The sequence below is a fragment of the Dromiciops gliroides genome, chromosome 3 (assembly GCF_019393635.1).
Source record: "Dromiciops gliroides isolate mDroGli1 chromosome 3, mDroGli1.pri, whole genome shotgun sequence".
Classification (NCBI taxonomy): domain Eukaryota; kingdom Metazoa; phylum Chordata; class Mammalia; order Microbiotheria; family Microbiotheriidae; genus Dromiciops; species Dromiciops gliroides.
Genome location: NC_057863.1, coordinates 478,770,543 through 478,904,515, shown reverse-complemented (window position 1 = coordinate 478,904,515; position 133,973 = coordinate 478,770,543). Strand labels below are relative to the sequence as shown.

The following is a 133,973-nucleotide window of genomic DNA, read 5'->3' as shown; positions in this document are numbered from 1 at the left end:
GAAAAGTCTTTCAGATCCTCTGGGGATACAGGAGATATTTTAAAGGACAAATCCACAAGACTTTTCGATTGACTATATCTTGTATATGGTAGATGAAGTAGGATGAGCTACTTATGATGAAATGTGCTTTGCAAAAAGTCGTTTGATAAGAATTATTTGTTTCGAGTACTGGTGAACATGTATACTTGGCTGTTTGGATAAGATCAATGTCATTGATTTGTGGAGCTCCTCCATACTTTTCTAATAATTTTATAGTGTTTATTGAATTGAATCAACTGCATCTGCTAATTTAATTAAAAAAAAACATGGAAGTACAAAAGTTGAAAGAAAACAAAGCCAATGTAAAACAGCTTCCTGAAAGATGTGTTGTACTTCCCAGCTGGCATATTAGACCCATTATTAGGCAGCATTATCCCACCTGTCAGATGGAATATGTATCTTATCATGGGCTTTGTTAGGGATATGCAAGTGAGATATGCTCCATTTAAAAAAAATAAATGTTATTGATCTTTTGTTTTTGCATTACCTACATTTTTCATTGTATTTATACCTCTCCCTCCTACCAGAGAGGAATCTTATAGAACAACAACAAAAAAAAATATTAAGAGAGAAAAATAAGAAAAGAAAAAAATCAGCAAAAAGAAAAGTCAGGGAGGCAGCTAGGTGGTGCAGTGGATAAAGCACCAGACCTGGATTCAGGAGGGCCTGAGTTCAAATCTGGCCTCAGACACTAGATACTTACTAGCTGTGTGACCCTGGGCAAGTCACTTAACCCTTATTGCCCTGCCCCCCCCTCCCCAAAAAGTCAGTACATCCAAAAAGTCAGACAACCTATTCAATGTTGCATACCCCTGGACCACTCATTCTGGACCATACCTCCAACCTCTGCAAAACTGAGGAAGTAGGTATCTTCTCATATCTCTTCTTTGGGGATACATTTTTTCTTTATCATTTTGCAACATTCATTTTTTATCATTTTTGTGTTTTTTTGTTCTTTCTATTAACATTGTTGTAATCATTCAATGTATAGATTTTCTTTCTTTTCATTTCTTTCTTTCTCATAAAGTAGCAATCAAAAGTGCAACTTAAACTTAAAAGTTATTTCCACCAGATTAACAAGATTGAAGGGAGCAGATACATCTGTTTCTAGCCTGGTAGCTGCCCCGACTCTGATAAGAGCAGAGTAGCCAGCCTCTACTCTCAACCTCCTTCTCTACACCTGCCAAGGGAGTCTCCTATGGAGAACAATGAGGGGAACCCAATCTAGAGATACCTGTTCTTGCTGCCCTGTGACCCATGAGGACACACATAACCTATGTGGGAATTTAGCACACAAACACCAACACTCCTTTTCAATATCTATCTATCATCTACTTATCTATTTCTGTTGTCTATATATCTTGGATACTAAATCCTTACTGAGAAATATAATACAAAGATTTCCACCCCCTTCCACCATTCAACTACTTTCCTTCTTATTCTAAATGGATTCTTGTCATTCCACCCCCCCCCAACCCCCAGGCAGAAGCTTTGCTATTTTAAAAATGTATTTATTTATTTTTACATGCAATTATAATCTGACCCTTCTACTCCCCTTCCCAAATGAACAACAAAAACCCCCTCTTACTAACATATCTAACAAAACAAAATCATACATTAGCCAAGCCAAAAATGTATACCTTTGTATTTTAAGTTCGTCACCTCCCTAGTGTGACATGAGTGGAGTGTTTCATCCTCAGTCTTCTGGACTGAGAGTGGATCAGAGTTCTAAAGTCTTTCAGAGTTGTTTTTCTTTATAATGTTAAGTTTCCAAGTTTGGACTACTACAAAAAGGGTTGCTATAAATATATTTGTACATATAGGTCCTTTTCTTCTTTCTTGATCACATTGAGACATAGGCTTGGTAGAGTATAATGGAAGGTTTGCACATTTTAGTAATTTGGGGGATATAATTACAAATTGTTTTCCCGTATGTCTAAACTAATCTTCACATCAACAACAGTGAACAAGTGTGCCTGTTATCCTACAGCCCTCCAACGTTGGAAATTTTCCTCTTTTGTCATCTTAGAGCCAGTGTGATGAGTGTGGGGTAAAACCACAAATTTGCTTTAATTTGCATTTCTTTAATTATCAGTAATTTGGAACATTTTTCATACAGTTGAATATAGCTTTAATTTCTTCCTTTAAAAATTACCTTTCACATCCTTTGATCTTTTGTCTATAGCTTTATAAATTTGAATTAGTTCTCTATTTATGTTGGATATGAGAACTCTTTCAGAGAAGCTTGTTGCAAAGATTTTTCTCCATTTACCTGTTATTCTTCTCGATCTAAATTAAATTTGTATTCTTTGATACATGGTCTTTATACTTATTTTTTCTTCTCAGTCTCTTCGAGTTCTTAATGGAATTAAAGTTTGCGAATATCAAGTTGAAGGTCACTCTTCTAAACAATCTTTATGTTATTTCCTTGTAGGTCTTGCCCCCCCCTTTTGTTGTTGTGCCTCACTCTTTAAATCTTTTATTTTTTCCAACTTACCCATTCTTCTGTAGCTTGTCGTCCTACAGAGAGACTATAGGAGTTAATTTCCCTTTCCTCTTTACCATGGACATGATTAGGGCTTACAACATATTCCCCTCTATCTTCTACCTTCCCCCTTCCATGTTATGAACCCTTTCATTCTGCAATCTAGTCCCACATAATAAATTCACTTGTAGCAGTGGTGACAGGGTTTAGTCCATGGTGTATCAGACTGGCTCCATTACTAATATTGCTATTTCTTTTTCTTTTTTTTTTTTTTTGCGGGGCAATGGGGGTTAAGTGACTTGCCCAGGGTCACACAGCTAGTAAGTGTCAAGTGTCTGAGGCTGGATTTGAACTCAGATACTCCTGAATCCAGGGCTGGTGCTTTATCCACTGCTCCACCTAGCCGCCCCCTATTGCTATTTCTTTAAATTCTGATTTCATTTTTAGCACCTTGGATACTTTTAGAAAGGACTTTCTTCGATGAGCATGAGGAGTTCAGAGAAACCTGAAAGGATTTGCATGAACTGATGATGAGTGAGATGAGCAGAACCAGAAGAACATTGTACACAGTATAATCAACAGTATGTGTTGATCAACTGTGATAGACTAGATTCTTCTCACCAATACAACAGTACCAGAAAGTTCCAAAGGACTCATGATGGAAAAGGATCTCCAAATCAAGAAAAAAATGAACTGTGGAATATGGATGCTCATTGAACCATACTATTTCTTTTGTTTTTGGTGCTGTTCATTTTCTTTTTTGAGGTTTTTCCTTTTTGTTCTGATTCTTCTCTTACAACATGACTAATAGGGCAGCTAGATGGTGCAGTGGATAAAGCATTGGCCCTGGATTCGGGAAGACCTGAGTTCAAATCCAGCCTCAGACACTTGACACTCACTAGCTGTGTGACCCTGGGCAAGTCACTTAACCCCCATTGCCCAACAAAAAAACCCCAAAAACCCAAACCCCCAAAACTAAAAAAAAAAACAAAAAAATAATATGACTAATGCAGAAATATGTTTAATCTTATTATATATATATAACCTATATCAGATTACCTGCTTTCTAGGGGAGGGGTGAAGAGAGGGGAGGGAGGGAGAAAAATTTGAAATTGGAAATCTTATAAAGACAAATGTTGAAAACTATCTCTACATGTAACTGGAAAATAATAAAATACTTTTATTAAAAAAAGAAAGGACTTTCTTAATGGTTTCTCTGTTGTTCTTGTTTGTTTTTTTAAAGGTATCTTTTTCTAACTTTTTTCTTTTAGTAGACTCTAGAAATAGGATAATTTATTTCATGCTTTCTTTAATGATGCTTTTTTGTAGTTGAATATATTTGTCTTTCTAATATTTCTGTTGTTTGAGGAATTTGCAAGTCAAATAATTTGTTCATATCTAATTTTCAGGAATGCTTCAAATTCTCCTGGCTCCTTTTTATTTAATTTCCATCTTTTTTCCATTTATCATTAGGATTAGATTTTCTGGGTCTGTCATTTTGCCTTCAATTTTCAGGTCCTTTGCATTATATTCCATTCCCTTTTGCAGTTTCTGGTGGGTGCAGAATAGTTTTGTGTTATTTCAATGTCCTTTTTAGATCTTTTTTTAAGGACTTTCTTCTAGTTACTTGAGAAATATAGTATTTGTCATTAGAATTGTTAAATTTACCATTTTTTGTCACAGAGTTTTATGGATATAATTTTTCTGGACATAATCTATGGATTCTTTTGATCATTCTTTTGTTTTGTTTTCTGTATTCAAATGTTTTGGGTGGTTTTCTGGCATTATTTCTTACATTATGGTGTTCAGGGTTTTGTTTTTACTTGTTATGTTCTGAGGGGCAGCTAGTGGCACAGTGGATAGAGCTCCAGGCCTGGAATTAGGAAGACCTGAGTTAAAATGTTCTCATCAACAAGCTTGTATTCCTCCCTAAAGGGGCGAATGATAGACTTATGACAATATGATTGCCACTTGTGAAAAAGAGCCAAACTACCATTGTCAGTGAGTGTGCTCCCACCATGATGAATCCTGATGAGGTCAAAGAAAAATCCTATGAAGAGCTAGAGACCCTCAATCAATGTGCCAAAAGAGGATAAGCTTATAATGCTGGGTGACTTTAATGCCTGTAAGATATAATGGGCTTTTTTCAATGTCCAAAGGCCCCGACCAGAGGAGATTAATCTAGATTGATTGAATTAAGTGAGACTCACTGAGAGTGATTGACTTTACCAATTAACCTACTTAACGTTAATTAAATTGAAACCACACCTGGTGGGTCCTCAATAGGGAAATGTTCTCAGAAGCTAAGGACTTTGAACTCAACAAAGACACCACCCTCAAGTCCAGTGAACCAATCTAACCAATCAGCTTGAAAGACGGCCTCTTCCGGGGGAGGGAGGCAGGAAGTAGGAAGTGTGGCTGGCTCCCTGGTGCTTTCTCTTTTTCATGACTGGAACCTCATGGTGGCAGAAGGGAAGAAGAAGGAGGCCAGGCTTAACTCTTATATCTCCTCTAGGGTAGATAGGCTTTTTCTTAACTTTTTGAACTCCACATGTTCTTTCTTTACTATGTTTTAATAAATGATTAATGCCCGAAGACTGGTGCTAAAAGCTTCTCATTTAAGGTGACCACACATTTAGTTTTATTCGTCACATGCCAGAATAGACACAGACTACCAAACATGGCAGGGAGTCCTTGGGAGAAATGGAGTTGGAAACAGCAATGGCACCGATCACTTACTATTGAAGACTTGTGCATCTTATGACCTAATCACCAACACTCATTCTCTCTGAGAATGAAAGACAACTGTCAGGAGCAAATATGTGTATATGTGTATACAAATACATACCTAAATATACATACAGGTATATAAAAACAAAAAAGATTATATAGGAAACTATGAACTTCTGTTTGTTAGTAGTGTGGTCATTCCCCCCACCCCACCCCCAATACATACAATTAATCATATTTTAAAATTTATATTCAACATGGTAGTTCCAACATTGCCTTTTGCTTGTTCATATCTGCTTCATCATTAATTTTCTTGGGGGTAGCTGGGTGGGTGGCACAGTGGATAAAGCACTGGCCCTGGATTCAGGAGGACCTGAGTTTGAATCCAGCCTCAGACACTTTACACTTACTAGCTGTGTGACCTTGGGCAAGTCATTTTACCCTCATTGCCCTGAAAAAACAAACAAACAAAAAAACCCAACAAAAAACTCCCCATCATTAATTTTCTCAAGTTGTAATTAGTCATTATATTGATCATAGTTCTTAAATCACACATAAAATGTTTGCCTTTACAATATTTACTTTTCAGTAGTCATTCTCTAAATTGTTCTGGTTCCCCTTACTTTACTCTTCAACAGTTCTTACAAGTCCTATCTGGTTTTTTCCAATCTCTCCCTTTTGTTATTTCTTATGGCACAATAATATCCAATCACATTCATGTGCCATAATTTATTCATGCATTCCCCAGCTAATGGGCAACAACTTATTTCCATAATAAGAAGGGTTGCCATATGCTTGTACATATCAGTCCTTTTCCTCTATCTTTATTTTGGTCATTTTTTATTTATTTGGGGCTATAAATTGAGTAGTGCTTTCACAGAATGAAAGGGTGTGAACAGTTTAGTGACTTTTGGGACAATTTCAAATCGCCTTCTAGAGTTGTTTGAGTAATTCACAGTTCATCTGTAGTACTCTAATATGCCTATCTTCTTGCAGCTCCTTCAACAATTTTCATTTTCAATTAAAAAAAAAATAAGTTTTGGTAACCTAATGGGTACAAGGTGGAACTTTTGAATTGTTTTAATTAGCAAGGTGTGATGCATTTTCCCATATGGTTGTTGATAGCTTTCACTTTTCCCTTGAGAAATGTCAATTCATAACTTCTGACCACTTGATCTCTTTTTCTGAATCTGGGTTATTTAAACTTCTCATGTGTTGTTCTGATAATCTGAATGTTTTATATATATTTTTGTAAATATTCATCCATTTCTTTTTTATCAGGTTGAGGGTTTTTGGGGCATATAATTGGGGGAAATGGTTCTAAAAATTACCTTGGCTTCTTTTACACTTGTGAATATTCCTTTCTCCATTTTTTATATCAGCAGTTTTGTTTTTCCATCTCTTTAAATTGGATTAGCTAAGAAAGTTTTGTTATTATATTGTTTTTTTGATCTAATGAACTAAGTCCTAGTTTTATTTGTGAATTCATTTTTAAGAGATGCTTCTCAAAAAAAGAGACGCTTCTCCTTTGATTTTAATAATGTCTATTTTTACATTTATTTAGGATTTCTTTATTTGTCATTGCTCTAATTTTCAAAGCTGTATGTCCAATTCATTGATGTGTTCTTTTTCTCCTTTGTTTGATGGAAATATTTAGAAACATAATTTTGGCCCCTCAGGATATCTTTGGCTAAATCCCCCCAATTTTGGTATTTTGTCTTTTTGTTGTTTTACTTGTGAAATTATTTATAGTATTTTGTTTTTTCCTTCCCTTGCCAATTCTTTTCGATTAAATTATTTAGTCTCCTTTTAAATTTGAATCATTTATTTAAAGGTATTTAATTGATTGTAATTTTTGCTGTGTTGTGCTTAGGAAAGGTTGTGTTTAACTTTTCTGCATTTTTCTGAGGTTTTTGTGATCTAGCTTTTATAATTTTTGTAAAGGCACCATGCACTTCTAAGAAATATGTATATTCTTTTTAATTCCTACTCAACAATTACCATAGATCTATCACATCTACCTTTTATAAAATTCTAAGTAATCTTTAACTTCAGTATTTATATTTTCCTTAGATTTGTCTCCAACAATTGAAGTTTTGCTGTCTTTCTTATAAATTGATTAACTTTTCCTTCAATACTTAGATGCTATGCCATTTAGTGCATATATATGTATGTATTAAATATCAGTATTTCATTATCTATGGTTCCTTTAAGCATGTTGTAATTTCCTTGCTTATTTCTTTTAACAATGCCTATTTTTACTGTTGCTTTGTCTGAAATCAATATTGCTTTTTCCCCCCTGCCTTTTTTTAGTTTGCCTGAAGCATAATAAATATTAAACTCCTACTATGTGCTTAAATTTAACTGTGCATAAATCTTTGTTTCAAGCATGCTTCTATTTAAGAAATACATTTAATTTTGCTTTGTAATCTATCTAATCCAATGCTATACTTCTTCATTTTATGGATGCTTTCATCTTATCCATGTCCATAGTTATGATTCCTAATTTTATATTTCCTCTATTATATTCTTATAGTTTTTCTTTTTTTCTCCCCTCTCCCCCTTCATAGAAGGAAGAAGAGAAAGAAAAGGAATCTGATCAATAGAAGAAATCTGCAATTGAAGCATCTTTTCCCATTTCTTTACCCCTCTTCTCTTTACCAAGCCTATACTCTGATTTCTTCTTATACAGCATTTTCTCTTTTTTTAGTCATCCTTTTTGTCACTAACTCTCTGAAACTGAAATTTGTTTTCCTTGTGACTATTCCCTTCCTCACTCTACTACCCCACTTATACCTCCCATCTCTTTTGGTCTCTGACAAATCTCTGTTAATATAATGTATTTTTACAATATTCTTTTGTCAACATCAGTATGTTTAACCCTTCTTTATTCAGTTCAAGTAAGCGTGAGGTCCTGAAATGCTTATTCTGCTTGAACCTTCCTCCATGTTTGTACACCCTTCTTCTCTAGACCTCCATTTTAGTGAAATAGTAAGCATCTCCCTCTTCTTTCTCATTTCTTCCCTAACATATTACTTTTCACCTCCTTTTTTCTTTCCTCTCAAAACCAACAAAGCAGAAGAAAACCACCTTCAGTATTACCGTCTAATTTAACTCCCATTGTGACCCTTGAAGACATTAGGGTTTTGTAGGGGCAATTGTCTCTTCTCCCTCCACTAGAATGTATTTACATTATCATTGTTTTGTCACTTCCAGTTGTTCAACTGCATTTACCTTTCTAGTTTTCTCTAGATTTATGTATTTGCATATTATAGCAATCACGAAGCATTGATCAAGAATGTTTGAAAGTCCTCTGTTGTTTTAAAGATCCATTTCTCTCCCTAGCCCCCAAGGATTATATTCATTTTTTTCAGGATAAGTTTTTCCTAGTGATATCATAAGATTTTCTCTCTTTTATAATAGTTCCTATAGTTTGTGTTAGTACTGAAACCATAGCTTGCTTTTTGGCCACTTGTAGTACACTTTCTTTAACTTGAAAGCTCTGGTTTTAGGCAAACACCCTGGTTATTTTCAGTTTGGGAATTTTTTCTCAGGTAATTTATTGATTCTTTTTGTTTTGACTTTACTTCTTGGTCCTGATAGATGTGGTCAATTTTTTTTTTTTCTGGAAAAATGATGGTCTAGATTTTTGTTGTTGTTGTTGTTGTTTATGGTTTTCAGGGAGTCAAGTGATTCTTAAATTACCTCCCCTTAACATGTTTTCCAAGTCAGTTGTTTTTGATAGTAGAAGCTTTACACTTTTTTCTATGATTTCAATCTTTTGACTTTGTTTTAACACCTTTTGTTATTCTGGAGAATAACAGAACCCTTGGAGCCATTGCAAACTATTTACTTCACCTTCTGTCCTAAACTATTTATTCTGCTTTTGATTGTTTTTCCTATTGAACTCTAATTTTATTTGTAATTTCCCTTTTTTTAAATCTCTCTCTCTTGCATCATTTCTTCTATCTACTCTTGCAGTCTTTGTAAACAAGCCATTTATTTTTCTGCCAAGGCTCTTAATTATAGTAATTATGAATCCACTTTCTTCTTCTTAGCTTATTTGTGATTCCTTCTTAACAATGAAGATAGTATTTTTTCTATGTACTTGACTTGTTTTTCCTGTTAACTGCTATTTCTATCCATAGTTCTTAGTTTGGGATTTGTTCTCAGGCCAGTCCATGGCCTCATCAGTGGTTTGCATAGGCCTAATTTGGGTCTGTGCCCACTGTAGTCTACATGCCATTGCCAACTAATATGGTGTGGCTAGCTTTGGGCTCCACTGACTTCTCAGTCTCCTAGTGGTCCTTTGTAAGTTCTGGCCTTAGATGGAATCTGTCTTCTTGCATGACTTCCAATTGGAAGTTGGTTCCATCCCTTACTATGGCCCTGATCGGCCCCAGTGGGATGCTGGTCTCAGACCTCCTGCTCAGTACCCCTAGTACTAAGTTGGTTTTGTCTCCTACCATGCTCTGAGGAATGTATGGATGAACCCTGTCACTCTATGCAGCGATCTATGGATATTGGTTCCAACCCTGTTTCTACTTTGGTATGCCAAGAATAGGATCTGGTTGTAGGGCCCCAATTACTAGAGTTCACAATGGCTTACAGCTTTCCTCTTAGAGGGCTAGTTGGCTTCAGGCTTAAGAAAGCTTATAATGACTTTGCTGGCACAGCTGATCTCCCTGGCTCCGCTAACCTTCAGTCCCCTTAGCTGATCTTGTGCTGTCTTCCTTCTCAATCATGTCAACCTCAATGGTAGAGACCCCTCTGCCCATCTCTGTACATCTTTTTGTGCAGTTCTGAATAGGATAACACATTGAGTGTACTTCCCCATTTTTTTCCCTTCAGTTTTCCTTATCACTGATCTTTCTGGGGTTTTTCCTCAGATATTTGTTAGGGTTATTTTGAAAGAGCTGGACTTTCCTGTGGCCTTTTGAATTGCCATCTTAACTAGAAATCTTCATCTTGATCTTAATTCCTGGAAAAGATCCTTGAATGTATTATTAAAAGTATAGTATATGAGAACTAAGAAATGATCACTGAAATTCATTATAGCTTCTTCTTCTTTTTTTTTTTTTAGTGAGGCAATTGGGGTTAAGTGACTTGCCCAGGGTCACACAGCTAGTAAGTGTTAAGTGTCTGAGGCTGGATTTGAACTCAGGTACTCCTGACTCTAGGGCCGGTGTTCTATCCACTGTGCCACCTACCTTCCCCATAGCTTCTTTAAGAACAGGTCATTCCAGACTATCTTCATTTCCTTTTTTGACATGGTTATAGGTTGGTTGCCCAGAGAGATGCTTTAGTCAAAGTTTATCTAGATTCCAGCTAGGTATTTCACACATTTTTCCTATGATATTCTTGAGGACTAGGCAGAGAGACATGGACTGGATGATAGAACAATTATACATCTTTCAAATTAGTTGAATGACTAGATCTGAAGGGTTACCATTAATGGATATCAGTCTGGAACATCTCTAGTCTGTTTTCTCAGGGATCTGCCCTTGGCTCTGTGATATGCAAAGCTTTGATCATTGATTCAGATGGTTTAGACATAGATATTTTTCAAGCTTGAGAATGATCATCAATCAATAAAAATTGTCAATGACATGCTATTCACTATGGACACAAAATCAAAAGTGGAAGTCTCTGCCCACAGGAGTTTATACTTTATTATGGTAATAACATTGTGTATACATATAAATGTATTCAAAATAACTATAGGGTAATATTTGGCAGGGGGGCACTCTCAGCTGAGTGGATCAGATAATGACTCACAGATGAGGTGGTATTTGAGTTGATTTTAAAAGCAAAGAGGATCATAAGAGGTAGGGAGGAGGAGGGAGTCTGTGACAGTTATGATGGACAGGAGACATGAATGGGAGATGGAGTGCCATGGACAAGGAACAGCAAGACAACAGAATGGGTGAAGAGGCATGATGCCAAATAAGGCTGGCTAAAGGTAGGTTGAAGGTATTTAAATGCTGAACTGTATGAGTTTTTATTTGATCCTAGAAGTAATAGGGAGGCACTGGAGTTTATTGAACTGGGCATTGATATGGTTAGACCTGTGCTTTAAGTCTATCATTTTGTCAGTTATGTGGAGGATAATGGAAAGGGAGACTGGATGCAGGAAGGCCAATTAAGAAGCTATTGCAATAGTGCAGGTAAATAGGGATGACAGATTGAACTAGAGTGGGTAAGTGGATAGAGAGAAGGGTGTGATTTATAGAGGTAGAATCGACAAGACTTGGCAATTGATTGGATCTGTGACATGAAAGAAAGTGAGGAATCAAGTATGACTCTGTGGGTATAAACTTCAATGTTTGGAAGCATGATGGTACCCTCAAAGGAAATAGGGAAGTTTGTAAGAGGGCTGGATTTTTTGGGAAAAGATAATGAGTTCTGCTGTGAATATGTATAGTGCCTGAAATTCAAAATGTCTTAAATGACACAAAGCTGGGAAAAAATAGCCAACAAATTGGATAACAGACTCATGATTCCCCCCCCAAAAATGTTAAAAGGCCAAAATGATGGCCTTAATCTAATAAGCTAGACTTTAATAGGGATAAATGGATTTACATTGGGCTCAACAAATTAGTTGCACAACTAAACAACAGCTCCTATGAAAAAGGTTAGGGAATTTTAGTGGCCAGCAGGCTCAATCAAGTCACATAGGTTTAAGGTTTGTAAAGTGCTTTTACAATCAATCAATAAAAATTTATTAACTGCCTACTATGTGCCTGGCACTGTGCTAAGTGCTAGAAAATATGACTTCATTTTATCCTCACAATTACCCTAAGAGATAGGTGCTATTATCATCCCCATTTAATGGATGAGAAAACTGAGGCAGATAGTGGTTAAGTGACTTGCCCAGGACCACACAACCAGTCAGTGACTAAGGCCATATTTGAACTCTGGTCTTGCTGACTTTAAGTAAGTCCAGTGCTCTACTCGATGACCCTCTGAATAATCATCTGAAATAGCTGCTAATGAAACTAATGAGACCTTAGGCTGAATAGATAGAATAATAGTGTCCAAAACACAATTGAATTTTCAGAAGGACAGTGACAAAGTAGAGTAAGCCCCAAGGAGGATAAGAAAGATGATGGGGGATTGGGGAAAAATGCCATTAGTTTAAAGAAACTGAAGATGTTAAACCTACAGAAGAAAAGGGAGTGGGGGGTGGGGAATGACAATTATCAAGTATTTGAAGAACTGTCATGTGAAACTGGGATGGACCTATTTTCCTTAGCAGAACCAGTAGCAATGAGAGGAAGTTAAAAAGAATCAAATTTAATAAAAAGCAAAACCTTCCTAAGAGAAGTTCCCAAAATAAAAAAAATGTTGTCTTGTGCCAAAGTGAGTTTCCAGTAGCTAAAGAGCTATGTGTTGAAACTGGATCATCCTTTGTCCTGGACACTGCCTAGGACCCAATGATTATTTTTCTGAAGGCTATCTCAGGCAGTATTAGGGCTGCCTGTAGTTCATAGGATCATGGGAAGGATTTAGAGTAGATTCAGAAGGGAGCTTTTGTGTCATGGACCCTTTTGCCAGTCTGGTGAAGCCTATGGACCTCCTGGTAGTATAAGGTTTTCAAAGGCTTAAAATAAAATACACAGGATTACAAAGGAAACCCATTATATTCAATTAATCAACTTGTCACCATTGTTTAAAAAAAAAGTGCATGGACTACAGGTTAAGGAAATTCTGATCTAATCCAGCCCCATCCTTTTAAATGAGGAAATTAAAGACTGGCCAGAGAGGTTAAACACTTGACTTGTCCAAGGTCATATAGCTAGTCACAGTTGCGGGATTTGAACTCAGCTCGCTTTGGCTCCAAAGCCAGTGCTCTATCCAATACAAATTGCCTTTCCCAAGTGGAGTCTATTTCTGGCACTTCTCATTTCCAGAAGATACTGTCCGCCATCTTCTAGTTCAGCATCTACTAGATCGATCTATATGGTTAGGTGGATTAGGAAGGCCATTTCATTGCTTACTCCAGTTAAGTTTAATGCCCTGATGCAAAGTCCACTATTTAGTATGGGACATCAAAACTTGGTGGGAATAAGTTGATAAATGTTCCTTGCAGAATATAATTGAGGGACTAAATAATCAAACACTTGAGAGCCCTTTTGTCATAGTCTTCTCAAGAGTATTTGTGAAAAAGCTCAATTGTCTTTACTTCTAATTGGCTAAGAAAGAAGGCTTTCTTTGGTCTTATTAGATATTTTAAGTCCCCTAGATCAGGTAGAAAAACAGCCATCAGATTTTAGGATAACAGGAAGACTGTCTCTTTTTTTTTTTCTTTTAACCTCCAGAAAAGGAAGGGTCTGATATATCTGATTTTGGTCTGGATGATACCATAGCACCTGCTCGTTATGATCTATCTTAATTGAGGAAAGCTATTAGCTCCACCTCCACTTCACCCGTGAGAAGTCAGAATAAAGTGGGGAGGATTGTGGTGTGAAGAGATTTTCTGACCTGAACATATAGGGTAAATTTGGAAACCCCAGACCATGATTCTTCCAGTCTGGCTCTAATACTGTTACCATGATTTGGGGCTTTTAAGCCATTTTCCACTCCTCGGCTTAATGAAGAGTTAGCTTCTCTGGGATACCTAAGATAATCCTATGACGGTTAACTGCCTTTTGTTGTTAAAAACAAACAAATGGGGCAGCTAGATGACAGAGGGGATAGAGCACCGGCCCTGGAGTCAGACACTTAACACTTACTAGCTGTGTGACCCAGGGCAAGTCACCTAACCCCAATTGCCTCAAAAAACCAAACCAAACCAAACCAAAACGAAAAAACCCCCAAACAAACAGAAGGGTAGAGGTGGGGGGAGGGGAAGGACTCCCCACCCCATTTGAGCCCAGGGCTATAGTTACCCACCAAGAAGGCAGAGTATATATGATCTAAATTCCTACTCTAGTCTACATTTTTCCTTTGGATTTCCAGCAGGCTTGGTCTATTATACTTGTTCCTTTGTAGTTGCAAATCCTCCTTCCCTTTGCATTCCTAATAGAGTGGTTTGTAGTTAAAAGATCTGAGGGGAACTAATATGGTAATGTTTTACATAACTGCACATGTATAACCTATATCTGATTGCTTACCCCCTCAGGGAGGGGGAGAGGAGGGAGGGAAGAAATTTGGAATTGACAATTTTAGATAAAAATGTTTGTTATTTTTAAAAAAAAAAAAAGATCTGAGGGAGTGGGTTAGGGTTAGTAGCCTGCAAGCTCAATGTACATCAATAATGAGATTTGGTAGCCAAGAAAACAGTGATCTCAGACTGCATTGAGAAAAATAGCATCCAGGACACAGAAGGTTCCATTTTACTTGGGTCAAACCACAAATGAGAGTAATATGTTAAATTCTGGATACCACATATTAAGATAGACACTGATAGGAAGCCATTCAGAATAGTACAAAGCCTCAAGGCTGTCACACAAGAACTGGTTGAAGGAACTGAGTCTATACTATAGCTAGGAGTACCAGATTCCAGTTGCAGAGACGAAGATGTTAACTCACTCTAGGGAAAACTTTCCTGACATACCAAAGTGGAATAGACTGGCTTGGATGAGAGTGTAGTGCCCCTTCATTTAAGCTTTTCAAAGAAAAGGCTGCATGAACTCTTGTTGGTGATGCTATAAATATAAATTCCTGTTTAGAAAGTCTACAATAGGGGCAGCTAGGTGGGGTAGTGGATAAAGCACTGGCCCTGGATTCAGGAGGACCTGAGTTCAAATCCAACCTCAGACAATTGACGCTTACTAGCTGTGTGACCCTGGGCAAGTCACTTAACCCTCATTGCCCCGCAAAAACAAAAACAAACAAAAAATAAAGTCTGCAATAGATCGCCTCTGAGGTTGCTTCAAACTGAGATTCTGTGATTTTTAAGTATAATCCAGATAGGGATGATCCTTCTACTGTTGGAAAACTATGAACTTAACTATTTCACAAAGAGGCATGTTTTAAAAACATGATTGTATATGTATGTTAAGTTGTATGAATAGGTATGGCCCACAATAAGGTCTGCTTGGGAAGGAAATGTAACTGGCTTACTGACTGAAGCATGCAATTTTTCACTTTTTAATTTTTTTAATCAAGTTTTCTTGTACAAAATGACAAACATGGTAATACTTTGCATAATCACACATGTATAACCCATATCTGATTGCTTACCACCTTAGGAAGGGGAGAGGGGAGGGAGGGAGGGAAGGAAGGAGGAATTAAAATTGGAACCCAAAACTATAAATAAAAATGTTTATTACATTAAAAAGAAAAAAAAAGAGTGATTAGAGGGGCCATAGGCTCCCCTGCTCCCTATTCGAAATGTGTTATCCCTACCTTGATTGGCTAAGTCCTCCATTGTTTTCTTAGGAAGGGACTGCTAGACATGATGAATTGTAGATTCAATGTTAGATATTTGCTGACCTTGCAGATTTTTTTTTGCAAATTTACAATTTGCAGATATTGTTGAATATATAAATTTATCAGGTATACAGTCTTGGCATTGCATAGAATAAAGCTAACAAAATATCCTGAAAATGAATTAAAGAGCAAGAAGCATCTATGGAATCCAAATAGCTAATCAAGAGGTGTTTTTGAGAAAAAAAAGTAGAATTTGAGAGAATGGAGGAAGGTGAGAATAACAAAATTATGTGATTTATTAAATCCCTCTTTATAGAATTGCAACTAATTTTCAGTTCTAATTCACTGAAATATATGACTGTCGACTGGATTCTTAACACCTCAGTTCATTTATTTGTGGAATAATAAAGTTCAGAGACAGAACATATTTCCTAGTGAAAAAGTGTTGGAAATGACAAATCTAGAGCTTTCTTGGGAGTGAGGCCTTTATGTTTCAATCTTCAATAAATCAGAATAATAAGAATAGGGAAAAGTTTAGAGTTTTTGCTTTTTCTGTTTCTGTTTGAAGGGTCACATTCTTAAAGAAATCTGCTTGTGGAAGATATGTAAATTAGGGGATGAGGAAAAAACTGTATCCAAGCACCAGAAAGCAAAGATGAAATAACAGATAGTAAAATGCTTAAACTGCAGTTGACTATAAGTCCCATGAGCTTAAACACAATTGAGGAGTACCACGACATTGGTTTGAGATTAAGACTAAAGAAAGTACTACTAAATTAGGACAGAAGTGGAGTTATACATTACCTATGTACCAGAAAGTATAGAAATGAGGCTCATACTCAACAGTCATAAGTCATACAGGGGGAAAGAGTGACCAAAAAAACAAAATAGAGATTTGCAAATTTTAATAAAAGTGGGAAGATGATGCTGACTCTGAAAAGACAGAGGAGAGAGGTGAACAAACTGAAGAGGAAGGTTAGGCTAGGGACATTTAGGTTCACAATTATTCCTATGCTGTCCTTTTGATAGAGGCTTTAAAAATAATATCAATTAAATTGAAAAACTGTTAAAGCTAATGGACAAAATTGCTCCTGAGTGGTATTGAGAAAAGCCGTAGCATGCCCAATGAAGCAAGAGGTGGCTAAATAGTGATAATAAGGAAACATTCTTTAGGAAGCATTGGTGCCTGTGCAGCAGTGGATTAGTTGCCTGATATTTAGAACTGTTCAGAAGCAGAATGGGCTATCTCTGGGTGTAAAGATTTTCCAGTTAGTCGCTGTATGACTACTTGTTGGGGATGTTGTAAACTAGATAACTGCTTTGAGGAGAAGAGCTCTTTCTGAGGTCTGTCCTTCTCTATACCAATGACAATAAAAGAATCAACCTTGACATAGATAGGCTTTTGAATTTTACAAAACACTCTCCTCACAACTCTATGAAATAGGTAGTACGATTACTATTATATCAATTTTGCAAACACTGAGGAGGCTCAGGGAGAGGTTAAGTGACTTGATTCTATTTATCCAGCTAGTATGTATCCAAGTTAGGATCCAAATTCAGATGTTCTGCCTCTATAATTCTATAATTTTATGATGCTGGCCCTTTCCTTTGGAGAACATAAGTGAGGCTTTGTAGCAAGTCGCAGTTTTATTGCTATTTTTGGCTTAAAATTCTTTCCATGGTTAATTTAGACTATATGTGTGAATTTATACTTAATCAGAGGAACAAAGAGATTCCAAAGTATACATGGTTGTCAGAAAGTATAAAACAATTTGACTAACAACCCTAGGCTGCTCCCATACTTTAGTATTATTCCTGTTCTTGCCACTTTATTGGTAGTTTTGAATATCAAATACCAAATCCTCCATGTTATCCACTAAGGTTAATCAATTAGGTTTTCATGTTACAAAACAACAGTAACAGTAACTAGTAGTAGTGGAAAGAGTGGAAGACCTGCTTGATATGAGCTTAAAGAAGTTTAAGAGTAGAGCCAAAATGGACAGGCTCTTCAGGTGTTCACTTTCTGTAAAAAAGAAAACCATCACTTTTTGTATAAATCAAGTAACTCAGATTAAACCTCAAACTCCTACAAGTCAAACAATATATCATACCATACCATACACTTAACTAGTCAGGATGTTAATAGACTATGGGAATGGAAGATTCTATTAGTTCCTGAGTTAGTGGTGACTGTCACCAACGGTGAATTTTTCTGTAGGACTGACTAGCAGAATTGCAGAAAGGAAGAAAGATGGTAAATAATAATGAAAAAAAGATGAAGATACACCAAAAGTGTACATGGGGATTATTCAAAAGAGGAGTAAATTTTAATCTCATTTCACATTAAACATCATACACTACACTTAGATAACATAAAAATACTATTAACTTTGGTCAAGGTGACCCTATTTAAAATTAAAATTCAATGTTAGGGGAAAATTACTTAATATGCATGATGATACTAGATTTTAGCCTTCTCAGTGTCAAGAGTGGATATAATTTCCCTTAAATAGAAACCACACAGTTAACCCAGACTCCAGAAGCATAATGACATTTTTGTAAAGACCAAGATCCTTATCATCCTGGGAGAATTTTATTTATTCCAACAGGAGGCTAAAACTATTCAAGGCCAACAAGGTGTGGTTTGAAGAACCAAGCTATGGACTTGTACTGATTAAATTAAATGCCCATAAATCTTCGCTATTACTACTTTGGTTCTAGTGCAACTTGAACCATTAGGCAACTGAGGTGCCATTTTGGACAACGAGGTCTTAGGTATTCCAATCATATCTAAACTTTGATGCAGCACAAAGTATTAAAGGGATGCTTGTACTTATCTAAATATGTTAAATTAAGAAAAAAATTGTTTTTTTTTTATTTTAACCTAAGTATTGATTATGCATTTATTTTTGAAAAATAAATGGAATGAGGAAGATAGTATTTTATTATAGTTATATATGTGTTGTATCATCCTATTAAAAGTGTAAACTCTGTAAGGGCAGGCACAGTCTTATTCAATTTCTACATTTCTTAGAACACTGATCTGCACAGTGGGTACTTCATAACTGCTGAAGTTCCTTCATTCAGCATATCTATCATATAAATATTTTAGTATATTGATTCTTTCTCTAATAATTAATTTCTTTATCCTATTTAGCAATTTCTAAATAACTAGTGAGTTTCAATTCAATAAACATTAAGTGCCTAATGTTTGCAGATCACTGTTCTAGGTGCTAGAGGAGATACAAAATTTAGCTAAATTCTTGGGCAAAATTTTGTTCTTATAGAGTTTACAGTCTTATGAGGGGGGGAGAAATGTATAAATAGAGATAAATGTAATACAAAATAGAACGGAAGCGCATTAGAGAGGGGCAAAACAAGGTGCTTTGTGAGAACGGTTTTAAAAACTGAGGGAGGGAGGGTTAGGGAAACAAATTTCAAGGAGGTGGCTTTTGAGTTGGGTTTTAAAGAAGAGGAAGAAATTCAACAGCTGAATAAGGACAGACAAGACATTACAGGCCTAGGGAACAGCTTGAGAAAAGCATAGAGACAGAAAAGTGCAGGATCATCTGAGACAAAGAGTAATCCAGTTTGTTTGGAGAGTAAAGCAGCTGGTACCAGACTATGGCAGACTCTGAATGCCAGGCAAAGGACCAACCAATAAGAAAGCAATGAAGACTGACCACAGAAGATTGTTTGGAGGACCATATTTACATTAGGAAGATTAGATTGGCTGCAGTGTTAAGAATGGATTATATAGAGTAAGAAGTGGAGGTATAGAAAGCAAGAAGATCTATCAGGCCATAATTTATAATAAAGATTAGATCAGGTATACAATTAAGTATAAATTATAGCATGGAGAGAATGGAGGCAAGAAGACCTGTTAGGAGACTATTGCAATAGTCCAACAAAAGTCATTAATGGGACATTTGCCTAACCAAGTAACCTATTCTTCTTTAGGTTGCACTGATATGATTCTTATGTGAGCTGCAGTTTTTTTTTTAAAAAGAGTATAAATATTGAGTATCTATGAATATAATATTTTTAATGAGAGCACAGACTACATAAACTTTTTCACTGTAGTGACTGTGCAGAAATAAATCAGATTAAATACCAAAGAAATACATTGGGAACACATCACAAACTAAATAATATTATATTAAGTAATTTAAAAAACAAGATTCAGAAGAAAATACCAATAGAAAACATAGTTTTAACCAAGATGAGAACTGCTTAAACAATTATTGATCTAATCAAGGACCTCTAAAATTACCACTATAATATGCTTTTATTTAGTTTACAGAAGGATTTTATCAGTACAGGTTGCAGAAAGAAAATGTTTAGTACTATTTACAATTTGTTTTAAAACTCTGCTCTATACAAATTTAATTCTGATCAGTATGAACAATATTTTTGTAGATCTACTGCATATAAAGCCTTTTCATCAAAGCGATAACAATGAACAAAATAACCTGATTACATTTAAAGGATGTTGACCATCTGGAAACGTTCACATGTATGTTTAAGGGCTGTGGACACTTATTAAATACAGAACACAATGTCAGCCTGTGACTTTAATTTCTGTGAAGGCTAAAGCTATTTATACGGAATATTGTTCTATTATACTACACGCCAATCTATATTTAAATTCTATAGTTAAGTATTTTATAAGATTTTAATTAAATATATTCTACACATATTTGTAATTTCACCCAGGAAGAATTTCTTCCCAGTGAAAAAATATAAAATCTTTTATATTTTTACAGATTTAAATGAAACTAGCTCATGCTTTAGTGCTGTGCAAATTTCTTGAGCATATCAACTTTTAAATTATTGGTATGAAACAAAAGAATGGCATCACTTTAAGTCATCTATGCTTTAAAAATCAGCTTTTGATTTTAATACAATTGCAAGCACTAATACCAAATGCAGATTACATAAACAAAACTAGTACTCTGGCAAAGAGTTGGTTGTTTTTTTTTTTAAATATTAAGAATTTGTTTGAAATGTCTAATAAGTAAGCATGACATTGGACACTAAGGTACAGATGAGAAAAGGTTACTGGAAAAAACCATCAATTTGCTGATATTCAAATACATAAAATTGATCAGTAGATGAGGTTTTCTAATAGTTATGCACAATAATAAAAGCCTATGGACTACAGGAAATTACCCCTCCCATATTAAGGCTAGGAAACACACTCTTTGCCCTATTTGTGCTGTAAGAACAAGCACTCAACTACTGTCTGACCAAAGAGTGCACATCATAATGAAAACAATTCAACAGCCCTCTGCAGAGTGCTTTAAATAACAGGCACATTGTTTTTTTCATTTGTTGCAGTTAAAATAGAGTCACACTCAGTTTAGTTAGTATCCTATGCCAGTGTTGCCACCAAGGTTAACTTTGGTAGAATTCACCGAACAGTTTAGTTTATTTTCCATTTTTCTCCTGCCCCTTCTCCGTTTTAAACAAACAAAAAAAATTGGCCATTAACGAACATTATTAATTTCTGAGTGTTTTTCCAGTACGGAATTTATAGTAGATTATTCCTAGGTGTCATGGAGTTTACGAATCCTATTGATGAAAATAATGAAATATTGTCAACCATTTTTAGTGCAAATTGCATTTGGAACGCTTGATTTATTAGTTCTCTGGATGAAGATTTTTATGGCAGCAAAATGGTTTCTGCTGTGGAAGATAACATGTTAACTTTTTTTTTTTTCCTGGATCAACTGCATTCAAAAACCAATGAATTGTAAGATTGCTCAACATAAAAATAACTAGAAATAAAAAATCATAGTGAAAATGTTCTTGAATCTCTTCTTGCAACAGAGAATACAACAACAGTGTTCATGTAATATTTCAATTCCATGGATTTACAGACGGACTGTTCCTAAGCATGTCTGATGTTGGATCTCTTCTATCCCAGCAGCATAAAAGACAGACTTATATTACACCACACTTAGCAGAAACATCAGTGTTTACAGGATCACACAACAATTGCTTTCTCCAGTCTTTTCACGGTTCCTTTGACCTGTGGAAAATGAACAAAAGACCTATTTACAAGCTGGAAACTGGTTTAAAAAAAACACACACAATACCCTATCCACAGTTAGTATAGTTTTCAATTTAACACAACTTTTAAATTGTGTATTTATGTGTATTGGACAGCTAAGGTGACACAGTGGCTAGAGTGTCAGGCCTGGAATAAGGAAGACATTTTCCTGAGTTCAAATCTAGCCTCAGATACTTACTAGCTGTGTGGCCCTGGGCAAGTCATTTAACCCTATTTGCCTCAGTTTCCTCTAGTATCTTTACTAAGAAAATCTTATATGGGGGTCACAAAGAGTAGTACATAACTGAAAATGACTGAACAACAATTTATTTGTATTAAGGAACTATAATGTGTTTTTAAAAAATATTAGCATGTCTCAGAATATCTGATTACTAGCTTGACAAAAACTATTCATAAACTGAAGATTTCTTATCCTTCCCTTGGAAAGTCCAAGGAAAGCCATGACATTTTTGAATGCTTGCCCGTGTGACTCTAGTTAGACTCTTCTCTAAAATATAGCTCAGAGCTTACCTTGAACTATTCATAAACTCCAATTTTCTGCCCTTCCCTTGGAAAGTTCAAGGAAAGCCAAGACATTTTTGAATGCTTGTCCATGTGACTCTAGTTAGACCTTTCTCTAAATCACAGCTTACAGCTTACCTTGAGAATTTGGTTCTGGCAATGTCTCTCTAGCCACCAAATGCATCACTGTTGTTTTGCCAAAAGGAAGTTTTAATGCTGTGTGAAAAATAGAGCAATTTGTTAAAAATACATTTTGTTGTCGTTGTTAAGGAGAATTGAAACCATTTTTTTAACTGGATTGGTGCCTTTTACTGAGCTTTAATAAAGTAACTTCTACACAACAGAATTTCATCCCTTTAACAGATCACAATTTAAAAATGAAATATATTCTCATGACCAACAAACAGAAGAGTAACTCATTCAGTTCATTCTTAACATAGTTACTTAACATCTACTCTGTACAAGGTACTGTGCTAACATTGTGTGGGTGTTTTGAAGAATAAAATACTGTCCTTTTCCTTGTGGAGCTTATAGTCTATTACTAAAAGGGTATTATCTAATTATTTTGAAAACTAGAAGGTGCCAAACAACAGTCTTATATGTTAACAGTTGCATGTCTGATTTTCTAACTAGAAAACCTAGGTATATCTATCTTTTGACAACTCCCAATCTTGTGAGAAAATAAATTTTCACTTACTAGAATTATAAAACTATGACTATTAAAAGTAGAGCTCAATTTTTTATCATCAGCATCCTCCACATTTATATAATGCTTTACATTTTTTAAAAGCTATTTGTTTCACATAGATAATCTCATTTGATTTGGCTCATGTCAGATAAGCTTTACCATATACTTGTTTTTAAGGGGGAAAGCAACAGTTGAGAACCTTTTTCCCTAAATCAGGAAAAATGTTGGGCATTATAATTGGGATACATTTGTTTCTCTGATTGCGTGCTAATAATCCAATGCAATCACTATACCAAACATTTCTATAAACCGAAATAAAAGCAAATGATGCAGAAATTAAATTTTAAGCTTTTTTCCTTTTGCCCTAATTCCTAAATCAAGAACACAACAAGATTAGTTTACAAGAATCACTGTCCTGTCCTGGCATTGTTCATAAAAAGTTTTGCATGTTCTTCAAGTTTTCAAAGTCAATTACTTTGCTATTCTGTGCATAATATTACAAACACTGAGTAAATTGACTTTCTGCATTGGTGTTTCCAACAATCATAATGCTTATTTAGTTCTACTGCCATTCAGTTTCTGATTTCTCTTCACTACCTATGAATGAAGTTAAGATCATTATTCAGTAATAAAACTTGATTATCTGCTATTCTGATCATTGGCCCATAGAAAAATTATTATGCAAACAAAAAATAAAGGTCTAGGCTTTCCCCAGCCTCGAGGAAATATTTTTCATGAAGGTCAATGCCCACCTTCTTTAAGGGGAGAGAACAGTTTTAGATGTCTCTTCTCATACCTTTCAAAATTCAAATATGTGGCAATGACTTCAAGGAATGCAGAAAAAAATTGTGTAAGGAAATTTAAATTATCTTGTGTTGCATTTTGTTGCGTCCATTTGCTTAGATTTGTGTTTTCATTGGCAGGTTGGTCACTTTTATAGAAACTTTATGGTCTCAGAGCTGCCTGTGGCAACAAGAAGACTGTGACTACTTCAATGTTACAATAGCCAGCATATGTCAGAGGCAAGACATGACCATGTGTCATCCTGACTCTAACACTCATTACGCAAGCATGTCTCTCTGTTGCATATAGGAGATAAAAACATATTTTGATGATCACAACTGTTTTGCTTAACATGAAAATAAAATTTAGACTTTCATTACATAAACTTTCCAAAATTTTTTTGGGGAAAAACCCAACTTGATTAATTACTTCTATACTCTAGCTAGATTAAAAATGAGCATACATGAACATGAATACCACTGTAGGCTGGTCACTTGTAGATGAATTTTTTGGTAACAGTAACCCAATAAGCAGGGAAATACAAAAAGTACCTCAATATTGTATGGTGTCCCTCTACTAAAAGCTCTAGCAGGTCCTACACTAAGATGGAAAGGCTTTGAATAATGATAGATTTGGGCCTGTTTAACTTAATTAAGTTTGAATCTGTATTTCTGAATAAATTTGGTTACTTAAGAAGGTTTTACAGTGCATATGTTGTAAATGCAGCGACCTTACAAATTGTAAATAGATACTAGATCAAGTCTCTATGATGCTAGAGGGTGACATGATGAAATTAACTTTTTTGGATAAAATGATTATGTAATTTTGACATAGTAGATAGAATGAGTTATGCTGCTTATTTATATTGAGTTATATTTAGAGTATAAATTCTAAGGAGGACTTTAGAGGGAGAAAGAAATTCCACAAAACATTTAAGCTGCTGTCCACATGGCACTAATACAACTAGGTGAAAGGTAAAAATCACTTTTGAAAAAATCTGCACATACCAACAGTTTGATATTTTAATTTTAATTGAATCACCCAATTATATTACTATTGCATAGACAACTTCAGAAACTGAAGATAGAAAGTACCAAGTTTTTACCTTTCTCACTTGGGCCACAGTCTGGTTGCAGAGTTTTAATCAATGAGAGACACGTAGGGCTTTTACCCCAAGTATGACCAAATTGTGAGGGCCACAAACTGGCAACATAACATTGTGAGAGTGGTTATGGTTCATGTGTTCTAGGAGGGACAGAACTGCCAACCCTCCAGGGTTCAGCCCCTCTAGCAGGGTCAGGAAGTCAGAACCAGGCATCTCCTTTTTCCTCAGGCCACCACAGGAGGGGCAATGATATGGGGAAGAGTGGTAACTAGGTACTGGGGAGATGAGAAGGAGAGGAGTATGAAGTTATTCTACCTACAAGTTAGAGATTCCAGTGGGCTCTCAACTATCCCTTATCCTGACCCAGCTGAGACTTCTCTCTTATATAGGATGGAGGCTGAACAGGACTAAAGGATTCCCTAATTAGCATCGGTATTAGGGAGCGATCTTGCTACCAGAAATTTCTAATCTTTCCCACCTTGAGGATAGTCCTACTGCTGCTGCATCTCCCTAAGAATCAGAAGAGGCAATGGCTACTGGGGTTTGTTTTGATACCTTCCTTCCTTCTACAGCAAAAGGTTCTGGCTTTTTTGCCTGGGGCCAGGCCCCACCAGTTAATCCACACATGGCCAGTTTAGGATAATAGATATAGGAGGAGAAGGATCCAGTATCATCATTCCTGCCCTAATGTCCATGAAAGATGGGGCACCATTCTCTCCATCTTTTTACTGAGGGTAGGCAAGGCCTGGTCCCAGGCAAAAAGCCAGGATCTTTTCCCTTACCCTTAGCAAAAAAGAGGGAGAGATCAGTGCCCCATGTTTCATGGACATTTGGACAGGGATGGTAGTAGAAAGGAAAGATGGGTAGGTAAAGATGGGTACTGGATCCTTCTCCCATAACTACTATCCTAGACTGGCCATATATGGATTAACCAGAACCCAGTTAGCAAGAAAATTAGGACACTCAATAATTATTTAAAATAGGAAGCTCTCTTTCCATAGCTCTCCTTTCTTTGACAGTCAAACATATTATCCACACTCCTGCTCTGCTGCTCTCTCTCCTGGTCCTTCTCAGTTTCGTTTGCTCCATGTTCTAATCTATATATCCAGCCTTCAATCTGGTCCTAGGGGAAGACCAGTTTGAATCAAAGAGTATGAGGGGGAACATACTGACCAAGGAGGCTGGAAAAACAGGCTGACAATAGGGTGTAAAGAGCTCTAGAAGCCAAAAGGGAGTTTTACTTTTCAGCATTGAGGCCACATGGAGCTGTTGGACTTGCCTGAGTGGGAAATCACATGGCCAGACCCATATTTAAGGAACATGATTTTGGCAATAATGTTTAAGACAGACTGCAGTGACAGAGGCAGGGAAACCAATTTAAAGGCTGTTTCAATAATCTAGGTAAGAGGTGATGAAGGTGTGAACTACAGTTAAAGCTAAATTGAGTGGAAGGAATGAGTCACAAATGAGAAATAATGTAAAGACAGAAAAGGCAAGATTTGGCAACTGAACAGAAAATGAAGATTTCAAGATAATGCCTTAGGGACCTGGAGACTACAAAGATGGGATACCTTTGACAGAAACAGGGAAGCATGGAAGAGGTGAGGGTTTAAGAGTAAAGATCATGAGTCCGGGTTTTGGACATGTTGAGGTAAGATGTACACAGAACATTCACTTTGAAATATCTTATAGGCAACTGGTGATGAGGGACTAAAGCTCAGGGAAGAGACCAAAGCTGGATGTATAGAGACTATCAATCTGGAAGTCTTCTATATAAAGATGACAGTTAAACTGGTGGGAGATAATGAGTACACTAAAAGAGAGAGTGTGGTAGGAGACAAGAAGACAACTTAGAATCAGCAGAGGAGAATGAAAAAGAACAGTTAGAGATAGAAGGAGAACCAGGAGAGGGCCAGAAAAGCCCAGCCTGGAGAAAGCATACAGGAAAAACTTCCCATTGCTTTCTATCCAGTAGAACATAAACCCATTGAGAGGTTATTGATTTTTTTTTTGTCTTTGCATCTTTGGTGCCTATCGTCACAGTGCCTAGAACTTTAAAATAAATGTTCATTAAAGGAATTAAAAACGTAAAACACAGCAATTAGATTAAATTCAAACAAATTAAATTCAAACAAATATGAGTGTGTCTAATAGATTACTGAGAGGTTGAGTAGGATCCCAGGTCTGCCCTACCACCTACTATTTATATGACTTTGGGAAAGTCAATCTACTTCTCAAGAGGTCAGTTTTCTAGTCAGTAAAGTGAAAGAGATGGATCAGATGATCATTAAAGTGCTCTCCAATTCTAAAATTCAATTATTTTAGATGATTCTAATATTTAAAACAAAAACAAACCTAATTATAGACAATATGAACCACAAGGGGGCACCCTTGAGCTACATTTCTACAAACATTTATGTAAAAACCCATTCATTTTTTGCTCCTCACATGACTAGCAACTCTACCCTACAGATGGACTGGCCTTTTCTTATTATTTTTAAGTGTTTTTTATCATATATCACGACTACAATATTATTCCAACAAATTATCAAGACTACTGCAACAAAATTGTGGTGTCCTAAGATAAAATTAAAGAGTGCTCCTCCCAAATGACATCTTCCAACTATGTCATATGACCTTCTAACTACAATGCAAAGGAATCTGATTCATAAGAGATGAAGTACTTAGGGGTTAAACACTTACGTTTAGCAAAATATTGAATATTAAGAAGGAACCATACCCAAACTAAATAACAAGTAACCTAAAAACCCCACAAACAAATCCTACCACCCAATGGTTAATTGTTTCTACAAAAAAAGATTTCATTACCTCCTAGTGTCACATTTCCATGTAGAAATCGTCCTTGATAAATAAGTCGCAGAATGTTTGGACTGCTAACCTGTTCTTCTTCCCAGTCTGAAAAGAAACCAGAGAATTAGTCATATGAATTCTAAAAGATAGGTAGGAGTATTGTATTTTTCTGTTCCAGTTTCAAGCTTGGCAAGATGCAACACGGAAAAGTCTTAGCTTCATTTGAAACTCAGCAGTTACTATCTTAATGTTCTTTAGTATCTAAGAGTCAATCATGTTCTTATTTGAAAAGGTTTAGAAAGAGCAATTGTAGCCACATTGAAACAAATGGAAAACCTTGAAAATTACCTAAAGAGTATATATGAGAAAAAAATTTTATGCTAATAAAAATTTTTGAGAATTAAGTTAATTTCTATAGGTTCTATTTAAGAGGTTAAGATTTAATGGTTTTAATACCTGCTGAAAGTGAGTGTACAAGATTTGAAACAAATGATCCATACTGAATTGTCATGTGATTTTTAAAAAAACAAGTTGTTACATTTCTATTGAGTATAAAAATAAATTTCAAAATGCACATTTAAATATTTACATCTCTTTCAGTTGTCAATTCAATTCAACAAACACATAGATGCTAGATGCCAGCTGTCAAATGCTTATATGCTGTGTCCTGTTCACGACTCAAAAAACCTTCAAAGGGAATATTTCTTGCTGGTAAGTCTGGGCACGCATGTTCCACACATGAAAATTCCTCCTTGAGTACCACTAGTTTGGAACAATCTTTGTAGATTTTTTTTTTTGGGGGGAAGGGAGCAGAGTAATCTTAAGTAAGACATAAAAGACATATTTATTCATCTAAGAAGTGTAATGATTATGAATATTAACTTTCTCTACCAGTCCCCCCCCCCAAAAAAAACCCACCTTAAGATGAAAAAGACAAAAAGTAGACATTTGGGGGCAGCTAGGTGGTGCAGTGGATAAAACACCAGCCCTGGATTCAGGAGGACCTGAGTTCAAATCTGACCTCAGACACTTGACAATTACTAGCTGTGTGACCCTGGACAAGTCACTTAACCCTCATTGCCCCACCAAAAAAAAAAAAAGAGAGAGAGACGGACAGACACATTTAGGGAATAGACTGTAAAATCAAAAGAATAATTAAAGCCAACAAATGGTAAAATAATTTGCTTAAATTAAGAAGGGGTACCTCTAGATATGGTAAATTTGGTAATTCAAATGTAAATTAAAGTGTCTTTTCCCCCTTCAGTTAATTAATCCAACAAGTATTGAAAAATACTATGCATGGTGCCAGGTCTTGGGGATCCAAAGAAAATCTTCTGTGCCTCATTAACAACCTGAGGGATGGGTCTCACCTAGGAAGTGGAGCTTGAGCTGAATCTTGAAAGAAGGTATTCCATGAGATAGAGGTGGTGAGGATGTGTGTGCCAAGCATGGATATGGGAGGTGTAATGTTATGCACAATGAATCATTAACAATAAGAGAAATACATATTGAGAAATTTTTTGAAGTTTTAGCTTATACTCAGCAAATTGGGAAAAGATGACAAAAGACAGAAATATTAAAGGCTATAGGGACTACAGGAAGACAGGCAAACACTGTTGAGAAAAATAGGAATTGATCCAAGCAGTCTGGAAAACCATTTGGAATTATGTGAAAAAAGGAAATGCACCGTATGATCCTCAAGGAGATCAGAGACATGAGAAAGAAAAGCCACTATATATTGAAATATTCATAGCAGCAGCACCTCCTAAAATGGAAAAATGAATTTATCCATTGATTAGGAGGTAGTGGAATAAACCAAGATACAGGATTGCAATGGAAAAATTACTGCACTGTAAGAAAAAAATGAATGTGTCTCTATGGCTCTGAGCTTTTTAAATGCCTGATCCTGGAGACTGACTCAAGAAAGTCAGTTTCTGTTTTGCCTCTTTGCCCCACATAAACTTACTGTAGGAAATCTCCAAATATGAATTAGGTATATCTCGTGTCTAGGTTTTCACACATACAAGTAAAAGGGGTTCCCAATTCCTATACAAGTATTCAAAATAGTAGAACTATATTGGGTAGCAATTCAGAATGATGCAAAAGAGGCAAAAAAAACCTCACAGAATCCTAGAGACAAATACAGAAAACTGACTTTGTTGTGAATATGCAATCGGCCTCTCCTATCCCATCCCTATTTTTTCATATTGGTAAATATCATAGTATTTTTCATGATAACAATCGATTCACGTATTAAGGATAATATACTATAATTAACTATATCTTACACTAGAAAAAATAGAATTATCTGAATGTGGATTTTTTAAAAAATGTCCTGTTTTTGTGCTCATTGTTATATAGGTTACTAGGTCAGGATACAAGTTGACAGACTTAAGAGATGAGTTCCCTCCTTCCCTTAACCTCAGAGAAACCACCTCTTCCCTCGAGGCTTCTACATGAAAGGTGTTTCCCATTCCTCTCCCCACCTCCAGTTAGGTTCACACTTTCCTTCTTGAAATTACTTTATATTTACTTATCTGTGCATAATCATACTCTACATGGTAGAATGTAGGCTCCTTGAGAGCAGGGACAGTTTCACTTGTATTTTTATATTCTCAGTACCTAGGAGAGTGTCCTGAACATAGTAGGTACTTAATGTCCATTGAAATAAAAGGATGGGAATCAAATTACTTTATAAAGTTTATTGTGTAGCATCACACTGATGTGTAATTTATTTACTCTAAAGATTATTTGCAGCAAATTCTCAGAATAAGTTCTTCAGCCATATGTCAAGGATTGCTGGAAAAAAATAGTTTTAACATTAATTTGGATCAAAGATAATTATTAAGGGAAAAAATTACCCCTTTCTCCTCCCAAATTACAATATAGTCCAAGACAAGTAATTTGGAGATTAAATTTATATTTTTAGTTTTTTCTTCCTTGGACTTTACATAATACTTTTTTGGGTACCTCTCATGCTCATCCTCTTCTATTCTTCATTATTGTCACTTATATATGAGTAATAATACCCTTATCAGACAATAAGCTTTATCAGGGAAGGGGAAACATCTTATTTATCTATCTCTCTCCAAGGAGAAGCACAATGCTTTGAACATAATCAAATAAGGAAGAATATGTGAAAATACTTTGTAGATCCAATGTATAATGCAAATATAAGGCATTATTATTCTATGATTTTCATATAGACTTATCTGTCACTTAATAACTAAAACAAACAGGAAAGCTACACAAAATTATATGGGAAATGTTAATTTCTCCAATAATCCTAAAAAATTTTGGTCCTTAATAACTTAGCCACAACCTATTTAAATGATGTGAGATGTGACCCAATGAAATGGGAATTCTATTGCTTCCATTATTAACAAAATTATTTTAAATTGAAAGATCATTGATCCAAATTCTGATATGGAAAAAGGCAAGTCTTGGAGATGCTCACTGTACTCAATAAAATTTTTCTGCCTACATTGTGTAAGGTCTAGTTTAGGAACTATAAGGGATATGAAGGTGAATAAAGTAACTATTTCCCTCAAAAAAAGGGAGATAAAATATGTACACAAATAATTGTGAAAACAAGGTAGAATGTGGTACGTGCCAAAAGAGGGATACAAATAATAGCAATCACTTTTGTTGTTTAGTCATTGCAGTCATGTCTGACTCTTCGTGACCCCATTTGGGGTTTTCTTGGCAAAGATAATGGAGCTGTTTGCTATTTCCTTCTCCAGCTCATTTCACAGATTAGAAAACTTTAAGTGGCTGAGGTCAGATCTGAACCATCTGAAAATGAGGCCCAACATTAGCCACCCAAAAATAATAATAATAGCGTACAATTATATAGTATAACTCATGATTTATAAAGTTAGGTCCTCACAGCAATCATGTAAGGTATGTAGACAGAAGTAATCTTTCCTTGAAGAGGAGATTTTTGCCTGGAGTGAATCAGGATTAGAGGCTTCATGGAGAAGTTAGAAATTGAGATAAGTCTTAAAAGTTATCAACAGTGAGAGATTTAGAAAGAAGGTGATGACATTTCAAGGAAAGGGGAAAAACCTGGCCAGAGCTGCCCCTTTGTCTGGATAAGAGGATGCTGAAAGAAAGTATTGGGAGTTAAAGCTACAAAGGCAGGGTTAGGACCAGTCTGTTGAAGCTTTTGAATCTCAGGCTGTTTTTGAATTTTATCTTGTTAGGCAACATAGAGCCATGGACGGTATCTAAACAGGGTAAGGCTCTGATCACAGCAACACTTTAGTAAGATTGTTCTGGCAGCAAAGTTCAGAATGGATTAGAGGCAAAATGAGGACCTATACTAGGCTAGTGATTGAGGGAATGGAAAGAAAAGGCAGCATAGACAGATTTGATTGTTAATTTGGATATCAGAATCAGGGAGAAGTTAAGATTTGGGGAAATGGTGTTGACATTAGCTAAAATAAGGAAAGTAAGAGAAAAAAGCTGTTTTTTGGAGAAGATCTTTAATTCACCCAAGAATAAGTGATTTACACATAACACAAGGGTTCCTTGTAGAGTTGCTTGGACAAGTGGCTGGGCAGACTTTGAAAAGGATGGCACAATATTTTCCTTAGTCTCTTCTTCATACTTCATACTTTCCTCTTCAATTAGTTTTCTTTTAATTTCCCTCAGCCTCATTCTTTCAAAACCTTATTGGTTCCAATTCTACCTACTTTCCAATCACATATATTTCTACAGCTCCTGCCTTCCAACAGCCTCAGGCTTGAAGTTATTTTAGTGAGTAACAAATTCTGTCCTAGCTCTAGCCTCAGATAAAACTGCTTGAATTCAGGGACCAACATTCACCTATAGATTATAGGCAGAGGGACAAAGCAGTCATTAATTCTTATATATGGAAGTGGTTCTGCATTAAAAGTTTTGCCCTTAAAAATCCCATTTTTCAAAGTCAATTACTAGCTTCTGCTTATGAAACTAAAAGAGTCATATCACTCAGTATCTCGTATTAAAAGGGTGCTAGAAAAGTCCAGAACAGGCTAGTCAGATTAGAGATACAACACAGAGAGAATCTCAGAGGGGAAGAGATCTACTACAGAAAAAAATTTCATAGAAAATGGAAATTTTGTGCCCAAGAGAGGTTTTATTTGAAGAAGTAGGCTGCTTCAAACTGGCTCTTTAAAAACACAAAGAAGAAACTAACAGATTTCCTGACCTCATGGTTCTCCAGAGTGGAAAGGTTTTATCAACCTGTAATTATAAATGGCCTTTGAAAAATAACTTTGAACAGTATATAAAAGAAACAGTCAACATGAATTTGCTCCAATTTTTAAAAAGTATTCTGTTTGTATTTAAATTTTCTTTTCTTTTTTGCTATATTTTGGTATTTTTTTAAAGTGACAACTATCTTATGGCCTTTTTCGCAGGGGGGGCAGGAAAAGGGTACAGATAGAGACTTAATAAATATTTCTACAAAGAAATATGTACAAATACTTGTACATAGAAAGTACTGGTAGAACGCTAAAGGTTTCTTAGTTTCTAGTTCCAAGGCTGAACTATACTGTTACTCATTCTGATTGTGCTGCCATAACTAATAGCATCCACAAGAGGAAGTGGAATAGAAAAATGACAAACTTCAAAGAGACTCTAACAAGATCCTTTGGGACTTGCTTCAACTCCTAAAGACTGATGGGGCTGTCACAGGCTTTATTTAGCTAGCGATTGAGGACCTCTGTCTCTGGGCTAGAGGCTGTAGTCTAAAACCGATTTTAAATATAAAGCAAAGTTACAGATACAATCAAGGCAGGGGAATGCCAAATGCAGGTTATGAGAATAGGGCATTTTTACTACTAATTACACTGTGAAGCTCTTATCAGGGCTCATGAGAAAAGGGAAATAATAACACGTGACCATCATTGTTATTTCAATTCCCTTAATGTGACACTATCCTTAAAAATGGACATAGAATATTATTTAGAAATCAGCTCACCCAACATAAGTCTTATGATCCTGGTTATTCTAAATTATAAAAAATAATCTAATAGGCATCATGAGAAAAAGCTACTCACCCATTGGCCAATTGTCATACACATGCTTTGCAATATCTGCTGCTGAATCATTAGGAGAAAACAGGAATTCTTTAGTTTTCCCACTCACTAAGATGAGTCGTAAATTTATCTGAAATGAAAAAAAAAGTCTTTTTTAAAAAGGCTTACTATTTTATAGTAAAAAGTGATCAAATAAAATCTTTTAATTTAATTATGTGATAAAATTTAGTTACAACCATTATATGACAACTTTCATTTACCAAAAACAAAAAACTGTTCAGCTTTGTTCAATTTAATGTGTCCCAAATGACAACGCTGCAATACTTTGGCAGTTAAGACTGTCTTTAAAGAAGTAAAAATGTAGTAGTCTTATTAGACTTATTTTAAATCTATTTTACAAAGAATCTTTTTTAAAGGTGTGCATTTCTCTTCACATATCCACAAAAGAAAATGGATATTTTATGTTTTAAAATTCATCTTTTTAAAAAAAATTACCTCTCAAAAGATTTTTGTCACTTTACCTTTCTTATCAGTAAACAATAAAAAAATATATAAAGACTGTCAGTCTCAACACTATATTTTACAAAGAAAAATTGATTGCTAAAATGCTATATATTTATATCCATGCACACATAAAATTTAGAGATCAACCACTACAAATGGATGTAGCTAAAAGAAAGCTCCAAGAATTATTCAATTATAGATTCTATAAGTAGCATCTCTATTCTGAATAGTTTCATTATATAAACCAAAAAATTTAACTAATTAGAACATTCCTGATTAACTGGAGTATTAATGTATTGCTTTCTTCTTAACAGTATGGAAAGCAATTTAATATTTTTTGGTAGGATAATAAACAAGAGAGGTTTACTGTGGAAGGCCTGAGGGATGAGAGAGGAGAATAATGGAATGAAAATATGTAAGGACCACTGCTGTAGTACATAAATCTTTCAACTCACTATACATTTACTTAGTGAAAGAAACTGATTTACCAGCTACCATCCTTCTCCCTTGATCTGTAAAGAAAGAATGAAAAGCACTCTGTCTGGGATTTGACTAAACCCTGGGTTGAAAAACATTAACATAAAAGTAAACCAGAAAGAAACCAAATCACTAATATTTTATGTGAAAAAGTCCTGCATAACCTTTAAGGTTCTAGGACCTATGCTGAATAAACTGATATCTATTGCACAATTTACAGTATAATGAAACAGTGAAAATATTCTGACTGAAAAAGCACTTTCCACATATTTGTAATGTTTTCCTAGAGGCTTTCCAGTCTAGAATAGACAGCACAATCTCACTTAATATGAGATCTAATGAAAAAATATATTAGTGGTATGACTGTAAAGGAGTACCATGAGCTAGGAATTAAGCACACTAAACCTTCTTTACATTCTACAGGGCAGAATTTCTTTGAAATTCCCACTGCAGAAATAATTAAATTGAAAACAAAAAACCCCCAACCACCAACAAAAACCCAAACACCTTCATTTTGATTATTTTCCATATCAAATGACAAAACCTATGATATTGAAACCAATCTAATTACTAATGGGAATGTGCTTTAAATCTATTCACCATAAAATTTCTCTTTATAATAAACACATACCACTTACATGAGTACTTTTATGCATACATACTGATACATGGATTTTCAACCTACAGAGAGCTTTTTTGATTTAGGAACTTCAAACTACTTATTAAGACTGAATCATTAATGCTAATGAGTTATGTCCCCAGTACTGCCTAGGGATCTATGTTTTCAACTCAATGTAAGATGAATTCCAAACTTCCTAAGTTTTTATACAAATAGCACTTTTATGATATTAAGGTGTTTTTTTTTTTTAAATGAAGCTATTTGTGACAATCAGTGTTAGTTATTTTTGGAGGTTTAAGATTAGTTTAAATTAGAATCCCATCCAAATTATTCCATTTATAAGAAAAAGTCATCTGTAAAATAGTTTCAACATATGGCATTATTTTATAAACTTCTTCAGGGTAGGAGAAGCTCTAGGATGGTCTCATTAATATTTGTAATTAAAGTTAAGAAATCAACTTTAAGTTTACCCTGTTTTTTGGTAGCAAGTTGGACACAATAAAATACCGAAACATTTTTCCATAAGTATCATCAATTACTTAATAAAATAATTTACAGAAAACTGTAACATTATAAGAAGTTTGCACATGAAATCAGTTTAGAGAAAATATGAACCAGAAATTACCACATTTATATAAATATCCTAGTTATAAAACAGAGCAATTGAAAACAAAGAATTAAATCTTTGTACTAGAAATTTCAAGCAGAATGCCACTTTTTGCTAGAGTATTAAATGATGAGAGGGAGTGTTGCAATAGTAAGTAGAAAATCAGTCCTGAAATAGGAAGGCCTGGGTTCAAGTTCTGTCTCTGAACACATACTTGCTGTGACACCCTGGGAAAGGTAATTAAATTCTCAATATGTTGAGCAACTCCATATTAAGTTGCAGAAAAGGAGCTGAATTGCATTAAGAGGAAGTTCCCTTTACCAAAGAAATCACAGATCCAGTTCCTATTCCCTATTAAGTGATATGGAACATAGAATTTGAGAGTCAGATCGGATCTAGTTCAATCCATTTCCAAGAGATCCTCATTTTAGCATACCTGAGAAGACATCAATCAACAAGCATTTATTAAGAGTCAACTATGTTGGTTAATATATATACTATACTAGGTCCTGGGTATAGGTATACAAATACAAAAAAGAAAACAGTCCCTCTACCCATAAGGGTCATCTGTATTAGATGGGGAAACCAATACATACAAGTTAAATGTAATTGTGGGGAAGGAAGGAAGGGAAGGAAGCATTAGCAGCTGGGGAGAATCAACAACTTTGCTCATCTCAACAAGGCGGAAGGTGGTGCTTGAACTGACCCTCAGGTGGAGTTAGAAGGGAGTACCTTCCAAGTACAGGAGACAGCTTGTGGAAAGGATCAGTGAAAGGAGATTGTAATATCATATGTGAAGGGCCACATGTAGGCCAATTTGGATGGACCACAGAAAGAGTGAGGGGCAGGAATGTACATGTCTGGAAAGCTAGGCTGGAGTTAAGATTTTTAAAGACTTTAAATGTGAAGCAGAATAATTTGCATTTGATCATAAAGGTAATAGGGGGTTATTGGAGCTTCTTGAATAGAGAAGATAGTGGCATAGTTAGATCTGTGTTTAGAAATATTATTTTGGAGTTATATGGAGGCTGGATTGGGGAGTGAGGGAGACTGGAGGTAAGAAGACCAATTTTGAAGTTTTTGTAATCATCCAGTAAAGAGTCAATTGGGCGGGGCGGCTAGGTGGCGCAGTGGATAAAGCACCGGCCCTGAATTCAGGAGTACCTGAGTTAAAATCCAGCCTCAGACACTTGACACTTACTAGCTGTGTGACTTTGGGCAAGTCACTTAACCCCCATTGCCCCACGCAAAACAAACAAACAAAAAAAGAGTCAATTGGGGGGGCAGCTAGGTGGTACAGTGGATAAAGCACCAGCCTTGGATTCAGGAGGACCTGAGTTCAAATCCAGCCTTAGACACTTGACACTTACAAGCTGTGTGATCTTGGGCAAGTCACTTAACCTTCATTGCCCCCCCCCCAAGAGTTAATTAGGGCCCAAGCTAGGGTGATTTTTGATGTGAGTTGAGAAAAAGGGGTGAATGATAGAGAGGTTGTATAAGTAGAACAATATTTGTCAACTGGTTAGATATGGAGAGTGAAAGAGAGGGAAGAATTAAGTAAGATTTCTAGGTTGAAAACTTGGATCTAGAGAACGATGACGGTACCCATGATATAAATGGGGTAAGTTAGGAAAAGGAGTCGGTTTGGGGGGAAAGGATGACATGTTGAATCTGAGGTGCCTACAGGATGGCTTTTCTGCCATTTGACTGCAGCTATATTTTCTTTTTAGATGTGACTATTACTTATGTGGCATAAAGAAAGCAGAAATACACATTAACGTGCAAGCTTCATACTGCTTGAAGTTTAAGTCTGTAGAACTGAAGACTGCATGTTTGAAATTAAGAATGAAAAATAACCCATTAATGTGGCCATTTGTGCATAATAGTGCTTGAGGAATTAAGGAAATCTGGTTGGAATATGAGTCCAATTTTCCCATTTGTCATCAGATTTTCATATCTTATTGCCTCCTAGTTTAATTTTCTAAGTTCAAAAGACATTATTCCTTACAAAATAATCCATATCTTAAAATTCTATTGAAATCAAAAGTATGTGAAGATATTCTAGAAGTCTGGCTGAAAGAAAACCAGGATGTTATGTTGCCCTTCTCTTCCAAACTTAAAAAAACCACACAACCTCATTTGCAAATGTATCTTAGTGTCTGGATTAATGTCTGCAAAATTCTTAGCATTCCATGTAACAAAACTGACCCATCCCAAGTTTTATAGACTTTAATTGGCTTGACACCTCCCTTCCCACACTTCAAAATCAATGGTCTAACGAAAAGTTGTATATAGTCCATTTCTACTTAACAGTACAAAATTCTAGTAATTCAGATGGCATAGCAGTTCAGGAGTTCACAAGTGGCTTTGGGCTAACCAATAAGATATAACAATTTGCAAAGGCTTTAAAAATTACTTATTTAAAATATACACTTTGGAGGTAAGAAATAGGTTCAGGTAAAGGGGAATAAATTAATTTCTGGTAGAGTTTGCCATTCTGATGAGCATTAGAGCTATTCTAAATTGAAAATAGCTAAGTGGGAGGGTTGTGTTGTTGGTTTTTTTTTTTTCCCAGTCTGCATTTTCTGCAGACTTCAAGCCTGCAATTTAAAATAAAACACAAATCCTAACTTGCTGAATGCAGATTGTGCACCAGCTGCCTGAAACATGTCAAGGCAATATTTCTTTCAGCTTCTTTGATCTCAAAAAGCAATTCCAAATGTGTTTGGAGAATGGAGAGAGTAGTTCTTTTAAAAATAGAGACTTTACTCATGTTCTTTGTCATTCTTCTTGTATCTTTCACATAGAAAATCATAGCTGCAGACCTAGAGTCAAACAAATGCTGAGAGTTCCTTGCAATTTAATTGTAATAGAGAATATCAACTTCTGGCTACATGGCTTGTGATAAGGAAAGGTCAAGCTCATTTATAGATATTGGTTCTTCAGCCTTTACCTCAATCCAAACTCAGAAGTCTAGAGTCTCATTTTCTTGCTCTTTTTCTTTCCTGAGAGCCAATTAGTTGGATTTATAAAGTGCTTTGGAAAGTAACATGAATCAATCTATACAGTAAAAGTAGATTAGTGTTAATGGGTATAGTTTCCAAATGAAGAAAAAGAATGGGCGAATAAATTGCTATATTCAAAATCATAGTGAGTCTCATATTTGTCCTATGCTTACATTCAGAAGGCTGTCTTGATTTTAGGCCCAAAACATGAATTTATGGTACTATTTCAACAATTATACTTTAGAATTCTGATGGTGAAAAACATAAAACAATGAGTTATTATAATCTTACTTGGAAAAAATCTCAAGAGATTTATTATAAATGCTCTTATAATAGAAAAATTTTAATAGGTAGATGGTTATCTTATATTATTAGTCATAGCTACATTTTTAATGTGTTAATAAATACCTTCTCAGGCTTGGATAAATTCTGTTATCAGAAAGTCTTTCCAGTAAATTTATGATATGCTGAACAAATGCACTTAGTTATCACCATCACCAGCCTCCCCCACCCCCGTTCTGCTCAAATGTAGAATGGGTTGATCCATGAGGTAGGGATTCTCCCTCCTAAGAGAATTTCAAGCAAAGGTTGAATGATGACATTTGGTGATATTATTATAGAGAAGTTCAGTTTATTGGTTGGACTAAATGGGTTCTGTGAAGCCCTCTCCAAATCTGAGATTTTGAGATGATGCTTTGGTTATTTAAACTATCCATTTTAATAATATTTTCATTATTTTAGACCTCAGTCAAATTCAATATTCAAGTATTTTAAAGAGAATATCAGCTTGTGCAAAAGACAGCTGCTTTAATAATGGGTTAAATATGAGACCATTATTTATAACCTAGTATGTGACACATTTAGTATACATGCTTGTCTAAAAATAAAAGCTCCACACACTCCAGATGACTTTTTGCTTTTAAGTGTGTACTACTGATCCCACTATATTGTACAATCCCTAGGGGATTTGATTTTTGTGATTGAACTTCTGAATTTTAAATTATAACTACTTTTTAGGCAACAGGAATTGCTAATCATGTAGAATAGTGGTGTCAAACTCAAATAGAAAAATAATCTGATTCTTAAGGATCTCTGTGGTCACATACTGACTTAGTTTTAAAATGTAATGTTATTAATATTTTAATGTATTTTTATCTATTTTGTTAAATATTTCAATCTAGTTCCCAACTCGCTCAAGAGTTAGTGTCTGACCCTTATTGTGTAGAATACCATGTTCCTTACTCTAAGAATTTATGAAATACTAAGAACGTTTTTGCTACAAAAAATTTCAAAGTTTGGTACAGTGAACAGAATGCTGGCTGAATTTGGAGTTGAAGAACTCATCCCCCTGCTGTCTGCATGACTCTATGCAACTTATGTAACCCATTTGGGCCTCACTTTCTTCATCTGTAAAAGGAGGAGGTTAAACAAGATAAAATGGCTTCTAGATGAGAGCAGGGACTATCTTTTACTTTTCTTGATATCCCCAGTGCTTAGTACAGGGGCCTAGGACAAAGCAGGCATTTAATAATGTTTACTGACTCAATCATCATATCTACTTATGAAGTTAAATCACAGAAAGACATAAAACGGAGTTTGAAGAAGGTAGTGTACCACCTATCTCACAAAAGTTTATTTTTCTTTTTAACATTTTATACAGTTCACCAAACTCTGTAACATACTTCCAGATGTGAAGTCTTCCTTGAAAGGTCAGTAAGATAGGGAAAACATGAACATGGTAATTAATAAGTTAAATTTCTAGGGGCAGCTAGGTGGTTCAGTGGATAGAGCACCAGCCCCAGATTCAGAAGGACCTGAGTTCAAATCTGGTCTCAGACACTTGACACTTAGTAGTTGCAGGACCCTGGACGAGTCATTTAACCTCAACTGCCTCACACACACCAAAAAAAAAAAAAAAAAAAGGTTAAATTTCTTGAAAGGGCAATGCACAAAACTGCAGGACATGAATAGTACCATTACAGAGCTCAGGTTGCCACACTACAGGCTATAAAGAGTGCTTAATTGGGCTGAGATGTTCTCTTTGGGTTTACTTACAGGTTAACAATTTCTTTTCCATACCACTTTACCATACCATGTCCATCATCAATAAAAAAAAAAAAGATTGTGGGGCCTTACATAAACTTCAATAGGTGTGATATTGTACTTTGTAAGAGTCAGAAGGCTAAGATTAACCCTGATTTTCTGGTTAAAAATGTTTCAACTTTTATCCTACATTTTTCTTTAAAAATACCTGTCAGATGATTTCAGAAAGGCCTGGAAAGACTTGTATGAACTGATATATAAGTGAAGTGAGCAGAACCAAGAGAACATTGTACACAGAGGCAGCAATATTGTTTGAGGAAGAACTGCGAATGACAACTATTCTCAACAATACAATGATCCAAGGCAATCCCAAAGGACTATTGATGAAACATACTATCCACCTCCAAAGAAAGAACTGATATTGATGGAATACATAAAACATGCTATTTTTCACTTTCTTTCATTTTTTTCCTTTTATTCAAGTTTACTACAAAATGACTAATATGGAAATGTTTTATATAATCATATATGTATAACCCATATCTGATTGCTTAACCACCTCAGGGAGAGGGGAAGGAGAGAGGGGAGAGGGAGGGAAGGAAAGATAAAAATTGAAACTCAAAACTATAAATAAAAATAGAAAAAGAAAAAGAAATACCTGTCAGCAGTTTCTGACTTAAACTGATTTAAGTTAAACAGAAACATTTAACTTCACTGTTTCGTGACTTTTAGTACTAGTCAGCCAATATTGGTTAGAAACTTCAAATTTCATATTTGTTAGTGTGACATATAGCAAAAAAAGTCAAGTCTGTGCTGGATATGAGAACACAAATGAAATGAAGAATTAACATTAAGTATCTTTTAAGGCACCATTGCTAAAATTATATTAGTGTATCAAGAATGTTGTAGTATATTACACATTGAGGTGTTTTGTTATAACTATTTAATATATTAGGACACTTAAAGTACAGTTGCCTACAAGTTTCTATTTCAGTGAATGAACAAATGAAAAGAAATGTGCCTTTATGACTTAGGTAATAAAGGAGTTTTATTGCGATTTAAACAATTTATTTATAACCTTGGCCATAGCAAATGTTAGAACTGATTATACCACCCAGATTTGCATTTAGGGTTCAAGTATTTAATAGATAAAGCCATATCATTTATTTATATATGCAATTGGTTATTGCAGTAATAACCAATGCCACCACAATATTAAAAATTAAGTGATAATTTTGGGGTAGAGCACTATGCTAGATGCTGGAGGAGATTCAAACTTTAGATAAACAGGAGATCCATCTTAATTCAATACTATTGAGACCCCTAAGATTTCATGCCATGTGGGCCTCTGAGTCAGAGAACCAAAATGAACAACTTTAAAACACTCATTTTTTTTCCTAAAGATCCATTCTTCCAAATTTTTATGATAGCAAAATAGCAAACACTGAAATTAAATCATAAGACCCCCCCCCAAAAAAAACCCCAGCACCTTTAAAAATTTACACCTAAATTAAAACCTTATCATTGAAATATCATTACTACACCTGGCAATAGATCAATACTCTTCCGTTGAAGACTAATGAACAGTAGATGCCAAAAAATAATGTCCAAGATGTTAATCTGAATATAAAATACAGAATAGTAACAGAATTATTCTGAGCTGAGATTTTTCTTCTTCTTCTTCTGATTTTACAGATGAGGAAACTGAAGCATACGGAAGTTAAATGACTTGTCCAGGGTCACATTGCTAGTATGTGTCTGAGGCTAGATTTGAACTCAGGTCTTCCTGACTCTGGTCCAAGGCTCCATCTACTGTGTCAATCAGCTGCCTTTTTAATATAAGAAAAGAAAGCACTCATCCAATCTTTCCATAAACACAACTATGGTCTTGAGATCTGAACCTGGGAGAGGCAAAGCAGAGAAAGAAAACTACAGACCAATATTCCCAAACAAACACTGTTGTAAAGGTTTTAAATGAAATATTAACAATACATAAGAGGCAGCTAGGTAGTACAGTGGATAAAGCACTGGCCCTGGATTCAGGAGGACCTGAGTTCAAATCCAGCCTCAGACACTTGACAGGTACTAGCTGTGTGACCCTGGGCAAGTCACTTAACCCTCATTGCCCCGTGAAAACAAAAAACTAATACATAAGAAAGATTATAAATTATGGCCAGGTTTAAACCAACCCTTCTGTAATCAATGGTCACCCACCTTTGTTTCCAGGACTTTGCTGCTGTGTACATTTTTAGTATATATTAGACCTTTCTTTCTATTTTTCACCTTCTTGGAGAAAATGCCCAGAAGTGGGATGGCTGGGTCAAAGAGCATAAATAAACAACTTAAGTCACTTTTCTCATGATTCCATATTACTTTCCAGACTGGTTAGACACACTGGTTGTGTGTCTGTCTTCCCACAGTCCCCTCCAACATTTTCTTATCTTTTTGGTAAAACTAAAACCTATGATAAGTCCTATGCTATCATAGATATTTTTATTTGTCTGTCTTTTATTATGAGTGATTTGGAGCACATTTCTGTATGTTTTTTTGTAGTTTGAAATGCCTATTCAAAATAGTTCATTTCCTTTTCCCACTTATCTATTGATAAACTTAACCTTCATGTGTCAATTTTTCACGTATCCTGAATAACAGATTTTTATAAGTGACATTTAATGCAAATATTTCCTCACCCCTTTTTATGGACAGTTTCTCTTTAAGATTAAATAAATTATCTTAGTACTCTGGGGGAGGGGCAGGAGAGAATCAGTTATTTAAAAGGACATGATTTCAGAGGGCATTTATTCTTCTCTAAGCAGTCTTTCAACCACTATTATATTTAAAAAAAAACAATATTCATATATAACAGGCTCTTTTTAATAAAGATAAATTAAGCACCTCCAGAAAATGACACCATACCCCACTTGTAGATGTTATTCAACTCCTTCTTTTCAAAGGGCTACTATTTCCATTAAAACTAATGCACTTCAAAGGAAGAAAAGTATAAAGAGGCTAATGAGGAAAAAAGGCAAACATCATTGAAATAAATGTCTTACCAATACATAATCTGAATCATTATACATTTAAAGTTTTCACTTCTCACATATTAATATAATTATTTCAAACTCATGAAAATTATATAAATATATATGTTTTTACACAGTATATTGTGTTTAATAGTACATGTCCAACATTCATTCCTTTAAAGGGAGAATTGCTTTGCTTTGCTTAACTCTTATTGAAGGCCACCTTTTTAATATAGGACAGTGGTCTCGAAAGTTGCACTGAAGACCAAGAAGTCACCCTACAGAGCCTCAGGCCTGACACAAAGGGGTATGTGTTCAATCACAGGGTGAGGAGATAGGTTATATGCTCCCCACATGGCTAATTACCAGGCTTGTCACAAACACAACTACACTTACCCTTATCCCTCAATACTCCTGCTATGCAAGCTTCTAACCTCTGAAACTGGAACTGGCATTTAGGGATAGTTAAAACCTAAACTAATCTGCATAGATCCCAATAAGAAAATTCTGTCTCTACCCCTTGACCTCCAGATCACCCCATAGAGAGCATGCTCTGGTCTTGGGGGCAATGACCTGGGAGTAATAGGCCTGCCTCCCCCTTTCCATTCTGGGCTGGAATTTCTATTTCTATTCCAGGGTAAGCTGGTATGATAAATTGTGATCAGGGTCATAAACATCATTACATTAGCTTCCACCCAAACCCAGCTATCTTCCAATTTACCTATTACTATGCAAGGTACCACACTATCCTTCTAGTAACCTCCATGTCCTCTTTGACTCTTCACTTTCCCTCAACCTCCAATATGCAATAGTTTCCTAACTGATCTCCCTGTCCCATTGCTTTCATAGTGATCTTACTACAGAACTGACTTGATGACATCACTGTGCTACTCCATAAACTCCACTCCCTATTAACTTCAGGGATCAAACATTATTACATTTTTATTTCATCCTTCTTCATTTCTATTTTTGTAAGTTTTATAATGTACATAATTATTAGTATAATAGTACATATTTAATCTATAAGGAAATATAGACATTTGGAAGTACATACTAAATGTAATACACACCCCCAAATTTTTATTGATGACATACAAAACCAAAAGTTTGGAGACTGATGATTAAGGAGATAAAACCACTGTGAAACTGCTAAGATAACACTGGATCTCTGCTAGTATAGCAATAAAGCCCCATATGTTTTATAAAATAAATTGTTTAAAATTTAAAATTGGGAAAGGACATTAAGAGTCTTCTACTCACAACTGTTTAAATTACAACAAAATCAAGTTTGATGTTTGGAATTAAATGTCTTCTGTGTTAAAATTTGTTATAAAAACAGAAAAAAAAAAAACTCTATGACTAACCCCGACCCCCTCATCCCATCAGGGAAAACTCTTTGCTTCCTTGCAACTCTAAATTTCTATGCATGATTTTAAGGAGGAATCTTGTAAACTTTTTTACACACACACACACACACACACACACACACACACACACACACACACATATACATATATATATATATATATATATATATATATATATATATATATGTATGTATGTATGTATATTCTGAGAAGGGATCTTGTAGGCTTCAAAAACTATCAAAGGGGTCCAGAACACAAAAAGGGTTAGGAAACCCTTTTCTAAAGATCACTGATCCAAACAACTGGCATATATATAGCATTTTAAAATGTAAATTTTCCCCCTACATTTGATCCTCATAAAAAGCCTATAATACAAGCACTAAATATATCATGTATCATATCCATTTTAGGGACTAGGAATTGAATTTCTGGGAGTTTAAGTGACTTGTCCATAAGACACAGCTGAGTAAATTTTAGAGGTGGCATCTTAGTCCAGGTCTTACATTTTCCTATGCCAGCTTCAGTCAAGTGGTAGGTTAGAAACCAAAATGGATGGGGGTTAAGAAAGGGAATCGACCACTGTTTGATGGCATCTAAAGGCAAAGCCATTATCTGTTTTGTACCATGTGTGTTTTAACAAATACCATGCAATCCTATAATACTTTATAGCAAGGATCATAGATCTAGACCAGGAGGGACCTAAAATAGTCACTTAGTCCAATTCCCTCATTTTCTAGTTGAAAGAAGCATGAAATGAAGTAGGAAGATTAAATGACTTATCCAAGATTACAGGATTTAAATGTCATGGGCATATTTTGAACTCAGATCTTCAAACTCCAGGCCAAGTAGCCTAAATACTTGCCATACTACTATTTATTATGAATTTTATATACCCAGAACAGAGTAAGAATAATAAAGTAAACTTGACATTTTAAAGCAAGGAGTAAAATGCAATCTCCCAAGATATCACCTTGACTGATGGGTTGGAATTCATAACTAAAAATGGACAATGTATTATGAACACTGTTCAAAAACATATTAAAAAGAAAATGTAATGATAATGTAAGTTTGAAAGCTGTATATGTACAGGGAAATCCATAACCATAAGAGTAGTATCACAGCATGAAGCATTTTGGTGAAAATAAGAGGGAAAAAAAGAAAATAAGAGGAAAAGAGAAACAGAAATGATATTATTATGGTCAGAATAAACCACAGACTATTGAATCATATGGAAGAAATGAATGATGCCTTCCTAAAACAAATCTAATATAGTAATCAACATGCAAAGAACTGTACACTAGCATTAAGGTCATGCAAACTAATCTAGTTTAAGCAGTCAGATGGTGAGGTGGATCCAGCACAAGTTTTTAGAGTCAGGAACACCTGAATTAAAATCTGGCCTGAGACACTATGCAAGGTACTTAACTTGTCAGCCTCAGTTTTCTCATCTGTAAAATGAGAATAATAACACCTGCCTTCTAGGGTTGTTGTGAGGATAAAATGAGATTAATATTTGTAAAATGGGATACTATTTGCATGACATCGTATGCAGCAACAGCAATGTTGTCTGATGATCATCTATGATTGACTTAGCTCTTCACGGCAATACAATGATCCAAGACAATTCCAAAGGACGCATGATGGAAACTGCTATCCACATGCAGAGAAAGAATTATGGAATCTTAATGCAGATCAGAGCATACTCCTTTCACCTTTTTTGTTTTTCCTTTCTCGTGGTTTTTCCCTTTTGTTCTGATTTTTCTTTCACAAGATAACTAACGTAGAAATATGTTTAACACAATTGCATGTGTATAACCTATACTAGAAGACTGTTTGCTGTCTTGGAGCGGGAGGAAGAGAGGAGGGAGAAAAATTTGTAACTCAAAATCTTATTTTAAAAATGAATGTTGAAAACTACATTCACATATAATTAGAAAAAATAAAATACTATTTACCAAAAGAAAAAAAAAAGTAGTTAGTTGCTTGGGATCCTATAAATAGGCTAAATAATTTACCAAGATTACATAGCCAGTATGTGGCAAAAGGAGTATTTGAACTAAGGTCTCTCTTTGTTGCCTGCAAATAGATGGGCTAAAATGGACAAAACTCTATTAGAAACTTAAAATCTTTACAGTAAACAAATTATTTCTAATATTCAAATTTAATTCTTATAGTCTCACAAAGTGCCTGAACACAACCAAAACAATATAGAACATACAATCATGAAAGAAACCAGTGCTGAGTATATAAAATAGCCACTTAATCAGATTTTAAAACAAAATGAGATAATCAATTTATGTACATGGAGTCTTAGATTATTGGTTATTCAATTATTAGTTATAAATGTTCTACAATACAAACTGGGGCTGTGCTTATCATATATTAAATTCTTGGTAACATCTAGTTACAAGTTCATTCTTTAAGATAAGCAATGGCACAAAAAAAGAAAATGAAAATAATTTAATATTATTTTGCTCCTGAAGGCAGGAACTGTTTGTTTTACTTTATATTCCCAGTGCCTAACACAGTATTTAGCACACTTGGTAGGCACTCAATAAATGCTTGTTGAATTAATGAGTATTATAATTTAACAGAGAAAATCAAGAGATATTAGGAAGGAACAGTCGACAAACTCATTACAGTGGAACAATGATAAATTATAAAATTTTATTAGCAGCTATAGATTTCCAGTTTATTCTGTGGCAATCTGTCAGAAACATGCCAGAAGTCTAAATCACTGAGGTATGATAATTAAGCATAACAAACCATATATAAGATCTTATTGCTAAGATAAAATAACTGAAATGAGTGTTTAAGTACACTGCTAGATAGGAATTTGTCAATTCTCTTGTTATACTCATGAAAATAACTAAGGCATATGTGAATAAAAAGATACCATATTATAATTGCCTTCCTGGTATTCTTCCTTATATAAGAGAAACTAGGAAATGCATTATCAAAGAGGTGGGATCTAGATCAGACCTTGAAGGACAAACATAATTTGGATAGAGAAGAATAAAGGAAAGCACTCAGGTAGAGAAATCTAAAGATTCAAAGATGAGTGAATAAGTTGTATTCAGAAGTTAGTAAGTAGGCAAGACTGGTTCTCTTTTACTGGCAATAGTGGAAAATGAGGTTGGAAAAGTAAGTTGGGAACAGATGCTAGAGCTCTAAAAACCAAACTAATGAATTTTAACTCTATCCTGGAGATACAATGCATATTTTTCAGCAGAGAATGATGATGTTAATGATTTAGGAGAGTAGTATGTACAATAGATCAGAGCTGGGGAAGACTATAGGCAGAATCATTTAGGAGATTATGGAAATGATCCATGTGTAAAGTGATCTTGAACTAAATGTCTGAACTAGGATGATGGCAGCTGGAACTTAAAGGATAAATTACAAAGATTATGAAAATATAATATAATTTGGTTACTTGCTTGAGCATAGAGAAGTCAAGAAAGAAATAGCATATTCTAATTGCCTGGACAGTCAAAAATGTCTCTATAAGGTTTCTAGACTCAATGATTGGGAAAATGATGGTATAATTCAGAAATCCATCCAGGAGGTAAATTTGGGATGATGCCAGTAAATCAGTTTTACGTATGTTTAGTTGGGGGTAATGGCCTCATAGACATAGAGAAGTAATGTGATAAAGTGCTATGAGGGATGATGTTCTTAGGATCAAGAGAGAGCTGAATTCAAATTCTACTGCTGCTGCTTATTGCCATTGTGAACACAGATACAACCCCTCTAAGCTTCAGTTTCTCATTTGTGAAAACAGATAATATTTGTCATATCTCCCTCATGGGGTTATTAGTGAGAATAAAATGATAATGTATGGAAAGTATTTTCCAAATCTTAAAAGTCCTATGTAAATGCCAACTCTGATTATTATTGTAACCAACCACAACTAATATTAGGTGGTTGTAGATATAGGGTTGAAGCTAGGTGACGCAGTGGATAAAGCACTGGCCCAGGATTCAGAAAGACCTGAGTTCGAATTCGGCCTCAGACACTTGACACTAGCTGTGTGACCTTGGGCAAGTCACCTAACCCCAATTGCCTCACCAAAAAAAAAAAAGGGGGGTCTGGGCTCAAGATAAATTTGTGAATCATTTCTATGAAGTAATAGAGGTAGTACTAGGTAATAATCCACTTGTGGGAGTAGATTAGGACTCTAAGTCAAGACTCTTCATGACAGAACTATTAAGACAGTCCAGGACTTATAAATATCCTGTATCTGTGAACAGGACCCATGTTAACACCACTAAACCATAACTGAAACTACTCCCTCCCCTACAGAAGCCTCCAGAGAGCCTCTCTTTGATCCTGTTGATGGAGCCTCTTGGCATGCCTGCCAGAAAAAGTTCTCTACCCACAAAGTCCTTCAATGAAGCAAGCCCAGAACTCCTTCCTCCTAAAGGCTTTTAGCAGTTCCCTGTTCTCTTGGGATGACTGAGATATCCTATTGTTGCAAATAAAATGCTAAGAGACAAAGTTTCTGGGTATTAAAAATCATTTTATTAATTAGGCTTAGTCAATAATCAATAACTTTCTGGTCAATGATTTTCTAGGTAACCAAAGACCCAGACACTAGGTCTTGGATCATCTTAAATGTCCTGTCTCCTCCTATCCCTGACAACACATTATTGGGCCTTCCCCTGACCAGAAAAAGACAATCCTAATTGGTAGACACTTAGTGAGGAGGTGGGCTAAGGGTTCTCAGCTCCTCCCATTTACCACATCATAGAGGGGAGGATGTCAGTTGAGAATAAGGGCATAAAGCCAGGTCATAAGTGCTGAGTCCTCCCTCTCTAGCAATCTGGTCACTCCGATCAGGTTAGTTCTGGTTTTATTTCTCTTTCATAAGCCAGGCTCCCCAAACTTTAAAGATGAGACCAATGACACACAAATCTCTCTGGGTAGCATCAACCAGCTCAGTTTGGCTTCTGTTTACAGAGTAAACAAAAAGTCAGGCTTCCATTTGGGTGGGGCCCACCACAAACTAGCTAATGACCCTTGGGAGACTAGGAGTGATCACATTACTCCCTCATACCCTTCAGAGACTGACTGGCCTTTTCAGGAGTGGGGTCTTGACTAAAATACAAGGAAACAGGATACACCACAAATTAAAATTGGTTATTAATATAATGGTATAATATTAGTTTCCTTCACTATGATGGAAGATTTAAGGCTTCTGCACTGAGAGTTCCAGGACAGACCATGCAGAAAGGACTTCAGCAATAAGCAAATGAATATCACAGGAACTAGGGAGCCCCTGCTGCAGTTGTCGGGATAGGAGGAAACATATTCCTATCATCACAAGTTGGGATTTAAACATTTTCCCAAAGAAACGTTTACAATAGTTTTGTTCTACAGTACTACTAGTACTAAGTAACACTATCAGTTTAAAAGACTTCTGTGGGATGGCCTAAGAACCTTAAATGAACTCTGTAATATTCTTCTTGGGAATGTTACAGAGCTATGGGAGAATGCATTCTTAATACCACAAAGTGACTTGAATTTTGGAAACATAATCCATTACTACGTTGGAGACTGCTTGTTCTGTATTAATGACAGAATTACTTCAAAAAGTATCTCTTAAAACCATGGTGAAATTTAAGATCCAAACCACTCTACTTAAAATAGTTCATACATCTACAGATTATCCAAGAATAAAACTAAACAAAATAAAATTGTACTGAATCACACAATCTCAGATTTTGAAAGGATCTCAAAGGCCATCATCTAGTCCAACCTGATCCTCTACAACCTACCAATTGGTCGTCTAGCCTTTGCTTTAAGACCCCTAGTGTTCAAGAACCCACTACTTCCCAAGTCAGTCCAGTTCATCTTCAGATGACTGATAATTTTTACTTAGAGTATGCCTAAATCTCCTTCTCAGCATCAGCCTTTGAATTATTTGTTTTAAATCTTCTAAGCAGGATTTTAAGACATCAATGTTCATTCAACCTCTCACCTTTTACATGTTAAACTCTGTCTTTAGCTCACTTATTTCTTAAATTCACTTCTTTTGCAATATCAACCACTTCCCATGGCTTCAATTATCACTTCTATTCAGATGTGGAAGGATATTCGATACTACCTTTTTAGTAAAACTGTAAATATTGGGCAGCTAGGTGGTGCAATGGATAGAGCGCTGGCCCTGGATTTAGGAGGACCTGAGTTCAAATCCGGCCTCAGACACTTAACACTTACTAGCTGTGTGACCCTGGGCAAGTCACTTAACCTCAATTGCCTCACACACACACAAAAAGGTAAAAAAAAAACTGTAAATATTAAGAAATTTTTTTTTTAAACTGGGGGGAAAAAACAAACCACCTTTTCTGGGCTTTTTCCTTTAGAAAAGTGGGTAGGATTAAAAGGTCCTTTAAGGAATTGGATTAAAGATGGTAAGTAAATCATTTACAAAGAATAACACTTGTCTTATAACATTGCTTCCCTACTCCTATAGTTATTGGGCTATTGACCCAAATAGAAGCAGACCTTTTCTCCTTCCCCTAAAGCAAAGAGGATGAAGCAATGACTAACCCTTCTACATTGAGAAAGGCTAGAGGGAGGGAGCATTACTTTTGATTCCATGGAGTGGTCCAGGAAGGAGTGAGATGGTGATTATTACTCAAATATTCTGTAATGTCAATTCAAAAGTGTGTTGTTTCTAGTTTTGTTTTTACATATAGTGATTTTTCTTCCTCAAGATTCCTGTATGTTACCTCCAAATTGTCTTGGATTACAGTCATGTTAGAGGGTATAGGGAAATTATGCCAGTTATGATCTCTCTATAAGCCATTTCTGGAAGATTTGTGCCCAAAATGCAGAGCACAATATTAATCCTTTTTTTTTCAACAGATGACTCTCAAATCTATTTACGTCCCAGATAGCTCTGAGTTTTAGATTCACATTTACAACTAGACATCTAATAATATTAGCTTACATTTATTTTACCCTTACCATAGTAAGTATAGTAATATATAGTATAGCAAGTATAGTAATATATAGCATAGTAATGCCAAGCATTGTACTAAATGCTTTACAAATATTACCTCATTTGTTCCTTACAACAAGCCTGGGAGGCAAGTACTATTACTGACCCCATTTTACACTTAAGCAAACTGATACAAACAGAGGTTAAGTGACTTGCCTAAGGTCACACAGCTAGAAAATGCCTGAGGCCATATTTGAATTCCCATCTTCCTTATTCCAGACCCATTACTCTACCCACTGTACCACTTGTGAAGGGATCATAAATGTAGAATTGTAAGGGATTCTCAGAGACCAATTTCCTCATTTTATAAAGAACCTTCAGGCCCAAGGAAACCAACTTTCCCAAGGTCACACAGATGCAGGATTTAACCCCAGCTCCTCTGACTTCAGAGCCAGGACTCTTTTTTCCTTCTAGAACCTCAAATGCAATGTGTCCAAAACTAAAATAACCATCTTACTCCTCCAAACTTGCTACTCCACAGAACAATTCTCCCAGTTACCCACACTCAAAAATCTTTGTTTTATCTTTGACCTCTTGATTTACTTTTTACATAAAATCAGTTATCAAATCCCATCAATTCTACCTCTCAAATTTCTCTTCTTTTTGCCAATTAGGCTAACACCATCTTAGATAAGGCCCCTATTATTTCTCACCTGAATTATGGTAACAGGTTCTCTTGTCTCTAGTCTCCAATCATAACTGCCAAAACAAGTTTATTAATGCATAGATCTGTTTTGTCCATGCCCAATCAAAAATCTTAAGTGGCTCCCCATTAACTAGAAAATAAAATACAAACCCAGCCTGGCATTTAAGACCTTCTACAATCTGGCTCCGAACTATCTTTCTAACCTTTTTATATACTACTCTGTTTTGTATACTCTATATTCCAACCAAATGAGGAAGCCGACTATTCCCTCACTTTGTCTCTCATACTTCTACCTGCCTTAGATAGGCTATTCATTATGACTGGAATGACTCATTCCTCATCTCTCTTTACTGAAATCTTCCCCCTCCTTCCAGGCCCACCACCCTTCTATGAAGCCTTCAGGTTATCTTTTCCTTCTCAAATTTTTCCTAAAGCACTTTGGATCTCTCATTCTTTCCTACTATATTCTACCCTGGATTATAGTGATTTATGTCATTTTCATCTCTATATCCTCAAAATTTAGCACTGGGCATATTGCACATGGTAGTTGCTTGATAAATGTTTAATTAAATAGATTTCATATTGTACAATCACTCTGAAAGTTTTTCAGGATACAAAGTAGATTTAAGTTTTAGCCATCCCCTCTAATATATTTCCTTACTTTTAAAACCATTCACTAGTTTGCTATATACCATATTTTGCTATGTACCAGTGGCTTTCAATCAAGATTTTAATAAGAAATATGAGTGGCTAGCACACTGGCACTGGATTCAGGAGGGTTAAGTGACTTGCCCAAGGTCACACAGCTATTAAAGTGTCAGAGACCAAATTTTAATTCAGGAAGATGAGTCTTCCTGATACCAGGCCTGACACTATCCACTTTGCCACCTAGCTGCTTGATCATACAGACAGTCTAGATCAAAGACATGACAAATCCAAATGTTCCTTACTTCAAAGACAGCCCTCTCACCAGTATACCTCAGAGTCTTTTATTATTAATGTTGTTCTGAGCTGGTATGCTTATTTATATTACTTATAGTACTAAGAGTAGTAGTAAATACTTTTTTTAAAACACCAAAGCATACTGAAGAAGAAGTGTGATGCAGTGGAAAGAGTACTCTCTCAGGTCAGAAGAACTGGGCTTGAATCCTAGTTCCATTTACTCCCAGTGTGAGTATAGAAAAAGCACTTAACCACTCTGGGCCTCAGTTTCCTTGCCTGTAAAAAGAGGGGGTTGGACTAGATGACCTGAGGTCCCTTCCAGCTGTAGATCTATATTATGATCCATGATATGTACATTCCAAAGTAATATAAACAACCCAACTCTTAATACTTAACAAATTACTAGCCTTGTGCAACTCCAATGAAGTCACTTAACTTTCTAAGCTTTGCTTTCTTCATTTGAAAAGGAGATAATAATACTTGCACACTACCTACCTCACAGTATTATCATGAAGAAAGTACTTTGTAATTCTTAAAGCACTGCATAAAAGTAAACTGAGTTGCTATACTCTAGACTTTGTTGACAATATTTCTAAAAATATTTGTAAGTTCCACCTTCATGTACACATACTAAGATACTTCAAATACAGAAGGGAAATTGATTTGCCAATAGTTATCTATAAAATACTTTAAAGAAATATTGTTTTTATAAAATGCTATAGAAAAATGTAGTTCTACAACAAATTACTGTATTTATTCCAAATGTCATGCTATAAAGGGATAAGGCATATCACACTGACTATGACAAACAGCTGCCTTAAATAAGAGAAAGAGAATACAGAGTTTAAAATCATCCTATTCTTTCCAATGTTTGTCAGATAATCCATTGTGCAAAGATGATAGCAAGATCTCCTATTTAAGAAGAGTACATTCTATCTCCCTATCAAGAAAACAATTGTTTCAAACTCCCCAGTCTATTCAGCTGTAAATAGCCATTTTTCATCAACCTAAAACTAGAGACACCGTCACTTAGTGGTGCCACAGACAGCTATGACATCATCGTCTTTTAAAATATTGGTATTATTTGTAAATTAATGCTTTTGGAATACTAATAAACATAGACATAGTTGTGTTTCATTGATTTCTGCACAGACGAGGTTGCTGAGTCTTAATAGAAAACCTATCAGTATATATGGAATGAATGTCACAAACTAGAGAGGCTACATACAATTGTATATCAAAGAAGCGAGCTAGGTGAATAAGATATATGCAGTATAAAAGCCATTGTCTAGTTTTTCTATTATTAAAACATCAGTCATAATAACAAATCTTGCATCAATATATATTCTCTCAGTTAAGGATATCATCACAGCTCTGTTAACATATATTATTCTACCTAGGTGCTAATCATTAGAGATGAAAGCATTGTGCAATACATTATTTTATATAACGGCCTTTGAAAAAATAGGAAGCCTTAAGTATAACATCAATGAAACACTTCAACGTGAGAACAAAGAAAGCAAAGCAAATGTCAGAAGCTATGTTAGAAGGTAAATATAGAGCTGAGTAATACAAAGATATAAATTAGCAAACAAAAAATAATAAAAATTAAATATAGTAACCTTTATTGGAATAAGAAAAGAGAACCCAATCCAAGTGTTTAACAGAAAGGAGGGATTATTTGTAATGTAAATATTATTTTGACCATGTTAGAAAATTGTACAGAGGAAAAAAAAGGAAATTCAATTCAGCAATTAAGTGCCTTCTATGTGTAAAGCACTATGAAAAAGCTGAATATTTCTTAGTCAGAAAAACAAAACTGAAACCAAAAGATGTTCAATACATTTGTTTAGTCAGAAAATAATAATAATAATAATAACTAATATTTATAGCACTTTTAAGTTTGCATCTCCTACAATCTTCCCAACATCCATGCAAAGTAGGGACTACTGGTGTTATTATGCTCATTTTTCAGGTGAGAAACATTCAAGGATAAAGTGTTTTCTCCAAAGTCACAAAGCTGGTAAATTATCAGGCAAGAATTCAAAGACAGGTCTTCACATAAGGATAGGACTCTGGCTCTTTATGCCAGGCAGTCTCTCTTCACAAAGAAAGGAAGGTCCAGAGTTTTAAAATATGTTTCCAAGGTTACAAAACAAATAAATGAAAGCTATTTTAAAATCAGAATTTAACTGATTCAGGTTCAGGTCTAACTCTCGGTCCTAGTCTATAATCCAAGTTATATTCTATTAGTTCTAGTTCAGATAGAGTATTACTATATGTTCTATAAGTGTCTTCTGTAAGAGTATTCTAAGAGAAGTTGTTAAACCTTATTAATTCAGAATAACCATTACCACAAAACACTCTGTCCTCACTTAGGTATCATAGTTCTATCTCTTCCATTCCCCTTACCACTTATCCTGCCCTCTTCCTTCAAGGCATGGTTCAAATCCCATCTTTGTGAAGACTTCTCAGACTAAAACCAAACAAAAAACAGATCTCTTCCCGGCCCAGAAAAAACCATTCTGGGGCGGCTAGGTGGCACAGTGGATAGAGCACTGGCCCTGGAGTCAGGAGTACCTGAGTTCAAATCTGACCTCAGACACTTGACACTTACTAGCTGTGTGACCTTGGGCAAGTCACTTAACCCCAATTGCCTCACTAAAAAACAAACAAAAAACAAAAACAAAAAAACCCCAAACATTCTGTAGCACTCAATTCTTGTGTTATTTTCATTAGCTCTTTAGTACTTTATCATTCATTGCCTAGTACCTTTATCATATTTTCATGTGTATATCTATTTGGCTATACTATAAATTTTTTGGAGGAAGAGAATTTGCTTATATTTCTTTAAATCATTCCAGTGACTAGCAAGAGCATCTTGCATGTAGGAGAAGAGCAATAAATACTTGCCTATTGATCAGGAACATTTTGTTCATTCCAGAGTTACTGTAGCAAAGAGTATTTTCTTTTCACCAAAATATCTTAACATATATGCCTTCCCCCAAATTAAAATTATGAAGAACACTGGACTTTGTATAACCTTTCAAAACCACTTGAAATCTGAACAAGTCAATTCTATTTTTGAATTTTGCACTTAACATATTTGGCAATCATTCCTCTTGAATATCTTCATTTTAAGGTAACTTCTGAGGTGCCAAGAAGTCAAAATCTGGAAAGAATAGTAAGCTTCTTCTATCCCAGAATCAATAAGGTTTAAAAAAAATTTTTTAAGACACCTACAATTAACTGTAAGAAGCATTTAACTAATGAGTTAGGCACAATGATGAGAGGATAAGGCAAATAAAGAATAGAATAAAAACTAACAACATACTTTTTCCAAAAGAAAATAAATCAGTTTGCTTGTACTATTTCAAATTCCAGATAAAAATGCTATTTCTATGTCTCTTCTAGCACAGGAGTTCTGTATGAAGCAATGGCAGAACCAGTTTCTACTGTTTATTATTAAAATATTATTTTCACATGTAAGAGCAAAACTAAACAATCACATTTAATGTTACAAAGCATTTTAATATATTATTTCCCTTGATCTTGAAACAACCCAGTTTAGGTGGGGAGTATCTGGATGAGGAAACTAAGGCAGAGATTAACACCCCATTTTTCCAAAATATATTTCCATATACAATGAAAAACTATAGACAAAACTCTTGTAACCAAGTAATTGAACAAAATAAAATTGAATAAGACTAACCTTTAATTTGATCTTAAACAGCTGAAGGAATGGGGAATTAGTGAATAAGTTTTGGGCTTCTGGGCATTCTTTTGTGTGTGTGTGAGGCAATTAGGGTTAAGTGACTTGCTCAGGATCACACAGCTAGTAAGTGTTAAGTGTCTGAGGTCACATTTGAACTCAGGTCCTCCTTAATCCAGGGCTGGTGCTCTATCCACTTCGCCACCTAGCTGCCCCTTTCTGGGCATTCTTAAGAGCCTTTTCCATTAAAATTATTATTTTCCTTTCCCTTAATACAGGTACATCACAAGTAATACCCTTTGGCTGTCAATCAATATAATTTTTTTTTTAATGGGGATGGGGATTCATGAATGGAATGAGGAGTTATTTTGATTTTTTGTTTTTGTTTTAGCTACTGGGAAAGAATTAGGAGAGGGAAAAGAAAAAGAGGATTAGATAGTAAGCATAAATGTGTAAGAACTTCAATTTCAGAAGACCAGCAAAGAGAATTAAGCACTGTTGCAGCACCCTACAATTGGAGGGGGTGGGGGGAAGAGTAGGAAAGAGAAGACCATTCAACTTCTTGTGGTAGCCACTAGGTGGCACCATTGGCCAAGGACAAATCTCTCCTCACTCTAATCCATCCTCCACTCAGCTGCTAGTGATAAAGCGAAGGTCCAACCATGTCACTCATTAAACTCCAGTGGCTCCCTATCACCTCCATGTTCAAATAGAAAAGCCCTTCATAACCTGTTCCCCACTCTGACGTCCTCAGTCTTATATTTTCTCTCTGCCCTTAAGGTGCCAATATTCTGGCCCCTTAAACCACACAGTCTTCAGGGCACTCAGTGGTCCAACATCACTGGCTTCCTTCCTGTTCCTTAGACAAAACCCTCCATCTCATGTCTCCATGGCCTCTCACTAGTTGTCCCCTGTCATGCTCTCCCTTCTCATCCCTACCTCCTGGCTTCTTCTGTGGCTTCCTTCAAGTTCCATGTTCTACAGGAAGTCTTTCTTAATGAGATCTCATTTCTAGGGTTTTCCCTCTGCCCATTATTTCCAGATTATGCTGAGTATAACTTGGCGGTACAGTTGTCTGCATGTTGTCTCCCCTGTTAGACTGTGAGCTTCTTAAGAACAGGGTCTGTCTTTTGCCTTTCTTGGTCTCCCCATCACCTAGCACAGTACCTGCCACATGGGATATGGGTAAGAAAACCCCCTGTTTGGATCACAGCTGTCAAGGCTTATATAGGAATGGGAGAGAAGGTCGGAGTGAGCATTTGATTCGCCCCAATTGCTGAAAGGTCCTCACCCACTTACGTATCACAGTATGATCAAAGCATTTAAAGCAACAGATCTATATATTCCCATATATCATGCACATATAAAATAGTGAAGCAAATATTCATATCCAGGTCCCAGTGACTCCAAATTTGGTATTCTTTCCACTGTCTCTTTATTTTTCCTTCTAATTCAATTCAATCTGAAATTGTAATTCTGTGAAAAGTTTCATTGTCGACTTTCTTCTTCCTTTAGACACCTTTCCAAATGGAATTATGGTAAATTATTAAATGTCATGGTTTCATTTGTTGTTCAGTCGTTTCAGCCACATTCTACTCTTGGTGACACCTTTTGGGGTTTTCTTGGCAAAGATACTGGAGTGGTTTGCCATAGGCAAACAGAATTAAGTGAGTTGCCCAGGGTCACACAGTATCTGAGGCCTGATTTAAATTCAGGAAGATGAGTCTTTCTGACTGACTCCAGGCCCAGTGCTCTATCCACTTCTCTTTGGAGGTAAAACTAGAACTATAAAAAATAAAAATGCTTTAAAAAAAACAGTGTGCTTTGTTCTTTAAAATAATTTTTATATTTGTAGCTACCAGGGAGCCTAATTTATATGAATTATCTTTTTAGTGCAAACATACATTTAATAATCAGGTATATCTGTTTTAAACTATTCCATAGTATTCCATATATGATCTTCTTTACAAACAAAATATGTGCTCTCATTAAGGTTACCTTGCCTACTACTTTTGAAGCTACTCATGATAAAAACCATTATTATTAGCACCCTTGTGCATCTGAGGTAGGCAAGTTAGAGTTTCCATGATCCAAACTTTATTTTAAGAATATCATCTTGACTGCACTGAATTGGACAAGGGAGAGACAAGAGTCTGAGAGCCCAATTAAGAGATTATTAACAATAGACCAAAGTGATTGTAATGTTTGTTGAGAGTAGAAGCCTTGTTCTTGGTCTCCCGAGCTCCCATTTCTCCTTACTCTAAACCATCCTTGACAAAATTATTAAAGTGATTCTGTCAGAACCTATGTCTGATACCATCACTATCTCCATGCAACAAGTTCTAGTGGCTCAGTTTTTACTGAAGGATTAAAATCAAGTATCAAAACAAACTGTACTTAGAACCAAACACTCAAGTTGCTGTAATCACAAACTTTTAAACCAAAGGGAAAAAAAAATCAAGGATATTCAATCATATTACTCAATAAAAATTATTACTTTTTTAGGGAGAACCAAAAGGGTTTTAGTACCATTCACAAAAAATTATTTTGAATTTATATTTATTTTAAAATATTATTTAATCTATCTTATTTTAACATTTCTTTTGTTTTATAATGCCCATAATATGAGTACATGTATATAAACTTACAAATAAAGTGTATACACACACACACACACACACACACACAGAGTGCTCTGAACACTTTTTTACTGTTAGGTGAACATAAAAAAAGAAATTTAGAGATTGCTGCCTTGGGTGAAATGCCAGCTGTTGCTTACTACCTGTACTTAACCTTTCAAGGCCTCAGTTTCCTCATCTGTAAAATAAAAGGGCTAGCCTCTAAGGTTTCTTCCAGATCCTATGAATTCTTCTTTGATGTTCTTAAAATTTATCATGTTTATCAAGTTTATCTTAAAGTTTATGAATTGGCTTCCACAGAGGCCCTAATATTTATACTAGACATACTTATTGACAGGTTTTGACCATGATGTAGAAAGATTATAAGAAACTTCAGTACATTTGGGCACACTTTTACTTTGAGACCTAGAAAGATGTGGCAATTCAAATGTATGAACATTCCCTCTACAAAAGAGGATCACAAAACATTCAAAGTTGTGGATGAAAAAAAATAAAATACCTTGGTGGACAACCCTCCAGTAACAAGTGCTTCTGTAGTTAGGTAATAAGGTCTTCATATTGCCAGGCTTATAACCTGGAGCTCTTCCAGCTCAGCAAGACAGATCAGAGCTTGGGCTCCTAAAATATGCTTTTACAAACTAGTCATCTCCATAATACAATGAAAAACTTAGGTTCCATTGAATGGAAACTGAAAGAAAACCTAGTATAATGGTTGGAGGGTCAACATCATGGAAGTGGGAAATGGAATGACAGGTTTGTGAGACAGCAAGTATACAATGGAGTTAGGAACCTGGGTGGGATGGTGGTACCCTCAACAGAAAAGGGGAAGTTTGGAGCAAAGGTGAATTTATGAAGGAAAATAATGAATTCCAATTTGAATATACTGAGTTTAAGATGCCTCAGAGGAGTTGAGAGATAGCCGGAAAACAGTTGATGATGAGGGAGTAAAACTAAGAAGAGAAATTAGGACTTGATATATAGATTTTAGAGTCGGAATTCACAATTCTTCCATTCTTAATAAATTATTTCTCCCAAACCAAGTTTGAAAAGACCTATACTATGATGTTCTTTCAAAATTAATCATTCTAACTGCTATCCTTTTGGTTAGCAACTCAAAGTTACTATTAAGTGTCCAAATACTGTGTTTCATATTTTTAAATGTAGGTTCTCCAGAAATCAAATAAATCAGTAGTGCAATGATATCAGTCAGCTGTACTCTCAGGATACTGCTTTGTGTGTAAAATCTAAAGTGCTACTTTGTGGTTCTCTTAAATTATTCAGGGATGAAAAGTATCTTTTTTAAAAATGCAAACAACCAAATCACTCAGCTAGAATAAAGACCATAATTTCAGTCAGGATCATGGCTTTACCTCAAATGACTTGCCAGATTCTTTTAAGGTCCTTCTGAAGGTGGTTAGTTTCATCTCTTCACTCAGGCAAATACAATTTATTAGGTGTCCTTGAGTTTATGCATCCTGTTAGTCACCATACAAAAGTTATAACAGGGTCTCTGTGATCTGGGCTTCTGCATTCAGATTCCTATATGGACTTGTTTCCCAAATTCTGATTGCCCATGAGAAAATTTACCAGTTAAAGTATGCTAACAATGAGGAAGCCTGATCAGAGACCAGTCAATGCCCTATAAATCCAAAAGGTCAGACCAAGCAGGACAGGGCTGAGCTCCAGGTAGGGCAGGACTAAGCTGCTGTAGTTTAAAAGGAAACTGATGCCCTCTGGCAGCCATTAGTGCAACTATTGCAACTGTATTTAAAGACAAAAGACCAGCAATATGGAGTGATGGAAAGAACGCTGGAGTCAGGAGACCTGGTTTCCATTCCCAGCTCTGTGATGAACTAACTGTGTGACCTTGGACATTTCACATAACTTCTTAGGATCTTTAATTATCTATAAAATATGTGTGCTAGTCTAGAATCAGCAGTTCTCAAACTTTTTGGTCTCAGGATCCCTTTAACACACTTAAAAATTACTAAGGATATCCTCCAAAGAGCTTCTGTTTTCAAGGGGCAGCTAGGTGGTGCAGTGGATAGAGCACTGGCCCTGGATTCAGGAGGACCTGAGTTCAAATCCGGACTCAGACACTTTACGCACTTACTAGCTGTGTGACCCCAGGCAAGTCACTTAATCCCAACTGCCTCCCCCCCCCCAAAAAAGAGCTTCTGTTTATGTGAATAATATCTATTTGTATTTATTGTATTAAAAATTTTAATGTCTTAATGCTATTTTGAAAAGTTTTGACATCACAGCTTCCCCCAAAGGGGATCACCTGGGTACCCAGACCACACTTTGAGAACCACTAAACTAGATAATACCTAAAATTCCTAAAGATCTGGGGTCCTAAATTCTGATTCTTTGAGACACAATTTTTTTTTTAAATCTTACCTTAATAACTATTTCATGGCAATTCACCCAGTCTGTCCCACCATATATTGTCTTGCACCAGATACTTAATTTTTTATGATCTGATCCACTAACCCTGAAACTGGGTCTTCCTCAGCCAGCACCATCACCCGCTGAACCAAAATGAAAAAGCAATGCAAAGACAGCAGAGAAAACAATTTAAAAATAAAACTGGGAAAAAAACTGGAGACATGTACTTCATTTTTATTAAAATTAATGATTTAATATTTTTGCTTACTATGCCACTGTAATTGGAATTTTAGATTATTCAGTTATGCCACTGAATCATTATGGTAGGAGCAAAGAAGAGAGAACATAGTAGACTGAACATTTTAAAAAGCTATAGCAAAGGAAGAGAGACTTCTGGAGTTAGTGCAGCAGATGGCAATTAAAATTAATAATGAAAATTCAGCTATGTGCAGAAAGGCTGAAGGCATGGGCTACAGAATCTGTTTTTTGTTCCCTTCACCACAAGGTGCTTCATATTCAGTTGTCATTCTTCAAAGATGTACTTCAGAATTAAGAGAACTGCAGAATATAGCAGATTAGAACTGATCATATTCCCAAATGAGTACATAATTTAAATGTGTTGTTACTTTAACCACTGCTGAGATTTCAATTACAATTGTTATCTGTATTACTCTCCAGTTGTTTAATGTGGTTAAGTCATGCCTCCCTAAGACTATAACTTCCTTGAAGGCAGGGGCCCACATTATGATCTTATTTTGGATTCCCTATGAAGCCTAGAACAGAGTTAAAAGCACAGAATAAGCACTCAGAAAATCACAAACTCTAAGCTTATTACTTCAAACTCCCACATAAATTACACCTGTATGCCTTCCCTCTCACGGGATCCTCCCAGAATCTATTTAAGAATGGCACCTAAATCAGCCATTTCTTCAATTCTCTCCAGACTGCACTTCAGGACCTACACTAGATGCTTCTTTCACCCCTTTTAGCTTTATTTTGTGTTGTTTTCCCCCATTAGAATGTAAACTCCTGGAAGGAGAGAGGCCTTTCTTTTTACTTTCATTTGTATTCCCACAACTTAGCACAGAGCTTGGTACATAAAAAGTGATTGCTGACTGACTAACAAGTGTGGCAAAAATTCCTTCCAATGGTACCTCTAAACAAGTGGTAACCCAGGCTCCAAAAACATACAGTGTTGAAGTTGCCCAGTTCCATTATTATATGGAATTATAGTGAAACAAAATCTACTCCCTACTTTAGACTTACATTGCAAAACACAAATCTGCATTCTTGTACATTAAAGGCTTTGAAATATCTGAAGATAACTATCACATGTAGCAGTTTTTCTTTTTCCAAACTAGACTAACCAAGTCCCTTCAACTATTTCTCATGATAGACCCTTGACTTCCCAGACATTTAGACTTCCCTAAATGTTCTTTATCTATGCCCCTAAACTAAGGAACCCAGAAATTGAATGATATTTCAGATATGGCCAATTAATAGACTACAAATGAACAATTTCCCAAGATCTGGACATTAAAATTGTATTGATATAACCCAACATGGCCAACTTGTGGAATATGAAAATGCATTTAAATGCATGTGGGACAGTCAATAACTAAGAACACAAAGTGGCATAATGGAAAGAGTACCAGATTTGCACTTATTAGCTATATGACTATGGGCAACTCATATGCTCTATAAGCCTCAGTTTCTTCATTTGTAAAATGAGAACAGTACCTATCTCATGCCTTTATGCCTTTGATAATGATGTTTCATTTTCAGTCGTGTCCAAAACTTTAGTGACCCCCCCCCCATTTGGGGCTTTCTTGGCAAAGATACTGGAGTGGTTTGCCATTTCCTTTTCCAGCTCATTTTATAAATGAGAAAACTGAGGCAAACAGGGTTAAGTCACTTGCCTTCGGTAAGGCTCTAATGAGATAAATGTCAAATGACGTGCAAACCTTAAAGTGTTATGTAAATACCAGTGATGGTGCTAACTGTAGATGTTATTTATATTCCCATATATGTATATATTGTACAATTTACATTATAGATATTTATAATTTACACATTACTACAGACCCTCATTGCATCTGAAAAATGTAGTACTCCTTGTTCCTGCAATATAAAATTGAAAATATTTTGTTTGGGTTCCCAAAATAAATTATTTCTTTTAAATTTAGAACTGAAAGAAACCTTGCCAATCAACTAGCTCAATCTTCTCATTTTACAGATAAAGAAACTGAGGCTCAGAGATATGTCAGTAAATGACAGAGGTAGGACTCAAACCTGATATACCTGAGTAGCCTGAATTCACCTGAATTACTCATTCCCCTTTGTAATATATAATGTACAGAGGCAAATAGGTATCAGTGAATAGAGCACTGGACTTGGACTCAGGAAGACCTCAAGTTCAAATCTGGCCTGATACATTCAGTTAGTGACCCTAGGTAAATCATTTAACTTTTGTTTGCCTTAGTGTCCTTAACTATAAAATAGGGATTAATAAAAAGCACCTACCTCCCAGGGTTGTTGTGAAAATCAAATGAGATAATATTTGCACACAAGACCTGACAATATAGGTGCTATATAAATGCTAATTCCATGGGGCAGCTAGGTGGCCCAGTGGATAAACCACCAGCCCTAGATTCAGGAGGACCTGAGTTCAAATCTGGCCTCAGACACTTGACACTAGCTGTGTGACCCTGGACAAGTCATTTAACCCTCATTGCCCCGCAAAAAAAAACAACAACAACAAAACCCAACAAAAAACAAAAAACAAAAAATGCTAATTCCATTCTCTTCCCCGATGCATAATGCAAAAAATATCAAGAAACAACATGACATAATGAATGAGTCAGTCTTTAAGTCAGGAAGACCCAAGTTAAAACCCTACCTCTGACACATTTAGGTAGTGTGACCCTAGGCAAGTCATTTAACCCCCAAGAAACTAAGACTTATAAACTGCAGAGCAAGTACTGATTTGTACTGGTAGTGTGAATTTCCTCATGGAGGATTACCTATACTAATGAAATCAAGGATCCAACCTCCCCCCACAAATAAAAAGATAAAAGTAGGAAATTAAGTGCCATCTATTTCCTAAAGATCTATAGTTAGAAGATTTTCAGGGCCTCCTTTCAGCGTAATTCAGAAAATTTTAAAGTGGTTTCTCAGCGAAAGTTATTTACAGAATCAAAGTCAACCTGTTTACTCTGAGGGGCAATAGTTTTCATATAAAGTGCTAAGAAGCTAGCATAACAAATCAGGAAACCGACATTCTGTAATACATGGAACAACTCAAACTGATAGGGTTTTTCTGGGTTTAGGGAGCGCTGGATTTGTGTCTGGATACTTGGGTCCACCTTCAGTTTCTTTCCCATGGGTTGTCTTGGGAAAGTCATTTTACCCCTCCTAGCTTAAGTTCAATCATTGTAAAATAAAGTTATTGGACTAGATGTTTCTACTAACTCTAAATCTACAATCCTATTATATTAACCCAGTGTAGTAGGTAGTATAACAATGTCACATTTTGCAATTCACAAAGCTATTCCATATTCATTATTCCATTTGAACTTCCCAACAAAATGATGTCAAGATGAGCAAACCGAGACTCAGGGTAAGTGGAGGAGGTAGGTACCTCAAACCAGGACTTCAGTCACTGAGTTCAACTCTTTCCACTATACAATAATACCCTTCACATCCAAGAAAGGGACAAAGAGAAATTTAGGTGATTCCTGTTTATTAACCTATTTTAATCGATTTCATGGGAATCAAATATTTCATTATTTTTAATTTTACATAAAAGAATGAGAGTATTAAGTTGGATGACTGAAAAGCCATTCATTGACGATTTTTTTTTAAGTATTTGCTTTATTCACCCAAAAAAGAATAGTAGAAGATAAACTATCAAAAAGTTGAAGTTTTTGTCCTTGGCCACCTTCTTCTCTTTGGATCCCATAGCAGTTAGAATGTAATGCTTCATCTGTGATCTAAAAGTATTTTCTCAAAGCAATGCAGATGTTACAGGCACCTGAGATTTATGAATTCACCAAAGAATAAAAACCCCAGATTGGCATTAGGAGGGGAAGAAATATAGCATAAAGAAAAATAGCTAAAATACTATTCAAAACAACTTGCAAAGAGATCAGATAAAAATATCTAAGATTTTGGTACAAAGGGCTCTTTTTGTTTAAGTTTGTACTACTATGAAAGCTTCTGTTTACACTCAACCTTCATTGACATAACTGTAATTTTTAAAGATTTGATATAACTCTCTAGAGAAATTGTCATCATTATCAAAGCTTTCTGCGCAAAACCAGAATTCACCCATGAACAAAGTCTGATGACTTGGACATTAAGCCATATTTGAAACACATTAACATATATAAACATGATACCAGAACAGTAGTACAGACATGGAGTGCAAAATCTGAGACATTTCAGACCACTTTAGATTGTGCTTTAGTGAGAGCATGATTACAACCTTTAATGAGATCTTCCTACAAGTACTGAACCAGCTGATCATCTTCACCTTCCTCCCTAAGTGCGTCAATAAAATCATCAGGGGGCTATTCACTCTACTGAGGAAGAGAACATTACCATGATTACCTGATGCAGTCTCTCACAAATCACAGTAGGTACAGAAGAAATGTCTCTAGAAAGATGATGTAGTACACAGGCCCTGTTATTTAGACCAAAAGGCCAAAAAGACAAAAGTCTGTCTAAAGTTTAGCAATTATCTTATGACTTTCTAATGACTCAAAAGAACCTTTCAAACTAAAGTATTCTACTCATTAAAGTATTCTACCACATTGATACCACATCTTTAAAGAGTAACCTACTTCTATTTATTACTAGAAAATAATGCAGAGAAGTAAAGGAAAATGAATCTGTATGTAATCCCTACTGAGGGTAGTTAGGCAATTATAAAGTATAATTTTCTCAAGCAGAGCTAGTAGTAGAAAAATAACAATACACAGTACCTATACATCCTTGTAAAATGTTAACACATGTGAACAACAAAAAAAGGACCAAGAATTTTAAAGACCTCAAAGGACCAAACTGCTTTAATTGATGTTGTAGATTTCTTTTTAATCGATAACATAAAGAAAATAGAGATAGGTTGAAAATTCTTAGTTCAAAGTAAAATCAAGTTTTGCATCAATCGATGTACTGGATCCTTTTCAAAGACCCAATTTTTGAAGAAAAAAACTGGATTATTTTAAACCATTCATCAACTAGAGAATACTTCAGCTATCTGAAAAATCTAATAAAATAATTATTTTTATAAATCCCAAAACTTACATAGCATTTAAGTTTTATTATGCTTTCATGTCTTTTAGTGATTTTGACATGATGCACCCAATTTAATAAATACCAGCATTTATATATTTATATTACACATTTAAACATTCAAATGAGTGTGATCCTTCAAAGTATTCTGATATGGCCAATATTTTCAACTGCTGCTCAAAACATTTTAACTCTTGTTTTGGAACTGCCTTTAAAGGTAGTTTAGTAACTCTACACTATGATTCAAACTAATAGATTTTGATATAAAATAATATTATAACTTATTTTTAATAAGACTTTGTTCTGAATGACTTTTGACTGCTCTCAAATCCAGTCAAATGAACATATTTATTTAGCACCTGCTATGTGTGCCCAGCACTGTGATACAAAAAAAGGAAAAAAAAAAACCAAACAGTTCCTGCTGTCAAGGACCTCACAGTCTAATGGAGAAGACAACATGTAAACAACCATGTTTGCATCCGCCAAAAAATACATATACATATATATTTATACACACACACAGAGATACACGATAATACTTTGGAAATAATCAGTTGAGGGAAGGCACTAGCATAAAAGGGGAAGGAGAGAGGCTTCTTGTAGAAGGTGAGACTTTAGCTAGGACTTGAAGGAAGCCAGAAAGCAAAGACAGAATACTCTTCATAAGGAGAGAATTCCAGGAATGGAGAACAGTCACCTTGAAGAAATGAAGGTTTGCCTACATTGAGAATATTAAAAAAAAAAAAGTCAGAACCTTCTAAAGTAATTCCAAAAGAAAAGTTTAAAAAAAAGTGTTGAGAAATGGCAGCATCATTAGAATAAGTATATCACTACTCTGAAGACTCTTTACACATCTAGAAACGCAAATTTTAGCATAAAATTTTCCTGTGTAAAATTGAATTGCACTATTTCATGCTTTGTACATAAGAAGTCAAGATCCCCAAGCACCAGTGATATAAATTCTTCAATCTTCTAAACATTCCAGTGTCAACTTATATTGAAGAGCTTTAGCAGTGGTGTCAAACTCAAACAGAAATGGAGCCTACAAAACTAGAAAGACAGATGTAGGTAGGTAGGTAGGTAGGTAGGTGAGTGGGTGGATGGATGTACACATTGTTGTTGTTGTTGTTGTTTAGTTAATGAGTCATGTCTGTCTCTTTATGACCCCATTTGGAAGATTTCTTGGCAAAGACGCTGGAATGGTTTATCATTACCTTCTCCAGCTCATTATACAGATAAAGAACTGAAGTAAACATGGTTAAGTGACTTGTCCAGGATCACACAGCTAGTAATTGTCTGAGGCTACAATTGAACTCAGGTTCTTCTGACTCTAAAGCCTGATCTCTAACCACTGGGGGTGGGGGTGGGGGGGCGGGGCAGGAGGGAATGTTTGTGTGTGTCCCAGTAGCCACATGTTGACTTTAAAAACCACATAATAACTATCTATGTTCTGTTCTATTTTAAAATTATTTCCCAACTGCCTTTTAACCTGGTTCAGGCAGCCCTTGTGAGTGTTGCAAGTCCACTGTTTGACACCTCTGAATCGAAATTGCCAGCTAATCCAAACTGCCCCCCCATTTTTTTTTTAACACTTTCACTAAACAAGAGACACTAACAAAGTACAGGAATTGACTGGAATGAGTTTCAACTCTCATTTAAAGCATATCTAACTCAAAATAGATGAACTTATATGTTATGATGGCCCAAAGTCAGGCAAGCAAGAAAGGACTGGAAAAAACACAAATTGGATATTGGCACAAAAATCAATTACAGCTCCTTGCCTTTAATTTAGACATGATAAAAATTTATTTCACCCAAGTCACAGAAAATTATTTCATCTAGGGGCAGGTAGGTGGCTCAGGGGATAGAGCACTGGCCCTGAAGTCAGGAGGACCTGAGTTCAAATGTGGCCTCAGACACTTAACACTCTTACTAGCTGTGTGACCCTGGGCAAGTCACTTAACCCCAAGTGCCTCACCCCAAAATAAAAATGATTTCATCTATTTGTATTACTTTTTGTATTTCAAAAGGATTTTATCAGTCTAGTGGAGTTTAACTCTAATGCTTTTTTTTTTAAACATCCTTGCCATCGGGCTGCCATGGGAGAGAACACTTTATAATGAGATCCCTTTGGTATTTCAATGACTAAACTTGCTTGGATTGAGTCCAAAAGAGGCCTGTATTATATAGACACAATTCTATTCTATGGTGGAGAGTCTCAGAGTCTGGTTTTAATAATACATAATGGAATCTTATTCTAAACAAATTATATACAAAATTTCAAAATTATGGAATTGATAATGTAGGGAAAGAATTCATTTCACAGCAACAAATTTGCACATTTCAGGAATGTTCAGAAAAGAGTGTTAAGCTTGTAGCAACCTCTTCAGGCAAAGGTCTATATTATGATCTACCACTATTGAAAAGTAAGTGGGCAGCTAAGAGGCGCAGTGGACAGAGTGCTGCATCTGATGTTCAACCCTGGCCTTGAACATTTACTAGCTGTGTGACCCTGGGCAAGTCACTTAACCCTCATAGCATCCCCCCCCCAAAAAAAAGAGCTAGAGAAAGAAATAGCAAAACACTCCAGTATCTTTGCCAAGAAAAACCCAAATAGAGTCACAAAGTGTCAGACATGACAGAACAATTAGAGCATAAAAATTTAGATTAGATAATTTCAATCAATAACATTTATTTAGTGCTTTTGTACAGAGCGCTATATTAGACACTAGAGAAATGCAAAGTTTAGATAGGACATAATCCCTATCCACAGAGTTTACAATGTAGTACTGAGATAATACCCATTTACAAATAACCATCATACATAATAATAATAAAAATAATAATTCATCTCTATAATACTTTAAGATTTGGAGAGTTAATTTCTCACAACACTCTTGTGAGGTCAGCAATGTTAGTGTCATCTTAGAATCCTTAAGAGCAGTAGTTACCTCTCTGAGCCTGTTATGCCACCTGTAAAATGGAGATGTGTAATGCAAAGTCTTTCCAGATTCCCTCATTTGTTAGTGTCTTCTCCCTCCTTAAGTTATATTGTACTTATTAATTTGGATACAGATTCTCTCCCAACAGAATGCAAATTCCCTGAGGACAGAGACCGCTTCATTTTGGTCTTTGTAACCCAATACTTATAACCCCAGCTGGCACACAGTAGGTGTTTAATGAATTATACCCATTTTCATAGATAACAAAATTAAGAAGGCCCAGGAAAGTAGAAGTATTTGCCCAGCATTGCACTATTATTAAGTGTTGTAACTGGGACATAAACACCTAAGTCTTATCCAGGTCCTGCAATCTTTCCATGTCATGGTACACTAGAGAAGTTCAAAGGAAAGTGCTATTCGAAGTCTGGAGGAGGAGGGGAGATCATTTATTGGCTTGAAGGAAAAAAAAGGGGGGGGCTTCATGGAGGACATAGAAACATAGATTACTTTAAAGGATAGGTAGGAAGTTAACAGGAAGAGGAGGAAGAATACTTTAGCCACAGGGGACAAAAACTTGAAGGAAAGTGTGAAGGTGAGAAAGCCCCTAGTTCAGGGCCTGGAGAGACCCATTTGGCTGAAGTATAAAGCACACAAGAGACAGTCTAGTGCCACAATATAAGCTTCCTTTCAGATAGAAATGTTATGATCCTTCCTGTCCAATTTCATATTACTGTCTCTTATGCACTCTATGCTCTAGACAAATAAGGCTTGAGTGCCAGGCAAAGAAACTTAAGCTTTCCTATGTAGACATTAGGGAGCTACTGAAGATTTTTGAGCTTAGAAGGGACAAGGCCAGATCTATATGTGTGTGAAATTAGACAAACTATAGTATGAAAAATATAAGGGTAGAGAGTGAATGGTGGTGGAAAAATTCCTTGGAAGGTTGCTACAATAATCCGAGCAGTTGGTAATCAGGATACTATTACAGGATAATAACCTGTCCTGTGGTGCTAGCATTAGGAATGTAAAGCAGAGAAGTAATGGGGTCAAACTTTGAGAATACTGAGTATGGAGTGAGGAAATTCATAGGCATGGGAACAATTTCTTAGGTTGAGTTTGATAGTAAATTGGCTAATGAAGATGGCAATATCTGCGTCATGAATGTATAGATCTGTCACAAGCTTGCTTTGTGACTCTGGCAAAGTCACCTACTTTCTCTGTGCCAGAGTTTCCTTATTTATAAAATGAGGAAGCTGGTTCATCTCAACACTTCCTTTTTCCAACTCTTAAAGAAATCATACACCAAGGAAAACAATAATTCCTGCCAAACATACATGCCTAACATGCTATATGGCAGACTCCATTCTCATCAAGTCTTCAACCTAGGAGATTTTTTCCCTGCAACAAATTTTCTGTTACATAATAGGAGCCAAGGGACAAACAGGATTCACAGAATTATACAATCTCTGATTGAAAAGGGACCTCAGAAGTCATTCTACTCCAACCTGTGCCTGAGTAAGCATTCTCACAGTGGATCCCTAATGTGTTATAACCCAAACTCCCTGGGAAGATCTCTGGTGATGGGATACTTGTCATTTTAATAGTAAGGCAACATTTCCTCACATTGACTCTATGGCATACTCCTCAGTATTCTCACCAACTGGAATTGCCCTCCTTAGAATCTAGCTCTATTTTGTCAATGTTACTAAAATGGTATCCAGTACTGAACACAACACTCCAGGCACAGAGCATAACTCTCCAACTGGTTTCTAAGTGGTAGAGTGACAAGATCAGAGCTCTGCTTTACAAAGATTAATAAGGTAGTTAGTAGTGTATAGGACAGGCTGAAGTAAGGAGAGACTAGAGTCAGGGAAACTATTTTATAATGCTTATATTCTTCAGCTTTAGAAATGAGAGATTCCTTCAATCCACTTGAAAGAACCAGAAATTTAAATATCAAAACTGCCATCTGGAACCAAATCATGAGGCCAATTCAATTAGCCCAAACAAGCAAAAACATCTATAAAAAGATGAAATGATTAAAAGGTATTTAATATCTCTGAAACACTAGTACTAAAATTTTATGTAGAACATATGTTCTAAATATCAAAACAAGAATGTTTGTCTTTTTCTAAGGACAATGGAAAAGAAAATATTTTTCAACAACTCTCATCTTGGATCCATGTTTTTCTGAAAGAATAATTCTTAAATTTTCCATAACAATTTAAAGTTTTTTCATGTGTTTCTTTGAAAATATAATTACTTCTCATTTTGGTCAAAGTAATTAAAAATTTTTTCTATCACATTCACCAGCTATATTCACAGCATAGTCTTTCATTTCAAAATTATAAATTCGCCATCTACATTGTTTTGTAAATGGTGAAAATGGTAGTATCGAGCACTTTTCATGAAATTATATAGCAACAAAATTCTACATTTGGCAGCTATTAAAACAAAATCTTACAGATAATTCCATCACTGAATTTGGATAACCTGGAAAAACAGGGGCAAAGTACCTGCCATACTACAATAAGCACGACATACTCTCTTTATATAAAGATGTGAAAGTATTCATATAATGAGAGAAGTCTGTACCACAGTGGATGTGGAGAAATTTCTTCTTTATTCCTGATGGCAGTCAGTTTACATCCCTTGATACATGGGGATTGATTACCCTAATAGCTTTTATAGTAGCATAGTATATTTCCATGGCAGACCACATCTTTATTAGTCACACTCAACTGACTGAAAGTACAGGGACTATAATATCCTGCTGCATTTATTAATTATTGATTTTTTAAAAGCATTTGACTCAGTAGAACAAAATGCAATCTTGAAGCCTATCCTCAAATAAGGTATTTCCCATATGTAGAATAAAAGTATACAATACTATGACAGATATGCCTAAGGAGATAACTTAGTTCAAAGATCCATTGACTGATATAGCAACTAAATTCTGATAACCTTTGCCACTGCATTCATAACTTTCCTACCTCTCTACAGAAAGGAAAGAAACCTATTACAAACCATCTGTTCTCTTGGACCAAGACTGGCCATTAAAATTAATCTTTCCATTCTTGTCTTTATTTGCATTTTTGTAGTTATTCTGTAAATTGTTTTCTGGTCCTATTTACTTTATTCTTCAACAGTTCAATATGGGTCTTGCCATGCTTCTCTGAAATCCCCATAGTCACTCAACACAGTAGTATTCCATTACAACTTATTCAGACATTCCCCAATTGATTGGCACCCACTTTTTTTTCAGTTACTACCACAAAAAGTGATGCTATGAATTTTGATATACATGGGACCTTTTTTCCCCTGGACTTTACATGTATATTAACAGGTTATTTTCAGTCACGTCTTGTCATGAGATTTGGCAATTAAAAGATTACTGGTAACTTTGGAGAGAGAAGTTTCAGTTAAATGATCATGTTAGAAGCCAGACTCCTGAGAGTTAAAAAGAGTAAGAGGAAAGGAAGTGGAGAGAATTATTACATACCACTTTCTTAAGGACATTAGCCATAAACAGGAGGGGTAAAACCTAGGGTCATAACTAGCAGGGAAAGATGGATCGAGTGAGGGTTTTTTTGAGGATGGGGTAGACCATTTGTGGGCAGTAGAGAAGCAGCCAGTAGATAAGGAAAGACTGAAGATAAGTTAGGAAGTGGAGATAATAGAGGTGACAATTTGCTGGAGAATGCAGTATGGAATGTGATTACTTATGTGTGTGCAGGAGAGGGAAGGAAAAAGCCCACCTCTTCATGTAAAACAGGCAAAAGAGGAGAAAATGGTAGAGGGCATCTTAGTACTTTTTGAGATGACAAGGCCTTGTCTGTTTGTATCTATTCATCAGTTCCACCAATGTCCAAACAATAAGAAAGCTACAGCACCTAACTTAGACTAGTTTTTAGCAACTTTGTGAAAATCTTTTTAAAACTCTTTTTAAACTCTATACTAATGATTTGGGCTAAGAAAACCGCTTTCAAAAAAATGTAAAATACTCTATGAATTGTCAACATGATGCCAAATAGAGAAATTACCAAAGGCCTTTACTTGTAGCTATGAATAAACTGAGAAAGTAGGACAGAGTAAATCAGAGGGTGAAAAGCCCTTCATTTTAAAAATACTAATTCACAGCACCAATAACAAACATGCAATCTGTATATATTATAGTATTTTTTTTGGTGAGGCAATTGGGGTTAAGTGACTTGCCCAGGGTCACACAGCTAGTAAGTGTTAAGTGTCTGAGGCCGGATTTGAACTCAGGTCCTCCTGACTCCAGGGCCAGTGCTCTAATCCCTGAACCACCTAGCTGCCCTATATTATAGTATTTTGAGGAAATTTTAAGGTTAATAAAAATCATCTTGGATACCTATGCTTGCTAAATTTAGATGGATACCAGAAACTGGACAAACTCTTCCTTTCTCTTTCATCCAGTGCAATTCTTATCTATACTTTTCTGTGAATTAGCTTTAAATGATAACACTCAATGCATTAGTGGCCTTCTTCTTATTCATTATATATACAAGTAAAAATACAATCAAAATTTAAAATCTTCTATTTGGCTTTTAAAAACCTTCACAACCTGGCCCCTTCCTATCTTTTCAAGTGTTCTTACAGTTTATTTCCTTCCAAGTACCTATTATCCAGGGACATTGGCTTTTTTCCCCCATTCCTCAAAAAAAGACATTCTCTCACTCCATTTTTCACAGTTGTGCCCCATACCTAGAAAACTCTCCCTCCTCCTAGCTTCCTTCAAAACTCAGCTCAAATGCTGGAGGGGGGTGCGGAAAAATTAGGACACTAATGCACTCCTGGTGAAGTTGTGAAGTGATCCACTCATTTTGGACAGCAATTTTGAACTATACCCAGAGGTCTATAAAATGGTGCATACCCTTTAACTTAGCAATAGCACTATTAAGTCTGTATCCCAAAGAGATCAAAGAATGGAAAAGATCCTATATTACAAAAAAGATTTATGTCAGCTCCTTTTGTGGTGGTAAAGAATCAGAAATTAAAAGGATGCCCATCAAATGGCTAAACAAGTTGTGGTATAGGACTGTCATGGAATACTATTGTGCCATAAAAAAATGATGAGAGGGATGATTTCAGAAAAATCTCATAAGACATATGAATGGATAAAAAGTGAACTGAGTAGAGACTGGAGATTGTTGTACACAGTAACAACAACACTGTAAGATGATCAACTGTGAATAACTTAACTATTCTCAGCAATACAATGACACAAGACAATTCCAAAGGCCTTATGATAAAAAATGCCATTGACCTCCAGAAAAAGAACTGATGGAATCTGAATGCAGACTGAAGTATACTTTTTTTTAACTTTATTTTTCCTGGATTTGTTTCCTTTTTTTTTTTTTTTTTGGTCTGTGTTTTCTTTTGCACATGGCTAGTATGAAAGTGTTTTGCATGATTGCACATGTATAGTCTACATCAAAGTGCTTGTCTTCTCAAGAAGGGGGAAGGAAAGGGTGAAGAGAGGAAATTTGGAACTCAAATATTATTTTTAAAAAGAATAGGCAGCTAGATGGCACAGTGGATAAAGCACCAGCCCTGGATTCAGGAGTACCTGAGTTCAAATCCGGCCTCAGACACTTGACACTTACTAGCTGTGTGACCCTGGGCAAGTCACTCAACCCCCACTGCCATGCAAAAAAAAAAAAAAGACTATGGTAGCATATTACAAACTGTAATGGGTTAATGATAAAAATGAAATAAACAAGAGTCAATAGCTCTGACTTCCTTATAAACATTCATGAGATTCGAACCATTCAAACCAATCCTTCTAAGCATTCCTATATTCTAAGATGGAAAGCAAAATTACTTTTAATTTGCTGTATAATCAGAATGTATACCTAGCCAATGTAGAGATGTTTTCCATGACTATTCATGTATAATTTATATTGAATTGCTTGAGTTCTTGGGGTGGGGGGTGGGAAGGGAGGGAGGAAGAGAAGTTGGAACACAAAGTTTTAAAAAAAATTGATGTCAGAATGTATGTATAGTCAGCATGCTAAGACTAGTTTAAACTTGGGATAGGATAAAGTTGTAATTTTTGCATTATAAGTATATTATTATTAGATGACTGGCCAACAAGTTTTCAGCCAAAGTATCTCAAGAAAGATATCTAGGAAAAGACCTAGTTTTACAAAAATATTTATAGCAGCTCTTTTTGTGGTGGCTATGAATTGGAAATCAAAAAGGAATGCCCATCAACTGAGGAATGGCTAAACAAGCTGTGGTATATGATTATGATGGGATGTAATTGTACTATAAGAAACCACAAGCAGGATGATTTCAGAAAGGTCTGTAAAGACTTGTATGAACTGATGTATATAGTGAAGTGAACAGAACCAGGAGAATGCTGTGCACAGTGACAGCAATATTGTTTGATGAAGAACTGTGAATGACTTAACTACTCTTAGCAATACAATGATCCAAGACAATCCCAAAGGACTAATGATAAAGTATACTATATCCACCTCCAAAGAAAGAACTGATATTGATTGAATACAGAATGAAGCATGCTATTTTTTTTCACTGTCATTTTTTCTTTTGTTCTAGTTTTCTTATACAAAATGACTAATATGGTAATGTTTTACATAATTACACATTTATAACCTATATCTGATTGCTTACTGCCTCAGGGAGGGAGTCAGGGAAGGGAAGGAAGGAGAGATAAAATTTGGAACTCAAAACTTTAAATAAAAATGTCTGTTCTTTTTTTAAAGATATCATGGGGGATGGGGAGGGGCAGGGATGCATCTAGGTGGCCCAGGGGATAAAGCACTGGCCCTGGATTCAGGAGGACCTGAGTTCAAATCCAACCTCAGCACTTGAACTTACTAGCTGTATGACCTTGGGCAAGTCACCTAACCCTCACTGCCCCACAAAAATAAATAAATAAAGATATCACGGGCACAGAAGTCTTATTGGAGGAAATAGCTATATTGCTAAAGTACAGATCTTAAAGTGTTACATAAATTTTATGATTAATGTTCAAATAATCCATGTGTACTATAAATGTGTTGATTCTGTGAGATTTGAGGGACGATTCTACCATTTAAAAATTACAGAATTCATACAATAATGGGTTCAGAAAGGGGAATTTATAGTTCCTTGTTTTTAAGACAGACTGATGCCAAGTCCTTAGCCAGGAACCCAATTCTCAATTGAAACAATGTTCCTATAAGAAAAGTATCATAGACCTAGTAGACTATGAGCTTTATGAGAAGCTTCAGGCCTCCCCGCTTTGGGCAGATTGATTTAACCCTCTAGGGACCAAGCTTTCTCAACTGTAAAAGTTGGACTAAATGGTCTGAGGTCTCTTTGAGCTCTAAATCTAAGATACTTCAACAAACCACTAAAAACCCAACCTTAGAATCTATGTGCAAAACTTTCATTCCCTACAGGATCTAAATGAAAAAAAAAAAAAAGGATAAGAAGGCAGAAAAGGGAGCATTCCTTGTGTTGTTACTCAGCTATTGCTATCAGTAAATAAAATCAAATCTGGAAAACCTCAAAAGAACAGTATGCTTTCTGTAGGGTCAGGAGTATAAGTAGAAATTGAAACTATATCCCCAATCCGCAAGGGCTTCAGGGAGGATAAAAAACTAGAAGCTAAAAAGAAATGTGTGCTAGCAACAACAACAATTTTTTTTTAAATCAGACTCATTAATCCCTGGGGCCAAAGAATGAAAAAAAAGTACAATAATTGGGGAGCTAGCTCTGAAATGAAAAGTGTTCTCTATGAGCTTATACTTCTAGAAGGGACTCCACTCATCAACCACAGGGTTTATTAGCTTAAGCTCCCTGAATTATCTCACAAGCTCTCTTCTTCCTCAATACCTACCCCCCCCCCCAATAGGTATAAACTGTGACTGAAGGAAACAAACATTTATTAAGTACCTATTGTGTTTCAGGCACACTATGAAGTACTTTACAAACAGTATTCATTTGATCCTCACAACAACCCAGGGAGGTAGGTGCTATTATTACCCCCATTTTATAGCTGGGCAAACTGAGAAAGACAGCTTAAGTGACTTGTCCAGGGTCACACAGCTACTAAGTGTCTCAGGCTGAATTTGAACTAAAGTCTTCATGTCTCTAGGTCCAGTACTCTACTAGCTGCCTAGCTGCTTTCTGGTGAGGTAAAGCTACACTAAACTGAGGTAACTTACTACTTTTCAACCTTTCAAACTAGTCTTGATATCTAACTTACCGTGTGCCAGCAGGGTAGATGTTAAGAAAAAAGAGACTATAAAGAATTACAGGGAGTCTGATTCTAAATGATTTCATTGGGACAATGACTTATCCCCTCCCCCCCCCCCAGGACCTTATGGAAAATTGCCCACTGGGGCCAGCAAGTATTGCCTTTCTCACCCTCCCACCTACTATCCTATGCCCCTTGTTTGCCCAAAGTTGCCCACCTACTCTGGACAATTGGACATCCTACTCCAGTATCGCATAGGTCTAATTCTCCTTCTGTAATCAATAAGTAGCATAAAAAACTGCAGGAATGAATAAAATAAAGATAACATACATTAAAAGCATTCCATGAAAGAACTCCCCTTTTTTGTAAACACCGTACTTGTTCTTTATTAAAAATACAAATGGATAAAGCACCGGCCCTAGATTCAGGAGGACCTGAGTGACCCTGGGCAAGTCACTTAACCCTCATTGCCTGCAAAAATAATAATAAATAAAAAAATAATACAGGGAATTTTAGCTACGCTCCTTTCATATCCCAAACTCAGCCATGAGGGGTGGGGGGTAGGGGAGGGGCAAGGAATAAACCAAAATATGTCATAAAACCCCAAGGTATTCTTTTAAAAGTTAAAAAAGAAAAGCTAAAGATTATATTCTTATTTTTCAAAAAGATTCTATCAAAATAAAACAAAAGATTCAATACAAAAGTAGAAGCCTTGACCCAGATCCAGACACTTTGTCTAACCAGAACAAACTCTATGTGATAAGAGCAGTTAAAGAGTTATAAATATGCTTCCTGTGAGTAGGGACTGTTTCATCCTTTGTACCTCTATTCACAGTACCTAACACAATGCCTGGCATATAACAGGTGTTAAAATAAATGCTCCTCGACTAACTGAAAACAGTGATCAAACCATTTATTTTTAAAGACTTTTTCCCCTCTATTGCTTTTGGTGGATTCATTTTCCTTCTTACCATATGTCTACCCTTGAAATAGGACCCAATTAAGCCTTTCCTTTCCAAAGAAAATGCCAATAGCCCCTCCCTGCCCTGAGCCAAAAATATATCCACTCCCCTAGATTTGATACATTCAAAGGCTCAGACAGAAGAAATCATCTGGAGATAATTATCTTAGAACCAGTCCAGTTTATGTCAAATGACTCAGCTCTAATCTATCAAAGAAGACAATTTCAGTTTAAGAATTTTTTTTTTCAAGTCAAAGAACCTCCCACCATAATTGGTAAAATTAAGACTCTAAGGTTCCAAAGTAAATTTGTTTTTAAAAATGTTGTCAAATTCCTATTTTGTGCAAAACACAATACTATTGATTCATGGGTGAAATGAATCTTTATTTCAAAATCAATATTAAATGTTTTCCATGATTACTCATGTATAACTTTTTTAAAATTGCTTGAGTTCTTGGGGAGTGGGGGTGGGAAGGGAAGGAGGAAAAGAAGTTGGAACACAAAGTTTTAAAAAATTGATGTCAAAATTTGTTTTTACATATATTTTGGAAAATAAAATGAGAATAACTGTCGAAATCAACCTTAAAATTAAAAAAAAATAAAACCCATAACCTATTTTAGGTACAAAAAAGACATTGCATTCTGCTGAAGAACTATTAAGAACTTCATAGCATGGTAGCAGGCAATGACTTTATTTGTACCTTGAGCTATACAGAATAGTAAGGCTTAAAATGAATGCTGAATGAATAAATGAAAAAGTATTTATTAAGCACTTACTGTGTGCCAAGCACAGTGCTAAAACCCTGAAGATAGAAATTAAAAAAAAAAATCAAGCCAACTGCTGATCTCAAGTAGTTCACACTCTTAATTGGGGAAGAAAATACATGAGAGTTGGAAAGGCCCAGAGAACCCAACAGGTACACAAAGAACAGTTTTACCACTTCCATAATCTCCTTGAAACCTATTAACCTGCCCATCTTTTCATCTCCAGTCTTTATCCCTTTTCCTCTTTCTCACTGTCAACTAGATATAACTGGGAAGGAATTTTTTTTTTAATTGTAACATTTATTCTATATAGTTGTCAGTATCCCATTCTTTTATAAATAATTTAGCAAGATACTTTAGATATGAAACTGCTTTTTATCTGAGTGTGGTCTGCAAATGATTTTCCTTGTGAATTAATGGCCCTTGAATGGGAAAATGTCCCAAAGTACTACTTAAATTAAAAAGATATAACTTCTCAAACTACTCCGGTATTTAAATGAGTTTCAAATGTTTATATTGATATACTGAACAAATTACAAGAATGTACTTTTACCATCTAAATGTAAACATGTTTTTCTACTTCATCTCCCACTAAAGCTTCAAATAAAGCAGATGACTAATGTAACTTATTCATTCAACATATATCCAATACCTAAGATACTGTCCTAGGTGCTGAAGAGAATTCAAAGTTGAATAATAGGTTCCTGCCAATCAAAAGTTCATTCTCTAGTAGGAGAGACACATGTATACAAATAAATGCAATGCAAAACATTGATAAGTGCATAAGAAAGGTTTAAAATAAAGTCATGAGAATTCATAGAAATGAGATATGACAGAATAATATTTTCAGGGCTCTTCCATTTTAATTAAAAATAATAAATAGTTCATTTTAAAGGAACTACAATAGCTTCTCTTTGTAATAAAGTAAATATATTTGGCATATATTTAATTTTAATATACTTTTAATATAGTTATTATTAAATATACTATTGGACTAATATCTAATTTTTAAAGTTTTGAAGTTTTGAAATTTTTCGCCTACGTATAATTTTACTTACACAGGTTTCTAGGGTTTTTTCTGGATTAGGTGGCAGCTGAAGATTAAATTTTGGAAGCCAGGTTATTTTTTCCTAATGAGCAAATACTTAAAACTGATTGTTTTCTTTTTAAAAGACATCATTTCTGAATGCTACACCAAAGGTAGAATATCTGTTTTTGTTTGGTGGGGTGTGTGTGTGTGTGTGTGTGTGTGTGTGTGTGTGTGTGTGTGAGAGAGAGAGAGAGAGAGAGAGAGAGAGAGAGAGAGAGAGAGAGCACAAATGCACATGTGCTCAGTTCTCAGTTCTTTGAAATTGCAAAGGATCCAGACATAAGATGTTTTGTTTCAATTCTCCCTACTCAAGGTCACAAAGCCACTGGGAGAACACCCCCCCACCCCCCTCACACACACTTCCCCCTGCTTAGTAGTATGTGCTGCCTGCAATCAATCAGGTAATCATCTCCTTTCAAGCATCCTGAACTCTGTTCCTAGATGTTCCAAGCATCTATGAGCTCTAGGAGGTGAACTTTACTGTTATCTCACCCAGAACCAGACCTCCACCATTTCTTTTTCTTTTCTTTCTTTTTTCTTTTTCCTTTTTCTTTCTTTCTTTCCTTTTTTTTTTTTGCGGGGCAATGAGGATTAAGTGACTTGCACAGGGTCACACAGCTAGTAAGTGTCAAGTGTCTGAATCCAGATTCGAACTCAGGTCCTCCTGAATCCAGGGCTGGTGCTTTATCCACTGTGCCACCTAACTGCCCCTCCACCATTTCTAATCCACAGTACACTTAGTTTTGTGTTTATCCCACAACTCTCTTTCTAACTTCTCTTTATGTAATTTCCTTCCAATAGAATGGAAGCTTCTAGAGAGCAAGAACCAACTTGCTTGCACTTGCATTACTGACCTCCTCCTATGTGCCACACACTGGGCTGTGTGCTGAGGAAACAAAGGCAAAAATGTGTTACTATGTAGCTTAGAAATAAATGCTTTCCATTCAAAGCAAAACCAAAATCATTTTAATTAACTGTAACACACCGTGTCCAATCCTTCATGTTACTCTTTCCTATTTCGAATTGATTGTTCATATACTTCCTTTTCAACTGAAATACATTAGTTCTCATTTTCTTAATTGACTTTGCAGTTTTTAATAAACATAAAATATAACAACACTGTTCTGTGTATTTTGAAGAGCAACTAAAGCCACAAATTAGGCATATTAAAAAATCTTCCCAGAAATACATTTCATTAACATATGATGGTATTACTCTTCTGCTTTTCAAATGAATGTCTTAAAATCACAAGTGTGATATGAGTCAGGTTTTTTGAGTTTAAAAAAATTACCAAATTCTACTTTGAACTGAATTAAGAACTAGTATGATGTGACTAAAGAATTATTTTTTGTTGTAAAAGAATGTATGATGTAACTATATTATGATAATCACCTTCTTTATGATCATTTGTTAAATAAGCAAGCAGAAGCAAAAAACTCAGATACTCTAATTTAAAACAATGCAGCGGGGGCAGCTAGATGTCCCAGTGGATAAAGCACTGGCCCTGGATTCAGGAGGACCTGAATTCAAATCTAGCTTCAGACACTTGACACTTACTAGCTGTGTGACCCTGGGCAAATGCCTGGCACAAAACCAAAACAAAACAAACAACCCCCCCCCCCAAAAAAACCCACAATGCATTGCTTTGCAAGAAGCATCATAGTATAGGAGAGGTAGTTAGTATAGGCTCAAAGTCAAAATTCCTATCACTCTCAATTAGCTACGACATTCCCTAAGCCACATTCCTTGGGGCCTTAGTGTTCTCATCTGTAAAATGTAGAAGATATATAGGGTCCTTTCCAGATTTATAAGTTTCTAATTATGGTTTTTCCTCGTTTTACACACACACACACACACACACACACACACACACACACACACACACACACACACACACTGACAGAATCATTCCAAAGGTGTTGTTTGGCCTAATAAAGTACATACATTTTGCACTCTGGCAATGAACAAACTGAAATGATTTTGTATGTGAAATACATGTTAAGATGAGAGGCAACACCATGTTATTGAGAGAAACTCAAATCTAATTAGGACACTTGGACCAAATTTCTGGCCCTGCTATTTCCCATTTATAACTATGGGAAAACCCCTTTTGCTCTCTCCTGGTCTCAAGTTTCCTCAGCTATAAGATGAAGAATTTGAATTCTATGATGTCTAAGGTTCCTTCTGGCTATTCTATGATTCTAAAGTGAAGGTGAAAATGAATACACAGAAGGAAAACTAATTTCACTGGAGTCCTTTGTTAATGTCATTAGCTCCTAAAGATACTTTTGTTCCTTCCTCCTCAATGCATATGTACAAAAAAGAAGATATAGGGTGAAACCTAACAGGGAGGTTCAGGAGCACCAGGTCCAGGGATAAAAGAACACATCAATTCGTTTCATCTGAACATTTATTAAAGGAATAGGGGAGTTAGATAGAATTGACTCAAGACAAGAAGGAATAGTTATCTGGTATAGAAGCCCAAACAGAATATAACAGATTAAGATGAGCTCTATTTACACTCCAGTAAAAAAACGATCACTAAGAATTTTTTTAAGACTTTTGGTCTGGATTGTAATTTTCTCATGCTTTCCCCGCCCCCCCCATCTCTTTATTCTCAAGTTACTAAGATACAAACAAAAACACCTTAAAAGGGCTTTAAACTGGGAGCAGGCTAGGTGGCACAGTGGATAAAGCACCGACCAGCCCTGGATTCAGGAAAACCTGAGTTCAAATCTAGCCTCAGACACTTGACATTTACTAGCTGTGTGACCCTGGGGGGGAAGGGGGGCGGAGCTTTAAGTTTATACTAGGTACCATTATGGGAAAAGAAAGAAGTCCCTCTGAGGGTGGAGACGGCTTGTTTTTCTGTCTTGTATGTACTGGAAACATTGTCTCCCACCATTAGAATGTAAACTCAAGGACAAGGACATTGGTTTTTTCTTTGTATCCTCATTGCCTAGCAAGTGCCTGATGCCATAGTAGTCCTTAATAAATGCTCATTGGTTGATTTTAATTTTGAACTATCTCTGGGATCAAGCACAGTGTCTTGCCTTTTTTTTGGGGGGGGGGTGGAGCTGGGCCATACAAGTTTATCCATAAAGTTCCTAGTAAAGAAATTCTCTCTACCAATGCAAAACTGCAAGTGTTCTCCAATTGTATCCTTTGGGAGTTGCATGAGGTCCTAAGAGACCAAGCCATAAGAGTTGAGGAAGGAAATGCCACGAAGGGTGTCCTGACTCTAAGGTGCACCCTCTATCCACTGCCCAACCAGATTTGCCACTTTGTACATAGTTGAAGTGGAAGAGCAGGTTGATAGCAGATGAAAACCAGCAAAAAGGGACACCAGTTTAGTGAGGCCCATAAGAGAAAGGAGAAATTGAAAGCAGAGCTTTACCTAGGCCGGCTACCCTTCTCATGGTAGGCTAATCTCCAAAGAATCAGCTGGTATGCTGATTATCATGTTCAATCTGCAGCTATGAACAACAGTGACAAAACCGACCCCACCCAGCAAGAGACATACTTGGCTTGATCACTTTTTTGAAGGGAGAAAAATGAGGGGGGAAAAATGGAGTACATTAGAGAGACAAAAGAAAAATGGTCATGTTTAAAGCCAGAGGCCTCCAGCTCACAGATACACTTACAAGTTTTCTAATTCATGATCAAGAAATTTAAGTTTATATTGACTAAGGAAGCCAAGAGCCCAGCACACACATCCTTATTAGTCAGGAAGAGGCAGTTAATAAGATCTGCAAGGCCCTCACACCACAGGAATTCAGAGACACTTAACATCAATTATTTAAATAACTACTAATCTCTAACAGAGGAAAGGAAAAAGGGAGCAAACTGTCTAGGTCAGATGACCAGTCACAAAAAGTATTATCTTTTAAAAGCTCAATAAAAAGGAAGGTAGATGCCTAATCATTTCCCATATTATAGTCATTACAACAGCCTAAAGGCATAGGCAGGAATTGTTTCTAAATCTTGAAGCATACTCCATGGCATTTCCAAAATATTTTATCATCTTAATCTTAGAAATTCCTATATCTACACCATATTGAACAACTGTTACAAATATAGTTATATACCAGAGCAAGAGTAACAGTTTGTAAATTCTAATAGATTAGTTAAGACTTCCTTCATACAGAGTCTAGCCATTAAAGAAAAAAAGAACTTTGTTGATTGACTGATTTTGGTTTTTGCCTTTGTATTACCAATCTCTAGCACAGTGTCTTATACATGATTTTTTTTGGGAGGGTGGGGGGTGTTTCCTAAGCATAGGGAGTTCCTAGTGAAGAAATTCCCTCTACCAATGCAGATCTATTAATTAAAATCATTAATTCCAACAGAATTTATGATTTTAATTTTCATAAATGAGAATACATTTGTAATTTTAATACTTTAATGGACTCATAATTTCACTGATATGGGTATTTCCTCCAAAGATAAACACCACAACCCATTTAGCACTTCTCAACCTGCACAACTTTCTTGTCTATGTCATTCCCAAATCCTTTAATTCTAAAACTTTTAAGGTGCTTATCTTAGTTCAGATTATAAAAGTTTTATGCCAGATTTTTTTGCAAAATTGTAGGAAAATGACACTTCATTCAGGTCTCTAAGAATCTCTCTGAATCAAAACTCATATAAAATTGATGATTTAGCTTTGAGAATGCCAGATGAAGAGTAGGAATTGTGAGGAAAGAAAAGATGAAGATGTTCTGAATGTTTGACTGTTGTATGGATTTAGATACTACTATTTATCAGGGGTTTTGCCAGGAACAAACATGAAAAATGGAGATTTGTCCACATTTCTAATATCAAACTGTCCTTTCCATCAATGACAGTATAGCCATCTCATTTGAATCCTAACATTATAATACCTGATGAACAGAATGAGAAATAATTACATAAACATAATAGCTTAGAAAAGTAGAAATGAGTAATAATCAGAAAGATAGAAAACATTTATATAGCACTTACTATGTGCCAAGCACTGTGCTACATGTTTATTTTATTATCTTATTTGATCCTCAAAACAACCTTGGGAGGTAGGTGTTATTTTTATCCCCATTTTACAGATGTGGAAACCTAGGCAGGCTGATTAAGTAATCTGCCCAGGGTCACACAGTAAGTGCCTCAAGCCAGTTTTGAACTAAATTCTTCCAAACTTCAGGCCCTGTGCTCTATCCACTATATAAGCATATAAATAGAGTAAGCATACTCTTCTTACTTCAAAACTCCATTTACATCATTCCCCATTCCATTCTCTCCTTTTTCCTCCAGTGGACAACAGTGTCAACTTTTTCTGTAAAGTATGACTCAAGGTTTTGAGCTGAAAAATCATGAGAAATCAGAGAGAAATCATGGGAGATTTGAAAAAGTTTAGAAGAGTCCCTGTAATAGTGTAAGAGTGTAATAGTGAATAAATATGAAAGATTGGGGGCAGCTAGGTAGCGCAGTGGATAAAGCACCAGCCCTAGATTCAGGAGGACCTGAGTTCAAATCTGGCCTCAGACACTTGACATTTACTGGCTGTGTGACCCTAGGCAAGTCACTTAACCCCAATTGCTTCACACATACACACACACACAAAATTTTTTTAAAGACTTTAAAAGTATGTCTATCAAATAATTTGTCAATCACTTAAAATGGAAAAGGCATTACATTTATCATTGAGTACTGATACATTGTTTGATAGATCCTAGTGTATGATTCAAAATTGTGTGGTAAAAAAATATGAAAGTTTTTTAACAGTCGGTTAGGATAACTGAAAGATGCCAGTTTTTTTTTTTTTAAGGACCACCCTTTCGGGGAGGAGACCAATGGCATGAGCTATGCATGCCAGTCTGCCTGCTTCACATGTCAGACTGCCTGCTAGCACTCCACTTCCGGGGTGCGAGCTTAAAAGGCAAGGAGAGAACGGAAGTGGGAGTTTTTTCCTGCTCTGCTGGTCTCCTGACTGCGCCGCACAGGCTGATGCTGATGAGAGTTCGAGTGGGCCCGGCTTGCGTTTAGCAGCAGCATGCGCTTGACACGGTCTCTCTCTCCCCAAAGGTGGCCTTCGGCTTTTGGTGAGTTTTATATGGAATATAGACTAAGCTTAGACTTAAGACGATTTGTATTGTGTTTCTACTTTCCTATCCTTCTAATCAACATCACCTTGTGACTACCATACAATAAAAGCTCTAAGTAGAAAACCAGAAGCTTCTTCCATTTACTAGTCTGGGAGATAAATTAAGGGAAAGGTTAAAGAGGGGAGATTTATGATCTAATATCCAATTTTAAATCTCACAATTGTAAGGCTTTCATAGCAATATTTTATTTCATTTCTTCTATGATAGAAAAGTGTAATAATGAGATTCCTAGTGATCCCAATATATTAAAGATCCTGGAAAGAGAAATAAACTAGAGATCTCACTGATCATTAAGTTTTCAAGTTAGTGCAAATAGAGCATATTCAAATTAAAAGTTTATGCTGTCTCTAATTCCTTGAGATGTAGAAATTACATTTAGTTTTTGATGCCTATATTTGAAATATCATCATGCAAATATCTTAAGGTTGTTTTTCCCCCTTGTGGCATCATATACAAAATGCGGAAGAAATCTGTACAAGAAAAGTCATATTACATTAAAATTGATTATCTCCAAAGAACAAACATAAATGATCCACTTTAGGAAGAGTAAAAACAAAGGAGTGGAGGGAGAAGACAGGGTAAAAAATGTGTTCCCCCTCTGGAACAGGAATCACATACTCATGCAGGTGCTTCACTTTACACAAAAATGTGTACAGAAGAAATGCCATACGGACACTGAAATATAACAGCCTCATTTTAATCCTGTTCCCTAAGACCAGGAAGGGAATGCTTTACAAAAATTTCTTTTGAATGTAACTAATTTTCTCCAATTAGGCAAAGGCATGTATGTGCTTTTAAAACAAATGCTGTTTGGTAGGAAGTAAAAAAAGGTTCTAGTACAGAAGATGATGAATCAATCTCTCATAAGCTAAAAGTATTTGAAGCTGCAGTCATTATCAAAGGGAAAGACAAGTCACACGTATCTAGATCACATATACTGTGATACATCATATGGCTTTGGTGTTTCATTCAGTGATAGACTGCAATCTATCTACATCTGTTTGTGTCTAAAAAACCATTATCCATGCCTTCCTATCAGTTTCCCATGTTGGTATATTCAACATGTTTGGGGCTTTTCTCACCTCTTAACATCAAAAGGATGCCAATGGAACACATAGGTTATCCATTGATTACATGGCTGGTCCATCCTTTTCATAATCATGTATGGTATTTTTTTGATGACAGCTTTTATACTGATTCAATGGACTGTACCTGAAGTCTTTCCCATACTAATAGAACCTGTAAGAACCTGTACAACACTAACATGTCCATGAAGTAGGCAAGATCACCACTAGACCATGTAAGTCACTGAAACAGGACTTTGGTGGAGGCAATTAAAGTCACCAAGAAAATAAAACATATTTCATATGAAATATGAAGAAAAAATCAGACATATTAAGCACATGATTAGATGGTAGGAGAATTTGGATATTTTGCAAGTTAACAGCATCAAATATTCAACATTGAGGGGCTATAGGCAAGCACAGCTTATATATATATATATATATATATATATATATATATATATATTTTTTTTTTTAAATGTAGGTATTATACTACTGTGGGCAGTAGTATACTGCAGTGAATAGAGTGCCAGACCTGGAGTCAGGAAGACCTGAGTTCAAATCCGGGCCTCAGACACTACCTGTGTGACTCTGGGCAAGTCACTTAACCCTGTTTGCCTCGGTTTCCTCATCTGTAAAACGAGCTGGAGAAGGAAATGGCGAGCCACTTTGCCAAGAAAACCCCAAATGGGGTCACAAAGAGTTGGATACAACTGCACAGCAACAATAGCCCAAACAACCCAAAGAGCAAATTTTGCCTCAGTGCATTACCTGTTTAGATAAAATATTTTTTCCAGAAGATCTCAAACTGTTTTAGAACTACTTCTGGGATCCTTTGTTTTATTCTTGAGTATGGCAATTTGCTTCCTTTCAGCATTTATGACAAACAGGTTGGGCTGGATGTTCAACTTTCACACAACTATCCACATAATCCAAGGAGCAAATTTTGCCTCAGTGAATGTTTCTACCCAATGAAGATTATTGAGAAAATTTAAAAGGCCAAACACTTCTTTACAGAATGTTGTTGGTTGTTCTTCATTCTCAAAGATGACCCAATGACATTACAAGAATGATGTCTAAGTACTCCCAAAAGGCTAATCTATTCCTGAAAAGTATGTAGAAAGGAGTTTCATGGGCTGTGGGAATTAGAATAATGATGCCCAAAAAAAGGGAACAAAAGAAAAGTATCAATGAAACATTTCATCATTGAAAGAAGATGCAATAAAATAAAAATGTTTTAAATGTTCAGAAGAGATTCCAAGATTCAGAGGAAAACAAAGAAAAGTGAGAGATAGCTTTGAAATAAACACAATGACTTGGGTATATAGTTTTTGAAAAGGCAAGCTGTATGCAGTATGATTTGCAGTTTCTTTATCTGTTATGTGTGCATGAAAATGTTCATGTTTGGTATCAACCAAGAAAAATTAAATATTATAAAAAGTATGTGCATACAATTTTGCAAACAGCATCACATTTTTCCAATTATTTTAAAGATGTTTTATACTCCTTGATCTTCAATTAGCTCTGACTCAAAACTTCTTTACAGTTAACTTCTCCTCCCCTATCTTATACATATTTATCAAGTAAATGCTCTGCAAATCAACACTAAAACACACTAGGGAGCTCCTCTTTAAAAGAAAACCATCCTGGGCTACAGGAAGACAGGCATATTAATACACCATTGCTAGAGCTCTGAATTGGTCCAAATGTTCTGAAAAGCAATCTAAATATGTTTAAAAAGTGACTAATTATGTCCACATCTTTTGATCAAGAGATTCTGTTTCTAGGTATATGTGCCATGGAAATCAAAGACAGAAAAGAAAATCCCACACATACAAAATATTTACTGTAGCACTTGTCATAGCAAAGAACTGGGAGGAAAGTCCACTGACCAGGAAACTGATCAAAAATGTATGTTACTTTAGTATAAAAGGAATATTGCTGCACTTAAGGAAACAATCAATATGAAGAATTCAGAGGAACTTGAGAAGACTTTTACAGGTGCATGTAAAGTAAATAAGGAGAAAACAAATAATGATAAAAATGTAAAGAAGGAAGAGGGGTGGAGACCCTGAATACTATAATCATTATAATAACCAACTTTGATCCTGGAGAAGAACTAAGAAAATGCTTCAATGAAGAGGTGAGGGGTTTGGAATATTGCACATAATGTATGACATGGTTAATGTGTTAGGCTGGTTTTGCTGAACTGTTTCCCCCTTTTTCTTTTTTAAATTATTTGTTACAAGGGAAGGAAGGTGGGGGAAGGAATCTATTTGGAAATTAATATATAAAAAACCAAGACTTTTTTCGGGGGGGGGGGGCAGGGCAATGAGGGTTAAGTGACTTGTCCAGGGTCACACAGCTAGTTAGTGTCAAATGTCAGAGGCTGGATTTGAACTCAGGTCTTCCTGAATCCAGGGCCAATACTTTATCCACTGTGCCACTTACCTGCCACAAGACATTAATTTTCAATTTAACAAAAACATTCTCTGTTAGAGAATCCTTTTATGGTGCATTAAAAAAAATACTCCCTAATAATCTATTCCTGTAAAAGGTATGAATACATCTCTTAAAACAAGCCACACCTAATTCAGTGTCAAGGTATGCTGCTATTGTCAATACTTTACCAACAACTATCATAATACACAAGGAAGGAAGGAATTCCCAAGCTACCAATCAGTTGATAATATCTAACGGTTAACTTAGGAGGATCAGAAAATTATGTCTGGGTAAAATGTATGTTCTTTTACATATTATTTATCCAACATAATTGGATATTTAGATCATTGCAGAGAACTAGGGAGGGGGAAAAAAGACATCTGGACTGTAAAACTATTAGTAAAACTATTTTAGTTTAGTAAACCTAAAAAACATGTCACAAGACACATGAGTTAAAGTTTATGCATTTTACTCAGTCTTTTAGACCTTCACGAAGAGTCCATTATCTCTTATCTTAGCCACAGTTTTAATAAACTTAGTGATCTTAGAGGAGAAATGGGTAGAGAAAAACATATGGGCGCAACAAGTGATAGGTAACAGCTAAGGGGAAAGAGAAGAAAAAATAGGCCCAAGAACTCTAGAATTTGAGTAGTTTAGAATCAATTGGTGAGATCACTATATTACAGAACAGTATAATAACTATTTATGACACTCTGCCATCAAGAAAAGATTAAATTACATTCAGTTTACACTCATTAAGTCAGGCAAACAGAAAACATTTTTAGAAAAGATCCATTTAAAAAAGACAAAAAAAAAATGTTACTTAAGAGGGAGACACTTCAATTATCCTGTAATACAGATGACTGCTCTTTCCCAATGACATGAAGAAGGAAAATCAGGGCTATGTCAGCAGCAACCAAACATGAATGCTGGATTTATTTTGTGGATTAACACAGCAACAAACATAGTGTACCAATACAAATGTACCTTTCTCCTTACCTGCATTTAATTGACATAGTTGTGCAAAACTGAACTGACCCTCAAAGTGGTCAAAGACAAGGAGGCAGATGGGATTAAGTATCTTCTGTATCTATTTCTCCATAAAATGGTTTCCAGTAATATTATCAACAAACCATAATAGCTTGATCTTAAGGACAAGAGCTTTGTCTTAGTTTCTTGATATGCAGTTTCTTAAGACTAGAGGATCCTAAAAATTAACTTAGAACTTCTACTTCCCTACCAATACTAGGTGAGTCATTCCCATACTGAAATTCAAAGACTGGCCTGATAAGATACAGAATTGAAATGTAAGTAAAGCAGAATGTTTTCCTTTTTTTGATTTTAAAAAATTGACCAGAATTAAAATAATCTGTAAAACTGTCAGACCTTGAAACCAAACAGATTTCTACTTTATGATTTCCAAGCAGTACTAGCTCTTAAATAAATTCGTGCCTGTAAGTCTGTATTTACCAATGCATGTAACTATAAGACACTACTATAAAGTGGTGACCTTGTTTGTATGAGGTTGAGTATGGTATAGCAGAAGAGCACTCAGGTTGCCAAATGAGGGTCATTTTTACTCTCTACAATAAGGTCAAGAAAGAGACTTATATTCTTGGATCTCTGAGGTCCCTGCCATTTTGGCCTCCCTTATTACTACTTCACAGAAAGAGGTAGCCCTTCTCAATGCCAGGGCAAACCTCTGCCTGTCCACATGATCCCATTCCATCCCCTCTTCTCCACCGCTCTGTTTTCCCTCACTTCCCATCTGATTACACTACTTTGGGACTTGTCTGACTTTTCTACCAAGCCCCAGGAAAACCTCATCATCCAGTCAGATCCCATCAACCACCTCATCACCCCCCTCCCCCGACTTCAAAACCTCCATTTAAGGAGAGGGCTCAGTTCAGAACCTCTCCTCATTTTTCACTTAGCTGCAACTACTTAGATTTGTGACTTTTCCACCATGTCCCTGCTTTCCCAGACTCCCCCAAGGCTTTTCAGCTCCTTTTATGTGCTGGCTTCTCCAATTAAATTTTAAGTGCCATGTGAGCAAGGATTGTCTCTCTTTTTTCCCCCCATAATTGTTTCCCCAGAATTTAGCATAGTGCTTGGCACACACTAGGCAATTAATAGTAACTGATCCCCACTCTCTCATTTACCTTCTGTTTTCCCCTGTCTATTGACCACTTGCTCTTGCCTCCCTCATCCATAAAAAAATCTTCTTGATCTATCTGTGCCCCTTACCTTTCATCCTCTATCTCTCTTCCCTTTCAGGGCTAATGTCCTTCAAAAAATGTTCTGTGATCTCTGCTTCCACTTGCCACCTTCTTACTCTCTTTTTAAATCTCTGCAGTCTGGATCCTGACCTCATCATTCAACTGAAACTGTTCTCTTCAAAGTTACTGATGATCTCTTAATAACCAAATCTACTGGCCTTTTCCTCAATCATAATCCTTCTTGAGCTCTCTGCAGCCTTTGACACTATCACCACTCTCTTTTCTTTGATACTTTTTTCTTTCTAGGTTTTTGTGACACTTCCCCTTCTTGGTTCTCCTCCTATCTGACTATTCTGTTATAGTCTCCTTGGCTGGATATTCATTAAGGATGTGATAAGACTACTCCACAAGCTCTGTCTTGGGCCCTCTTTTCTTCTTCTATAATATTTCACTTGATGATTTCGTTGGCTCCCATGGATTCAAGTACCATTTATATACTGATGATTCCTAGATCTGTTTATCTAATACTAACCTTTCTCCTGACTGCCAGTCTCACATCTTCAATTGCCTATTAGATACCCTGAAATGGATGCTTCATAGACATCTTAAACTCAAGATGGTATGAAAGAATCAAGTGAGGCTTGTTTGTAGGCAATAGAGACTGAGCTAGCAGAAAAGGAGAAATTGAAAATATGTGAAAGATTGGGCATGACAAAGGGGGCAACATATAAAGGAGTTAGGCTTAGTAAAGAATCAGGCCAGCCCTTCATGTGAAGGAAAGGATAATGGCAAAAGGCATATTAGTGGTATGAGATCAGGAAAGGGGAATAAGAGGGAGCACACGATGAATGGCCTCAATTTTTTCTGTAAAATATGAGGCAATCAGGTCTTCAACTGAGAGAGTGAGAGGAGGAGGAGCCAGGGGAGGTTTGAGGAGGGATGAAAAGATTCAGAAGAGCCACTGAGAGTGAGATATATACTACAGTACTTCTTTACTCCTATCAAAGTCTTACTTTGCACATGTTAGAGTTCTTCCTACTAGACTGTAAGTGCCTTAAAATCAGAGATATTTTTCATCTTTCTATATTTATAGGTACTTTAATGTAGTGAATACTTATTTTAAAATTTTACTTTATTTTATATGCATGAAAATTGATATATGACTTGGGGGAAACAGGGTTATTCTTTTAGAGTGTGTTTTAAAGTAACAATTCCATTTTCATTAAGACATGCATTCATGCATATAAAATCAGGTAAATATTACTCTCGTCTTGTCCCTTTTTTAGCAACACAATCTTTGTGTCCACAAGACATTAATATGTTAAATATATTAGTCCTTTTTTCTATGATTTAAAGAAAAGAAAGGAGTAGTACCTAACCAACGATCACAATTACATACATTTGCACAGCACTTTAAGGTTTATGGAACAGTTTCCCTTCAATTTTCTAGGGTAGGTAAGGCAGGGATTTTCTTTATTTTACAGGTAAGGTAACCAAAACTGAAAAAAGACATATGTTAAACACACATATCACATAGGTACAAATGAAGGTTATATAATTTTTCCTAAGTCAGGCTTGTCAGTGTGGTCTGTGGTTAGTATTATTATTCTTCAGTACATAACCATATATTTTTTTACTTTTGAAAGGACTTTTCAAAACACTTTAGCTTCTCTCTGAAAAAATGTCCAATTTTTACCTTCACTATTTTTCTGGTGATGCAGTCATGGAACCTACAGTTTTTAATTTTTTAGAGTCTGGTATTCCATGACTTCATCAGAATCCTTAGTTTGAGTCCCATATCTGTTGATTATATTCTCTGTGTGAATTTGAGCAAGTCATTTAAGCAACCAGGTGGTACAGTGCATATAGAGTGCCTGGCTGGGAGTCTGTGTGACCCTGGACAAGTCACTTAACCCTATCTGCCTCACTTTCCACATCTGTAAAATAAGCTAGAAAATGAAATGGCAAACCTCTCCAGTATCTCTGCCAAGAAAACCCCAAATGGGGTCAACAAAGAGTTGGACATGACTTAAAAAAAAAAATTAAACAACAATTAGGGAAATACCATAACAAAAGAGTATTTTATTTACATTAATCCAATGGCAATGTGCAAGATAGAATGACATTTTTGGAGTGTATACTTTGTTTAAAAAATTAATAAATTTAAAAATCAGATCAATGAAAAATTACAGAGCATATAGTATGTGCAAGCCAACTTATATTTCAGGCAGCTAGGTGGCGCAGTGGATAGGGCACTGGCCCTAGATTCAGAAGAACCTGAGTTCAAATCCAGCCTCAGACAACACTTACTAGCTGTGTGACCCTGGGCAAGTCACTTAACTCCAACTGCCTCACCAAAAGATAAATAAATAAATTAATAATAATAATAATATGTGCAAGATATTGAGCTAGGTGATGAAGTGTATAGGAAAAAGAAAACGTAGCACTTTTCCTCATGGAGGTTACGGTAGAAAAAATAGCATATACATAAATGCCTATAACAAAAGGTAGAACATGACAGTGAAATAAAAATAAAAATTATTATGTAAGTACAAGAAAAGGATCATAGAGGCGTTTAGATGTTTGAGCTGGTGAATCTTAGAAGGATGATTATATATTAAACAACTATCTTTGAGACACTGAATGATATAATTTAGTATAAAAGTCTTCAAGGAGCTTAAATCATTTGTACTTACTCAAAAAGTAGATAGTCAGTTTCTTAAAATGAATATGAAAGCCCACATGCCAAAGGACTGTCACATGGGGGAGTCACAATTGTACTAAAAAAAAAAACCTAACAACTTATGTCATGGCAGTAGCCCCAACATCATTTGCAGGGACTGAAAAAAAGTGCCTAACTCTGAGGTACCTGAACAGAACCACAGAACAGCAGTTTCAGGCAAGAGGTTAGTTTCTTCTTTGATTTCATATTGTTCAGGATACCAGGTGACCATCCCTCTTTCTAAGATAAGAATAACCAAATGGCTGTACTGATAGCAAAAACAACATTTTGGCAGGAAAGTAAAAAATAATTTATATATGATGAGTTAAGATTCTATCAGCCCCAAATAAACTGGCAGGTGAATTTAACTATACAGACAAAAGAAGATACAGTGCCTTCCTACAATGTAGTCCTAGAAAAATGCCCATATGCCAACTTTACTTGAATTATCTTAAAAGGTACAAAATCAAAATTTATGTAAAAAATTGCCAAACCCACATAACAATATGTTGTAAAAATTACAGATGATTAAAATGTCATGGAAACCCATTGCTAAGTTTTTCATCAGTTAAATATTATTATTTATATAAATTACCAAGTACTGGTATTATACTGGGTAACCATTTTTACATTTAGAAAAGTAGATTTAGTAGAATTGATATACTATTAATAAATAGTAGTTCCGATTTAAGAATAGGTTATATTCTATTAAGTTTGGACCTAAGTTAGTGGTTGGTACTCTGAAAACATTTTCCCACAGAAACAACATTATATGTAGTAGTTAGGTTTAGAAGCCAACCCCAAAAGCCTATTTAACTCATAATGTAATTTCAGTATGGTTTTATTCTAGATTATAAACTCTATAATGTTAGGAACCTGATCCAATTCTCTTCTCCTCCTCTTGTTCTATTTCCCTTCTAATTCATCCTTTATACTGCTATTAGTTTAATTTCCTTATGCACAAATCTGATCATGAAAAACCTGGCATTCAAGGCTCTTCACCAACAACATCCTACCTCTCATCCTACCACTCTCTAACGTCCCAAAGCCTCATCTCACATTACTTCCCCTCCACAGGAGCTACATACCAGCTAAATTATGCTACCCAATGCACTATTAACACACACATTCCACTTTGTGCTATGTCTTTGTTCATACTGTTTTCTGTACATGGAATACACGACCTATTTCTACTTCTTGAAATCCTTGTTGTTGTTCAGTCACTTTTCAATAGCATCCAATTCTGTCATTTGGGGTTTTCTTGGCAAAGATACTGGAGTGTATTGCTATGTCCTTCTCCAGCTTATTTTACAGATGAGGAAACTGAGGCAAGCAGGATTAAGTGACTTGCCAAGGGTCACACTGCTAGTAAGTGTCTGAGGTTGGATTTAATCTCAGGAAGAGTATTCCTAATTCCAAGGCTGACATTCTATCCAATGCACCACCTAGCTGCTAGAAATCCTAATCATCTTTTACAACCTAACTCAATAATTTGTTTTCAATTAAATCTTCCCTATTTCCATCCAGTTAATAAGGATCTTCCCTCACTCTCCTTTCCTACCTCCCCAAACCTCATATAGAACTTAAACACATTATAATCCTTTGTGTGTGTCCCATCCCTCTATTGTAAGGGTCCTTAACCTGGGGTCTACAGATAGATTTCAAGGAACCTATGAACTTAGATGGGGGGGGGGGAGAAATTACATCTTTATTTTTACTAACTTCTCATTGAAATTTAGCATTTCCTTCAATCATTTAAAAACATAACTCTAAGAAGGGATGGAGACAGCTAGGTGGCACAGTGGATAAAGCACTGGCCCTGGATTCAGGAGGACCTGAGTTCAAACCCAGCCTCAGACACTTGACACTTACTAGCTGTGTGACCCTGGGCAAGTCACTTAACCCTCATTGCCCCACAAAACAAAACAAAACAAAACAAAAAAGAATGTGAGCTCCTTAAGAGGCAGGACTGTGTTTCTGCCTTTCTTTGTAACCATCACTTAGCATGGAAAATGCCTAAAATGCTTGGAGGCTGATGCTTGCTTGATTAATGTCCTTTACCATCCTTCAGCTACAGAATAATTGGAGACTTCCCCACTCCAAAACACATTATATGATTTTATGAACCCCATGTTCTGGAATAGGCCTGTGTATAGGGTTAGAGTAGCAACCTAAGGTAGTTTACGAGTTTCTATCTACATAAACTAGGAATACTCTTTAGTTCTGGCAAGTTTCCCAGTCACCTCCTTTTTTTTCTTGCCCTACTTCCCTTTTTACTGACACCACCTGCTGCTCCTGACCAAGGTTTCTCCTCTAGCCCACCACAGAACAACATGCTATCTCCCACACAGCCTGAGGGTTTTTTGTTGGTTTTTGGGGGGAAGGGGGGAGGAATGGGGGGGGGTTGTTAGCTGCTTGTAACAAAGGAGGAAAAGGAATTAAAACATTCTCTCCTTTTGCTCCTCCTGCCAAGAACCACTTATTCCCCAACTCTTCCATTCACCACATTTCTTTTTTTCAACTTGGACCCTGTGTGGAAAAAAAAAGTCAAAGATACTTAATTGTGTAGGTCTCTGTACACAGAAGTACTAAATCAAGATTTCTCTAAATTTCAAGAGAAAATCAGGCTATTCTGTACATTTCTTCTGTGTAATTACAGATAGAAATAGTGATTCCAAGTTAAAGGTTAAGATAGGGATGGATACATAATACATGGATAGATAACTGGAAATTATCTTTGGGGTTAGGTAAGCCGACATATTTTGGGATGAAGAAAGGTCACCTGTGGAACTTATTCTTACCTCCTTTCCTCCACTTCCTGCTAAAAGTTATGTCGCTACATACTCTATCCCAACAAGGTAAGAATCAGAGACTAAGCAGGAATTTTTAAAAAGTAATACAGCCCAGGGCGGCTAGGTGGCGCAGTGGATAAAGCACCGGCCCTGGATTCAGGAGTACCTGAGTTCAAACCTGGCCTCAGACACTTGACACTTACTAGCTGTGTGACCCTGGGCAAGTCACTTGACCCCCATTGCCCTGCAAAAAAAAAAAAAAAAGTAATACAGCCAATGGAAGAGTAAGAAAGGGAAATCTCAACTCATTACAAGGAAAGAAAGGGAGTTCCTATGTCAAAAAAAAAATCACTCTAGAATAGTCATTGAAAACTGCTTCCATGTTATAGATATAGCTATAAGTGTAGAGAGAGACAAAAAAGAATAAACCCAGTATATTGAAGATTGGAGTATGTGAGAATATGCCCCTGCTGTGTGAGCATGTGACCACCTTCAACCAATCAACTTGAGGCAATTGGTTTGGTGAGAGGGTTTTGGGAGTTGGTGGTTGGAACCTCATGGGGTTGGCAGCTCTGAGTTCTCCTCGAGGGTAGGTTAGGTTTTCCTATTCTTTCAGAAACACTTGTTCTCTCTTTGTTAACCTCTAATGTATTTTAACAAATGTTTAATACCTAAACTGTTGTCCTTTCCCAACAAAGGGACAGATAGGGTAACCACACACATTGAGTCTTACCTGTCACAAGTACCAGTCAAACTAAACCTTGGCTTCAGCAACCCTCAAAGATATTTTACTGAATTATTAGGTCACTGACATACTGAAAGATGTAAAATGAAAGGAATCCAGTGTTCCAATAAGTTAAATCTCTGATTAAAAAAAAATCAACTTTTAATAAAAATGTCTATTTTCCCACCAAAACACAAATTATACATAGCACAACCTTTATCCAAAATTCTGCTAACATAGCAACAAACAAGAAACTCCAATAATGATGATAAGCCCTCAGAATTTAAAATATATTTTTAAATCCACACATTAATCCTCAAACAGGAGCTCAGAACCAATTTCCTTCTTAGTTTTGACACAAGCTTAGTTAAAATTTGAAGTCCACAGAAGATTTAGAAGCAAAGAATTGAATATGAGGAGAGCTGCTACTATAGACAAATGTGCTAACAAGCAGTAGAAGTTGTAATTGATACTAAGGGAGGAGAAAGAAAAATTATAAAAATATAATTCATGATTTCAAAAAACATGCGTTCTGAAATCATTTTGCATAAACAGTCCTACCCACCTCAACAGCCCTGAAGGTATATCATATAATAATAGCTATATAACAGCATAGTAAAATAATTGAAGTTCCTAATCATAATGCTGGATCATCAAGAAATTATGTTCAGTATAACTTTTTTAGAAAGATTTCCATGCAAAATGTTGGCTTTAGGTTTAGGTACTTAAAAGGGATGTCTCCAGTTCTCTGAAAAACTCATTTATTTAGACTGACTGTAACCCAAAGTGTTTCAGAGACTTGAAGTTTTAATATATATATACAATTTCTGTCTTTTTCTTGCCCAGGAAGAAAATTGTTTTAAGTAATCAAAAGAGCATAAGCCAGTCTCTTAAAATCCATTTAAAGTTTTCTGTTATGCTTCAAGTTCTAAATGTTAAAACTGGGCTCTGGAGTCAAAGGTCCTGAGTTCAAATCCAAACTCTACTACTTTCTCTTCCTGTATAACCTGGTTAGACCATTTAACCCATATGCACCCCTTTCCTCATTTGTAAAACACTGGGGTTCCTTCCATGTCTACATCTATGTTCCTATGATCCAAAAAGGTATGTTTCCCTTATGACAGTCTGGTAACATGAACACAGTTTCATCCTCTAGAGCAGGGCTTCTTAAAATTTTCCCACTCATGACTCCTTTTTGCCTGAGAACCTCATGTATATAAAATAGGTATACAAATCAAACATTTAGTGACAAAATTTTCATTGGGAAGATCACATTCAGTTTAAGAAGCTTTGTTCTATAGTGAATATCAACATTATAGTGGGGAAAATGCTCATCTTCCTCATTAATATCAAAGAAAATATTTTAATCTTAAGGAAAATGGATATGTTTTGAGCAGTCACCATATACAATTCTAGTAAATCTTGGGTTCTAGCCTTAGCTGCAATGCTACCATAAGCAAGTCACTTAAATTGAGTCTCTTAATGAAGAATCAATATTTACCATCTCTTTTACTAATGACAATCCAAAATATATAAAATGTTTTAAAAACTAATTATAAAATGATGTAAAATTATAAGCAATTATATTAAACTCATGCTATTTACTAATACTATTTATCAATTCACCTATAATTATAAGCAGTACTTAGTTTACCTTTTATAAAACCTTAGTGCTTGAGATGGGGAGGGGAAAGAAGGAGGTAAAAACTTTTTAATTCTGTATCTTAATTAGCATGGCTACTTGATATGTAAAAATGCCCTATTCTACAGATCAATTTCTTTATATAAATGAACTGGTATTTTCTTCATGTATAATGTGAATCAGCTATTTTTAACTAAACTTTTAGAAAAGAGATTAAAAAGGTCAGATAAAAGGAATTTGATTAATGTCCAGCAATATCCTGTTTTAGTTAAGTATATTTTAGATGCAGGTATTTTATCCAAAAAATAGCATGGATCTCAGGTTTACTCATTTATACAGTAATAACATTTTGTCCACCAGAGGGCTCCAATTATTTTTCTATATACAAAATAGAAATAAAATGAAAAACGGCAATTTGTAAAAATAAAGCACATGCCCCCAATAATACTACAAATTCAAATTAATTTCATATTATATCACCCCTGTGCTAACATGGAAAACAGAATTCTGTTACATCCTGCTAGCCCCTAGTAGTAACAAAAATGACACTTTATATGGAACTTTCCTTCAAAGATATAAAAATACTTTACCAGAATTCTTTCATTAATACCCAACTCCTCTTATAGGTAGAAAGGTGTTACATTACAAAAGAATCTTTTAAAGGACAGATTTGCATTAAATCTAATTCCCCCCCCCCCAAAGGTATTGTAGTCAAGTGATTCACCCAGCAGTTCAAAAACAGCATACGAAAACATCTGTTGAAAATACAAATAATTTTTTGCTGGAGAACTCCTCCCACTACTCCAAAAAGATGAATTACATTCCTGTCTACACGACTGATGTTCTTTTTGACAGCAAATAGTCTTATGCTGACTTGACCTACAGTCATCAAAATAATACAAGCTATCATTAAGAACCAGAGTGAAGCATTAAATTCCCCCACTAAGAACTGTATACTGTGAATCAAATTAAAATATGGAATATTTTTATGATTCACTTCCAAATTATACTGATTTTTATGTTTAATTCAAATTTCTTTCAAAAATAAGTTAATTAACAATTAAAGTGCTAGAACTTCCTTAGTCAAAGGACCCAGTAGTATTTATTTAAAAGTAAATAAATACTAACAGAACTAAGTAAAAGTAATACAGATAAAATTAGCCACATAAACTTAAACTCTTTGAGTCTGAGTATCTGCATATGTAAAATGGGGATAATCATATAAGCACATTTTACAAAGTTGTTGTGAAGATCAAATGAGATAAATTACTTGAAATACTTTATAAAGCACTATGTAAATAAAACAATTAGTACTCCTAATTTTTTAAAGTGCCAAAACAACAATACAAAGTGACCAAAAACAAAAACCCAACAAACCCTTACTTAAAGGATCAAAGATCTAGTGCTAGAAACAATCTTCAGTTTGTAGTGGAAAAAAAGGTATGCCATGTGGCGAACAAAAAAAAATTCTTTTAATAGGTAAGTCACAAGATCACAAAAATACAAAATCAAGACTTAAAATGTGTTTTAAGTCTCACAGTCATAACCAAAACCTTTTTTAAAAAGATGTTTTTGAAAGATCAGTAGATTTAACAATGACTACAGAACTTTAAGAATGAATTATCAATTGATAGAAGCATAAAAGCTCGATAGCTCCACCCTGTCTCCAAAAGAGTACTTTCTCAGATAACAAGCATTCACTACAACAATGTAAGTATAATAATAATAGTTACCTTCTAAATATATGTCTTACTCTAATATCAGAATTTTGTACCTTTGGAATTCTTGAAATTTGGTCAAATGAAACTCAAGTGTACTAATTCACTAGTGTGGTAAAAACTTTAAAGGCTTACAGGAATGTAACATATGCGTGCTTATCAATTTAAGAATTTTGTTGCAATAAAACAACTTAGTTTCAAAGGTATAGTTTTGGCTTTTCAAAGTCTAACAAAAAATGTGTGAAAAAAGCTTCCACTGGTTTTGAATAATCAATGTAAATATAAACTGACAGTAAATTATTCATCCAACAAGTCTAGCAAATCTGGAAGTAACCAATCTACTACTTGTAACTAATATTTAAACATGAATTATTTCAGAAAGTAACTTGGGTTGTGAATCCTGGACTAATGTTAAATTAAAGGATACACTTAAGTAATTCTCAATGTTTGTAACAAATAGAATCTTAACAGCTTTAAATTACAATGGTAAAATCTCAAGACCCTTAAAATAATTAGAAAAACAAACTTCTGAACGAGTTAATTTGGGATGGACCAAAGTGCCCATTCTTAAACATCCACATCAAGGTGTTACATGCATGTTACATAACATTGCTTTGCCCTTGTTGCACATCCCCTTTAATCAAAAGATCTCAAAGCACTAGAGAACACCAAGGCCTTACAACAATGTCAACCTAAAAAATATAAATTGGACTAGGTTTATGTAAAATGTAAAAGCTGATGTAGCAATGCAGCAAAATAGTCAATTAAACCCTATAGCCTTCCTTCCAAATCCCCGTATTTGACCTGCGGCTTCTATTCCCTATCTCTGACCAAAAAACAGTATTCCCAAGTCATCTGTAACAGGGACAATATTGTACATGATGCTACGCACATTCCAGTTTTTCTCCAATGGTAATCACCAGGCCTAGATAATAGCAACATTATTTTAATTGCATGTTTATTTCAATATGGTTTTTGTGACAGAATAAAGAAAACTTGGAGCTTTCAATACAAAAAATGGTCATCGTAATTTTAAAGACAAAACCTTTTGCTGGAGTTCCAATGCCCCTTATACCAACAGAGTACTCACCACCAAACAAGAGAAAAAGCACTAAACAGCACTACCTAGAGACCCCTCTAGTCAACTTCAGGAGAGTGAAAGATAAGATAAGACGTCCTGGCATCCTTAATCAGAGAAAAGGGCTTTTGTCATGTGTGAGTTTAGGATGTGCATGGTGTTGGGAGGGAAATTAAAGGAGAACGCAAGGACCTTTTTGAAGCTTGGGAAGGAAAGGTTTCCATCTGAGGCCAACTAAAGCAGGAACTTACATTCTGTATTTATACATCATGTTAAATGAAAAATCAAGAAAAATCAAGAACTCTTGTAAAACAAATGTCGGCAGGTACTAAATTATTTTTCTTTCCATTAAAAAAAAAATGCCAATGCAGTCTCCTGCTGTGTAATAATTTCTATTGGCTCTTAAGGGGTTCAATATTCTATAGAATACAATAAACAACTAAAAACTACCACATTTCAAACAAGATAATTAAGCTCATCTATGTTAACTACAAATCTATTTTAAATTAATTACTCATCTTTATGCTTTTTACCATACTTGCTTATATTACTGCAAATGGCATGTAATATCAAAAACCCATTATAAGCTTACAAGGCCATTCTAGTTAGTTAACAAAGTCACAATCTTAACCTTTAAAAAACAAAAGCATCAATAAACAAGAGTATTTTTGTTTCAAATACTAAACATGTCCAAATTCAAAAATGTATGATTTTTTTTAAAGCTAAGGATATAGTAATATAAAACATTTGATAGTTACAGGAAATCATGGAAAACTGATGTAAATTTCTAACATTATGACTGTCCTATTTGGGGAGATTCTCTTAATATCTTAACATTCCTTTTGTCCAGACACATATTAGCCGGTAAACTGCTGGGGTGGGGGTGGGGATTGGGGGGAAAATAACTAACTACAACTATAACACAGAGCATAATATAATTTTAACTAAGAAGTAGTAGTACTTCACTGTCCTTGGAAAATGTCAAGTTTGCAGCTACTGCATCAATGATTTTATCGTGTTATAAAGACCGGATTTTATTTTTCCTAATGATCAATTTTTATCCAGTATATGGCATATCAATTCTCTGGCTCTACCTGGTGTCACTGACAATTTCAGAAACATTAATGTAGAAGTGTTTCTTATATTTGGTTCTAGAGGAAACAGGAAGATCAGGGTTTTTTTTTCTACTAAAGCTCCCTACTTCTCTAATTTGCTCATGATTCTCCAAACAAAAACACCGGTAGAAAAAGGGGGGAGGGGAGATCAGAGACTGCAACTTTAGTGCTCTAAATCACCAGACGCTGTGGTTTCCCAACTATTTCCACCAAACATCCCCTTTGCACCCAACACCCTTCCTAAGTAAATAAGACTGAAATATCATCTTAAACAAATAATAACACATCTTTCACTTACCATATCAGCCGGAACATTGCTGGACATCTTGCTGTTTGATAGATACCCTGATGATTAAACAAAAACACAGAGATCTTCAAGCCACACAAATAGCTCCTCTGCCAATTTTGACAAGTTGGTGATGTGCTTTTAAAGAAACTTGTTTTAAGAAAAAGATTGTTGGATTGGTTGAGCTTCTGACGGGAAAGAAAAAAAAGAAACAAAAATCCACAGGAACTGTCTCTAGCTGTGTCAAGAGCAAAACTCCAGAGATGGCAGCAGATCCCTGTCAGCAGCAGCAGCAGCAACAGTACCAACCGTGCCAGGTAGACCAAGCCGAATGAGACATGGACATGAAGTGGGGTGGGAGGGGGTTAAATCTTCCTTCCTCCTTTCCCAGCCCAGAGAATGATTCACAGTGGCTCCCGAGTCAAGTCCTCATTAAGCAGGAGAAAAAATGTCCCGATGTGTACATAGATAACTATGTAGATACACATTCAGGGTAAGAAATAGCTGGAGAGCCGGACCAGTCCCAGAGCACCCAGAAACACGCACAACTCCCGGACTGGGAGCCTCCAAGATGGAAAAACCCTGGGGGTGGAGGTGGGGTGGGGGGGGGCAGGCTGGAATATCTCGGGCAGGGGGGAGAGGGAGGGACCCAGCAGCTCAACTTTCACTCCAGGGGCTGGAGAGGGGTGGGAGGTGGGGGGTGAAATTTAGAAACGGGGCAGAGAGAACCTTTAACTTGTGAGTGGCAGAAGCGAAAGTCCCGGGGGAGGAGAGAGGAGGGGGAGGGGAAGAGGTGGGAGAGAGGAGGGGGCCGGACCGGGTCGGACTGGGCCGGGCCGGGCGGGACAGGAAACCCCCGCACTCCCGGGAGGATTAAGCGGCCGTCGTAGTCGCCCACAGGCAGCAGCGGCAGCCAAGCCGAGTCTTCGAAGTCATCGTCTCCAGCTTCTCAGGACTCTTTTCTTCTCCTTCTCCTTCTCCCTCTCTCTCTCTTTTTCGCCCTCGTCTACTCTCCCCTCCTCCCCCGTCCCTCTAGCCCTGAGTGAGGTGGATCAAGGCCGGACGCCGTCTGGGCAGCAGTTCTCCCCCTCTCCACAGCCCGGTTCCGGTTTCTTCTCAGCGTTCTCTCCTCTTCCTCCTCCTCCTCCTCCTCCTCCTCCCCCAGCTGCTGCTGCTGCTGCGCCTCCACTTTTCAGCCCGAGACGCAGCAGCCACCTCCTGTCATCGCCTCTCAAACCAACATGGCGGCTCCGGCGAGCGGCGGGCGGCGGCGGCGGCTGCTGCCTGAGTCTGGACTAGGGAACACGGAGAAGAGTTCTGCCGCCCCACTCCGCCTCCCCTTACTCTTCCTACCTCCCGCTGCCCCCCTCCCTCCCAACCACCAACACTGACTGCGTCACTACGGAGACCACCCTCTAGCATCACGGGAATTGTAGTTCCCTCTCCAGAGGGGGCGCGCTTGACGAGTCTTCCTCTCCAGACTCACAAGCCACGCCTGAACCCTAGCAATGGTTGCTAGGACAGAGAAGCTCTCTGTTTCTGGTGCTGCCGAACTAACTGCTCGCTTAGGACTTTGGGGTGACTCCCGAGTTATTAAAACAACACTAATAATAGCTAGTATTTAACGTTTGCATAGCACTTTAATGACAACAGCAAGAACAGCATTTATATAACGCTTCCTATGTTCCGGGCACTGTGCTAGGTGCATTATTTCATTTGATTCTCACAGAAATCCTGGTAGATAGGTGCTATAATCTCCATTTTACAGTTGAGGCAACTAAGGCAGGCAGAGGCTACCTAAAGTTCCCAGGGTCACATACCTAGTATGTGTCTGAGATCAAATTTGAACTCAGATCTTCAGCTCTGTGCTCTATCCACTTTGCTATTATAAAGACATTTATAAAAGGCATGGTGTTGTGAGCCTGGGAATGCATGTTGTTATTGCTTCCATGATTTAAAAGTGGCATTTACTAAAATCTGCTTTTCCCTGAGGAGTAGCCGTATGCAATGCAAATGCACATTCAGCTAAAATGGGCCAGTGGGTTGAGCCATGGAACCCAGTGGTCTGGGTTTGAATCCTGACTGCTAATTATTTCCTTTGAAAACTTGAGCAAGTTATTAAACTTCTTTTGCTGAAGTATTTTTGCTTGTTTTGGTTTTTTCTTTTTAATCTATAGATAAGGGAATTGGACTTAGTCTCTGGGTCCCTTCCAGCTCTTAATCTATGATCATGTGGTACTCTATAGTCTAAAAAGAAAAATGGCTTGACACCTTATCTTAGTATCTCAAAACACTCTGTAGTCAGTGAATCATTCCCCCACTAACCATCCATATCTATTGAATTTTAAATATCAGAAGCAATCACTAATTTTTAATAAGCTCCCCAATGTCCCTTCACAGTAATTTATCATGCAGTCCAGTTTATTTCTGATTAGAACAGAAAATATCAGCCTACTTAGAGTAAGCAGCCTTTCTGCTTTAACAGATTGGCTAGAAATACACCAAATCTTCCCATGGGGTGGAGGCAGAAATGGAAGCAGATGGATCAAGTTCCTACAGAAAACTAGTGGCAGAGGAAAAAAGAAGTGAAAAGGGAAGAGAAGTAAGATGAACTGCTTACTAGGCCTCATGCATATTCCTGAGCAGGTAGGCTGACTCTAGCTCCCCAGCCTCCAGAGAGTCACCTCTTTCTTCCCATTACTTTCTATCCTTTCTCCAGGTATTGAGGACTATTTAAAGAAGTTCTATATTTAGCAATACACTCAGAAGGAATGACAGAACCACCTCCACCCTTCCATTTAATCCAATGCTGTGGTCACACTTACCATACTGACCATGAGGAAATTAATAAATAGAGTGGAAAGGGGTAGAGAATATCAGGACCCATGAAAATATGATTCTATACTTCCCTAACAGGGGTTTCCACCAATCTATAGAAACAGTGTAATCACAATCAACTTACCATGTGATCTTATGCCCCCCTCATCCCTGCCATTGTCCCCAACCCATCCTTAGATGTCCACATACATTCTCCCATCCTCCAGACTTGGAATCATGGCATCCAAAGAAATCTATCAAATGGTAGCAATTCAGAATAGAACAGAGTAGCTATTTCCTAACACTGCTGCTACAACATGATACAAAGCTGATAACATAGTTGCAAGCATCTCTACCAACTTGTTCTTGCTTTTAGTATTTTTGATAGGAAGGGGTGAGGGGAAAACGAAGGAAGAAATGAAAAGCTGTCCATCTATCCATAGGCACACTCAGGAAAACTAGGCTCTTACCTGTGCCCCCAAAATATCTGTGCCTTCTTTCTTCCTGCTATTGCCTCTACCTGGAAGGTTCTCCGCTGTTACCATAATCCCAGGGGAAACAAATCAGGAGATGGTACGAAGAGTTAGAAGATAGTGAGGGAAATGACACAAGAAGGGAAGGAAGGAGTGACCTCTTTTTTATTTTGTACTTGAAAAGAAGGTTAGGGCTGAATGATTGTGTGTAGAATTAGTCCTCTTTTATCTTTAGTGTAAAGCAGCATAGACCAGTGAAAATGGCACCGGGTGGGGCTAATTGCATGGTGGGACTACATTCTACATCAGTGAAAGATGTCCCCACATTAATATGACTATAGTCATATTTCTTTTTGTGTCTTTGTAGTCTCTGCACCCATAACAGTGCCAAGCACATAAATGCTTAATAAATGTCTGTTGATTCATTGATTGTGAAGCATTACCATATGTGTTTTTGCTAACGTAGGACCATAGAATTTAGTGCTGGATGAAGTCTTGGAGCAGGGGTTCTTTACCTGTGATTCACGCACAAGGGAGTCCATTGACTTGGGTTGGGGGGAAAAATTACAGTAGGTCATTATTTCAATATAATTGACTTCCTATGTAATCCTATGTATTTTATTTTATGCATTTAAAAACATGACTCTCGTAAGGGGTCCAAAGTCTTCATCAGACTGCCAAAGGATTCTTGACACCAAAATGGTCAAGAAGCTCTGCCTTAGATGTTATGTGGTCTAACTCCCCCTCCCCCATTTTACAGATGAGGAAACATGCCCAAGTCTGCCTAGTCAATTTTATTCATCCTTTTAATACCCAGCTCAATTTCCTTCTCCTCCCTAATATTCCCCCCTTCCTAGCCAAGTCTCCAGGGATCTCTCCTTCTGACCTTAAATAGTATCAACAGTTATCTGTATCTACAACTGGCCCAACAAAAGAGCCTTAGAGATAGATCATCTAGGCTAGCCCTTTTGTTTTCACAGAATCTGAGAGCAAGGACAGTTAAATGACTTTGCCCACAAAGGAGTTAGAGGCAGGGCAGTGACTAGAAACTAGGTCTCTTGACTCCTTATTCAATATTCTTTGCTTGTATCTCTTTGGCAATTAATCTTATTCCACCGTTTAATACAATTTGTGCTGATGTTTTGCTTCCCTAAATAGACTGTAAGCTACTTGAGGTCACAGACCCTATTATTTACTGCTTTGCATCTCCAACAGAGCTTTAAAAACACAAATTTAAAGTCAGAGGGGACACTAGGGGAGGTCTAGTCCAATCTCTGCATTTTATTGAGAGGGAAACTGAGGCCCAGAGGCATGAAATTACTTTGCCAAAGGTCACACAGGTACTGAGTACCAGCAGCAGTTTTTAAACCTAACTTCTCTGACTCTAAAGCCTTGTGGCACTCTTTCAAAGTACCCCCTGAAGTACTTTGTATTTCATAGGCAATTTCATTAATAATTTTAATTGATGATACAATTAGAAGACTCAAGGCTTCCCTATAGGATATGGTCTTACATGGACTTGGGGCTTGATTCCCACCCACCAAAAATGATCATTTTCCAATTCTTTGCCTGGCTGCCTCCACTTGGAATTAATTTCTGACATAAAACTTGGGTAGAGCAAATGTCTGAATTTCCCCAAATTTGAGTCACAGGGTCCCCAACACTGGGGTAGATGGGGCAAAAAGAGCAACATACTTTCCCACCTCTTCCTACACTCTGGTCCAGAAGCCTAAGGGAAAGCAGAAAGGAAAAACAAAACGAAATAGTTCAACCATTTCACATTTCACTTTTATTGACCACTGACTGGGAGAATTTGTTCTTCCAGCAAGAGTTGGTTCTATTGACTGTCATTGAGCAGTTATCTTGGAGGCTTCCCAGTCACTGGTAATGTAGAGGGATTCCCCGTGTCTTCTCTTTTTATTTATTTTTTTTTCCAGTGAGGCAATTGGGGTTAAGTGACTTGCTCAGGGTCACACAGCTAGTAAGTGTTAAGTGTCTGAGGCCAGATTTGAACTCAGGTATTCCTGACTCCAGGGCCGATGCTCTATCTACTGCACCACCTAGCTGCCCCATATGTTCTATCCCCCCCAAAGATGTTTGGTTCTTATTTCAATTATTCTCTTATGTAAAGACTGGTAGATCTTATGTAAAGGCAGACAACTGTCATTAAATCTGGAGTTTGCTTTTGAAAATGCCATTTCTTCTACATATTCCACTGGTAACATCTTTCTGGACATATTTTCAGAACATACAGATGTTGGGTGGGCAGCTTAAGAATTCATAGACCACAAAAGCAGTGCTGGGAAAGTTTATATTTTTTTCATTTTCTCATCTTCCTACTGCTGCTACTCTACCTCTCCTCCATCACTTTATTTCAGACTCTAACCTTAAGAGGAACCAATGTTGTCCCCAAAGGACCAGAGCATACAACCCTGATGAGAACTCAGGATTGTGGTTGGGCCAGGTTCAGCCCGAGGGGAGCTTGGATTCCTTTTTTCTCATACTCTTCAATTAATTAAGTCCCCGCCCCAGTGCTCTCAGAATGATTTTATTTAGAGATTACTTCTAGGGCCTCCCCAAAATAGTAAGTGGATAAAGGGTCTCAATGTACAACATGCATCCTGTATCATACAGGTGATTTATTATTATACACAAAAGTAATTAATGCAAAATACAGTATACTTAAAAGCACATATTTGACAAAAACAAATAAAACAATTCAGGAACATGTAACTACTGTTCTAATCGGAACCTCATCAGAATTTGTAGGACTGCTAATTAAGCATTTTACATATTTCACCTCAGCTCAGCATTGTCCAAAAAATTCTTAATGCATGTCTACTGTTAAAACAGCCAAATGGGAGCAGCTAGGTGGCACAGTGGATAAAGCACCGGCCCTGGATTCAGGAAGACCTGAGTTCAAATCCAGTCTCAGACAATTGACATTTACTAGCTGTGTGACCCTGGGCAAGTCACTTAACCTTCACTGCCCCACAAAAAGAAAAGAAAAATAGTCAAATGGGCCAATCTTCCTGAAAGCAGTCATCTTCTCTCACGCAGGAACTTCTCAGGCTGGTCTGCACTCACAAACCTCTAGATGGCTCAGACTCACAATATCCCCTCCTAGCATGGATATATTCATCTTGAGGCTACTGCTTGGCCAACCATTCATGAAAGGAAACACAAAAGAAGAACAGACAGCCAGAGACCCAGGCACAACTTGATTCTTGCTATGGTTCCTGGAAAAGAAAGGCTAGCTCTCTTCTATCCCTCACTTGAAAGTCTCAAAGCTACATGCCATCTGGAGAGTTGAGATCAGATTGTGAGCTCTTATAAAATTATCATCAAATTGTGAATATATATATATATATATATGTGTGTGTGTGTGTGTGTGTGTGTACTCCACCTAACATCTTTAATTGGTTCTGTGAAAACACAGCTTTAGGAGAAACAGCATTATCGGTCAGGCAGTCTACAACTCAGTCGACAAGCATTTATTAGGCACCTACTATTTGTCAAGTATTGTGCTTAGTGCTAGGGATACAGAGAAAGGCCAAAAATAATAGCCCTTACCCTCAAGGAGCCCATAGTCTAATGAGGGAAACAATATGCAAATAATTGTATACAAATAAGATGTGCATATGTGTATACATATACATATATGTCTGTGCATATATACATATATACACATGCAAATTTATATGTGTGTATGCATATGGTATATGCATGTGTATATGTGTATATATGTGCATATGTATATATGTATATATGCACACACTATATATGTGTGCATATATTATATATGATAATCAAAGAAGGAACATATGCTTTAAAAGTGATCAGGAAAGGCTTCTTGTAGAAAATGAAATTTTAACTGAGACTTGAAGAAAGCCAGGGAAAAGTTTTCCAAGCATCTAATGAAATGTATAAAGTTGGAAGATGGAGGGTCTTGTGAAAGGAAAAGTAACTTTACATCAAGAACCACCTTTGGGTCCAGTGAATCAATTAATTTGTTTGGTTTGGTTTGGTTTGTTTTTGGTGAGGCAATTGGGGTTAAGTGACTTGGCCAGGGTCACACAGCTAGTAAGCGTCAAGTGTCTGAGGCTGGGTTTGAACTCAGGTCCTCCTGAATCCAGGACCAGTGCTTTATCCACTGTACCACCTAGCTGCCCCTGAACCAATGAATTTGAATGACACTAGCCAATCAGCTTGAATAACCTCCCATTTTTGGGAGGGGAACATGAAGGAGGAAGCCAATGCTGGTGAGAAGGTGCTTCCTCTTTTGGCTGGAGAGATCAGCATGGTGGCAGGACTTCACAGGGGAATTTAGGAAGGCGAGGATTTCAGGCTATAAGAAATCTGTTCTCAATCTTTCTCTTTCTTTTACTACCTTTCAATAAACCCTTAAAAAGCCTAAACTCACTTATCAGTGATTTTAGTCAGTTTCCCTACAAAAGTGGGGGGACAGATTAGAACCCACATTTAGAATTTTAAATTACACAATACCAAACAGAGGATTTCATATTTGATCCTGAAGGTGATAGGAAGCCAGGTGAATTTATTGAATAGAAGACATTCACAATATGCTTTAGGAAAATCAATTTGACAGCTCAGTGGAAGATGGATTGGATTGGGGAGACACTTGATAAAAGACTAACCAGAAGGCTGTTTCATTAGTACAGATATGAGTTGATAAGGGCATGCATCAGGGTGCTGGCAAGAAAGAAGTGGGACATGTAAGAAAAATATCATGAAGGTAAAATTGATAGGATTTGGGGATAGGTTGTGCTTGATCAAACCTATACTTTAGGAAAAATACTTTTCACTGCTATGTGGATAATGCTGCAACCTACTTGTACCCACCCATGAATCTCTCTGTTGCTATTTGGGTCTTCCACAATTTTGACTTCTTAGAGATAACATTCTGTTCTAAAATTTATAGCCATATACCCATTATTTTTAACCTCATATTGTAACTAGGAGAATATCTTTTTTTTTTGAACAATGGGTCTTTGCCCTGGGGAGCAATTAGAAATCACCTGAGAACACTGCACAATATACCAAGCACAACCCAATCTACTCTCTTCCTTCTGCTCAATTCTGGACCCAACACATTGTCTATCTAAAGTACCTTGTCACAGATATATAAACTGACCTCAATGGATTACTATCTGATGGTAAATCATTATCCACATAGTAGGCATTTTCATTGATTTAGTTTTTCTTCGGTGGATAGTTAGATGAATCTCTTTTGAGTAATCATGTATCTTATTGAGGAGACCCTGTAATGTTCTGTGATTTGATGCAATCAGTTTGATGCAATTTGTGGTTGCTTTACAAAAAAAAAGAGTAACTCATGAAACTTATGAACACCATTGTCATTTTGTTGCAAAGGAAAGAAATATGAAAGCAAAAGTTCCAGCTATTTTTCAATCTATGTTTTCATAGACTTGAGTCTAGAATCAGGCTGGGCTAGGCAAAGTGGCTATGCTATAAAGATACAAGACACTAAATCATCAGGAAGACCTTTAAGTCTGGCTTTTGATATCCAGAAGAATGGGGGTGAGGTGGGGACAAAAGAGAAAGGAGAAATGGCTGGCTGGAAGCAAGAGAGAGAAAATTCTAGCAAAGTCCTGGAAAATGAGATGGGAAGAGGAGCCAACTTTTTCCACTTCATAAATCCCTCTAGTTTAAGTTCTACATAAAGTTAATAACTTTCAAATGAGAGCGTGTCTTCTTTTCTTCCTCCTGGAAGGAAGGAAAGAAAGGAGGGAAGGAGGGGGGAGGGAAGGAGGGAAGGAAGGAAGAAAGGAAGGAAGGAAGGAAGGAAGGAAGAAGGGAGGGAGAGAAGGAAGGAGGGAAGGAAGGAAGGAAGGAAAGAAAGAAGATTATTCATAGGTAGGGAAGGTAAAAATATGTACTAACAATGGTAGGGTGGGGTGGGGAATCCATATCAGCAATGGAAAAATACAGAGTCCTAATGCAATGTTTGGAAGGGAGAGGGTAATTGATTAGACTTAGAGTCTTGGATTTCAGGATTCAAATACCACCACCACCACCACCACCACCACCACCACCCCCTTTAAAAGGGTGGAGGACTGGGGCAATCAATGGAGAGTGACTTTAAATTTGTCAAGTTAGATTTAAAGTATTAGAAACTTCAGGATTTTTTCCCCCTGCTCTTTTCCTTTATGTTTTAAAAGCAGCTAGGTGGAGCAATTAATTTGATACTTTTTGTTTGTGAATGGGGCTGCTATTGATAAGAGCAAGAACTATTTGGATAAAGTATTTCATATCTTTCTGTGATATTTAGTAACCCAAGTAAAGAACAAAGACTTGGACTGGGGATCAGGGTGAATTTACACTGGACTCCAGGGTTTGGCTGAAGGACGTCACAGTGGGGTACTAACCTTAGGGTGGGTCTTGGCTATCATATAACTGGCAATGTTATTATGAAATGTCATTGGTAGGAGAAGCCTTAGGAGGGCTGTGCCCTAATACAGTTATTATTATTGGCTTAGATACTTTTGTTGATATAGGTATCCCTCCACATTTTGACTGACAGTCTTAGAGGAGCATAGTTCTACAGCTGAAAAGGACCTTAGAGGTCATTAATCCAACACCCTCATATTAGAATAGAAACCAAGACCCAGGGAGGTAAAGTTACTTACTCAAGGTCATACAGGTAGAATTTTAGCAAAAAAAAAAATCATCACATGCTGGTCAGTCTTCAGGTAATGAGCCTCTCAAAATGTAGCTGTCCCTCAAACAACAGTCTATAAATAGTTCCATACTCTTAAAACCTTTTCAGTTTGGTGGGGCCTGCCAGACCTTCTGCCCCTCTGCCATTTCCTTCAAGAACCTAGGGTCTCTTTCATGCCACAGGGAGGCATCAGTCAGGAAGCAGTGGACAATTGGCTTTGATTATCATCCCTTAATCACGGTAATCTCAGCAAGCATGGATCTCTTTCCTACCTGATAAACAAATCACACCTAATATATGCATCATACCCCCACTCACTGAAAAGAGAATTCATTTGAATACTAGGATTTATTAGATTCAGCTCTTTGTGAACAGGGATGGTACCCTTTGTTTCTTATGAACACCCACGATGCCTAGTTCAGCCCTCACAACATAGTAAACACTGAGTAAATTCTTGATGATTGATCGATCCACTATTGTTCCAAACTGTCCAAATAAACTGAATTGTACATTGTCTTAATTCAATGAATGAGGTAGCAGGACTGACTGGTAATGAACAGATTGCTCATTATACCAAAGATAAGCAGAGAATAAGCAATCAATGAAAGATGTCTCCAAGGATTCTTATTTGCTCTATAAGTACAGTCACTATACTATTTATTTACATTACAATGATCACAGCTGTAGAATGGCTGGGGCTCCACTATTGGAACAGTCCTCCTTGTCTTATTTCTTGAATCAGAAAGGCCTGTCAATATGCCTGAATTTCATGATTGTATTTCCGGAGCTGCATCATCTAATTCACTTCAGCATGCCAATTGGAGGCTTCATTAGGGAAGCAAAGACAAACAATTTCACAAGATAACAATGTAAAGAATTGATCATCCTCTTTAACTTGACATCAAGTTCCAGCATGCCAGTCATTCTTTCTATCAGCTTCCAGACTGATTTACATGTTTGTGATTCACCTATATACCTAACTGATTATAATAACTTCTTCATAGAACTCTTGATATTCCTAAATCCTTAGTAACAACATTTGGTATAGGACCACTAATTTAGAAAATAGTCTCAAACCAACTCATATATGAACACTCATCTGCTTTAGAATCAGAGGGTGATTGTCTCTCCAAGTAGACATATTGTAGTGTTACTTTGTCATAAGTGTTTTCCTTTTACCTGATTGTTCAGAATAACAATATTCTCAGTATATGTGTTGAAATAACTCTATTGCTTTTCTTTCTGAGTCTGGTGGCACATGACTATAATCCCTACTATTGGGGAGGCTTAGGCTGTAGTGGGCTAAATCAATCAGGTGTCTGCACTAATTTCAGCATTAATGTGATGCAAACAGGGAAGCATGAGGTGAGAGGGACGAATAGGTTGCCTAAAGAAGAGTAAAATGGCCCCAGTTGGAAACAGAGCAGGTCAAATCAGAGTGGGATCAGGCCCTGAACTTCCAGATTAGGCAAGATAGGGAGACCCAGTCTTAAAACAAAACAAAACAAAAACTATTCTTTCTTAGCTAGAATTGGCTCTATCACAGTAGTTCTACAGAAAGGGCATGCACTTGAGTTATTTCTCTAATAATGGAGAGGGATTTGGGCAAATACAAACTCTCTCTTCTTTCAGACTTCCATTTTTCAGTCTAGGACATCGCTAATCTGATAACCCAGGTATACAACCTCATGGTCATCTTCAACCACTCACTCTCCCTCACCCCATTTATCCAATCAACTCCCAGATCATATTGTTTCTACCTTCACATCTGTCCTATTACTCCTGCTTGCACATTACTACCATCCTCATTCAGGCCCTTATCACTTCTTGCAACAGCTTCTAACTTGGTCTCCATGCCTTAAGTATCTCCTATTCCAAATCATTATCCATGCAGCTGTCCAAGTGATTTTCTTCTAGCCCAAGTCTAACCACGTCACTACACTGTTTCCCTATCTCCTCTAGGATCAAAAACCCCACATGTAAAGAAAGCCCTTCACAATCTGACCCCAACCCACATGGTAGGTACCATGTAAATGTTTATTCCCTTTTTCCTGCCATTTCTAGCTTTATTTTTTATTATCATTCTTCCTGCACCCTATGTTCAAATAAACTGACCTTTATTTTCTTCATCCCTGTACTCAATCTCCTATCTCCATGTCTTTTCACTGGATATCGCCCATGCTTGGAATGTACCATCTTCTCTCCTCCTTTTACTAGAATCTCTAGTTGCCTTCAAGGCTCAACTCAAGAGCCAACTCTTTTATGAAGCCTTTCCTTATCCCCTTAGTTGTTAGTGCCTTCCTTTCCAAATTATTGTATATATTTTGTAAATATTTCTATATGTACACGTCACCCATAGCTACATTATAATCTCCTAAAGTCAGTACTGTTTGACTTTTGTTTTTGAATTTCTAGCTCCTAGCACAATACCTAGTACATAGTAAGTGGGTGTTTAATAAATGCATGTCGACTGAGTCATCTACCTTCTGCTGTCTTTGAAACCAATAGCACACAGTTTTGTAAAGGTTTGCTAAAAAGCAAAGCAAAATGAAAGAGGTATGGGTATCTCAATCCATGATTTTGGCTTCATGAACAGATTTTAAACAGCTGACAATAATAATGGCATTTGTATAGTGCCTACTATATGCCAGGCACTGTGCTAAGCACTTTACAAATCTTTTCTCATTTGTTACTTATAACTACACTGGTGGGTGCTATTATTATCTCCATTTTACCATTGAGGAAACTGAGACAAACAGAGGTTAAGTGACTTGCAGATAGATCCCACAGTAAATGTCTGAGGCTGGATTTGAATTCAGGTCTTACTGACCTGAACTTTTTCTAATTACTATATCCTATGTTGGTCTCTCTTACTCCTGAACATTTACAGTTATCTGATAATTGTTTTAAACAATTGGTAACTTGAAATCAGGAGTTAAGCTCATGTTGGCTTGGGAGAACCAAATGTTAAATTTTTAGCATGAACATTTACACCTCAGAAATCAGCAAATGTTACAAAATAGGGCTTGATTATATTGTTTTGTTAATTGTCTAGACTGAAGAAAGTGATGAAGAAAATGTCAATGATGCAGTTTAAACTTTAAAATGTATTGTGCCTACTTTTTTTCTTCTTCTAAAGAGCCTGTTGTGGGGCAGCTAGGTGGTGCAGTGGATAAAGCACCGGCCCTGGATTCAGAAGGACCTAAGTTCAAATCCAGCCTCAGACACTTGACACTTACTAGCTGTGTGACCCTGGGCAAGTCACTTACCCCTCATTGCCCCACCCAAAAAAATAAATGAATGAATGAATGAGTGAATAAATAAATAGATAAATAAATAAATAAAGAGCCTGTTGTAAAACTTTTACCAGCATATCCCTGCTTGAAATTATCTTTTAAAGTTATTTTTGTTAAATATTGCTTTCCCAAGTAAGTTGTAAATTCCTTTAGGGGGAAGGGCAGGGTAGAGAATTGAAATTACATATACTTATTGCTTTTTCAAAGTCTGAGCCTCCCCCTGGCTCCCCAAATATAGAGGGGGAAGGAAAGGCATAATATAGGTAATACCTACTATGTGCCAGGCACAGTGTTGGGCACTTTAGAAATATAATCTCATTTGATTTTCACAACAGTTCTTCAAGGTGGTTGTTATTAACCCCATTTTACAGTTGAGGATACTAAGGCAAATTGAGGTTAAGTGACTTGCCCAGGATCACATGTAAGTGTCTGAGGCTAGATTTTAATTCAGGCTTTCTTGACTGCAGGCCCAGAGTTCCTATCCATCTTACTACCTACCTGCAGTGTTATGGGCCTAGCACCCCAGAAGTTTTCTGGGGTATATCAAGGAACCTTCTCCTTGAGAAACTAAACCAAAGGAAAGACACACCTAAAGAGATAAGTGGCACTACTGGATCAGGACTGAGCTAGCTCCAGGACTACCACCCTTCATTCCAGTCTCCCTTACCCCTGGGGAGATAAAATTAGGTGTGGCTGCTGCCTTTGTGGTGGGAGGAGGAGAGAGAAGGCTTGAGAGATCCGTAGCCACCCCTCACCCAACTCCCCCGGCCACCACCAGTGGCAGATAGTCCTTCTCCCCCAATAAGGGAACTTTCCACAGTCAGATAATCACCTCCATCAGTCCTCTATAAAAGTATCTGCCTGTCTCCTGCTCCAGAAGATAGGTATCTCAGAGCCACGCCTCTGTATCTGCCTTTTCCCCATGAGAAGTCCAAGGATTTCTCTCTTGGTTTCTTTTCCCTAGCACCCTAAATAAACTATTATTTTATTCTAATTGGATTCGTGTGCAAGAGGGTATAATTCTTTAGAGGAATTCCTAAGAATCCCTACCCAAACCCCTACCCCAAACTGCCACCTATTTCCCCATAACATGCAGGTACTCAGTAAATGCTTGTTCAATGAGTATAAAGTTATCCCTTCTACATCAAATGTTAGGGGAGCACTCATCCACCCCCAATCTGGAAAATCCGAGTACAGTATTTTGGTCCTCCCTTCATACCAGAGAAGAAGTCTGATTTTTTTTTCTTTTTCTTTTATGGGGTGTTTATAGTACCTTTTAATAAAATTTAGGTTGATATTGTACTATACTAAAGATATATTTTACTTTATGCATTTCTGAGTTTCTAAATTTTTTCTGTGTCATCTGTGGAGTCTGCAAAACTGTCAAAAAGTTCCCATTTAATTTCTTTTTTTAAATAATAAACATTTTTATTTATAGTTTTGGGTACCAATTTTTATCCCTCTTTCCCTCTCTTCCCTTCCCCCCCTCCCTGAGGCAGCAAACAATCATATGGGTTATACATGTATGACTACATAAAACATTACCATTTTTGTCATTTTGTACAAGCCATTTAATTTCTTATCCCTACCTGAGATATAGTGAAACTGAGATGGGAGAAAGTCACAATGTGGAAGAAATAACTGTCCACAAATCTAGGCATCCCTTCTTCTGATTTGTGACTAACTAATTTGTCCATAGATCTTACTTCTTACTTTTAAGGCTAGTTGTAGTAAGGGACTTGCTTAAGACAGTACTTTTTCCCATCTTGCATTTTTAAATATTATTACCGCAATCAGGAAATACTGCTGGAATCACCATTATCCTTAAGATGGGCCATGAATAATAATACCTTTAGAGGGGGAGTTAGAAGACCTGGGCCCATGTCAAACATTAACATATTGAGTGACCTTGAATAAGCCAATTCATTTTACTAGGCTTTCACTCCTCTTCTTTATGTAGCTCATATACAACTCACTGGCTACCTCTAGCTTTCTAGTGTCTAGGGGTGCCCCTGAGAGGTCAGAATTCTTCTCTCATATTATTCATTCAAGTCTTCTATTCCACTTGTGTTCCTCCAAATATCAATCACCAAATTACATCTTCAGTATCATCTGGCCAGTGCCAGTTATTATCTCCTCAATATTATCTATATAATTGATAACCACATTATCATTTAACAAATTAATACCAAGTTTTGTAAAAAGGGATTTAAAAATATTTTATTTTTCCCTAATTACATGTTGTTGTTTTTTTCAGGGCAATGAGGGTTAAGTAATTACATGTTAAAATATATTTTTTTTTTGGTGAGGCAATTGGGGTTAAGTGACTTGCCCAGGGTCACACAGCTAGTAAGTGTCAAGTGTCTAAGGTCGGATTTGAACTCAGGTCCTCCTGAATCCAGGGCAACCTAGCTTCCCCTTAAAATAATTTTTAACATTTATTATTTTTAAAGTTTTCAGTTTTAAATTCTATCCCTCCTTTCCTCCTTCCCTTCATCCTCTCCTCCCCTCCTGAGACAGAAGCAATATTTATTGAAAAGATTTAACAAGAACAAAAGTACAAGCACATTCCCCCTGGGCCTGGAGCACATTCTTTCCTATACCACCTTAGTGCCCTGAGAGAGTGGGCTTAAACAAAGTTGTTGCGATAAAGCATTTTCCCTACCAAGGTTACTTCCAAATGTTACATTGGTGATAGACAAAGTTGCTCCCTTGCTTGTAGAAACAGCATCTAGGTGTTGAGCTGAGTCAAGCAGGTCACTTTGGGTATTGTTCTTCACGAGGCTCAGCTACCTATAAACACTGGCATGGACTCCAGTTTTATGTGCCCTCCCTACTTATTTAAGTACACAAGGTCATAGACTAATCCATCCCATTTCTAATACTTCTTCATCTAAGGCAGGATAGAATACACACAGCAGGGACAGAAGAAAGAGCAGGGGCATGGACTTATGGATTTTTGTCAATTCAGCTGGGGAGATAGTAGGCCGGCAGCAGGAAGCCACTACCACCAATATCGCTTTCTCCATACCTAGAGGCTTTCAATATAGTTATTGTCCCCTCACTCAATGTAGCCAGGACAAAAAGAGAACAAGGCCAAGTCATTAAGGTCTTTTGTCTGCATGTTTCCTTCCAGCTCAGAAGCTAAATGAAAATCTTATATGGAACAGAATAGTCAGAAGACCCTCTCAGTGCATCAAGCTAATTGTGCATATAAATGGTGGGCTTCTTTGGCCTATATGTCCTATTACATTTATTTTTTTTTAATTTTTAAAAAATTTTTTAATTAAAAAAATTTTTTTCTGGAGGGCAATGAGGGTTAAGTGACTTGCCCAGGGTCACACAGCTAGTAAGTGTCAAGTGTCTGAGGCTGGATTTGAACTCAGGTACTCCTGAATCCAAGGCCAATGCTTTATCCACTGCGCCACCTAGCTGCTCCCTAATTTTTTTTTAATATAGAAAATATGTATTTTTATGTAGTTAATTTCTTTTTTTCTCTTTTTTTCTTTTTGCAACAAACATTTATTTTATTTTTTCCAGTTACATGTAAGGGTAGTTTTCAACATCTATTTTCTTAAGATTTAGAGTTCCAAATTTAACTCCCTCCCTCCTTTTCCTTCCCCCTCCACAAGACAGCAACCAATCTGGTATAGGTTATATATGTTCAATCCACAAGTGCTCTTTTTATCAGTTCTTTCTATGGGTGTGGATAGTATGCTTCAACATTAGTCCCTTGGGATTGTCTTGGATCATTGTATTACTGAGGGTAGTTAAGTCGTTCACAATTGCTCATTGAATAATACTGCTGTCACTATGTACAATGTCCTCCAAGTTCTGCTCATTTCACTATACATCAGTTCATATGAGTCTTTCCAGGTTTTTCTGGGATCATCCTGTTTGTCATTTCCTATAGCACAATACCATTCGACTACAATCATACACCACCACAGCTTCTTCAGTCATTCCTCAATTGATGGACATTCCCTTGATTCCCAATTCTTAGCCTCCACAAAGAGTTGCTATAAATATTTTTTGTACAAATTTTCCCCCTTTTCTCTTTTTCATGATTACTATTGTTAACTGTTTCCCTCCATCCTATTCCCTTCCTGATGATAGTTACTCTATTATCTATCTTCTTTTACCCTATCCCTCCTCAAAAGGGATTTGCTTCTGTCTGTCCCCTCCCCCAATCTGCCCTCTCTTCTTTTGCCCCTCTCTCTTTATCCCCTTCCCCTCCTATTTTCCTGCAGGGTTAGAGAGATTACCCAAATGAGTATGTGTGTTAATCCCTCCTTGAGCCAACTCTGATGAGATTAAGGTCTTTGAGCCTATTCCTATGAGTATAAAGTTCATTTACTACCATGTTCCTTCCCCATCTATTCCCCCACTCCATAAGCCCTTTCCTGTTTCTTTCATGTGGGATTTCATCCCATGCTACCTCTGCCCTTCCCCCTCCCCCAGTGCATTCCTCTCACCCCTCAATTTTACCCTAAATATGTCATCATGGGGCAGTTAGGTGACACAGTGGATAAAGCATCCACCCTGGACCCAGAGGTACCCCAGCTAAAACCTGGCCTCAGACACAAGACAGTCACAACCCCAGGTATGTCTCTCAACTCTAATGTTTTATGGTTCTCTAGGGTCTTGTATTTGAAAGTCAAATTTCCTACTCAGTTCAGGTCTTTTCATCACGAATACCTGAAAGTCCTCTTTTTCATTGAAGTCCATTTCTTTCCCTCTGAAAGATTATACACAGTTTTGCTGGATATGTGATTCTTGGTTGTAATCCCAACTCCTTTGCCCTCTGGAATATCATATTCCATACCCTCTGGTCCTTTCATGTAGAAGCTGCTAGATCTTGTGCTATCTTGACTGGGGCTCCACAGTACTTGAATTTTTTCTTTTTTGGCAACTTGCAATATTTTCTCCTTGATCTGGGAGCACTGGAGTTTGGCAGTAATATTCCTGGGAGTTTTCCTTTTGGGATCTCTTTCTGGAGGTGATTGGTGGATTCTTTCAATTTCTATTTTACCTTCTGCTTCTAGAATATCAGGGCAGTTTTCCCTGACAATTTCTTGGAAGATGATGTCTAAACTCTTTCCTTGATCATGGTTTTCAGTTAGACCAATAATTTTCAAATTATCTCTCCTGGCTCTATTTTCCAGGTCAGCAGCTTTTCCAAGAACATATTTCACATTGACCTCTATTTTTTTATTCATTTGGATTTACTTTATTGTGTCTTGGTTTCTCATAAAGTCATTGGCTTCTATTTGTTCAGTCCTAATTCTTAGGCAATTATTTTCATCAGGAAGCTTTTCCATTTGGCTTTTCAAGCTGTTGACTTTTTTTTCATGTCTTTCCTGTATCACCCTCATTTCTCTTTCCATTTTTTCCTCTACCTCTCTAACTTTATCTTCAAATTCCTTTTTTGAGTACCTCTATGGCCTGACACCAATTGATATTTTTCCTCGAAGCTTTAGACATAGGGGCCCTGACATTGACATCTTCCTCTGAGGGTGCACCTCAATCTTCTTTGTCACTAAAGAAACTTTCTATGGTCCTCACCTTTCTCTGTCTGCTCATCTTGTCTTTCTTTTACTTGACTTTTAGCTCCTTAAAGTGGGGCACTGTTTCCAGGCTACACTACCCCAAGCTTCAGGAGGTCCTAGTTGGTATGATTTAAGGAGGAGCAGGTTCTTCACACCCCTGGCCTGTTTCCCTGTCCATAGATGACCCCAGACCAACTTGCTAATCAACCAGCTTTTTGTGTTGTAGTTGTCAACTCTGACGAGCCTGTGCCCCTCCCCCACCTGGGCCACTGCTACTCACCTACTTCCTGGTTCCCAGCAAGGGTGAAAAACCCAAGTTCTGCCTCAGCACCAGCATAGACCCCTGTAGTCTCCCCCCTGCCAAGGGCTCAGCCCTCTCACCAGATTGTGAACTTAGTTCCAGACCACACTGGTGCTGCAGCTGATTCAGAGGCTCTGGGGGTCTCCTTCTCTGGTGAGGCCTTCCTGGGACTGGATCTGTATCAGGGTGGCTGTGGGGTTGGGCTCCACTCCTGTCTCAGCACAGCAGCTCCCTCCTTCTGACCTTCCAAGCTGTTCTTGGTTAGAAGATGATTTCAGCACATTCTTCTATGGATTTTGCTGCTCCAGGTATTGTGCTATGGCATTATTTGGAAGTTTTTTGGAGCCATTGTGTCATGAGTTTGAGAGTTCACTGCCTTTCCTCTTCCATTCCTATTATATTTAAATGAAAGGATTGGACTAGATGACCACAAAGGTCACCCGAGGCTCTAGATTGATGATACCATTGTCCCTTCCAGATTTTTACCTTTTTGTCCACAGTGAAAAAAATCAGTTACTTATTTTTATTAAACCATTATCTATATGAAATGAACAAAAGAGCACCAAGGACTTTTAATTACAATATGGATAAAACAAAAACACGTTTGGAAAATAATAACCATAATGTCTAGCATTTACATAGTACTTTCATTGTTGTTCAGTTAACTCTTCTCCAGCTCATTTTACAGATGAGGAAATGAGGCCAATAGAGTTAAAGGACTTGTCCAGGGTCACACAGCTAGTAAGTGTCTGAGGCCAGATTTTTAACTCCTGACTCCTGGCCTGGCACTCTATCAACATCTAGCTACCTCCATAGTACTTTTAGGGCTAAGGAAACATGCATTACATGTTATCTCATTTGATCTCCTTAACTCTATAAAGTAGATGTTATTACTATCTCCATTTTACAAATGAGGAAACTACATCTGAGGAAGGCTGGCTCACCCACTGTCACACAGCTAGTGAGTGTCTGAGGCAGGCTCTGAACTCAAATCTTCCTGACCAAGTTTAGCACTATTATGAGATGTACACCTGCATTGCAAATGGTAGCAAATGTTAATAGTTTACTTGCTAGCAAATTCTCCACTCTCCTGCCCACAAAGGCACTAGCCATGAACCCAATTAGTAGAGTTCCCTCCTGTGTTCTCCACTAACATCCTAAATGGTTTAAGTGTACCTATATATGGTTCTCACAAGGAGTATATGAGAGAAGGTAGTCCTTATGGGAGAACTGTCAGATGAGCCCATTGCTTTGCCCTCCTCCTTCTCGGCCACTTTCTCTGATTCACCAAAAGTACCTAAGGGACAGCATATTTGGGGGGAAAAAAAAGCAAGTCTTCTTTCTGCCTTCCCATCTATAACCCAGAAAAACATTGGCTAGCATAGTTCTGCTTTCCAATTCCTCATCCATATATCAGGCTATGGAAAATCAAGTAGGTTGTTTTAATATTTCAGTGGATTTAGTTTAAAATCAACCCTACCTGACTTTGTGTCTCATTTCATATAATGACTTTTGAAAATCTTTTCCTCTTTTTCCTCCAACTCCACCATCTTCCTACTTATTTTCCTACTTCATTGGAAAACTGAGGCCATATAGAATGGGCACTCATCCTACTCTCCTCCATCACCACCTATGCTTTCCTTCTTCCCTTTAGCTCAAAGTAGTATTCATACCCTATTTAGAGAGGGAATTTAAACTTATAAGTGCCTTGCTTAACTCAATATTACTATTAACCCATGTGCAAAGGTGTATTTTGAATTCACTGTTCTCACTTCTTGTTGACAAGGTAGAGAAATGGGAGCTAGATTACTGTAAGTTGGGTGAATGTGTGATTGAATAACAATATCCAGAACATTAACAATGATGCCTAAAGAATCTTATTTAATGCAGCAAAGCCATTCTGGTGGTGTGCTTCAGGGCTGAGTCCTCAGGTCTTAGTTAGTCCTCTGGTGCAACTAGGTGGAATAATGGATACATTTCTGGGTCTGGAGCCAGGAAAACTTGGATTCAAATCTGGCCTCAGAATCTTACAAAATATATGACCCTGGACAAGTCACTTAACCTCTGTTTGCCTGAGTTTCTTCATCTATAAAATGTGGATCATAATAGTATCTACCTGCCAGGGTTATTGTGAGGATCAAATGAAATAATAATTGTAAGGTGCTCATCACAAGTACCTGGAACTTGCTCTATAAATGCTGGTTATTGTCATTATTATTATCATTAGCTTGAATGAAGGCATACTTAAGGAGATTTCAGATGGCAAAATTTGTGAGAGGGTTAAAATATGGATGATAGATTTAAAATGGACAAATAACTCAGCTGGCTTAAATGGTGAATTAACACCAACCAGCTGGGGGTTCTTAACCTGGGGCCCATTAATAAATTTCTGGGGCATCTGTAAACTTGAAGGGCTAAATTACATCTTTATTATCACTAACCTTCAACTAAAAATTTACATTTCCTTTGATTATTTAAAATCATTATTCTGAGAAGAACCCCTTCTCAGGTTTCACTAGATTGCCTAAGGGGACCAAGGTACAAAAAAGATTAAGAATCCCTGAATTACAGAAAACTTAATAGCAATAAATACAAAATCCTACACTTAGATTTAAAAAAAATCAATTGTACAGGGGCAGCTAGGAGGCACAGCGGATAGAATACTGGCTCTGGAGTCAGGAGGACCTGAGTTCAAATCCAGACTCAGACACTTGACACTTACTAGCTGTGTGACCCTGGGCAAATCACTTAACTCTGATTGTCTCACACACACAAAAAAATAGTAAATAAATCAAATCAATTGTACAAGCATGGAATAGGAGAGACCTGACTTGACAGTAGTTCATGTAACAAAGATGTGAGAGTTTTAGTTTACCACGAACACAATGAATCAATGAAATGAAAAGCCAATACAAACTTTTAATAATACAGTTTAGAATGGGTGTTTCTGTGGAAAGTACAGTTGGCTGAGCAATATTCAACCCTTTCTGCTCATTACTCTCTGATTGATAGAGGCAGAACTGAATCCTTCCCAGATTTTTCCTGACTCTTCCCCAGTGGATTGTTGAGGGCATGATCTTTTCTGTAGTCACTACCTCTTCTCCATACTCCCTTTCCAGAATCTTAATAAGTCATGCTTTATTATAACAATTTGTTCACTTTTTAGGATAGGGGAAATATAATGGCTTCTCAAGTTCAAATGGTCCCCTTCTCTGCTATTCATGGAATTGACACCAGACAAAAAATTAGTACAATCACAATGGCTCAGAGCACCCAGTTAGGGAAATTCATAACATCCAGGCAGCTAGGTGGCATAGTAGATAGAATCCTAGACCTGGAGTCAGGAAGACTCATTTTCCTGAATTCAAATCTGGACTCAGATACTTACTAAGTCAATTAATCCTGTTTCCCTCAGTTTTCTCATCTGCCAAATGAGCTGGGGAAGGAAATGGCAAACCACTCCAGTATCTTTGCCAAGAAAATCCCAAATGGGGCCAAGAGGAATCAGAAAAAATTTAAATGACTAAACAACAACAAACAAATAACATTCAGGCAGGTTTGGCTTTCTGCCCTAGTTAAAATTATGTTTATTTCTAGCTAAATCTTGTCATTTTTTATGTTTGAAGCAAAAATTGGGATATAGAAAATGTTTAAGTAAAAGAAATGTGCAGAGTATGCTCGTTACTGAGCATTGGGAGGGGATGTTAGGGCAAGAACAGCCATTTTTTTTTTTTTTTTGGTGAGGCAATTGTGGTTAAGGATTGCCCAGGGTCACACAGCTAGTAAGTGTCAAGTGTCTGAGGCCGGATTTGAACTCAGGGCCTCCTGACTCCAGGGCCGGTGCTCTATCCACTGCACCACCTAGCTGCCCCCTATACCCACATTTTAAAAGGCTGTTCTTGGAGCAGCTAGGTGGTGCAGTGGATAGAGCACCCGGCCCTGGAGTCAGGAGGACCTGAGTTCAAATCCGACCTCACACACTTGACACTTACTAGCTGTGTGACCCTGGGCAATCCTTAACCACAATTGCCTCACCAAAAAAAAAAGAAAGAAAGAAAAAAATGCGGGTATTATGGTAATGTTTTACATAATGGCACATGTATAACCTATATCTGATTGCTCACCACTCCAGGAAGAGAAGGTGAGGGGAGGGATAAACTTTGGAATTCAAAACTTTACAATGTTTATTTTTTTAAAATGTGGGTATAACCAGTAGCCTCAGCCTAGGTGTTCTGTTCTGAAATGCCTGAAGGGAAGCCAGTAGCCCTCCTTGATTTTACTCTTCCATGCTATAGTTCAACCTTCCTTTCACTTTCTCCTTTCAGTTTTTCTTTTTATTTATTGCCTATATAGCCAATTTCCCCCCAGTGTAGTTCATTACATCCCAGGAAGGATTTGAGATTCTGTCTCCTCCTTACTGCTGCTGCTGCTCCTTAGCTCTTGAAGTGCCCACTTCTTCCCTTTAGTCAGTGTCTTGAAAACCATGTATGTCCCTTTAAGAATCTCTTGGGCTTAAGTCCACCTTTCAGCTCCAAGGCTTTGACAGACCTGAATCATTCTCGAGATTGGGAGGGGAATGCTTGTCTCTTTTGACTACAATCCCCAGGCTGCTAATCAGCTCTCAAACTCTGATTACACTATTAATAAAAGAAACTCTGCCCTTTTCTGAAGAGTATCAAGCAACTGTCTTTCCTCTCTAGTGGGTTCCATCTTTTCATTTGGACACATTGATCATGATATGAATGGATTCAGGTTGCTACAATATACACTGGTTCCCTGCTATGCAGAAAGGCATCTAGGCATGGTGGATAGACAACTGGCCTCAAATGCCAGAAAGAACTGTCTTCTAGTCCCACCCTTGACATGTAATGATTGTGTGGCCCTGGGTAAGTCTCTTAACCTTGCTGTGCTCTGGGCAACTTTCTAAAATGATAAGTCACAGAGAAGGTGCTATTCTGCCTTGATAGAGGGAGTTTCTTCACCCAGGTGTTTCTTATACTCATGAAATTACAGGACTAGTCCATATTAAAGAAGGTGTTAGTTGCTACTGTATTATAGGCATGTTCTACAGTTCTCAGGGGCAGTTAGGTGGTACAGTGGAGAGGGTGCCAGTCCTGGAGTCAGGAAGACTCCTCTTCTTGAGTTCAAATTTAGCCTTAGACATTTACTAGCTGTGTGACCCTGAACAAGCTATTTAACCCTATTTGCCTCAGTTTCCTCATCTGTAAAATGAGCGGAAGAAGGAAATGGCAAACCACTCCCGTATCTTTGCCAAGAAAACCCCACGTGGGATCTGGAAGAATCAGACAGGACTGAAACAATTCAACAACAACAATACTGCTCAGGCCATATCTATGATATTGTGTTCAATTATAGCTGCCTGATTTTAACAGGAATGTTAACAAATGAGAGTGCATCCAGAGCAGGGCAACCAATATGATGAGGTTTCTGACTAACAAATCATATGTGGAAAGATTGAAATAACTAGAGATATATTTAGCCTGGAGAAGAGAATAAGGGGTGGGGGTGGTAGTTAATAAGATAACTATTTTCAAATAGTTAAAGGATTGTCATGTAGACAAGGGAAATGGATTTATTCTGAATCATTCCAGGAGATCAAACCTAAGACAGGGCTGGAAATTATAAAGAGGAATCCACAATCCTGAGTATAGATAGGGAAGAACTTCTTTGGAAGGGGAGGAGGGGCAGTTATAAAGACAGGTTTAACCCAACAGATATGTACAATAGGCTCATAGGATCCCAGATCTAGATCTGGAACGGATCTCAGAGGACTTCTAGTCTAACACCTCCGACATCATTGTATAGATGAGCAAAACTCAGGATCAGGGAAGTTGTGACTTGCCTGAGATCATACAGTGAGGCAGGATTTTAACCCAGGTCTTTTGATTCCAGAGTCAGAACTATTTCCCATGTATGATGTTGAGTTAATTGGCAATAAAGAAAACTATCCTCCTGAGAGGGACATATGGATATGACCCTCCACTGAGATGGAAAGTGCCCCCCCTTCGGCCTAGTGATCTGATCTCAAAGTCTTAAAGCCCCTTAAAGCCCCCTATTTCTCTCTCTCTGTTTTTTCTCTAGAGAGGCAATAACGGGAAGCTACTATCCCCCTTTCTAAATATAGGCATATCAACTTAAAAATTGCTTCATAGGGTCTGCACCGAGACATTTATGTAGATATGATAAATTGTTGCTGAAACATGAAATTTTGCAAAATAACCTATGGCTGAACCCCTGAGGTTGGGGCACTCTGACCCAGGAGAGAGGGACTTATCATTGACCTTCCCAGGAGAAAGATTTATTGCTGAACCCAATTACCGCATTTTTGCTCAAATTAGATGTCTGTAAAAAGTATAAAAACTGCTTGATTTCTAATCCCTGGTGTGTCACACCTCCTGGTTGTCCCAGTGAGTGTGGTACACCTTTCTTTCGAAAGAAATAAAATCAATGCTTCGGCCTCCTTTCTCCTCAAGTCTCTATTACAGGGGTCAGTGGGTGTACTTCCCATCCCACTCACTCCTTTTCTGAAGGGCATCTTTAGAGAACTGTCCAGCCTGTCGGGTGTGTCCCATCTTCCCTTTGGACCAATATAATCTATTTGAATCACACACACACACACACACACACACACAAAACAATAGTGAAAAAACAGGTCTAGGTTGGGAGGATCTGCTAAGATCTGGAAGAGATCTTAGAGGCCTCTGATTTTACAGATGAGATAACTGAGGCACAGGGAGACTAATGGGTTTGCACAGGGTTACACAATAGTTTCCCTGTTGTGCAGATCTTAAGAACTCTAAAAAAAAAATATATATATATATATATATATATATATATGTGTGTGTGTGTGTATACACACATATACATACATACACACACACACACACACACACACACACACATATATATGGCAGTCCATTTTGTATTTAAATGACCGTTTGTCAGAAGGGCTGACTAGGGTAGAAGGTTGGACTACTTAGATTTAGCATTGGATAACCTTAGAGGTGCCCTATCCTACCCTGCTAAGGTGCCTCCCCATCATAAATTTCAGATTTTATGATCTTCATAAAAGTTTTAGTAATAGCAATTGTTAAAAGGATTGCTTTTTGATCTTTTGGTTAAAACCAAGTGTCGTGTAGTATCTACAGAAAGTCCTCCAAGGGTGACAAGACAGCAAATTATGTGCATTAGTGAGTACAGGCAGTCCACAGTTTAAAGCAGGTTGTGTTCCAAGAGTGGCATTTCTAAGTTGGTTGCTTGGAACTCTCAGTGTTTTCCCCTAGAAACAATGTGATAGATGATGATTAGGTACCCTAGCCAACTCACAAAAGCTTACTTAACCCATAAGAAACCTGAAGTATAGTACTGTACTAATCTTTTTGATTCAATTGCATCTAACCTTCACTTCATGGTTTCTATAGGTAAATGGTTTCTGATTTTTTAGGGTTGCTGAGATGAGAATGTGAAATCATTGAGTTCAAATTCCTCATTTTATATATGAGGAAACTGAGACCCACAGAGATTAAATGACTTGACCTAAGATCAAATATCTACTTAGTGGAAGAGTTACTTATTGAAGTGATGAGCACCATTAACTTGTGAACTCTCTCTACCTGCATAAGGGAAGGCATCATTTTAGATTAATTACTCCCCAGGGGTTCAGATTTGAGGAACAAAGAGGCAGTTGCCCCCATAAGGAATGAGTCACTACTCTTACATTTCCTCATTCATGAGAATGGATTCACTGTGAAGTCATGTCTGTAAAAACTATATTATGGAGAAAGCAATTTATATCCCTTTAATTCAGCTGGCTATAGGCAAAAATCTTTTTTTAAAAATTCTTATTACAAAACTTAATAACAATCTCCACTGTTGTACATGAAATTCTAAAAAAATGATAAATAAAAACATACACAAAGCCACAAACTCCAAATTACTAACATTTTGATAAAAAAAGAAAATATATACATTTTAGTAAAATAATAATAGCTTTTAAATTTGTTCTATGTCCCCTTCTTTCCATTCTGTTTCACTCTTATTCTTTCAATGAGAGCTTTTTTGCTTTTATTTTTATGTAGGACTTATCAAAGAATGTGCTGTTCTGATTTTGTTTCCTAATTCAGCATCATTTCATGCACGTTTCCATGTTCTATATATTTTATATATTTGTCTTTTCTGATACAATAATTTCTATTTTTTTTGGTGCTTTGAAGCTTATAGAAGCATTTTCTTCCTAGTAACTTTATGAAACAGGTAAGATACCACAAATATTAAAATGCTAGTTTTGGGGGGGTTAAAATTTTTTTAATATGCTAGTTTTACAAATGAGGAAACTAAGGTTCAGAAAGGTTAAATAATTTGCAGAAGGTCACATAGAAGTCTGAGACAGAATGTGAAATCGTGTTAACACTTCCATATCTATCATTCTTTCCATTATACCATGTGACTTTTCATTCGCTTGCATTGTTATATACTTTAATACTTTGATGGGTCCCATGCATTATCTATGGGGGCACTCCCCCAACCTATGCAACCTATGTGTATCTCTTGTTCAATGTGATTCTTGGCCATGTCTTTCCATGTATTTTCCACAGAGAATTTACCCAAGGCACAGGAAGCTTTCATGTTTTGTTTTGTTATGTTTTGTTTTCCAAATCTTTTGTGGATGTCCACATATCACAAAAGCTTTAGTATATTATAGTGAATAGAATTCTGGACTTGGAATCAAGAAGATCTGGACTCAAGTATTACCATAGCTTATGAACTGTGAGATCTCTAGGTGATACAGTTAACTTCTCTGGGTCTCTTACAAAATGAGGGGGTTATAACTGGTAAATGGTCAAAAGATATAAAAAGACAGCTTTCAGAGGAAGAAATCTAAGTTATCAATAACCATGTAAAAATCCTCTACATCAATAATTATTAGAGAAATTCCAATTAAAACAATTCTGAGGTTCCATCTCACATAGGTAAGATTGTCAAA

The 133,973-nt window shown here is 36.6% G+C and overlaps 1 protein-coding gene across 1 annotated transcript; it reads right to left on the bottom strand.

Moving 5' to 3' along the window:
* Positions 1-14,449: 14,449 nt before the first annotated feature.
* On the bottom strand, positions 14,450-106,915 carry UBL3 (ubiquitin like 3). The gene is made up of 5 exons (XM_043991864.1): positions 105,843-106,915; positions 33,643-33,751; positions 27,614-27,700; positions 22,347-22,424; positions 14,450-21,665 (listed from the first exon to the last, which is right to left on the bottom strand). Exons 1-5 carry the CDS (start codon positions 105,867-105,869, stop codon positions 21,613-21,615), a joined length of 354 nt encoding a protein of 117 aa, XP_043847799.1. The 5' UTR covers positions 105,870-106,915; the 3' UTR covers positions 14,450-21,612.
* Positions 106,916-133,973: the final 27,058 nt, after the last annotated feature.

What these genes read in the sequence shown, in the direction of transcription:
- UBL3 (XM_043991864.1), bottom strand. Translation starts at nt 105,869, where the DNA reads ATGTCCAGCAATGTTCCGGCTGATATG. An exon ending in GTATGACAATTGGCCAATGG is followed by an intron (nt 27,701 to 33,642) that starts GTGAGTAGCTTT and finishes GTTTCTTTTCAG; the next exon opens with ACTGGGAAGAAGAACAGGTT. An exon ending in GCCAGAACCAAATTCTCAAG is followed by an intron (nt 21,666 to 22,346) that starts GTAAGCTGTAAG and finishes CATTTTCCACAG; the next exon opens with GTCAAAGGAACCGTGAAAAG.